Here is a 138155-nt window from a genome sequence, read left to right on the forward strand (position 1 = left end):
TCTGTTTTGTCAACGCAGCTTGCAATAAAGACTCTCATTCAGAGAGGCAAACAGCTGCTTGGCTATTAATAGGCAGGGCGGCAGCCACAGCCTGCTGGGAGGGCCTCCGCATGCAGTTCTGGAAAGGTGAATCGGTTCCTTCTGCCTGTCTGGGTTTTGCACCCCTGTGGAGGGACAATTGGCCAGGTGCATATTCCTCAGAAGGTCAGTTACCCACAGTCGTTTCCTGGGGCAGCTTGGGAGCTGCGTGGCCTGGCCCTGCTGGGATGCTGACTCTCCTCCAGGCAGAGGGAGACGGGGCCCAGAGGCCCCAAGCTGACCAGAGCAGTAAGCATCTAGGGTGACTGGGGTTGGGGGTGATGTTTGGGTGGGGTCTCATAGCTGCTCCTGTGGAAGATCAGGCACCCACCCTTAAGGGCATCATGAAGAGATCAGGGTTGGTTGGCTGGAAGGGAAGGGTGTCAGTTTAGAAACAAGAGGACTGATGAGAGGAGCTGGGGATAGAGAGGGTGGAGGTAGAGCCTGGGATCAGGGAGAACCATGAGGCATCCCTGATCAGGAGCCAGACCAGGCCGAGGGGATCCTGGAGTCCAGACATGAGAGGGTGAGGCCTAGGGAAGGCCACAGTCTCCTTCCGGCCACCGCCATCATGACGCATGACCTCATTGTGGCCTGGCCAGCCAGATCGCCCATCTGAATGGGCCTGCAGAGAAGGTGGCTGGGAGTGAGCTAACAGCAACCCGACAGGCATCCTGGGCCCCACCGAGGCCAAGTCTTGCTGTGCTAGAGGCTCTGTGGCTGCAGCCCAAGTGGGCTCAGGGCTCACAGGCCCTCGTTGTTATCCGCCACTCAGGTGGCTGCTTCAGGTGGTGGCCACTTCAAAGAAGCCCCATTTAAAGCAGGGCCTTGCCTCAAGTTTCCTAAGGGCCCTGTCCAGGCTAATGAGATCATTAAGAGGCTCCTTGTTAAATGGGTTTAAATAGAGTTTGCCTGTAAGGCCTCTGGCTGAGCCCTGTGCCGTGGCTGCATTTTTTTTTTTTTTTTTTTAATATATGTGTGTTTGTACCTGTGCGTGCACTTAACCACGTGCTGGAAAGTGTAGGCTCTGGCCTCAGACAGCAGGGAATCCTGGCCCTAGCACTTTCTGAGAGTGTGACCTCTGGCCAGTTACCTAACCACTCCTTGGTGCCTCAGTTTCCCATCTGTAAAAGCAGAATAATAACTGGTGTTGAATTGTACTGCAGAACCTTCAGTGGCTCCCCATTGCCCTCGGGGAGGTGTCCAAGTTGGACACTTGGAATGGTTAGACTTCTGTGGCTTGCCCTTGGCCCCCTCAACAAGTCCATGTCTCACATCTCTCTCTGTGACCACATGGAACAGTCCCCTCGGTCCAGCCTTCTGAATGCTGTTCATTCATCTTGGAATGCTCCTTCCCTTCACCGTCCTTGGCCTCACCCTTCTTCTCCTTCAGGTCTCAGCTGAAGTGCTTTTCTTGGGAAGCCTCTGTTGATGGGCTGCACTGGTTCCAGTGTGTCCACCATGACGGTGCCCACCACGCTATGCTGTCATGCCCTGCCATTGTTGGTTTTCTGTGCTTGATGGTAAACTCCATGAGGGCAGGGACTATGCCCCACTCCTCACTTCATCCTTAGGCTCCAGTGCTGCTTGTGACAACTTCAATAAGTCTCTGTGGTTTGCTTTAGTTGATTTGAAGATTAAGGCTCTGAGTCTCCTTCCATTAGCTGTTCCTTGAAGTTGCTCCCTGCTCCTTCCCACCTTCTCACTGGCCTTGACTTAGAGCCTCACTGTAACGAAGCCTGTACCAGGAATGGGACACAGGAAGGCCCAGACCTAGACGTCTACGCCCAGCCCACCTGGAAGCACACAATCTTTTCCTTATCAACACCATCCATGATCTCCAACCTCCTGATACTCAGTGTATTGAGAATTCCAATGGAATGCAGAGCATTCCATGTCTTTGTGATTTTCTTCCAGAGCTCCATAACAGGTGCCTAGATTGATCCATTTATATAACCCTGGTGGGCAGGAAGGTAGGGAGGCCAAGGGGGTGATACATAGCTTTGGTGGGAGGTCTACAGGCTGTCTAGCCAGCAGGAGTTGGGTTATAGTCATTACTGAGGGGGTAAAGCATTTTTCAAGTCAAAGTGTAGGAAAAGGGTAAAAATGAGAGGTGGAGTCAAAAAACAAAGGCTGGGGGCAGGGCAACCAAGAGAGAAGGAGGGTCAGCTTTGAGAAGCATGTGGAGGCCAGTAGTTCTGGATCAAGCCTGTGAACAGAGTGAACCCCGCATCTAACTTGTGCTACACCTGGGCTAAATACACATCTCTCCACGAAACCAGGAGCTCCTCAAGGGGTGGGACCATATACTCTTCATCTCAGTGTCCCCTATATTACAGAATGAATCAGAACTCCTTTCAGGAAGTTGGTACTTAACGGAAGAGTTCTCTCCCCGGGGTGCTTGAAATTGATGATACTATGCTACTACTAATAAAAATAGGTATCATTTGTTGAGCTCTTACCAGGTACCAGGCACTGTGCTAAATACTTTACATTCATCATCTCAAAGACCATCAGATCCCCGAGAGCAGGAACCGAGTCTGCTTTGTCTCACCATTGCATCCCCAGGGCCTAGCACAAGCCTGACACATAGAAGATGTTAATAGATATTTATTGAATAAACAAATAATGGTGCCTGTTATTGCTATTTTACAGATAAAGAGCTGAATCTCAAACAGGCTAAGTAACTAATATTATTCAGTCAGTGGGATAAGGAAGCCAAGATTTGAACTCAGGCCTATCTGACCCCAGAGTCCATGGATTTAGCTGTGCTCTGCTGTCACTGCCATTACCTTGACCTGGGAACCAGCATCATGGCATCACCTGGGCACTTGTTCATGCAGAATCTCAGCTGCATCCCAGTCTTATTGAATCAGAATCCAAATAGTAACAGGATGCTAGGTGACTCAGATATACATTAAAGTGGGACAAGCTCTCACTCAGGAGTCATTCTGTGCCCACAGTCACTCAGGGGATCTATGTCCTTGGCTCAATCAAACTACATTTTGCCATTGTGTCCTTTGTCCTTTGCCATGAGACTGCTGAGTGTAATTGTAATGCTGGTGGTGTTGGCCATGGCCTTTAAAATGATTACCACTTCAGGATCAAAAGCATATTTTCACCTTTTAAATCTTGTTATATGTCCATCAGGTTTCTACCACCCCAAGGAACTCACTCATGAGAACAGAGGCAGGGTTTTCTAGCCAGTGGCCTTGCCTCTGAATGGGACCATCTCAGATGAGGTCTCATCCCCACAGGGGCCCTTCTTGATTCCTTGCCTGTCTACATCTAATCATGGAGGTTGTGGATTCTCAGCCTGGTCTCTGTTTGTTATGAAGCGATGATTTAATTCATAAACAATTCCCCAGTGATTTAAGAGGCTCTGCTTGTTTATGTTTTGAAGCTTATGAGTTTAGCCTTCTGAAACCGCATAAAAGATTGCTTCGTCTAGCAGAAGAGACAGAGAAGGTGGCTCATGGCTTATTTCACCCAAGCTTCCCTGTGCCCCCTTCTCTCTGATCAAGACCTCTCAGGTCCTGGGGCCATCGATCCCAAAGTGTCTGTAGCCTCTTCTACAAGCTTGTATGGTGCCCTTGTTCAAGAATTCAAGTTAGGGATTTGCTCCAGACTTGCCTGACTTCTGCTTACAGGTTTATCTAAATCAATAGTTCTTAACCTTGATTAAGAACTGTGAAGAGTTCTGTGAGATGAACTTGAAGACCTGTGATCACCTGGCAATTGTATGTAAGATTTGGTGCATTTCGTATGGTGGGGGTGGGGGGAGGCCAATAATTCAATTTCTCAGTGGGGTCTATGATTTCTAAGAGAACTTTCTTGCCTTTTACTGGTCTCTCTTGCCTCTGAACTTTCAGGACCCACATCTGTTTCTCTCATTGTATTCAAGTTGCTTGGGTTATATCTTTGCTAGACTGTAAGCTCTGTCCAAGTCAGGATGATAGCCAGTGCCATTCACACCAGAGCTTCTGCCCTTTCAAGTGTGAGGCCCTTATGCAAAGTGCATTAACCTCCTCTCTCCAACACACGCAAAAGGAATTGTAATTTTGTGTATTATTTACAGATAATGCTTGATGCATAGACTACTTCCCAGACCTCTTAAAAAAATTCTAGTCCCTCTGCTCTGGGAATTTGTAGCTCACAGGTTAAGATGTTGATTATAGATAATAAGAAAGGAAACATCCTTAGATATTAACAAGTCCAACACTCCATTTTGCAGACGAGGACACTAAAGCCTAGAGGAGAGAAGTGATTTGCCCAAGATCACACAGAGAGTTCCTATCAGAGCTGGGGCTGGAAACCATTTGGATTCCTCAGATTCCATGCTTGTCCTTCACACTCTCTTTGTAGCCCCAGCTACACAGATATTCTCAAGTAGAAAAGTTAACTATTGGGTACTGGGCTTAATACCTGGGTGATGAAATAATCTCTACAACAAACTCCCATGACACAAGTTTACCCACGTAACAAACAGTCACATGTACCCCTGAAACTAAAATAAAAGTTAAAAATAAGAAGTGTTTGTGGAATCAATGATTGAATACTAGGTAGGGTGAAAAGCTATTAAAAAGCCTGAATATGCCCATAGATTTGAAGTTTTTGGCTGGGCACGATGGCTTATACCTGTAATCCCAGCACTTTGGGAGGCCAAGGCAGGCAGATCACTTGAGGTCAGGAGTTCGAGAACAGCCTGGGCAAAATGGCAAAACCCCATCTCTACTAAAAATTTAAAAATTAGCCAGGTTTGATGGTGTGTGCTTGTAATCCCAGCTACTTGGGAGGCTAAGGCATGAGAATTGCTTGAACCTGGGAGGTGAAGATTGCAGTGAGCTGAGATTGTACCACTGCCCACCAGCCTGGGCAACAGAGCAAGACTCTGTCTCAAAAAAAAAAAAAAAAAAAGAAAAAAAGTAAGTTTTCTCTAGATAACTAAAATAAGTTAATAGAGCGTTGTTCTCCTCTCTGACCCCTGCCCCAGGCTCAGGCTAATGCTGCAGTTTGAGCCTGGAGGAAAAGAAAGAGGGGGCTTCTCTCCTTGGAGCTTAAAATCAAGGAGCATTAACTTGATTGCATTTGACTTCAACTTCAGTTTTCTAAAAAGAATGCTTATCATACAGTTCAAGCATACGTATATTTATTTGATCATTATTTGTTGAGCAACTTTTATGCATTGAACACTCTGCAGATGTGAGGGTTAGTAAATCACACATGGCCCGTGTCCTCTGGTTGCCTACAGTTTATGGGATAAAGGCTATCCACATAGGCCATGGAGCTGATTGTCCCCATTCTCCTGATTCCAAGTTTGACGGGGTCTTCATTGAGCAGTTGATTCTAAGCAGCCAGGGTCATTTCCTTTTCGTGGTGGGCACTACTGCATCTGTCATTCCCAATGCCATGACTGGAAGGAGCTTGGAGGTCATGCAGTTCAATCCCTTTATTTTGTATGGGGAAACTGAGGCCCAGAGCAGCCAATCAGAGAATCTGGGGCCGAGCCAGGACTATTACCTGGGTTTTGGAGGTTGGTTCTGAGGGCTGGATCAAGCCATGGGGAGAGAGGAGGACATCGTAGGGGAAGGCAAGAGCAAGAGCAAGAGCAAAGGCCTGGAGGTGGGACTCGGCATGGGGTGAAGGGAGCAGGGGAAAGGCAGCCCTGGTTTCTCATATATTGTTCTGGAGTCAAAGAAAGGCTGTCTTCAATGTGAGGCCAATGTCACTATCACAGAGAAGTCATCAGGCCAGCTTCAGAAACTGAGCCCAGGCCAAGGACTGATGCTGCCCTCAGGCACTAAGGTGCCTGACAGGAAGGAAAAAGAAATATTTTATCAAATATACGGAGTACTTCTGTGAATCAAAACGTTTCTATATGTTGCCCCTGTCAATGAGAAAATTGTTGCTCATCTCACCCTTTCTCAAAGAATCATCAAGACCAAATAATAATTATTGTTATAATGATAATAGCAGCAGCCATTTATTTGAGTGAAAACATGTGCTGAAGACAGAGTTGTGAGCCAGCAAGCATTTTTATACCCCTACTCCTCGCAGGATAGTGAGAGCCAGTATGTGCACCGATTGTACAGAGAGGATGTTGCCCTGCAGAGGAAAATGGCCTTGCTCAAGGTCACACAGTGGGCCAGCAGCAGGTGGGATTAGAACCTGGGTCCTCCTGCCCACAGGTCAAGGCCTGGCCTGATACCACCCTGGCTCTGCAGCCAGCCCCAGAGAGGATGAGTCCAGCCTTGAGCCTCCAGGGGTATGCTGAGCTCTTCCAACAGGCTCTTCCTGTAGACCCCCACTCCCAGCTCTGGAGGCCAGCACCCCCAGAGCTGTGTCTGCTCTCTCTGCCCCACAAGCAAAAGCATCACTTGCAGGCCCAGCTATCACCAGACCTACACTAAAGAAAGTGTGTTTCTATCCAGCTGAGTCCTGTCAGCAGCTCCAAAACCACTGACGTCTCTAACAATCTCCAGGTGATAGGCTTGCGGGGTTTCTAGTCTGCCTCTTCTTATCTGGGGAAGACCATGAGCGGGAAGCCCCAGGCCTGAATCTGAGGGACTGCTTTTGCAATAATGCAAAGCTCTTCCAAGCTCAGAAGAGAAGAAACCAAATGGACTCTCTGGACAATGTTCGTGTGGCCTGAGAGGTGAGAGTTTAGGTTCCTTTACCATGTAGCAGAACAAGGAGTTTTACACTAGGTAAACCTAGTGAAGGGACATGCCCCACAGTGAACCTAGGTGACGCCCAGGTACAACACTGAACAACATGGAACCACTTCCTGAGAAAGAGATGAAAAGTTCAGTTATATTTTCAATCCTTCTCATTATACCATTTCAATTCGATGCTAACGTGTCTTTAATACCTCTCCAAACCTTGCTAATATATATACACGTATGTATATTAAAACATTTTTTTAAAGAGCAAGCCTTGGGCTTGGAGCCTTTGGCAAGCAACAATATCTAATTACAATTTAATAGCATTGTTTTTATTGTATTTATTTTTACTTTTAGCTCCTATTTATGGCAGGTGAGACTGGTTTTCCATTTGCAATAGTGATATAAAGTTTCCATTTTAAAGACATTTAAGTTAAAAAAGCATTTATTTAAAGAAAAAATACTAAATGAATAATAATACAGGTGGTATGCAGATGCAGTCTATGTGCTAAAGGTGGTACGGGAACAAGTGAAATCTGGGAAACTCTGACACATGCAATCATGGAACGAAAAAGTCATATACTCTGAGAATCAAAGACCATTGAATTTCAGAAGCTGATGCTTCTAGCATCCCAGAACACAGCATCTTAGCACCATAAATCCAAAAACGAACAATATAATCTATGAGATGCCATAAAACATAGTCTCTCACAAAATATTAGCATGTGGGAGAGAAAGCCTTGAAGCCATCTGTCAGTTCAATTCCCTCATTTTGATGTGAAGAAACTGAGGCCCCAAGAGATTCAGGACAGAATGAAATAACATATGTGAAAGAGCCTTGTGAAACATAATGTGTTCTTCAAATATTAGGATATTTGTAAAGGGCCCCCCAAAGTCACAGGGCTTTCCAGCAGAGATCTGGGACTGAAATCAGCGCTCTCGATGCCTTTCCCTGCAGATGGTACTTTCTTGGGCCCCCTCATCTCTGGCGAGGCTCTTGAGGCTCAGGCCTGGCCTCTGCTGGAGCTGGGAGCAAATCTGTGGGGGGATGGCCTGCTGGGCCCCCTCCAGAGATGAAAGCAGAGGAACAGGAGGCCATGTTCAGGGGTCCTGGGCAGAGGGAATGGTGCAATGCTGTGTGGAGGGGGTTGGGGACATACTTAGTCTCCTCTATTCTCAGAGCTGTACCGTTCTCACCTGCAAAACCAGTGTGTTGCCAGATGGCCTCCAAGGGAAAATCCATTCTATGACTTGAACTCAGCTTTTTTTCTGAGGCCTCAGTTTCTCCTTTTGTCTAATAGGCACCTAAGCACTCTTTTCCTGTCCCGCAGGGCTGCAAGTGGATTTCTGGGGTCTTATCTGTAAAGAGAGTGGGGCCTCATTCCATGGGAGTCTTGGAGAGTCTCAATGGGGACCGTGACATTAAGTAAGGCAAGGTCTTGAGAACTGTTGATGTGATGAAGGGAAAAGGAATCCATCACCCAGCTGGGAAAGAACCCTATCTCCCTGCTTCTACAAGCATGGACTTCATTTCTTCATGTACCTGGAATTTATGGGCCTTCCTTGGCCTGGGGGCAGCTGCCCTGGAAATTGGGGCTTCAGGGTATGGTTCTAAGTTGGGCCATGTGGTTAGGTCAGAGATGCTGTTCTGACTTGGTATTTCTGGGTATCCAGCTTTTAGAAATGCCCACCTAGCCACAGGCACAAAGTGTGGTCCTATCGGGGTCCAGGCCTTCATCGCACCACAAGGGAGGGGGTGGGGTCGTGGGGCTGCAGGGGGGCAACAATTTCCTCCAACCTCACAGCCAAGGGGCCCTTCCTCCTGACGATCAGATTGAAGGGAATTCCTTCAGTGAAGTCTCCAGGATGTACAAGACCACAGAATTGCCCCTTTCTTGTGGATAGCACTCCTTGTCTGCCAGGCCCAAATTTTCACAGCCACCTCCGAAGTGTGTTCTCTCTCCCTGTCCCCCAAGAACTGTTTCATGTGGCTGCTGGGAGGGGAAATACCAGGGGTAGTTGCTTCTCTAGAGCTGCCTGGCTGGGACTGTAGCAGCCCCCTCTTCCTGAGGTCACCCACAGCCCACCTTCTGGGTGCCAGGGGCCCTGGGTGTTCAGTGATGTGGATTCCTGTGCAAGTTCCAGGTGGCCCCACAGCCGTCCCTACCAACACAACTGACCCTTCCCTGCCACCATTCTCCAGACAGGCGCCTGGGGAGGAGGAAAAAAAGGACCACTTCTCTTCGCCGGCCCTCAACAGCATCTAAGCCATTCTCTCCACATTAATCATGGAAAAGACAGCGTGCCCCAGCCTGGGAGGGAGAAAGTGCCTTTTTCATCTGTCTGGCTACATGGGTCTCAACACAAAGTTCAGTCCTGGCTAGGTTCTCACTCCTGACAGCTGTCCCATCATCTCTGACCCATCTCACCTTCCTCCACCCACACCTTCAAAGGGTAACAAGATTAAGTCAATTTCATTTTTCTGAGAAGCTGATCGATAGCCTGTCTTGTCCACTGTGCCCAGCGGAGGCCAGCTCATGGCTCCTTGGCACCCGCCTGTGGGCTCCCTGCCATCCCTGGCCATCACCCTGGGCTGGGCCTGTTAAGTATTTCCTCATTAAAGCTCTGGCAGCTCAGTTCAGATCTGCAAGCCAACACCAATAGTTACAACCGCCCCGGAATGTTTGGAGAGATTTCTGCAGTTACGAGTTTATGAAGTTGAAAGGTTTTATAGATGGGGGACCATGTTGGTGTTAAGGGAGACCATTTCTCCAGGGGCCTGAATCTGCTGTCTTAAGATCTCAGCAACAGGAAGAGGAGAGGAGAGGGCCAGAAGGAAAACCAGGGGGCCAACCAAGGAGTAAGAATAATAGAGCCAGATCCCTCCAGCTGAGGGGGTCTGCTGAGTTAGAGACAGGAGTGTGGGAGGGGGCACCAAGACATACTTTCGGCTCCAGATGAGGAAATATAAAAACTCCACAGAGACGGAGGACCAAGTCCTGAGCACCTTTTACAATCAAAGGAATACCCATTTGATCTTTGTTGTCTTCTGTTCCCAGATCTGAAAACCTCAGAGCATGATCAGGGATTCTGGGGTAGGCTTCAAAGGGATTGGGGACCTCACTGGATGCACAATGTTATGTCTGTGCTTTCCTGAGCAGAGGATCCCTAAATTTCATTATATTTTAAAAGATATCTGTGACCAGAATGATTGAATTCTCCTTACCCTCTAATTGTATTGCTAGGCACGTTGAGGCCCATTCAATCATTCATTCATCAAATATTTATTGACTGTCTAAGCACTGAGGACAAAGTGAGGAACCAGACAGTAGGTTACTGGCATGGTGTTCAGTGTCATGGGACTGGAAAGGTGGGGGACGTGCAAAGATAATGAACATGAGAACGTAGAAACAGGAAATGTTAGATGACAATGTGTGCTGTGAAGACGCTGACATGGGCTCATGGGATAAAGAGCTGTGTAGCTAGGGAAGCCTCTCTGAGAGTGACATTTTGGCTCAAAATCCAAAGAGGCAGTCAGGGGAAGGTCTGGGGAAGAGAGTTCTAGGCAGAGGGAACAGCCAGTGCAAAGGCCCTGTTGGGGAATGAGCTTGACACAAAAGCAGGGAGGTCAGTGTGGCAGGTGGGGCATGAGCAGGAATCAGGAATGGGAGCAGAAAAGACTGGCAGAATGGATTGTGGAGGACCATGGTAAGGAGTTTGGGGTTTATTCTGGAGGCAATTGGAACCGCGGAGAGTTTGAAGCAGAGAGGACCGGGATCTCAAGAGGGGCAGATATTGCTCACTGAGTATCTCCAAATTAGAGTTCCTCTTCCCGCTATACCACACTGCCCTGCTCCAGATCATCCTGCTTCACTCCCTCTCTGCTGTTTGTGGAAAAGGAGGAAACTCAAGAAAACGTCTTGGTGGCTGGAATTGCTTCACTGACTGTTGCAGTTATTGAGCTGTAGACCACACTGTGTTAAAGGGCCCCACTGTCATAGCAGGCTCAGAGAGGGAAAGGGACTTGCTCAAGGCCACACAGCACATGTCTGGCAGAGCAGGGACTAGGCTCAGTTTCTCTCCCAGGGCCATGGTCTTTCTGCTGGCCCACATGCTCTGGTTGATCACAACACACTCTGGTCCTGGTCATCAGCCATTGATTAGAGCCAGGCTGGGGCCCCGAAGTGGAGTGGGCAGGGGTCCAGAACCAGAGAGATGATAGGCAGAGAGGAGCCAAGTGGTCCTGGAAGGGAAGCTGGGGGAATGGCCAGGAAACCGCATAATCCTTTCCTGTCCTACAGGTAAAACTACTAAAACACAGCAAACACCCACTTCGTTTCTATTGTAAAGAAATTCATACTTACATTAAAAAGTAGCTATACAGAAAAGTAGAAAAATTCACCCATGGTGTCACCCTCCAAACAGCCATTGATGAATAATTTGGTATATTGTATATTATACCTGTCTCAATAGGGACATTGTAGATTTTTACTGAATAGATAATTTTAGGTTTTGCTTCCTCTGTTTAACTTAACTCCACCATCTAATGGAAAGCAGCGGTGAACAACGGCAAGAGCTGGACTCTCAAGCCCAGAAGCAGGGTTACTGTCATGGGTGTGTGACCTGAGCTGCTGCACAGGCCTGCACTTAGAAGGGCCCCATGCTTGGTTGAACAGTCTGCTGTCCCCGTTTTAAAGTTCTCAATAATTTATGAATAAGGAGCTCCACATTTTCATTTTGTACTGACCTTGCAAATTATGTAGCCAGTCTCACAGAGTGGCCTGGGTGAGAACCCCAGCTCTGCCCCTGATTGCTGTATGACCTTGAGCGTGACTTTAACCTTACCATGCCTCAGTTACCTTAGATGTCCAATGGGAATAACTGGAGTACACTCGTTGCAGGATTGTGAGGAGAAATAGATGCGATCAGCGTCTGAGGGAGCCCTTAGACACTCAGGTGTCCTTAGAACAGGTTCTGCTGCCTCTTCCTTCCCTCTCCCTGGAGTTCCCCTTGGCTGTGGAGGTGAGGTGGTACCTGCCTTCCACGGCCCAGGGATGCACTCCCCCTCTGAGAAGCCTTCCCCAGGGTTTGCATCTGCAGCGACTGCCCCTGAACCATACTCTGCACTTTGGCAGAGTCTTATGAGGCCCCAGTTTCTACTTCAGGGTGAGATAACATGTGTCCATCTCTTTCTTCCTCCTCAACTGAAGAACTGAGATTTCCCTAACCAGGCACATTCCAAAAGATTAAGAACTGGGAGACTGAGGTAGGATTGCCAACTATTTTCTTTTGCTGAAGACACTTTTAAATAACTTTTGTTTACCGTAGTCACAAATTCCTTAAAGAAAGGACTTTTGACATCAAACAAAGCAGGAAGGGAATAACTCCTGTAAAAGATGATCCTTTCAACAGAGGGAATGGAGCTTTGGGAAAATCTCCCTTTTCTTACTGCCCCTTTGCCACAGAGCTATGAACACGCCCCCTGGACCAGAATTTGGGGCTGTTCCTTATCACTTTCAGCCTAAGCAGACCCTCGGCCTGGCTCTGGATGATTTTTTTCCTCCAGACCTCAGCAGCTGTGATATTCAAGAGGTTATTTTTTTCACCTTGAAAGAGCAACATGGTCCATGGATTCCAAAAACTGTTATTAATCCTTAAAAACTTCCAGATTCCAACCAAAATGTGGATATGCTTTTAAATGTTTGTAGTGCCTCCCTCTCCCTCTCAGCTTTCAAGAAGCGAGGACTTCAAAGGCCATTTCCTTGCTGAAATAAACACTGGGGCTGGAGGGAGGGGAGAGAAACATAGGCTTGTTGAGTGGAAAAGAAAACTGTATTTTTCTTCTGCAAGGGATCCAGACCCATCACTGTGTAAATGGCCTCTAGACTGGAGGACAAATGTTCAGAAGGTTGAGGACAGGGGCTTGGGGCATCTGTGGGATGTGACAACCCATCCCTTTGTCCCTGTGTGTCCCAATGCTTGGGTTGAAGGTAGCCTGGACAGAGTGCTGTATTAGTGACTGGCTGAGAAATGCTTCAAAGGGAAGAGCTTGACTGCAGAGCCTGCTGGGTTCACTTGCAGCTCCAGCACTTAGTAGCTGTGTGGATGAGTTTCCATGCCTCAATTTTCTCATCTGTAAAGTGGGGAGGATAGTTTTTTTGAGGATCGAGGCAGTGAGTGCATGTGCAATTGCTTAGAACAGTGCCTGGCCCAGAGTAAGCCCCTGGTGAATGTCAGCTCCTGCGATTATTAATATTTATGAGAATATCCAGAGGACAGGATCCCTATCTAATTCCCTTCTCCTAGGTCTTGCTCAAGCTTGGAAAGTTCTATGATTTGAGTCCCCTCTCAACCTATCCCACCCCCTCATTAGAGGAAACAACTGGAGCTTCTGGAAAAGGAGCAGGCCCTGGGCAAGCCCCCCACAGTGTTGCGGAGTAGATGGGCTCTGAGGCCACTGCTCTTCTGGAGAGGCATGGAGTGGAGGGGATGCACAGAAGCACAGAACCCCCTGGGTTGGAGCCCCTGTTCAACTACTTACTATGGTGAATGTCACAGGCTTTCTTCTGTAAGATGGGACTAATGAGAGTCCTCATGGGGATGCATGAGATGACACAGGTGGCACAAGGAAGCACTTTATTATTAAGTGGAGCCTGCCCGAAATTGGCTACGTTGAATGTCCTGCAATGTCACCTGGGGCTCACATGGGGAAGAAATGCGAGGCTGCACCTGAGCTCCAGGGAAAGGGAAAAGGTGAGTAAGGCAGGAAAAAAGTGGATGGATTCAGTGAGATGATGTCCTATGGGCAAGGCTACAGAGAAAGGAAACCAGTCTGGAAGCTGGAGCCCAGCAGAGACCAGGGAGGGTCTCCAGAGACCGACCCCACCATGCGTCAAGAGGGAGGGGACAGGGCTGCTCCCAGAAGGATCCAGGCAGCCAGAAGTCCACGGCAGGGGAGGAGCAGCTCAGAGGGAAAGGATCTGGCCACCTTGGTGTGCAGAGGGTAGGGGGAGGGCCCTGCCTTAGCTGGGGCAGGGAGGCCCTAGGGTAGGTAGCTAAAGAGAAAGCATTCCCACAGGAAATGATAGCGAAGGCCACAGCTGGGAGGCTGAGCCCTGTCCCTGCACTGCCATGGTCCACACCAGGAGCCAGTCCCACCAGCCCCACCAGCCTCCTCCCCAAACCCTAAGTGACCACTCAGGGCCCACATCACCTCCACCGAGAAGCCCTCCTCTGACCCCTCCCTGCCCCCTGTCCTCTGTCTCCTAGTCACATAGAGCCCTGTTCTCCTCCCCTCACTGACCATAGTCCTGGTTACTATGTAGGTTAATAAGATCAGAAAGAAGGCGGGGTTATCAGGTTCACCTTCTGATCACCTGGGCTTTAGCACCATACCTGGGCGGAGCTGGCCAACCATGCATATTGGTTGAACAGATAAATACAAACTAGAAAGACATAGCCTAGCAAAAGCAAGGGTGAGAAAGAAAAGGCATTTTACGTGATCTTAGGCTAACTTCATACAGATAGGTAAAACCCTCCTCCCTTTCTCCCTCCTTCCTTCTTCCCTCCTTCCTTTCTCCCTCTTTCCTTCTTCCCTCCTTCCCTCTCTTCCTTCCAAAATACATCAAGTAGCTACTAGGTGCCCAGCTCTACGTTAGGCACTGGGGTGCCATGTTGAACAAGTTAGAGAAGATCCCTGCCGTTATGAGGCTTATATTCTATTGGTGGGGGGGCTGGCAAAAAGACAAGGTACTGTTAAATGTGCAGTATGAGATCAGGTAATGATCAGTGTTTAGGTAAAAAGAGTATCAGGGCTGTGTATATGCATGTGACTTTAGGTTGGGTGGAAAGGAGAGGCTCTGCTGAGTAGTGAAGACCTGAATGAAGAAATGCACCATGTGAACTCAGCGGGGAACAGTGGTCCTGGTGGAGGGCACAGCAGATGTTAAGGCCAGGTGGCGAGGATGACCATGGCATGTTCCAAAGGTGTTGGCTGTTGGACTCCAAAAAAGCCAAACTGGAAGGGCTTTCATCCAGGCCAGGCTCTTTTGTGATGGCAGGGGAAAAAACCCTAAAGAAGGGAAGGAATTGGCTGGGCTCTGTGGCTCATGCCTGTAATCCCAGCACTTTGAGAGGCCAAGGCAGGGGGATCACCTGAGGTCAGGAGTTCGAGACCAGCCTGACCAACATGGAGAAACCCCATCTCTACTAAAAATACAAAATTAGCTGGGCGTGGTGGCACATGCCTCTAATCCCAACTACTTAGGAGGCTGAGGCAGGAGAATTGCTTGAACCTGGGAGGCAGAGGTTGTGGTGAGCCGAGATCGCGCCATTGCATTCCAGCCTGGGCAACAAGAGCAAAATTTCTTCTCAAAAAAAAAAAAAAAAAAAAAGGGAAGGAATTGCCCAAGCATGTCAGTGGCAGAGCAGGAGACAGGACCAGGCATCGTGGCCTTTGTCTGAACTCCTGCCGCCGTGCCTATCCTCAGGTCAGGACCCAAAAGTGTCCTAAAGGACCACCCCAAGCTAAAATCACACAAAAAGAAAGGTGGCCGGGCCTCTCAGATAACCTAAAGCCCTCAGTGTACAGACTGCCGACCAGAAGACTAAGGACCAGAGAGAGGGGCCAGTCCCCAAGCCACACAACAAACCACTGGGGTTTCCAAACGAGCAGGGCCCATCCTTTCTGAAGCCTGGCAAGGAGCTGAGTGTGCCTGAAGCAAAGGCTGCTAGAGGGCTGCTTGAGTGAAGGCCTGGGGGCTAAGTAGACAGGCAGTGGTCTCAATGTCCCGCTTTTCAGTATGTCAAATGTGGTATTTCTCTATGGCGGTGATGCTTGCTTCAATATAAAATCAAACTAACGAGGGCTGAGGGAACAGCGTCAGAAGTGCCTAATTAATAAGGTTGTGTAGAAAAACTACCCTTGCAGGAACTCTGCCACACTCATGGGTGAAGCGTAAGAGTACAATTAGGGCCTAGGAGAAGTTCTTCTCATCTGTGCACAGTGTTTGGGCTGCAAAGCAGTTTTCCTACCTTTACACTCCCTACCTTATTTGGGTTTCACAAGAACCTATCTGGTGAGCATGGGGGACACTTTTCCTAATCTTACCATGAAGAAGAATGAGCTGAAGGCAGGGTCCAGGTGTCCTGGTTCCCGGGCCAGAGCTCCCCAACTCACCCCTTCTCTCCTAGGTTCTGTGACCCCCAAAAGTCCCAGTCTCCTGACTCCTGGTGTTATGGATTGTGTTTCCCCAAATGATATGTTGAACGCCTAACTCCAGTACTTGTAAATGTGAGATTACAGTCGTGAATTGCATAATGACGCTTCGGTCAACAACAGATTGCATCTGCAACAGTGGTCCTATAAGATTACAATGAAGCTGAAAGATTCCTGTCGTCTAGTGATGTCACAGCACAATGCATTATTTATGTGTTTGTGGTGATGCTGGTATAAACAAACCTATTATGCTGCCAGTTGTACAAGGGTATAACACATACAATCATGGGCAGTTCATAATACTTGATAATGACAATAAACAGCTGGTATATTTCTGGTTTATGTATTTACTATACATTATTATTATTTTATTTTTAGTTATTTATTATTATTTTTATTAGTGTTATCAACATCATTATTTTAGAGTGTACTCCTTCTACTTGTACATAAAAAAAATGTTGGGCTGGTGCGGTGGCTCATGCCTATAATCCCAGCACTTTGGGAGGCTGAGGCAGGTGGATCACTTGAGCCTAGGAGTTTGAGACCAACCTGGGAAACATGGCCAAACGCCATCTCTACAAAAAATACAAAAATTAGCTGAACATGATGGTACACGCCTGTAGTCCCAGCTACTCAGGAGGCTGAGGTGGGAGGATTGCTTGAGCCCAGGAGTTCAAGACCAGCCTGAGCAGCACAGTGAGATCCTATCTCTAAAAATAATAATAAATAAATAAATAAATAAAAAGTAGCCAGGTGTGGCAGCATACATCTGTAGTCCTAGCTATCCTGGAGGCTGAGGTGGAAGGATTAATTGAGTCCTTCCACTCAGGTGTTCAAAGCTTCAGTGAGCTATGATTGAGCCACTGCATTCCAGCCTGGGCAATAGAGTGAGACCCAGTCTCAAAAAAAGTTAGTGTAGCCTAAGTGTCCAGTGTTTATAAAGTCTACAGTAGTGTACAGCAGTGCCCTAGGCCTTCACATTCACTCACCATTGACTCGCTGACTCACCAGAGTAATTTCCAGTCCTGCAGGTTCCATTCACAGGAAATGCCCTCTACAGGTGTAATGTTTTTGATCTTTTTCATCTATTTTTGTCTTTTTTTAGAGATAAGGTGTTGCTGTGTTGCTATGTTGCCCAGGCTGATCTTGAACTCTTAGAGTAAAGGCTGAGTCCCAGCCTCAACCTCCTGTAGCTGGAATTACAGGTGCGTGCCACTGTACCCAGCTTTTTTTTTCTTTTTTAATTATCTTTTACATGGTATTTTACTGTGTCTTTTCTGTTTGGATATGTTTAGTTACTCAATTACTTACCGTTGTGTTGCAATTGCCTACAGTATTCAGTACAGGAACGTGCTGGACAGGTTTGTAGCCTAGGAGCAATGGGCCGTCTCATATAGCCTATGTGTATAATGGGCTATCCCATCTAGGTTTGTGTAAGTGCACTCTATGATGTTCACACATGATGAAATTGCCTAATAACATATTTCTCAGAACATAACCCAGCAGTTAACTCACACATAACAATATTTGGAAATACAGGCTTACAGATTAACTCAAATTAAGATGAGTTGTACTGGATTTGTGGGGAAGGCTAATCCAATGTGCTTGGTGTCCTTATAAGAAGTGAGGAGACACACACATGGAATTCCATGTGAAAACACAGACACACAGGGACAATGCCACGTGACAACAGAGGCAGAGATTGGAGCAATGTGTCTACAAGCCAAGGATTGATGGCCACTACCAGGAAGGAATTACAGATATCAACAGACATGGTTCCTGCCATGGAAGAGGCAAGGACAAATTCTGCCTAGAGTTTCAGAGGAGCATGGCCCTACCGACATTGTGATTTTGGACTTCTAGCTTCCAGGACTGAGAGAATACATTTCTGTTGTTTAAGCCACCCACTTTGTGGTTCTTTGTTATGGCAGCCACAGGAAGCAAATCTACCTGTATTCGGTCTTTCCACCTGAAAGTGAGGGAGAGGGCCCCAGGCTTTTGATGCACTGATGTGATAAGACCAGCTCCTTCCAAGAGGCAAGGCCAAGACCCAGAGCCTTCTTGTCCCTGCACGAACCTCAATGATGCCCAAGGTAGCTCTCCCTGCCCTGGACTATTCTGTTCAATGTAACCCCCATTCCTTGGTCCTCCTGTGTGCCAGGCCACTGTGGAGGGAGGTGGGGATATCCAGATGATGAAAAAGATGTGACTCTGCCCAAGGAGCTTACAACCTAGAGAGTTTGAAAGCACCAGGCAATTTGCCCTAAGAGTGGGCAGAGAGTGCTTCCATTTGGGGGACCTCAGAAGGCTTCATGGAAATGGTGAAATGTGAGCTAGTCCTCAAAATGTAGGCAGGATTTCAACAAGCTGGGTTGCTAATGATAGCTTAATGCTGATAAATATTTTACTATGTGTGAGACATTGTTCTACGTGGTTTCCATATGTTAACACACTAAATCCTCACAACAGCTCTGTGAATAACAGAGTCACGACTATCCCATTTTACAGATTAGGAAACCAAGGCCCAGAGAAGTTAACTGAGAAGCCCAGATCACACAGCTGGTAAGTAGCAGAGTCCACATCCAAACACAGGCAGCCTAACTCTTTACCATGTCTCCAACTGGGGCAGAGATGGAGCTATATATCATTCCTGGCAGAGAGAAAAATGTAAGCAACGCTCTGACATGGGGAGACTCGAGGGCACTTTGGGGAAATGGGTAGTTTTCCAAGGTAGTGGACTTGGGGAAGGAGGCAACAGTAAAGGTAAGAGCATTCCACAAGGAACATGAAGGCTTTGCTCCAGTCTTGGCTTGGTCAATGTCTGGCACAACACAGCAATTAAGACTGTGGGCTTTAAAGATGGGAGCTGCATATTTAATGTGATTTTAGATGATATGCTGTATGAGTCAGAATAGCTTAGGTTACGCTGCAGTAAATAAACAACCTGAAAGTCTTAATGACTTATAACATCAAGCTTATTTCTCGCTTGTGTTACATAATCACTGTGCCTCAGCTGGGGGCTGTCTCTCCTCTTCACTGACCTCACTCTGGGAACCAGGCTCTGGACAAGAGAGGGCTGGCTGGCCTCACACCAGGAATTAAAATGTTCTAGCCCAGAAGTAATGTGCCATTTAGAAAGGGCCAGAACTGGTCACATGGCCCCACCCAATCACAAAGGAATCAGGAGGTGTCAACCCTCCATGTGCCTGGGAGGCAGAAAGCCAGAAATATTTGCTGAACAGCCCTAATGATGACTACATAGCTATACCGTATTAAATAACAGTGAAGCACGCAGTGAAAAACTGATTCCCTTTTCAATCTCATTTTAGCTTGCAGATTATTTCAAGAGAAATCCTGACTCAGTTCAGTGCTTGTGTATCAACAACACCTTTCTAACATTTGTTAATCTCTCTTGTTCATCAGTTGAATAAAGGTTTCAGATTTAGCTCTTTCACAGCAACAGTATCCAGCTGGAATTTACTAACATTATTTGCTTTTTTTTTATTCTTACTTTTGCCTAATATGTGTTTCCATTAATAGTAGTATTATAATAAGTTCCCTTTGAGAAAAAATTAATATAAGGAAATCAAACACAGAGTGAGCTCTAGAGTCAGAAGGCCAGGGTTCAAATCTTGAGTCCTCTACTTAGTAGTTGCTTGATCTTGGGCTTGTCATTAAACCTCTGAAGCCTCAATTTCTCCATCTGTAAAATGGCAGTAACACGAGTACCCACACCAAAGGTTTGTTAGATGTTACTCAAGCTCTGACTATACTGCCTGACCCATAGTAAGTTCTTGATGTTATCAATTGTTATTATCTAGCTGGGTGGCCCCGTCCCTCTCTGGCTTCAGAGGATGATCTGTGGCAGGCTGTCTTCCCTGCTTAGGATAGTCAAGGTAGATACAGGTCCTTAAATGCCAGTGTGACTGAACTTTGCAGGCAGGGAGAGGACCCCAGCAAGCCTGGGCAGCCCCCTCCCCTGCCAGGCCGGGTCCCTCCCTGCAGGTGTTGTGCTGAGCCTCTGGCTGACAGCTGTGTTTTCTCTGCTCAGCAAAGGCCTTAACCATAAACAGGAGAAATCGGGTGACCCCTAGTCCCCGGAAAGCCTCACGTCAGGGGCCTGGGTGAGAAAGGGCTCCTTCTGTCTGAGGTAGGGGTGGGCTCTGCATTCCTCAGTTTCAACCATGTTGTCAGATTTCCTCCTGGAATGCAGCTGGAGGGCCCGGCCCCCCACCAGAAATAGCACAGTGCAGGGTGGCTTTGCTGTGGTCTCCCTGCCTGCTTTGGGGAGAGGCTCACTTTCAAGGTCCCTGCTGTTGCCGAGAGGGCTGATGTTCACAGCTGTCTGGATGAGACATGGATGCCCCTCAGAAAGATGGTTAAGCTCTTCTCAGCTTAGTTCTCATTCAGGTATTCGAGAGTCTTACTCTGAATTCCAGCCTACAGAGGCATGGACTTGCATTTAGCAAGAAATGAACATGTTTTAACGTGGCCCACAAGGTCTGGCCACTCCCTGCCCTCATCTCACCCTGCACTTCTCCCTTCTCCCTGCATTCCCACTGCCTCCTTGCTGTGTCTTCCACAGTAAAGCCTTCTCCTGACACTGGTGCCTGACCTCACCCTGCCTGAGACACTCCTCCTGCCTCTTCACAAGCCCAGGCTGCCCTCATGGCTCAGCCCTCCTGGCTCAGGAAATGCCACCTTTTCAGAGAGGTTGCCTCTGGCCACTCCATCACTCTCCACCGTATCTGTCATTTTCTTGTTTATTGTCCATTTGTCTGTTTATTGTCTCATTTTCCCCCACTAGAATGTAAGTTCCATGATGGCAGGAACCATGTCTATTGATATCTGTATTTTCTTTGCTCAACGAAGGGGTTAACCATGAACATCAGTGATATGGTTAGGCTTTGTGTCCCCACCCAAGCCTCCTCTTGAATTGTAATCCCCATAATCCCCGCGTGTCAGGTCGGGGGAGGCCAGGTGGAGGTAACTGGATTATGGTGGGTGGGTGGTGATAGAGTTCTCTTGGGCTCTGATGGTTTTATAAGGGGCTCTTCCTTTTTTGCTTGGCACTTCTACCTGCTGCCTTGTAGGCAAGGTGCTTTGTTTCCCCTTCATCTTCCGTCATTATTGTAAGTTTCTTGAGGCCTTCCCCAGCCATGCTGAACTGATGAGTCAATTAAACCTCTTTCCTTTATAAGTTACCCAGTCTCAGGCAGTTCTTTATAGCAGTATGAAAACAGAATAATACAATTAGCAATTGGGTGACCGTCAGTCCTCAGAAAGCCTGTTCTGAGCTCTGTCCCCCAACTCCTATAGGTACTCAATACATAAATACTCATCACATGAATGAATGAGTGAATGAATGAAAGGAGCATGTGAGAAGAGACCCTGGATAATGTCTACTATAATATTATCTAAATAATAACTACCAATTTCCAAGAGCTTTATCAGTGTCCTACACTGTGCTAAGTGCATTACATACATGATCTCATTTAGTTTTGCAGTAGCAGGCACTGGTTTTCCCAGTTTCCCTTTTTCAGAGGCCCAGAGAGGTTAAGTGACTTGCCAAGGTCACACTGTAAGAGGCAGACTTAGGACTCCAACCCCAAACTAGGTTTGCCTTGTGGCAAAACCCATGCTCTTAACCTGCACTCCCCCAGCCACCCAGAGATAGGGGGTGACTTGTACTCAAAGGGGTAAGGGAGGTTATCAGGGAAACTTCTCACTGCCTCCCACCATCCCTTCCCAGCCCAGACAGTTGCCAGTACTTTCTGCCCAGTACTACTTCACAGAGTCAGTGTCCAGCTTCTGAACAGCACGGAGGCAGCTCTGAGTCATCAGAATACCAGTGGCCCCAACAGGTCAGCTCTCAGGCCATGACCCAAGGCCACTCATCCTCTGACTCTTTTACTCCTAGCCTAGCTGGAGGATGTGCCAGGCTCACCAAGGTACATGGGAAGGGCCCTGAGGTTGAGCTGCGCTGCTCTCAGCCACAAAGAATGCTGCTGACTCACAGCAGTGAGGCAGGCAGACGGTGACTCAGGGGTCACACATGCACAGCCCCTAGGGAGGAGAGGAGAGGGTCTTGTGGTAGGATGCGGACCAGGCCCCAGCTCATGGCCTGACATGCAGTGAGGGCTGTCTCCATGCCAGCGATTATCATCTTGCTTAATGACTCAGACTGCTTTTCCCTCAGTGGGCCTTGACCTCCCCGCCTGTGCATGGAGCAGATGCAGAGATGTCCTATGATGGGATGTCATCTGTGATTAAGGTAATCAAAGTGGGTGAGAACCAGGTGATGCAAAGCTGCGAATACCAATGTGAAGAATTGAGACTGGACTTTCTGGAGGCCAAAGCCCAGACCTGAGAGTTGGGAGTCCTGGGTTCAAGCCCTGGCCTTTACAAGGACTCACTGTATGACCTCGGTAAACATTACCTTGCCTCTCTGAGCCCTGATTCTTGCATCTGTCAAAAGCAAGCTTCTAATGGACAGAGTGTCTTGTCACCAACTTGACTTTGTCTGCACTCTGCCCTCTGCTGAGAATGCTCTGGCCACCATCTCAGCCTCCTGATTCTTCAAGGGCTTGTTTTCAAATGCCACTTCCTCAAAAAAGTCTTGCAGAATCTCCTGTTCAAAATTAATCTCTCACAGATATTAAAATGATGGCATAAATCTACATTTAATGACATAAAAAATGTCCAAAATATATTAAATGAGAAAAAAGCAGGAGACAGAATAAAATGCATTTTAATCTATATATACGTCTATGAATGGAAATGCATAGAAAAAAAGGCCTAGAAGAATATATACAAATGTTAACTATGGCAATCTCTGAGTCATGGAAATTATGTCAGTCTTTATTTTTCTTAATATTTTTTGAGTGTTTCTAAAATGCATTCAACAAGCATGTTCCTTTTATAAACAAGAGACAATAGAGCTTCTTCTCAATTAAAAACATCATCTCCGCTTTTCCTAAACTAAGCCCTGAGTGTTGGTTATGGCTGTGGCCCTAAATTTTTGTGTGTGCTTATATAAGATGCTTCATCTCTCTAGGCCTCATTTTTTTCACCTATAAAATGAAGATGTCGGCTGGGCATGGTGTGGCTCATGCCTGTAATCTTGGCACTTTGGGAGGCTGAGGCTGGTGGATCATCTGAGGTCAGGAGTTCAAGAGCGGCCTGGCCAACATGGCAAAACCTTGTCTCCACTAAAAATATAAAAATTAGCCAGGCGTGGTGGCGGGCGCCTGTAATCCCAGCTACTTGGGTGGCTGAGGCAGGAGAATCGCTTGAACCTGAGAGATGGAGGTTTCAGTGAGCCGAGATCGTGCCACTGCGCTCCAGTCTCAAAAAAAAAAAAAAAAAAAAATTAGCCGGGCGTGGTGGCGGGCGCCTGTAGTCCCAGCTACTCGGAGAGGCTGAGGCAGGAGAATGGCGTGAACCCGGGAGGCGAAGCTTGCAGTGAGCCGAGATCGCGCCACTGCACTCCAGCCTGGGCGACAGAGCGAGACTCCGTCTCAAAAAAAAAAAAAAAAAAAAGTCATACTCTGCAGTCTCTAAATTAATGTTCTTCAATATAACTTTCTGTAATGATAGAAAATGTCTACATCTTTGCTACCCAGTTTGGTACCACTAGCTTTTGAAAGGTGGCTATTGTTATTTAGGAATTGAATTAATTTAAATCTAACTAGCCACAGGCAGCTAGTGGCCACCATATTGATGGAATAGTTCTAAATTTTCTCCTATCTCCAATGTTTGATTTTGTCACATCTTGTTTATTAAACTATAGTTTAATAAATAAATACTCTTTTCCAAAAGAGTACTCTGTCTTCCACCCTGCAAGAATGTGACTACCCTCAACTGTAGCCACCTGACTCCAGTGGGAGCTGCCCTTTCTTTTGCAAGTGCCACCCTACACCCTGTTGATTGATCATCATTTCAAAAGGAAACCCTCTCCATTCTCCCTTTCCCATAGACCCTGGCAACCACCAATCCACGTTCTGTCTCTATGAATTTTCCTATTCCAGATATTTCATACAAATGGAATTGCACAATAAACAAACTCTTGCATGTGGCTTCTTTTATTTAGCGTAATGTTTCTGAAGTTCATCTGGGTTGTAGTATATATCAGGACTTCATTTCTTTGTTATGGCTGAATAATATTTCATTGTGTGTATTTACTACAATTTATTCATTCATCCATCGAAAGGACATTTGGGCTGTTTCCGCCTTTTGGCTATTGTAAATAATGCTATTAGGAACATATATTTGAATCCCTGTTTTCAAATTTTTCGGGTATATACCTAGGAGTGGAATTGCTGGGTCATATGGCAATTCTGTGTCTAACTTTGTGAAGGACCATCAAAATATTTTCCACAGGGGCATTTTACTTTCCCACCAGCCATGTCTAAATTCTCTGATACATTTTAACTTGGACCTAGAGAGTGGCTCTTAGTTCCTTCCTGGTCATGGTGAGGGCTACTTGTCTGGAAGGATTACAATGACGCCCAAAGAAATGTAAAGGTGAAAGGTGGAAAGAGTTCAAGTCACCTCCGAAGCTTGATTCTATCCTGTCTCCTTTCTTGTGGTTACACGAGTCAGGAAATTCCTCCTTCTTGCCTAAGCTGGCAAGTTGGGTTTCTGTCACCCAAAGAGTTCTCACTGATGCCCGCTCGGTGCTGGGTTCAGAGTCTTGTATTTGAGGGTGCTCTAGGTAGAACCATCTACAATGTCAGCCACCAAATGCCAGCCTGGACCCTGCAACTGAATCACTTTTTGGTTCCCTGTGTTCTTCCCCAGGTCCTGAGCCAAGAGCTTCAGACAGAACCCTAAGGAAAACTTGACCTCTGGCAGGTCACCTGAAGACGATAGCAAGCCAGAGAGGCTGGTGGCAAAGGCAGGCAGGAGGTGGGTTGGAGGAGGAGAAGAGGGCTGGGGTTCCCCTGAAGACACTGTGGAGCAGGGATGGGAGCCTGGAGGCCTGGCTGGGGGGAGGAGGAGGAGGAGGAGGAAAAGGTGGAAAGAAAAACCCAGGGGAATCGCCAGTGTTTAGATGGCCTTTCCCAGGGTAATTGAGACAGCTTGTCCGTGGCCAAACATGAAGGCAATGTTTTTTCAGGTTCTGAGAGGAAATAACTCCAGTTTCATTTTCTGGCTGGAGGAAAAGAATGAAAAATGATGAAGAGGGGCAGTTTTGGAGACAGAGTCCAGGCCACTCTGACCCCTTAATTCTCTAGAACCTCAAACCTGAGATCCGGGCTCATGGGAGCAGAGCCCAGCCAGTTGTTTCTCTAAGTAGGACCTGAAGAGCACACTCAGGCACCAGGGAAGTCCTAGATGCAGACAACAGAAAAAAGGCCCAGACTCAGGAGCAGTGCAGTGTTGGGAGGATGAGCACCAGCCACAGGTGTCACCATAGTCTTGACAGGAAAATGGTTTTGTAATCATTTTCTAAACATAGAATGGAAAGATAATCCACTCTTCCCTCTTGCATGGTTAATTGAATTTTTCTTCTTAATTTTTGATGGTTGGAATGCATAAAACATGAGATGTAGTCACTGTGTGTAATGCTGCTGCTGGTTGGTGGGCCACAGACATTTTCTGATAAATTCTCCTTCACATGCTATTGGCTTGCTAGGGGTGCCATAACAAAATACCACAAACTTAGCAAGAGATTTCACTTCTCAGTCCTGGAGGCTAAAAGTTGGAGATCAAGGTGTTGGCAGGGTTGATTCCTTCTAAGGCCTTGAGGGAATCTGTTCCCGGCCTCTCCCCCAGCCTCTGGTGGTTTGTTGGCAATCTCTGGTGCTCCCTGGCTTGGAGACGTGTCACACTAATCTTGCCTTCATCATAGCTTGGTGTTCTCCTTTTGCACGTCTGCCTGTGTCCAAATTTCCCCTTTTTATAAGGATACCAGTCATATTGGATTAAGGGCCTACCCTAATGACCTCATTTTAAATTGATTATCTCCATAAAAATCCTATTTCCAGATAAGGTCTACATTCTGACACATTCTGAGGTAGGTGGGGTTAGAGCTTCAATATTTCTTGTTTTTTTTTTTTTTTTTTTTTTTTTTTGAGGAGTGGGGACATAATTCAACCCATAACATGATATCCATCAAAAAAAGAAAAAGAAAACAAAAGAAGTCCAGGCATGGTGGCTCATGCCTGTAATCCCAGCACTTTGGGAGGCTGAGAGGCAGGCAATCACTTGAGGCCAGGAGTTTGAGACCAGCCTGGCTAACATGGTTAAACACTGTCTCTACAAAAAATACAAAAATTAGCCAGGCATGGTGGTGTGCACCTCTAGTCCCAGCTACTCGGGAGGCTGAGGCAGGAGAATCGCTTGAACCTGGGAGGTAGAGGTTGCAGTGAGCAGAGATCATGCCATTGCACTCCAGCCTGGGAGACGCAGCAAGACTTTGTCTCAAAAAAAAAAAAAAAGAAAAAGAAAAGTCCTAGCCAGGGCTAGGAAAAAAAAAAAGAAAGAAAAAAAAAGGTTTTGGTGGGTGTATTTATAATGATATGTACTGTATTGTAGAATATTCGACAGGAAATAATTTCCATTTTGTTTAAGCATCTTTGAGCACTGAGTCTTTTGCTTAGAATTTTATAGGTCTGATAATTGGAAGAATTTTCCACAGCTTAGCTCTTGGCTCCTTAGATTTCAAAATTGTCCCTCTTCTCTGACACATATACTTCTATTGCCAGGGACTGAAAGACACCTTCGCACTGCCATCCAAGCTTGGGGCCTGCACCTTTGTGTCATAATACGTCAAGTGAGTCAGCTCAGCAGACAGCAAGAGCCCTGGAAGACATTTCTATATCGAGACAGCCGACTTAACTGTGTATGTATCCCCCGTTCAACTTCCCGTGAGCCGGACCCCCAAAATGCCACGGTCCTTCTAAAGCCATCTGTCCTGAGGAAAAATGACAGTGAGGAGGTCAGAGGAAAGAGTCATTGATCACAACTGATAGCAGTTAAAATGACGGGCTCAACTTTCACAGATACATGATCACGTGAACACAGTGTCGGAGGCCCCTTCAGGGATTAGAGAGGACCCTGTGCTAGGGAGGGGTCTGGAAGCTTAAGCTGTACTAATTTCATGGTCAATCTGTCTCAGAATGGGTGCCTCTCCCTATCTTAAAAAAATCCTATGAACGGGCTAGGCATGGTGGCTCACACCTGTAATTCCAGCACTTTGAGAGGCTGAGGCAGATGGATTACCTGATTGTCAGGAGGTGGAGACCACCCTGACCAACATGGTGAAACCCCATCTCTACTAAAAATACAAAAAAAAAAAAAAATTAGCCTGGCATGTTGGCAGGCACCTGTAATCCCAGCTATTTGGGAGGCTGAGGCAGGAGAATCGCTTGAACCCGGGAGGCGGAGGTTGCTGTGAGCTGAGATCGCGCAATTACACTCCAATCTGGGTGACAGAGCAAGACTCCATCTCAAAAAAAAAAAAAAAAAAAATCCTACGAACATTCATGAGATACAGACTTACTCATCTACTATAAGCCAGGGTCTGTGCTAGGAACTGAGGAGGCAGAGACAAACTAAGCCAGCTGAGTGCAAATCCAATTTCTAGGTATCACAACCTCTGTGAGAGACCTGGCCTTGAAAGACTGGGTTTGCCCAAGAGACTAGATTCTCCCAAGGGTGGGTCATAGGATAAAGGAAAAAACTAGGCTCAGGTTAAGCTATAAGATGGGGCTTTTCCTTTTGATAAGCATATTGAAAACTCCTGTGAGAAGAAGCCTCCCTCCAGGGTAATCTTGATGCTGAAAGGCCCCTTCATAATCAGAATTCCAGACCAAAGTGAGTCCACCCATAAAGCCAGGAGCATGGGAATTGACACCCTCAAATGAGACCTTGGAGCCATGCTGCTCGCAGGAAACTATCCCCTGCCTGGAGTCCTGGATCCAGGAGACGAGGGCTCAGCCTCCAGGTCCGACTGCCAGCCTTGGTCTGGAAGCTTCCTGCTGAGCAGAAACTCACTAATCCCTAAACAAGCTCTTCCTGCCAGTGACCAGCCAATCCCCACTGCCTGCCTCAGCTCCAGCCCAGCTTCACTGAGGACCGAGGCACTCTTAATCATGTGACGGACACATATTTTGGGGTGTTCTCCTCTCTGAGCCTCAGTGTCTTCACAAGTCTAAGGGAATGACAATGGACCATCAACTCCAAGAGGGCCAGGTGGTTTGTCTTGTCCATATCTGTAGTCTTAGTCCCAGTGAGTGAAAGGCACATAATAGTTGCTCAGTAAGTGCTTGTCGAGTGAATGAATTGGATAAAGAGATCCTTGATTTCTGTGTGGATAAGACAGCATTCTCGCAGTAGTTGGTACTCATCCAGTAGCAAGTGACAGACGTCAACACAAATTGGTGTAAGAAAGAAGGAACGTATTGTTTCCATAACTGAAGTCCAGGGGAGTAGTTCTAGCTTCAGGTAGGACTGGAAAAGATCCATGTACTCAAATGGTGTTATTGGGAATCTGTCTTTACCTCTCACTTTGCTTTTTTCTCTTCATTACAGTCAGCTCCAGGCAGGTCCAGGCTTCTAATCTTCTTGCTCCAAGTCTAGCAGCAAAGAGACAATGAACGATCTTGTTCTAAAAAACCCAAACAAAATTCTCAGAATTGAGTCTCACTAGACAGTCTTAGGTCACTTGTGCATTCCTGAACTAATCGCTTGACCAGGGACATTTGATGCTGTAATTGTCCAAGCCTGCTCCTGGAGTCAACCCGTCAGTGGAAACCTATCAAAGAAAATCTAGGTTCTGTTTCCAAGAAAGGCGAGCAGCTGCAAGGCAGACAATAGGTGCCCATCACAGTATTTGACTGAAGTCTGAACATTTAGGCAACTCTTACCTTCTCTAAGCCTCAGTCTCTTCATACGTCATTGATAACAATGACAACACTAACAAAATTCCTGGCCCTTTTACATCCTAGAGCTTTCGTGAGGTCCAAACAAGATCATGAGTTATGATAATAATTAACATTTATCAAGGGATCACTGGACGTCTGGCCCTGTGCTAAGTAAACCCTTTACACTTTTAGTTTTACCTTTACCACAATCCACGTTACTGATGAGAAGCAGGTTGAGAGAGGCTACAAGGCTTGTATACTGGTCACACAGCTAGGAAGGGTGGAGCTGGGGTTTAAAGCAGTACCCTCAAGCATGAAGCTATATATAAACTGTAAATAATTTTACAAGTGTAAGGGATTATTAGTAATGGCCTGTACTATTAATAGTAGAAAATATTTAGAACCCTGAAAGGAAATTCAAATAAATTCAAACAAATGTTTGTTTAGCACCTACTATGGGCTGATCACTCACCAGGGGCTCAGAAAGAGACACATAAATAACGTGTGAAACAGGCAGACTGCGATCTAATAGAACCATAAACATGCCCCAGGGGACTGTGGAGAGCAAGAGATTGACTCTGAATAGGGAAGGAAGGGAGGAGGAGGTCTGGAAAAGTCTCTTAGAAGCGGTAGGATTTGAGCTGGGCTTTAAAGATTAAAGGACTTCAACAAAGGAAGGGAAAGGGAAAATCAACTTTTAAGAGACCTGGAAGGATCTAAAGACTCAGAGCAGAGTTCTTGGATAAGGGTTCAGCACTTCTATGCAAAATAATTTTTGCACCAGCAGGAACTTCAAAAGTGATTGACTTAGCAGAGCACAGTAGTTGCCATGGGAACAGAGGCAAGCCTCATCCCTGTCATTAGTGAGCATCTCTGGCTTTGAGCAGTCTAGCCAAGGCCAGGAGGCAGCGGGGGCTGTGTTGCGCTATCCCTTAGAAGAAAAACCCAGCAAGATTGCTGCCTGAGAGACTGACTCTCATTTCACAGGGAGGCAGAGCTGACAGGTGACACCTGGGTCTGAGAACATAGAAAGCCAGAGGAAGCCTCTGCCTTGAGGGGCTTTGGGACATCCTGAAGCTATTGGAGCAGGCAAGGGAGCCTCAAGGAGGGAATGGGAAGGGCAGGGGACAAGCCTGAGAGCAGCTTCCAAGATGGATCAATTTCCATTCAGTCTGGGAGGAGTGAAGCAGTGCTGAAGGCAGCTCCACCCAGGATCCCAGCGTGGCAGGGGGTGGAGGGCGTCTCCCAGAGCATGCATTCATGTCACTCCTAGGCCCATTCGGACCTCTCAGGCCTCTGGGGGCTGCTAGGGCATTCCAGTGCATTGGGAGTGTTGGCATCTAACCACTCAAGTGCAGAGGAGACCCCATTCACAGGCTTGGTGACAGGAGAGCATATGGTGGGGACTTTAATGCAGCAGGCAATAGGTTTGACACCTATATTCAAATCATGGCATTGACCCTTTCTAGCTGTGTGACTTTGGGCAAGTTACTTACCCTTTCTGTGTTTCTCGGTTTCTCCATGGGCAAGATGCAGATAATGATAATAATTTTACCTTCCTTATAGGTAGGTAAGAATTTAGTGAGATAATGGATAAAAAGAGTTATGCATGGTACCTGGCACAGCAGATCTTCAATAAATGTAAGCTATTATATTATTATTATCACTTCCCTATTTCAGTTTGGTATTGAGTCAGGTTTTTTTTTTTTTTTTTAAATTTCAGGCAGAGTCTCTTATCATTTGCGCTAAAAGCCAGTTTCTCCAAGTATAGTAGATGATGACAATGACAACAGTAATAGTAGTGACAGGACCCATTTACCTTCCATATATCCAGTGACATTATCATGAAGAAGGAAGGCAAAGTTCTAGTGCCAAATGCCAGGCTAAACGCTTGAGCTTTTTATTTCAGGCAGCTAGTGGCTATTGAAATTTTGGAGGAGGATAACTTGATCAGGGGAATGTAGATTTTTGCCCCGAGGCTATATACTTGTAGAAATAGAATCTAAGTATAACAACAACAAAGCTTAGTAACAAAAACAATAATAGCTACCATTTTCAGAGAGCTAATTGTATCCCAGGCACTGTGCTAACAGCTTCAGAAGCCTTGCCTGTTGTGATCTCACAACAATCTTGTGAGGTTATATATTTCTCCTTCTCCTTCTCCTCCTCCTCCTCCTCCTCCTCCTCTTCTTCTTCTTCCTCTCCGCCCCATTTTACAAATAAGAAAACTGGGCACAGAGAGGTTAAGTCACGCAGCTAGCAAATGGCAGAGCTGGGCTAGAACACAGGCAATCTAGTTCTAGGGGTCTCACATTTAACCTGGACACGCCTTTTCCTTCCCTGAACCTTGGAAGGCCCTCGTGGTGGGGTTGGGGGGCAGCCTGCCACCCTCACTTTTGGGATCCCCTCTGTTTGTCTGCACATGAGCACTGCTACTCTCTATTTGATTCTCTGGGACTTCACCTCTTTCTTTGAAAGTATGTGTGCGTTTGTGTGTATGTGTGTGTGTGGGGGGGTGCTTGTGTAAGAGAGAAACTGCAGCTGACCAGTGATGACAGAAGCCTCTGGACATCAAAGTGGGCAGAGCCCTGGATGGATGGGCTGGAGGCAGGCCTGGGTCCCATTAGGCTAATTCCTCTCAAGGTTGGAAGATGCCAGGGCGGGAACTTCTGAGAACATGGAGAACAAGTCCTTTCATACGACCTCCCTTTGAGCAGGCCTTAGGGTGGGACCGGGGTCGGGTGGGTGGAAGGTGGGGAGTGTGTGGAGAGGTGAGGCTGCAGTCAGGCTGGGCAAACAGATTGGGCAGTGGCTGTGAGCACAGAGCGCCCATTGTGTACCCAGAGCTCTGCTTTCAATAATCTTCTCCGAAGAATGTTTCATTGAGCACCAGAGAAAAGAGCCATTGAAATGCCAGGGCTGGGCCCTATGAAGGGTTAAAGACAAGGAGGCCATGGGTACGTGGGCTCTTGCCACTCCTGGTTCAAAGACCTGACATAGGGATCCTGATCACTAAGACAAGGGCACTCAGTGAGACCACCCAGAGGTCTGGAAACGAGGGTCAGAGTGGGGATGTATGTCTGCCCCAGAAAGGCTAAAGTAGGTGCCCCAGTATCAAGGAGGAAAACCCCTTTCTTCCCAGCACCATTTTGCCCAAGTAATATCCAAGAAGATGTTAGATACCTCCTCAGATACCCCCTCAGCCTGCCTTCTGTGGAGAGCGACCCATCGGGCAGACGTATCTCTGCGTGGACTTCCTGCGTGGACCCATACCATGGGTCCTGCAATCCATTCTCCACAATGCAGCCAGTATGGCTTCCTTAAACACCTCTGGCCTTTCCATTAATCAGTAATTAATTATAATGAATGATGCTGTAGCAGAGAGTGTGGGAGTTACGGTAAGAGCCCGTGGTCACTAAACTAGGTGACCAAGGGAACATGTAGAGTTTTCTCTTCCAAATAGAAAGACCTGCTCATTAGGGGGATATGGCCTGGCTGTCAGAGAGGGCACCAGAGCGGGATTCTCTGCTTCCACACTGAGTGCCACACGTCTTTGCCAGCTACTGAAGCTTGTGGGGCTTGAAGTGCAGGTAACACCATGCTGGCCTCAGTGGGCTGCACAGAGGAGGCAGAAGGTGGATGAGAGGGGCCTGCCATTGGGGAGGGAGAGCACTCTTGTTGGGCAGCTGAGAATGACCTCCAGCATCACCATGGAACCTGCTGAAGATGTTGCTGCCTCACTGAGCCTGTGTCTGCAGAGAGGATGTTCTGCAACTGAAGCTGACCTTGCACTATGAACCATTCATATTAACCATTTTGGATGGAAACCTTAAAAAACAGATGATGCCTTTCTGGCTTTCTTAAAAAGAGATCTAAACTCTCACTTCTGTGCCGGACGGTGTAAAAAACAGATGATGCCTTTCTGGCTTTCTTAAAAAGAGATCTAAACTCTCACTTCTGTGCCGGACGGTGATTTGGCAATGTTTCTGGGTCTGTTCAGGTGAATATAGGTCTTGGCTCCTGCACCGATAAACCCCAAACTCCCAGGCTTTTGGAATTCATCAGTTTGACATTTTCGTTTATTCTTTTGTTTCTCCTTAATTTTTCACTGTGAAACATATAAGCATATTTTGCTATAAAATAGGCAAGTGTCTCACTTTCTTATATATTCCATCTGAGCTGCTTCTAATATTCTTGGACTGGGAAAGGAAATGATTGGCCTTATAAGAATTGTGAATGAAGTAAGAGTCAGTAGACTGAAGAGCGAGGAAGGCCTGAGGAGCTCTCCTCTGAGTTCAGTGATTGAACTCTGTGATATTTTGAGTGTTCAGAGGCCTTCTATGTTTTCTTTTGGTCTTTGATTTGATCCAGCCTAGACAAATTGACCCCTAGAGAGAGGACGACAGCATGCATAATTTATGCATAACGTCTATGCCAAGGGCAATAAATCAGAAGGAAATAATATTGGTACTTAGATAATTTTAGTTCAAAGATGGCCAAACATACACATATACCTACCCACTAACCTGCACACACACACACGCACACGCACACACACATACACACGAATAGCAATGAGAGACAAAGCCACAAAACCAACTAACCCAGTTTTTCACTTTTATATCTCCGCTCCCTAAAAAGTTGTCTGGGAACAAATAATTTAAAATTGTAACATTTTCAAACGGGAAAGAGCTTTCAAAGTCCTTTCATTTTGCTCCCCTCTTTTTAGTTCAGGAATCTCTTCTATTATCTCCTGGATAGACAGGCACTTTAACCCCCTTCTTGCATGGATCCAGTAATGGGAAGCTCAGTACTTTCTAAAGTCTGATTTCATCAATGGAAATCTGTGACAGGAAGTAACAAAACTACACCCCGCCACATCTGAAATGCATTTTGTAGTGTTTTAATGGGGATGTCGTTTGGGAGTTAAGGGACGAGAACACATCTGTGAGAATGGGGGGACAGATCTTTCCTGTGTGTGACATTCCTCTTGTCAATTGTCTTGGAAACAGCTGTGTTCTGAGACAGAAACTGAAAAGCCTAGTTTAGCTTGCTGGAGAGGGAACGTCTGTGTCTCTAAGCCTTAATTCTTGGGGCTGAACTTCAGACATGTTGGAGTTTTGAGAGTCTGTGTGGGTTGGGGTAGGGCTGATGGACATTGTCCCAGCGAAGAAGGCAGGTAAGCACCTTGTCTTGTAGAGAACACAAAGGGAAGATAAGTGAGCCAATCTTGAAAGCTATATGACCACGATTCACATTATACTTTGTGTTTATTCCCTCCTTGTCGTCCTTGAGCCTTTGGAAATGTCTGGTTTAAATGTTCCAGCCTGGCCTAGCTGTGTAATGGCATCATTGGAATTGCTGAGGGTCAGTATTTATTTCCCTAGAATGTTAGAGGAAGGATAGTGCTCTCTGAGGCCTCTGTGGGTTTTGGTGATTATGGAGACTCTTAAGAAAAAAGTGAGTATTGGGGAACAAGAGTTGGGCCCGAGGTCCACCCACTCCCCTCCACATGGTGATTCACCAGTCACTGCCAACCTTTTATTAAGCAGGTGGCCAGATTTCCTACAAAAGCAATCCCTTAAATTGGTCTGAAATCTGTCTTCCTGTAACTTTCACCCACAGGACTTAGTCCTTCCTCTCAAAAGCACAGAGAACAATCATAACCATTCACATTCACCAAGTGCTTACTGTGTGCTGGGCACTTTACTGAGCATTGTACTAGATCTTATATATACTATTATCCCATTTTACAGATGAAGAAATTGAGGCTAAGGGAGGTCAAATAACTTGTGCAAGGCCAGACCCCAAATGAGTGGCAGGATTTGAACTCAAATAGTCTGATAGCAGAGCCCACTGTCTTGAATTCTGAAATACTACTTGTCTCAGTGACAGCCCCGCAGAGGTCTGCCACCTGTGATCTCGCCTCCCTGGGCCTTTTTTGATCCAGGTGGAATCCCCACCCCATCCCCTTGCTGCTTCTCTTTGTGCTTGGAGTAGAAGGGAGGCAGCCCTGCCCAGTACCATTTGCCCTGGGGCAATAGAAAGAATGCAAAACCCTAGTCCACCTGACCTCTGGTGACTTGTCCCACTTCGACCCCCCAGGACAGACAGCCTTGTGGAAGCCTCTGGCAGCACCATTTTAGCAGCCTTCCCCTCAGGAGGCTGTATTTTTCCTGTCTGTCCTCAACATGTCTTCTGCCAGAACAACAAGCTCAGTTTTCCCTTCTGATAAATCTGGTCACCCTAAATATGGGGCTTTGAGCAAATGGGAGCGGCTGGCCCCACGCAGCCCTCATTTCAAAATGCAGATTCACACGGGCTGCTATTTTGGAGGTCTGGTTTCTCTCCCCACACGCAGTGGTTTTAAGTAACAGGGAAGGGATCATGACAGAATCTTGGCAGGGGAAAGATGCTGGGAGAGAAGATGCACCTGGGCAGTCTTTGCTTCCCAAAGTCCCCAAACACTGGCCCTTCAAGAAGCTGGTTGAGGGGTGGGGGGAGCGGGAAAGAGGGTCCATGGTAACATAACAGTGGGAAATACAGCTTAACCAGCCCCTCCTGCAGATCAGCAGTGTGCATGTTAAACGTTTGAAGTCCTAGCAGTAAAGAAGCCTAACTGGTTTTGTTTAGCCCAGTTTTTCCATTTAAAAATGTAGCCTAGTAAAATTTTGCAAAACAATGATGCAGAGCAGAGCTTGCAAACCACACCGATGGTCTGATATATTCCTGCGAGAGGTTTGATTTGGCCTACAAAGTGCTTCAATTTTGCTTTCAGTTAGTCACTAACATTTCACAATTAGAATAGTTCTCCTAATAGATAAAGAGGATATTCCTCTTGAAAAATCAGAAGATCTGGAAACACTGGTCCGTATTCTTGACTGACTGTGGTCAGCTGGAAGCCAGCCTGTGGTTTTTAACTTGCTGCAGCCCCTGTGTCTCCTTAGGGGAAGACAACTATCTCCTGCTCTACTCATTTATGATGCTCACCGGGTTCCAGGGTCCCCCAAGCTTGCCTTCTCTGGTGTGGAGGTTTCCTTGGGTAGGCGTTGGCCTAGGTGACCATTGGGGCCCATTCATCCGTTCATTCATGCAACATATACTGATTGAGCTTATACTGTGTGCTGCACCCTGTGGATACAAGATGGATAAAACAGCCCCTGCCCTCTGGATTCCAGCGCTGGCATTCTAAGATTCTAGTTGGGAATTGCAGAACAAGGAGGAGGGAGGGGTTGAGGAGAGGGGAGCTGGCAAGGCTACCACCAAGCTTCCTGACTTCCAGACGCGGGGGCTTGCCAAAGTGCTTGCCATTCTCCATTGCTTTCTCTACCGGCTCACCGAAGGGAGCCGCCACTCCAACAGCCACGGTGAGCCTTAGAGACATAGCCACTGACTTGCTCTGTGACTTAGACGCGTTGAGGCTCATTTCCGGGCCTCAGTTTCTCCATCTGTAGAATGACCCGGTTGGACTAGGAAATGATGGGCTTTCCTTCCAGGGCCACTCAGAGAGGCTAAGACTCCATGATCGAGGAATGTCTGACCCGGCCATTCCGGAGCTGTTCCATCGAATTCCAAGCAGCCCCACTCCCTCCTTTCCCCATCCCCGTCAGGGGCGGGCGCTGGAGCCAGCAGGCCGAGAGGGCCCGGGCTTCCCGCCCGGGAGGTGGAGCCGCTGCTCGGCGTCCCGCCCCTCCACCTGGGGCTCGGCCCGGCCAGGCAGATGTTACAACTTTTTCGAATTCTCTCCCGCCGTGTCCTCTTGACCCGCCCAACTCGTGGCTCCCTCCCCTTCCCCTCTGGGGTCCTGCCCACCTCCCTGCAGGGAGCTGGGCTGTTCTAAGGACTCCGGGTGGGGCGAGAGGCCGGGAAAGCAGAGGAGAGAGAAATTAGGAGGCGGGAGAAATCCAGGGCAAGAAGGAAGAGGGGAGTCAGAGGATGGTAGAGAGCACTTTTTGGAAGCTGCCACGCCGCGTCTCAGGCTGGCCAGGCTGAGCTGGGGAAGAAGGAGCAAAGGCGGCGCAGGGCCGGCGCTTAGGCAGCGGGAGGCAGCTCGGTGCCGGCCTGACCTCCCCAGAGCGCCCCGCTGCGGCCGAGCAGATCCGGCCCAGCCGTCCGGCAGCCAGTCCCGGGACCAGACACTGGGCCGTCATCAGGGGCGCTGAACTCCCTCGCAGCATCCGAGCCGGCGGGCCGGTGGTGCGCCCTGGGCGCGCGAGGTGGTGAGGCCCCAGGAGCCCGGCGCGCCGTGACGCGCGGGCCGGCTTGGCGATGCACACCCTCACTGGCTTCTCCCTGGTCAGCCTGCTCAGCTTCGGCTACCTCTCCTGGGACTGGGCCAAGCCGAGCCTCGTGGCCGACGGGCCCGGGGAGGCTGGCGAGCAGCCCTCGGCCGCTCCGCCCCAGCCTCCCCACATCATCTTCATCCTCACGGACGACCAAGGCTACCACGACGTGGGCTACCATGGTTCAGATATCGAGACCCCTACGCTGGACAGGCTGGCGGCCAAGGGGGTCAAGTTGGAGAATTATTACATCCAGCCCATCTGCACGCCTTCGCGGAGCCAGCTCCTCACTGGCAGGTAGGCGTGGCTCAAGGCCCCAGGGCTGGGCATCTAAACCCCAAATCAACCCAGTTTGTAGACTTCTCCTGCCAGTACCACCCCATGCTGGGATCTGGGAAATCTCCTATTGGCTGTGTAATCATTAGTAAGTCCCTTGCTCTCTCTGGACCTCAATTACCCTTCCTTTACACTGAATGGGCTTCATCATCTTTGAGGTCTCCTTGCTTTGATGTTCCAGGACACTCACATTCCACACAACATGGAGACATCTGGTCATCCCTTTGTTAGATGGCAGCCTCTGACTTTTATTGCTGCTTCTATTTATGGACCCTGAGACCCTGAGCAAGTCATTTAATTTCTCTAAGCCTCAGTTTTCTTGTCCATAAAATGGAGCAAAGAACAGTTTTCATCTGAAAAGGAGTGGCAAAGTTGGAATGAGTTGTGTGTAACCTGCTTGGCTGTCAATATATGGCAGCCTCTATGCCTCCTGAGGTATTCAGGTCCCCATACTGCTTGATGAATACTTTGGGAGAAGACCAAGGAATTAATAGGTGGAAGAGAAAGACACATAGGATACCATGACCTGTGTAGCCTTAGGGTGGTTACTTCATTTCTCTGAGCCTGTTTTTTCATCTGCAAAATCCTCCCAAGTTGGCTGGCAGCCCCAAGTAGACATGCTGCTTCCTCCACAAGGAAATGTCCACAGGCAAGGCAGCAGGATTACAGGATTAAAAGAGCAGGGAAACAGGAGGTGGGGGTATGGAAGGCAAACTCTGTCCACTTAGGAGAAAATCCTTTGGCAGTGCTGAAGCTAATTCTCCTTGGATGGGGTCCAAGGCATGCTTTCTCCCAAGTTCCACCCAAGAGCCACTAGTGTGATCTCAGGAACCAGAAGCCTTAGTCTCCGTGTTTCTTAGTCTCACTATTTCTTGGATGGGAGAAATTGGGGCAAGGACTCAGGGAGGGCCTAGTTTGGTGCCCGTGCCCAACTTCAGGGTCTGTGGGAGATAGGATTGAGAGGCCAGGTGTTTGGCAGGGGTCCTGGAGCTGGGCATCAAGTGGTGTCCTTTCTTCCTTCGATCTGGCACCCAGCGTTTAGATCCAGGAACCAGAAGGAGAACAGAAGAAAGAAGGAGGGGCATGGGGTTTGTATGGGTTGGGGTGGTGGTGCAGGATGGTGGTGTGGTGGTGAAGACCAATGTTGACCTGCAGAAGAGGGAGGAGGATTCTGCATTCCCAAGAGTTAAACACAACTTAGCATTTCTGTCGTAAGAGGTGACTTTTGGTTTAAGTAGCAGAATGAGCAGACAGCAGCAGGGCAGTGCTCCAGTCCCCTGATCTGTGAAGCTAACTGAACGTGGCTGGCCGGTGCCTGCCCTCCACCCCCTGCAGCTGGCTCCATCTCATTGATGCTTACAGCCCTCGTTAATGTTTGTTAACACATCCAGTTGTGTTTTGTGACACTGGAGAGAGGCAAAGTTTCTTATGTGACTCACTTGCAGGTGGGCTTTGGTGACTCTTAGCTGGCCCATCCGCTTTACAAGCCATCGCTCCATAGCACCCCACCTCTATGAAGACAGGCCCAGTTGGGACTCAGGGCCCTAGGGCGCTTCTCATATCAAGTCCAATAATTTATTAGCTTGATTGAGGCCTGGAGAGGCCGTTATCACCAAAAGATTTTGAGCATGACTTGAGTAGACCCGGGTTCAAAGCTTAGCTCCACTGCTTGTCAGCTGTCTGAACTTGGGTCATTGCTGCATTTTTGGGGGCCTTGGTTTTATCATCTGTAGAATGGGGGTGGTAGTAGACTTCCCTGTAGGTTTTTAAAATGAGATTTAAATGAGATAATGTATGTGTATGGAACATAGTGTTAAAAATGGCAGTAGTAGCTAATTATAGCTAACAACAATAACAGCTTTAAGATAAGGAAACCAAAACAGAGAAACTCATTCCTGTGCTCTGGTTAGAGATGTCAGGTATTCAGGGCTTGGCTTAATTTGGATGCCTGGGGGTGAGAAAAAGGTGTGGGATTTTAACATACTTGTGAAGTTCCAGGCTTCTTATTTACTCTGGGACTTTCAAGACTTGAGTAAAGGTAAGACACCATAAGCAGATCACATGGGAGCCTTGACCACAGAAGGGGGAAGATGGGATATGAATGGATAAATGAGGAATTCAGGATTTGCCTAACCATTTACTCCTGCCTCAGGGTGATAGCCTGGATCAAGGGGTCATATGAGCTCACAGGCAGGCACTTGGGAGCTGGTCTTAAAAACCTGGGAAACTAGACGAGTCTTGGAGATTTCCCATTTCAACCAACTTCTATGCAGGAGCAAACTGAGGCCCCCATGTGGGAAGAGATACGGCAGCCCAGTTTGCTGAAAAAGAGTCCCTGCTTAGACTGTGCTTGGATTTATGTTCAAGTCCTGGCTCTGTTCCTGACCACTGAGTGACCTTGGGCAAGGCCCTTCCCCTTCCCTTAAAAAGACCTTAGGTCCTTTTTAAGATGAGGTGAGTAAACTAGAGAATGAATTGGGTCCCTTCTGGCTCTAAAACCCTCTTGAGTGTCATTCATTAATTCATTCATTTCATAAATAATTGAGTGCTCTTTGAACATCACGTGGGTGCTAGGAATAGAAGGTTGAATAAAGGACAGTCCCATCACATGTCACTGGGCGCAAGAGCATGTGCAAACGAGTATAATCCCACGGCCAAGTAAGAAAACGATGGTGTGTACTAAATGCTAGCGGAACCCAGAAGGAAAAGTGACTAATTCTTTGGGAGAGTTATGAAAGACTTTATAGCATGGATAACATTTGGACTGAGCTTTGAAGAGTGAGTAAGAGTTTGCCTGGGAGAACAGGGCTTGCTCTAGGCCCCAGTGCAAGTTGATAGCTTAGAGCTTAGGGACTCTGAAGTCTGGAGCCAGACTGCTTGGGTTATAAATCCCGCTCCAACTACCAGCCATGTGTCACCGGGCAACTAATTTAATTTGCCAAGCCTCAGTTCCCTTATTTGGAAAATGGGAACAATAATATGTACCTCTGAATTTGTGGTGAGGATTTAGTAAGATAAGTCACATAAGAGACTTAGTGTAATGCCAAGCTCACAGTGAGTGCTCGGTATTAGCTATTATTATTGTCATTATTACCCTGGGTTCAACTTTTAATTCTCCAACTTCCTAGCTGTGTGATCTTGGGTGAGTGGCTTAGCCATTCTGAGCTGCAATCTCCTCATCTGTAAAATGACAATATGATCTACTTCCAGTGATTTTGAAGATTCGATGAGATAATGCATTTAGGTGCTTAGCACATTAGATAATACCTGGTGGTTACTGTTATTATTTTTGCTGGTAGTGCTGGGACCACAGCCCACCTCACAGTGGTACTGGAGACTGGATGGCCAGAGCAATGGTCTGTAGCTTACCTGTGCCTTCTGTGCCTTCCCCTCCTCCCCACCAGGTACCAGATCCACACAGGACTCCAGCATTCCATCATCCGCCCACAGCAGCCCAACTGCCTGCCCCTGGACCAGGTGACACTGCCCCAGAAGCTGCAGGAGGCAGGTTATTCCACCCATATGGTGGGCAAGTGGCACCTGGGCTTCTACCGGAAGGAGTGTCTGCCCACCCGTCGGGGCTTCGACACCTTCCTGGGCTCGCTCACGGGCAATGTGGACTATTACACCTATGACAATTGCGATGGCCCAGGCGTGTGCGGCTTCGACCTGCACGAGGGTGAGAATGTGGCCTGGGGGCTCAGCGGCCAGTACTCCACTATGCTTTATGCCCAGCGCGCCAGCCATATCCTGGCCAGCCACAGCCCTCAGCGGCCCCTCTTCCTCTATGTGGCCTTCCAGGCAGTACACACACCCCTGCAGTCCCCTCGTGAGTACCTGTACCGCTACCGCACCATGGGCAATGTGGCCCGGCGGAAGTACGCGGCCATGGTGACCTGCATGGATGAGGCTGTGCGCAACATCACCTGGGCCCTCAAGCGCTATGGTTTCTACAACAACAGTGTCATCATCTTCTCCAGTGACAATGGTGGCCAGACTTTCTCAGGGGGCAGCAACTGGCCGCTCCGAGGACGCAAGGGCACTTATTGGGAAGGTGGCGTGCGGGGCCTAGGCTTTGTCCATAGTCCCCTGCTCAAGCGAAAGCAACGGACAAGCCGGGCACTGATGCACATCACTGACTGGTACCCGACCCTGGTGGGTCTGGCAGGTGGTACCACCTCAGCAGCCGATGGGCTAGATGGCTACGATGTGTGGCCGGCCATCAGTGAGGGCCGGGCCTCACCACGCACGGAGATCCTGCACAACATTGACCCACTCTACAACCATGCCCAGCATGGCTCCCTGGAGGGCGGCTTTGGCATCTGGAACACCGCGGTGCAGGCTGCCATCCGCGTGGGTGAGTGGAAGCTGCTGACAGGAGACCCCGGCTATGGCGATTGGATCCCACCGCAGACACTGGCCACCTTCCCGGGTAGCTGGTGGAACCTGGAACGAATGGCCAGTGTCCGCCAGGCTGTGTGGCTCTTCAACATCAGTGCTGACCCTTATGAACGGGAGGACCTGGCTGGCCAGCGGCCTGATGTGGTCCGCACCCTGCTGGCTCGCCTGGCCGAATATAACCGCACAGCCATCCCGGTACGCTACCCAGCTGAGAACCCCCGGGCTCATCCTGATTTTAATGGGGGTGCCTGGGGGCCCTGGGCCAGTGATGAGGAAGAGGAGGAAGAGGAGGGGAGGGCTCGAAGCTTCTCCCGGGGTCGTCGCAAGAAAAAATGCAAGATTTGCAAGCTTCGATCCTTTTTCCGTAAACTCAACACCAGGCTGATGTCCCAACGGATCTGATGGTGGGGAGGGAGACAACTGTCCTTTAGAGGTTCTTCCCCACTGCGGCTTGGCCCTGCTCTTTCTCAGGGAGAAGCCTGTCACGTCTCCATCTACAGGGAGTTGGAGGGTGTAGAGTCCCTTGGTTGAACAGGGTGAGGAACCTGGTTAGGAGTGGGTGGGAATAAACCAGACGGGGATGCCTGTGTCTCAGTCCTGACTCCTCACTGATTTGCTCTGTGACCTCAGGTGACCCACGTGAGCTTTTGGCCTCGGTTTCCTCATCTGGAAAATGAGCTGTAATGACTTTGTGACTCTTTGGTGTGGCCCTGGAGCCTGGGGCCATGGTGGAGTTCCTGGCCGGGCTTGCCACTTGACAACTCCTTTAAAGCTTCCCCCTTGACACGGGATCCCTATGGTGGTGTTTGGGAGTTGCCTGGAGGCAACTCCGAGCCTGGCCCCCAGCTGAAGCATGGCAGTCTGGCTGCTCTCTACCGGGACCCCCGAGTGCTGTGGGTGGAGGCGCAGGGGTCGGGGGGTTGACCTTCCTGGGTCTTCACATGGCCTAGGCCAGTCCTCGGGTCAGACTGGTGTCAGGCACTGTGATGCAAAGTTCCTCTTCTGGCCCCTCCAGTACCCAGAGAAACTGGCTGGGCCATTAACTGCTGCAGCACCAAGGGTGGTAGAAAGAGCTGTGAAGAGCCCCAAACCAGTACCAAGACACCTGGGTTCTCCTGTGACCTGGGGCACTGTTCTTCCCCTCTAGGCCCTGATTTCCCCACCTGCAAGTGGGGATGCTAGCCCTGGCTCTGCCTCCTTCATGAGGCTCTGGAAGACTGGCCAAGGTTGTGGAGGAGCTTGTGCACTTGATTAAAGTGTCATAACATGGAAGTGAGGGATGCAGTGCTGTCTGACTATGAGCATGTGTGGGTGTGTGCATGTGTGTCCTGGGGGCAGGTATGAGCTCACGGTCGGCTGAGTGAACAGGAGAAGAGGTAGACAGCCTGGCTAGGAGGTGGGGGAATGGGAGTCCTGCCACAGACCCACTATGTGACCTCAGGCACATCCCTGACCCTCTCTGGGCCTCAACATCCCACTATGTTCAGTGATGATCTAAGAACACTTCCCATTTGGCCATCCTGGGCTAGTGTGCATGTGTGTGTGTTGGGGTGGAGGGCAGGCTGAGTGGTAGCAAGGAGGCCACGGGTGTTGCAGAGCCCGCCTGCCGCCTAGCGCGCCTCCATCCGCACACTGCGTTCTGCATATCTCCCTTCAGGTTCCAGTCGGCGCAGTGTGTGTAGGCGAAAGCCCTGCTGTGAATTTTGAAAATAGTTATTTTTGTCACTGGCAAAGGAGGCCTGTTAGGACTCATCAGCTTGTGGATGAGCAGGATGGGTGGGGTGGGGTGGGTGCGGTGTGTGTGGGGGTTCAGGTATTGGTTACAGAGCTCCATCCCCACTGCAGATGTGGCTGAGTCCAGGAGTGAGGGTCTGGCCTGAGGCTGCTGGGTGGAGGTGACCATTCATGCTCTAGACCCCTTCCTTCTGGCCTTATTCTTTTTACCCCTTATCACCTCCCCCAACTAGCATCTTTCCCTGCCTCTATGATGTTGATGCCCAGCTGTGTGGTGGGGCAGGAGCCAGGACAGGCAGAGGCCTCTGGATTCCAGTGACCTCCAGCATTTCAGTCTGCTCAGGAGGGAGGCTCTGAAGAAGTAAGTCACCTGTTAGGGCGGTGGCCCAGGCCTGACACACCCTGGGAGATGAGCTGTCCATAGTTCGCCCACTCCTCAGGGTACTCTAGCTCTGCTGGGTGCTTGTCCCAGCTGTGTGGGCAGGGCCTTTCCAGGGTGGCATGGAGCCAAGGCTTCCCTGCCGCTCCAGGCTTGCACGAGTTGTATGGAGGCCTCTCCCGTGCCTGCTGAGTCAGCCCTGCCCGAGGCCTACCCTCCAGCTCCAGCCCCCACTTCTCTCCCGGCACCCATGCCCTTTGGCACCACAAGTGCAGAACCATGAATGGCCCTTTCTGCTGTCCCCTAATCACCGAGGCTTACTGCCTGTGACCAACCTAAACCAAGAAAGACCTGCTGGGGAGGGGGCTGGCACCTGTTCCTGGTGCCCTGAGAAGAAGACTTGACCCCAGGTCTTGGTCCAGTCTCAAATCCAGCCCAGAGCTTGCCTAGCTGAGTCCTACCCAACCCAGCACCCAGCAAACAGCCCGGTGGCCCCACGCAAGCTTGAGCCTGCAACCTGGTCTAGAGGAGCTGGCGGCTGGCCTAGGCCTGAGATTGCTGGAGGGTCTTGGGTGCCCCAGAGCACTCAAGCACTACGATAACAGGCTCAGCCTGTGGTGACTTCTGCTCTTCCCAGCAATCAGCATGGTTCCTGCCAGCCCCCTCCCATCTCCTGTGGCCCAAGTTTCCTCCAGCCGGGGCACCTGGGTCTGGACTCTGTGCCAGGCTGCCAACTGGCACTGCCAGGCAGGTGCTCGTACCATTTGAGCACCTGTGCTGGTGGGGAGGGAATGGAGGGCAGATCAGAGGCAGCTCTGGTCCCTCGGGCCACAGATCTGGGGAAGTGGAGCCCAGAGATGCCTGGTGAGACCCCCTGTTTCTTCCTTGGCTGCACCAGATGGCAGCTGATCTGCCAGCTGTAGGAGCCAGAGCCAGGGGGCAGCCTGTCCAAGCTGGGCCCTGCCAGTGGAGTCCTGGGCTCTGGTAACCCATTCCCCAAGGGCCAAGTGATAGCCCCACACCTGGATGGAGGGCCAGTGCCCTGGGCTCCATCTTTCTCAGGAAGAAGTGGAGGTTCCCCTGGGGAGACCTCCTGCAAGCTCTTCCAGGACTCGAACTCGGGTCCTCTAACTGCAGGGAGTGCTATGCAGCCCTTGGCCCAGTAGCCATTGTCCTCTGTCCCATGGCTCTCTGCTTCACTCTCCCCTGCAAGAGTGCCTCCTGTGGGGGAGACCTCAGGGACAGTGCTGCTCCCTGATCCCTGACTTCCCCCACTTCATGTAGGCCTAGCCTTACTGCAATGAACGAACCCAGTCTCCCTCCACCCAGACCCTCAGCAGGACCATTTCTCTCTTGGCCCACTTTCCACCAATTCTGCCCCCTACGCTCACTGCCCTTAGTGGGACAGGCCCTGTGGGGACCCTTTGGATGGCACGCTTTCTGTGGTGCCTGCCCAGGCCCTGCAGGACCTTGAGGCACTTGGGCATATGTGTGTGAGCAAGTGTGTGGGCTGTGGAAGGTGGGATTTGAGTCAGCTGTCACAATTATCACTGGGGCTACAATCACCCATGCAGGAACCCAGCCCTGGTCGCTTTTCATCCCTGCTGTCTCTGTGGGGCACTGCCTGTGTTCACGTGCCAATCCCTATTCTGGCGTGTCAGGGCTGTGTTCAGCAACCTCCAGGGCTCCCACCCCTGGCGACCAGCCCATAGCATGCAGGCCTGCCTGCTCTCGAATGCCACACGCGTGTTGCAGATGGGGGCACACGTGCTGCCTCTCGTGTCTGCTTTGGCCCTGGGGAGTGGGGAGTTTGGCAGGAACAGTCCCCCTCCTGCAATCATCGGCTCATTCTCTCAGCGCCACAGAGGCACGGCTGGCTCCTCAGTGCCCGCCACCACCGGGCACAGCTGCTAGCCTCGCGGGCTCAGGGGAGGTGGTGAATTAGCAGTCATGCCTTCTCAGCAGAGTGGCTATTACCCTTAGGAAGGTGGGGGGTGCCTGTCTGAGGCAGTGGCCACACTGCTGAGCAAGGATCTGGAAGGCTCAGAGGAGTATGTGTGTGTGCTCGTGTGTAAGACTTTCAGACGGGACTTCTTCCTCTTCTCCCTCCTCTTCCTCTCTCTTCCGCCTCTCCAGCCATCTCTGTGCTATCTGGATCCTGCAGCCCTCAACTTGCCCATCCCCCAGGACCGCATGCACAGTGCAGGCCAGCAGGGGAGGGAGAGAAGGGTGACAGAAAGAGAGGGAGCTGGAAACCAGAAAGGAAGTAAAAAGGATGAGAAAGATGGAGAACCGAGAAGGAAGGATGCAAAGGAGGCAAGAGGAAAAATAAGGGAGAGGGGAAGGCAAGAGGAGAGAAGAAAGGAGAGTTGAGAGGAGAGATGGAAGTAGGGAAGAAAGAGGTGACAGGAGCGGGGCTGTGCTGGCCCTGCTCCCAGCAGCCACAGAGGCTGCTCCCGTGGTCCACATCACATACAGGGAGAGAGGTGGCCATCTTCCTGCCTCCATTCCTTCACACCTTCCTCTGAGGGACCTGATGCCAGGGCCTTCCCCACATGCTCCGCTCACTTCTGAGCATGCTCCATTTCATCAGTGGGAACGGGGAGGGGAAACAAGGGTCAGGCCAGCACCCAGCCACTCAGGACTGTCCCAGTTCAGAACATTAGAATTCCATTAATAACAGCCTCATAATCTCACAGCATAGTTGCTTTTTTGTTTTACTGTGAATTTTTAAAACAGCATCATCATTCCTTTGGCACCTGATGAGCTGGAGAGCCTTGTGGTTCCTCTCCTTCTAGCTCTAGTTCTTTGTTCTACAGAAATTGCTGCAAACTAGGCTTAGACAAGGTGATTTCCAAACCATGAGCTAAACTCCAGTGCAGACTAAGGGAACAGTGCCCTGAAGTGCCGGGACTCAAGATGATGGTGTGTGCTTCTGTGATTCAGGGAGATGTGTGTGAGGGGAGAGGACTTTTGAGTTTCTCAATTATAATTTCCCATTTATTGAGCATTTATAGTGTCAGCCACTGTGCTTGTCTCATTTAATCTACAGAACAGCCTGGAGGTAGGGAATATTATTGACCCAATTATGCAGATGAAGACACAGAGGCACAGAGAAGTTAGGATATTCATGCAATATCACATAGCCTGTAAGTTGTGGAGTCACCGTAACTACTAAGCGACACTGCCTCTCCTGTCCCTGTGCAATGACAGGTGGCCTTAGTGGTCACTAAGGGCTCTTCCGGCACTTTCTTGTGTGGAAGCCATCCCCTCCTGGGGGACAGGCTAGAGGGTCTGAGGCAGGAGGGTGGCAGTGCAGCCCTCCCCCACCTCCCCACATAGGCTTGTAGCTTGGCCACCGTGTTCTGTGCCCTGTCTGCTGCCCACCAGCTGTGCGGCCCCCAGGCATAGGCCTCTCCTCTCTGCCTCTGAATTGCAACGTTGGCGGCAGAAGCGGGAAGCATATTGTGCGCAGAAACAAAACTGAGTGGTTTTCCCTATTTCCGAAGGTGGTAATGGTGCAATTAGTGGCTAAGCCATTACCCCCCTCCTCCCTTGCTCGCTTCCCCTCTTCCCCTCTGCCGCCCTCCCTTTCTTCTCCTGGGAACAGTGACTGAATGGGAGAGATCACCCTTTATTCTCCCCTATACCCCACTCCCAGGAAGAAGGGCCGAATGGGAGGGTTATCCGGATGTCTCCAGGGGGCCCCTGCAAGTAGGGTAGTGAGTCAGGGACTTCGTGGGGTTGGAGAATACCAACAAGCAGATAACATGTCCTGCAAGTGAGAGGACTAGCAAGGCAATGTGGAGGTTCAGAGGGGGTGGGCTAGAATCCCTGAGGGTCTGGATGCCTGGATCCTTTTATCCAACCCATGCTCACTGGGGGCAGGTGCTGGCATGAAGCCTCTGCCCATCAAGCTGCGAAATGGGCCAAGGCACCCTTTTTCCTCAGTGGAGAGGGGAAGGGGTATGCAGGGTCTGAGATGCCAAGTTCAAGCTAGAGTGATGGGGTGGTCATGGGCCCACTTTAAACCTTCATTTTCCTCCTCTAGAGCCTAGAAAGAGGCCTTCTGTTTACATAGTTCCCAAAGGCCTTCACAGCCCTTAGCCCACTCCATCTCCACAGCCTTCCCCTGCAGGGCATCTTCATTCCCCTGTTGTGTAGAAAAGGAGCTGCAGGCTCAGAGAGGGTGAGTGACTTGCCCGTGATCACTTAGCTAGTAAATGTCCAAAGGCCGGGCACGGTGCCTCACACCTGTAATCCTAGCACTTTGGGAGGCTGAGGCGGGTGGATTGCCTGAGCTCAGGAGTTTGAGACCAGCCTGTGAAACATGGTGAAACCTCGTCTGTACTAAAACACAAAAAATTAGCCGGGCGTGATGGTGGGCGCCTGTAGTCCCAGCTACTCGAGAGGCTGAGGCAGGAGAATCACTTGAACCCAGGAGACGGAGGTTTCAGTGAGCTGAGATTGCACCACTGCACTCCAGCCTGGGTGACAGAGCAAGACTTTGTCTCCAAAATAAATAAATAAATAAGTAAATAATAAATGTCCAAGAATCAGAGCTCAAACTCAGATCCTTAGTCTTAAACTCCAGTCCCTTTTCTTCTTAACTCCAAGACCTTGGAGTAAGATCTTGTGGCTGTAGGTATGGCTGATGCCCTGAAGAGTTGAAGTTGGCAGGGAAGGTGCCCACAAAATTGTGGATTGAAGATTTCACGGCAGGTCTCTGGCCAGTGGCCTAGCCCTGGTAAGCCATGCCATGATCACCTCCCCACAGCCCCCTCTCGCCTTTTTTTTTTTTTTTTTTTTTTTTTTTTTTACCTTGACTGGAAGCACAAGCAGAAACTGGGACATGAGCACCAGGAGACCAGATTTCCGTGGTCCCCTTGGGGGCATGGGGTTGGGGAGAGGTTGCAGAGGAGGGCTCTTGAGGGGAGCAACTGTCACAGCTGTGAGAGGTGGGGGTGAGCAGGCAGTCAGGGCTATTCCCTCCAGAATCCTGGGGTGTGCTCTGCACTTCTGCGCCAAGCTAGAGTGCTAGTGTGATGGACAAGGTGGTAAGAGAGCTGAAAGAGCACGAGCGTAACAAGAAAGACAGAGGCAGAAGCAAAAAAAAAAAAAAAAAAAAAAAAATACAGAGGGCAACAGAGAGACAGTTACAGAGACTACAGTGATCCACAGAGAGAGAGGCATCCCTGTGAATTAGCCATCATTTCCCTGTAAACCTTAGAACCCAGCTGTTGCCAGGGCAACGGGGCAATACCTGTCTCTCTAGAGATGAAGTTGCTAGGGTAACTGCATCCTGTCATTCTTTCCTGGGGACCATCCGGAATGCGGCACCCACTGGCTGTTACCATGGCAACTGCCTTTTTGCCCCACTTAATCCCATCCCGTCTGCTATAAGGGCCCCACAGTTGGAGGTGGGGGAGGTGGGAAGAGAAAAGATCACTTGTGGACAAAGTTTGTTCTATTCCACCTCCTCCAGCCCCTCTTTGGGTCCATCACCCCAGGGGTGCTGGGTCCATCCCACCCCCAGGCCCACACAAGCTTGCAGTATTGTGTGTGGTATGGTCAGGGCGTCCGAGAGCAGGTTTCGCCGTGGAAGGCAGGCAGGTGTTGGGGAGGCAGTTACCGGGGCAACGGGAACAGGGCGTTTCGGAGGTGGTTGCCATGGGGACCTGGATGCTGACGAAGGCTCGCGAGGCTGTGAGCAGCCACAGTGCCCTGCTCAGAAGCCCCGGGCTCGTCAGTCAAACCGGTTCTCTGTTTGCACTCGGCAGCACGGGCAGGCAAGTGGTTCCTAGGTTCGGGTGCAGAGCAGCAGCGCCTCAGTCCTGGTCCCCCAGTCCCAAGCCTCACCTGCCTGCCCAGCGCCAGGATGGCCACCATCACCTGCACCCGCTTCACAGAAGAGTACCAGCTCTTCGAGGAATTGGGCAAGTGAGTTGTGACTCAGGGAGTCCTGGAGGGCATGGGGGGCGGGGAGGTCAGGGTCTCTAGCGGGGTGTGTGTGCCTGTAGTGCTTGGGGAGCATTCCTGTGTACACAGATGAAGGCAGGCTGCATGGGTTTGGGGACACCTGCCTGTGTACAGAGCATCCAGAGTCGGGCGTGGGCATGTTTGTGGGTGCACAGATGTGCCAAGCTAGCCAGGCGAGTGTGTATGTAGGGATGAAGGGTTGACAGTGTATGCCAGTGCACACACATACACACACAGTGCACACAAGTACACACAACCTGGATACACACATATTCTTAGAGACTTAGGGTTAAAAAGGGATTTTCCTAGTCAGCTGGGTCCAAAGCTGGAATTCCTTCTCTAGTTTTGCTTGAGGTGGCCATCTGCCCTCCACTTAGATACCTCCAGTGACAGAGAATTCACCAGCTCCTGGTAGTTCTTCTTGACTTTAGACACCTACAGCAACTGTACAGAGTGGCCAACTTCTCCCTCCCCACTTCCCCCTTCTCAGCTCCTGCCAGGAGTGAGGGCATCAGTACAGTAGGGGTTAATATCTGAGCATGACAGGCTTCCCGGGTGTTGGGAGGTGGGGAGGGGCAATCAGGCAAGCTGTAGCGGGGAACACTGCTGTTTCAGGGGCTAGGGCATGAAGGGTGCAGCAGCTCTGGACAAGCAAAGTTGCCCAGCCCAGAGCTCATTTTCTGCCCTGATGACTGTTGTGTAGAGAAGGATGGGAGGATGAGGAAAGAGGGGAGGCCCTTGTGGGTGGCCTAGTAGGGTGTGGAGTGTCAGGGAGGGATTCCTGGATGTCCCCAGCTGGGTTTCTGGAGGATCCTGGGATGGGTCAAGGGTTGGGTGCATTTTGGAGGCAGAGTTTGCCTTGTGGGCAAAGGAGCACCGATGCCCTGGTTGGTTTCTGTTGTGGCAGCAGGAGCATGTGGGGAGGGGCCCTGGAGGCAGGTGTGTACTGGTGTGAATTCTGAATGTGTGTGTACTAGTGTGCATTTTGAGGAGGAGTGATGTGTGTGGCTGTAAAAGGGCTTTTGAGGGAAATTGCTTGTGACACTGGGGTACGCTGGTGTGCCCTGCAAGGGTGTGCAAGCATTCATGCATGTGCACCAGGAAGAGGTGCTTCGTGTGTAAGGCCTGAAAATGCAAGTGTGCCTGGCAAGGGTGCATGTGTGTGAGTATCATAAGAGTGCTATTGGCTGGGTTGAATGAGAACAAGGGTGTAAACATGACTCATTAAATGTGCACATGTATGGCAGGTTAGAGCCGTGTGCACATAGGAAGGCACATGTGTGTGAGGTCTAGGGGTGTGTGAGGATGCTCATATGAGATGCGGACACAATGGTGTTCCTGTGAGGTCTTGATATGCACATCTACGTGAAGACTGGGGTCATGCACACAGGATGATGTACGTGTGTGTGCACATGCATGTGTGTGCATGTGTGAGGCCTGGGCTCACAGGCTTATGTGGGAGTATGGGTGTTATAGGCATGTGTGAGATCATGCTGGTGTCTGCATATGTGTGGGAGGTGGCCCTGTGACTGTATACAGGAAGGCTGCTTGCACACACACACATACACACGCTATCCTACAGGCACGCAGCACCTCCCTTGAGCACATATACCCCCATGTGTACGTGTGTTCACTCTTATGTGCAGACTTTCAGCTTTTCTGAATGTGCTTTTTTTGCGGGTAGGGGCAGGGACAAAATGTTTGGGGCTGCTCTGGAGGACTGAGGCTGTCTACAAACTTGTGCAGGGACCCCTCTCCAGGTGTTTTCCAGTGCTCACCTAGAACCCCAGAATTGCTGGGCTGCCTTTCAGGGAGTGACCAAGACTGGGTTCTGGCAGGACTGCGTCATGAGTACAGTGAGATGGAGTTGAGATGTGACTCAAGTGTTCAAAGTGAAAATAAAAGTGATGTTTTGCCCCAAGAGGAGATGGATATCATTAAGACTGGGTTTTGTGGGGGCGACTTGGCAGAGAGACCCTTCGTGAGCCTTCACAGAGAATTTCAGGGGCAAGGGAGCCCTGGTGTGGCCATGGCAGGAAAACTGAGGGTAGCAGGCATAGCTAGGCCTTGTTTAATCAATTTCAGACTTCTTCCTTCCAGAACCATGAGACTGCTCTTAACCTTTTTTAGGTCACATATTCCTTCAGGAATCTGATGAAAGTCTAAATCTACATTCCCCAGAAAAACGCACAAACCTACGAAATGTTGCATGCAATGTCAGGAGCTTGCAGGACATTGGGAAGACTGTGTATGAGCCTAAGTTTGTAGAAGCTTGTGTTGGAGACAAGGGGATAAAGTGGACTGATTCCGTACCCCTGATATCTGTGTTAAAAAGGCCAGACCACATCACTGAGGAGCCTGGGGCTCCTGCTCTGCACAGCAGCTTCAGTCTGAACATCCAGTGGTGCAGGGAGGGGCAGTGCCCTGCATGGCCATTAGGGACACAGGCTCTGTCCCTCACCACCCATAGCTCTGTGACACCAGGCAGGCTATGCTACCTCTTTACCCCCACCTGTAGTCTGGAGATAAAAAGGGCTGTGAGCATTCAGTGAGATGGTGCATGTAGAGATGCATCCTCGAGCCTGGCACACGACAGGCCCCCAGTGCCGATTGCTACCGGGGTGACTGTTGTGGTTCTCAAAGGCTGGGCAAGGCTGAAAGTGAGGAATGGGATCGGCTTGTACCTTTTGTCTGGAGTCGGCCCATCCGGGGCTGGGAGGAGGTTGACCAAACCGTGCTTCCCCCCTGGCTGGCCTCTTCTGTGGGAGGAAGCTATGAGGGTACCTGCAGGGCCCATCCTTCAGTTGATGATCCACTGTCCCTGCCAGCTGGGACACTGCAGTCACCACCCAAAAGCTGAGCCCCCATTCCAGAACCCACTTCAGATCACTAGCAGGGTGACTGGAAAAGGCAGCCAGGTTGGCCCTAAAAGGGCACATGGGAGCCTTTGGGTCTCCTTCAAGGCGTTGGGCTGCCCAGCAGGAGAGGAGGGCAAATCCCTCTGGAGGGCTTCTGGCATCCTGCCCAGTGAGGTCTGGCTCAGGACTGCAGGCCTTTGAGGAGCCTCGGGTAGGGCTGGCTATGGATGTGAGAGTAGCTGCTCTTCTCCAGCCCTGGTGGGCAGCCCTCTGGGAACCTGTGACTGTGGCCAGGGCCCCGGGCAGGGCTACTGGAGCCTGTTGATGCCACTCGACTGCAGGTTCCACTGAAGCATATGAATTCAGATGAGTCAAGAACTTGATTCCGGTCTCCTAGAAGGTTGGGGTGGGGCTGTCTCTTGGGATACAGAGATGAGCTCATCCCTCTTCCTTTGACCCAATCCTATTCTCCCTGAGAATGAGAGAAATAAAAGCCCAGACCCTAGCGGCACCGAAGCTTGCAGGAGGCATGCTGCACCAGCTCCAGGGTTCAGTGTGGACTGAAGTGGCCAGGCCAGAGCTCCCAGCATACTCAGCCTTCTCCAAAGACCTCTCTGAGAAAGGGAAGAATGCTGGTTATTGGGCAAAGGGATTGCCATGGATGCACCAGAGGGCCCAGGGAAGGGGTCACGTTCAAGGAAGTGGAAAACAAGCCTTTTTCAGCCATTGGCATTCTCCCAGCTTCTGATCCTACCCCCAGGAGAGGTTAGAAAGGCAAAAAGTTGCCCTGCAGCCTGTGTCATCACTGGGCTGTACAGGAAGGGTCTCCGAAGGAGATTTTACTTGAGAGAGGGAGAGAGAGGGAGGAAGAGAGACTAGAGAGAGAGCTCAGCCCACTCTTTTCTCTCTAGAAACAGATCTGAAATTGACTCAAGGCAGAGCTGGGGTTGGAGAAGGGGTTGCCAAGGCTGCAGTTGGCCAGCATGGTTGACGGGGAGGAGAGGGCAGCTTCCTTGACCTAAGCTCCTTCTCACCTGGGTTGATCCACGGGTGGCAGTGTGGCCCAGAGGCAACTCCCTGTACTGAGGTCCTGGGGCCTGGGTGCTCAAGTCCTCTCATGGGACCCAAGCTCTAACATCTGTAGAATGTGCTTAGCAATCCTGCCTTTCCCAGGCAGAGCTGTTGGGTGGACAATGTCACGTTGGAGACAGGACACTGGGCATCCATGTATCCAAAGACTGGGGGCCGTGCTTTTCTTCCACCTCTTATACCCTCTCCTATCCACAGCACTTTGGGGCCGGCGAGGCTTTTCATCCATGAGCTCATCTCTGAAGGAGGTGGGCAGGGCTTACTCATCCATCTTACAGATGAGGAGACCGCAGCTTGAGGAGGTGGAGAGACTGGCTCAGGGGATTATGTCCAGGTCTCCAGCACCCAGCATATGGGGGGAAGACTGCTGAGAGGGATCATGACTGGTGCCATATCTGGGGAACATCCTCCCTCTTGCCCACTAACAAGGGAAGAGGAGCAGTGGCCATGTGGGCAGGGGAACCCTGATGTTGCTGATTTTCCAATCATGATTCTGCCTCTAATTTACTGAGCCATCCTGGGTGAATCACTTGCCTTTTGTGTGCCTCTGCTTTACCATCTGTAAAATGGGGATCATAATATGTCTGGAGATGCCTGCAATGCCCCATTAGAGATGCCACCCTCTGGGACCTCCCTCTGTGGAGGGCACACATGGGAAATTGCAGACCTCCAGAACATCAGAATTGTAAGGACCGTGGAGATGCTCTGCTCATTGCATAGATGGTCCTTGCCTTGGTCTCTGGGAGCCAACACTCAGAAGTTGTTTGTCCAAGGCCACAGGAGAGACAGGGCCCAGGCTAGGGGACTAAATGATGTGCAGGGACCAGAGGCCAAAGGATGGGAAATCGAGGGGCAAGCCCTCAAGGAAAGGGTGGCAGGAACAGGGAAGGGACGAGCTTTCCTCCCTCTCCTCCAAGCCATCAAAGCGGCAGGCACGCACATGTTCTGGTGCACGCTGCAGCCCTCCGCCCCCGCGCAGCCGCCCCCACACAGGCTGAGACACAGTGACACTCTGCTGAGCCTCCCTCCCTCCCTCCCTTCCTCCCCACCTCCCTCCACAAGCACACAGTGACACTGCTGCCAGCATGCCCTGCAGTCTGGGCCATGGCCTCTCTGTGGGGTGAGGGCAGAGCCTCGGAGTGCAACACGCATCCTGTTGTTGACGCATGCGTGCTCACACACACACATGCGTCTTCACACAGCTCACGGGAGCATACACATGTACATGGACACACACACACACACACACACACTGGCTGTGACAGGGCATAGAGCACGAGTCCATCTCCCAGTGCAGGGATAGCAAGATGGTGCTAGCAGGGCTTGTCTTTCTCTGTGCTCTTCTCTCCGTCTCTCTGGTCTCACTCTGCCTCTGTCTCTGTCCCTCTTTGCTGCAGTCCCCTTCTGCATGTGAACCACCTGTGGCATTCTCTTGGAGCTTCTCTGTGGCACTGTAGGAAGCCTCCTACCCCAGGCAACCTGCTGAGTGCAGGTGCAGCCCAACCTGCTGAGACCCAGCCCAGGTCCTCTAGGTCCTCGTGTGGCATGGCTGTCTACCATGGTGTCAGGTGGGACTCTAAGGCCAATGAGACTTTCTGTGCTGGAGAAGGTTGAGGGCCTTGGTGTCTTAGGGTCATATAAGAAGAGGAACACATCTGGAATCCTTGCATCCTTTCAACAGGTATTTCCTGAGCATGTACTCTGTTCCCAGGCCTAGGTTGAGCCCAGCATGCACCACATGCAAGACTTAAGTAGTCTCTGCCCTCACAGGGCTCACAATCCAGTGCAAAGCCAACATTAATTAAACCACTTCAGAAATAATTATTTAAATGCAACTGGATAAGGGCTTTGGCCACACACAGGGAATTGTGAGCTGCAAAGAGACCACAATTAGTTGGGGTGAGGGAGGTATCAGGGAAAGTTCCCTTAGGCGGTGACATTAGGGAGCTGGAGGCTGAATAAGAGTTACCCAGAGGTTAGCTGGGCGCAGTGGTGCACGTCCTGTAGTTCCAGCTGCTCGGGAGGCTGAGGTGGGAGGACTGCTTGAGCCCCGGAGTCTGAGGATGCAATGAGCTATGATCATGCCACTGCACTCCAGCCTGGGTGACAGAGCAAGACCTTGTCTCTATCTTAAAAAAAGAGAGAAAGTAAGAGAGAGGAGGAAGAGTTAACCAGAGGGAAGAGGGTGGAAGAGTGTTCCTGAGAGTGGGAACAACTCAGACAAAAGCTCTGAGGTATGTATTTCAGTGGAGCATGTCAACCCTAGGGGGATCTGGGGTCCCATTCTCTGTCCTGTTCAGCCTGACCCCAATTTCCAGATGCTGGGTCCTAGCAGGACTATTAAAAACCTGTGGATTGTCTGGAAGAGGGGGCCAGGCAGGATGGTGAAGATCTGGAAGCTGAATCAAGTGAGAGAACACCAAGGAATTGGGGGGCTTAAGCAGACAGAAGAGACCCCTCGGGGACTATGTATCCCCCTTCCCCAACCCGTCGTGTCTGCAGAGATGTTCTGGGGCCTGAGAGGCCCTAGAGGCAGAGCTGCCGACTATGTAGAGTAACGGAGGTAGCTTTCAGCTCCACAGAAGGAAGACATTCCAATGGTCAGAACTGCTCCTGCATCCCACAGCTGGCTGCGGCCTCAGGAGCTAGTGCTCTGGCAGCAGAGATGTGCAAATTCCTACTCTCATCCACGGCCTTACCTTCCTTGCAGCCCTCCTGCCCTAGGTCCCTACCCTCATCTGGGGAGATGCTTTGCTGAAAGAATGAAGTGGGAGATGGTTTAGAGCCATGGTACCCTCAGTTCGATTCAGTATATTGGAGGGAAGAGGGCTCTGTTGTCTTACAGATGGTGAGCTAAGGCCCAGAGAGGGCGAGGGCCTTGCCCATGGTCACACAAGCCAGTGACACATGAGAACTGGACACTCCAGTGTCTGTCCACTCCAGTGTTTGGCTGTCCTACCCCTGGAGGCCTCTCTCTCTCTGACACTTGGACCCCTGAAAGCCTTTGTGTTGTATGCTCTGGACAGGGCCAGGCCATCAAAGACCGAGGAGAAAGTCACCCCTTGGCATGTCCCTTGCCTTACTGGGCTCTGGCCCTGCCTTTAAGCACTGTAAAGAGAAAATAGAATACTTTTCTGTTTTTCTTTTTGTGACCCATTCAAAAAAACCCTTGCACAGCCAAAACAAGGAATATGTTGGAACTTCTGTTGGTTCAATGTTCCCTGCAGCAAACAGATTCTTCCAGTTCCCAGCCCTTCTGTGTCCTCCATGAGACTTCTGCTGGATTGGTGTTTGGGGGCGGGGGGCAGCGCGGGACAGCTCGAGCACACTGCGTCCCTGCAGCATCTTTTAGAGTCTGGGAGTGGGTGGCTGCAGCCTCAGGCGGTCGAGAGGACGGGAGGGGTGTGGTTTCAGTAACAGGTTCTAGGATTTTCTGGCTGTATAATGCTTTGTTCTGTGGAGTTCTGCTTACAGAGCTGGGAAGAAGTGGAGAGAGTCAAGCAAAGGGGATAGTGAGCACCCAGCCCCATCTCCTCTGATCTATTTGCCATTTGAGAAGCTGCATAGCTGTGTTTTGTTTATTTATTATTAAGAAAAGGTACTGGCCAGGCGCGGTGGCTCACGCTTGTAATCCCAGCACTTTGGGAGGCCGAGGCGTGTGGATCACGAGGTCAGGAGATCAAGACCACGGTGAAACCCCGTCTCTAATAAAAATACAAAAAATTAGCCGGGCATGGTGGCGGGTGCCTGTAGTCCCAGCTACTCGGAGAGGCTGAGGCAGGAGAATGGCGTGAACCCGGGAGGCGGAGCTTGCAGTGAGCCGAGATTGCGCCACTGCACTCCAGCCTGGGTGACAGAGCGAGACTCCGTCTCAAAAAAAAAGAAAAGGTACTAATGCCTAAATGGGAAAGAAAGAAAGAGAAGGCTTAAAAATTACTTATCAACAGTTGATTTCACAGATGGGTCAGCTGAGGCCTAAAAGCTTCTCATTGTTTCTGAATGAAACTGACCCCAGCTTTTTAACGGTTTTGGGAATTAGGAGCCCTCAGAGAATCTCAAGTAAGCTGTGGGTACTCTCCACCTTCCAAAATGCACACTCACTGCAACACGCAGAATGCTGTTATTTTCCACAGGTCCTCCTACTCCGGAGCCCAACTATGGACCTCAAGGTTGGACCCTCTCTAATCTGAGAGTACTGGGTATTGGAAAAAGCAATGACTATGAATCAGCAGTCCTGGTTCAAAGTCTTGGCCCCAGTTTCTTCAGCTTTGGAATAGGAGGGGGTGGACTTCAAAAGTAAGACATTATGGGCTATACAAGGTTCTGATGCAGCCACACGTGGCCCAAACTCTAGCCCAGTGCGTGATGCTGTCTCTGTGGCCAACCCCAGCTCTTTCCCTTCCCCCAGGCATTCTAACCTGTCTATTCTGGGTTCCACGTCCTGGGTGATCAAATCAGCCAGCTTGGGCTATGTGTTACTGACCACCAAAGGGTTTTGGATGCAGATTCTCTTACAGAGAGCAGATCTATCTGCATTTGACCAAGAACTTTCTGAAATCACCCCCAGCTCATCTCAGAGAAGTGAAATGCTTAAGTATCTTAACCAAGAGTGGGGAAATTTTGGGGAAGAGACTGGGCTTTGATTGTGAGGTGCCTGCCATATAGCATCTAGGCAAGATAATGAGTTGCTAAAAATACGGGGCTAGAGTTCCTAAGACAGGAGGGGACTCTGGATGTGGATTTCAGTTTTGGGTGATGGTCAATGGCTTTAACTATTTGCAGAGTCATGGACTCCTTTGCAGAGCTGATGACTACACATCCTTTGCCCAGAACAATGCACAGACACAGAATCATTTTAATACAGTTTTAAGTGGGTTCAGAAATGCCCAGAGCCTCCCCAGAGATCACAGCTAATGGCCCCTGGTAGACATGATGGGCGGGAGTGGTAAGAGGGTGGGTGGAAAGAGGCCGGGAGCAGCAATACTGAGGGAAGGTGGGGCAGCGAAGGCACTGTCAGTGATGGAGGAGGCCGGGGAGAGCACAGCGACCCAGAAACGAAAGGAAGGGCGAGCTCAAAGCTGTGTTCAGTGGGGCCAAATGCTACCTGGGGTAGGGCAGGCAAGGTGCATTAGGCTCCAGCGGGCACTGCAAGGGGTAGTGGTGAGGGTGGGAGGAGGCATGGGTGGGCGAACCTGGCGCAGGCATTTCTTCCATGGAGCCCTGGGGGCGGCAGCCAGATTGTGGTGGGTTCATGGAGTGTGGGAGGTGGGAAGAGGAGGCGGCGGATGTCGGACATTTGTTCTGGAAGTTTGGCAGCAAAGAAGAAGGGAGGAAGGAAACAGCCCAGGCTGCTGGGTCGAGAGAAAGGTTCTGGGTTGTTTTGTTTTATTTGAGGAGGGAGTTTTATTTGTCTGGAAGGAAGGAGACCTGAGCGTGTTTGAGGAAACAGTCAACGAAGAGCAGACACTAAAGACTACCGTAAGGGGCCCAGACAATCAGACCCCCACGGAGCCCAGAGTGGAGGGAAGTGTTGGGTGAGTGCTGTCCCCAGAAGGCCGCGATAGATAAAAAGTGTTCCTGTTTGCTGAGACTCATAGGTGTAACGTGGCTCTGAGTGGCTTGGGGTGAAGGTGAAGAGGCTTCCTTTAGAGAAAGTGGCAGCAACCAGTTTTGGGTAGCAGAGACCCCTCACAAATAGCCCCAGAAGGGAGCGGGGCTGGTCGCATCTTTCAAATGAGGAAACTGAGGCCCAGAAGAGTAAGCAAGCTGGTAGCCAAGCTGAGTGAGGGCTCAGGACTTCTGACTCCCCATCTAGTGCTGCTGGAGCTGCACTTGGCTGCCATGTTAACTCTTCCTGTTGTTTCAGGCCAGAGAGGGCGGTGGGCCCCTGTGGGCTGGCAGCCAGCTACGCCCAGGCCACCTTGCCTGCCAGGCAGCTAGAAAGCAATTTCCCAGCGTGAATCTTGCTTTTCACAGCCCATTAGCACGTTCCCACATCCTCAGCTATGCGCCGGACCCACTGTCACTGTGCCCTCTCTGTCTGTCTGCCGGAGTGCCAGAGGGGGGCCTCCCTGCCTGCCCACACTCCTGCTCGTCCACCCTCGGGGGCAGGCTACTCAGCCCTGGTGAGCAGCCCCTTCTCCACCTTGCTGTGGCTCTCACACACCTCCACCTTGGCTTGCTTCTTCCCCGAGCTTGGCAAACAATGTCCATTTTGTTTCTGATGATGCCAGCTGTCCTCCTCTCTTCGTGGATAATGATGCCTACACAAGGCATTGTTCCTTGAGCATTTACTATACCCCAGGGACTCTGCCAAACTCATTGCCTACCTTATTATCTCATTGAATCCTTGAAACGACTTCATAGGGTTGGTACTATTATTGTCCATATTTTGCAGTGGGGAGGAAACAGGCTTACTGAGGTGAAGTAGTTTGCTAGGAAGTAGCTGACCCATGATGTGAACTCTGCTTGGTCGGATTCAGGAGTGCCTGCTCTTCTCTATGTAGAACCACACTCTCCAATGTGGCAGTCATTAGCCACATATAGTTATTTAGATTAAATAAAATAAGAAATTTGGCCGGGCGCGGTGGCTCACGCTTGTAATCCCAGCACTTTGGGAGGCCGAGGTGGGCGGATCATGAGGTCAGGAGATCGAGACCATGGTGAAACCCCGTCTCTACTAAAAAATAGAAAAAATTAGCCGGGCGTGGTGGCGGGCGCCTGTAGTCCCAGCTACTCGGAGAGGCTGAGTCAGGAGAATGGCGTGAACCCGGGAGGGGGAGCTTGCAGTGGGCCGAGATTGCGCCACTGCACTCCAGCCTGGGCGACAGAGCGAGACTCCGTCTCAAAAAAAAAAAAAAAAAAAAAAAAAAAAGAAATTTGGTGCCCAGTTCCACTGGTCCCATTTCAAGTACTCTGTAGCATCTGCGGCTAGTGGCTGCCGCAGTGGGCAGCTCAGAGTGTGTGCATCATCACAGGAAGTTCTGTTGAATGGCACTGGTATGAAACACTAGAGCTGAAAAGCCACTGCGTTCCTGAGCCTCATCCTTACCCCAGCCTCCATATTGCAGATGAAGAGACTGCAGCCCTCACTGGGGCTGGTTCTTGCCCAAGTCCTCCCAGCAGGGCTGAGGGCTGAGACTTGATTCCTCCAGTGTCTGCCGGTCTGTCTCTCCCCCACACACCCCTCCCTGCCTACATTCTGTGACCCTCTGGCTCACATGGATGCACGCTTCATACCTAGGGTGATATACGTGTGCTTTGTCACACCTACAGCCTCACAGCATCACACTCTTAGGGGCTAGACCAGGTTGCCAATACACGCCTATGGCCAGACACCCGCCCCTTGCACCCAGGAACACTTCCCCCACCCCTCCTCCTTTGCACCCAGGGGCATTCCGCTACACCCCTCGAGGAATTCAGAAACACTTTCACAGGCACTTCCAGGACTGCGCATGGCCATCCGCCACAGCCCTCACACCCAGGCCTCATCTCTTCCTCTTGGGACTCTTGGCCATCGCCTCCCACCCTTGTCCTCTCCACCTTGGCCTCCTTGCCTCTCCTGCCCTGTCCTGTTCCCAAGCTCTGGCCCACCCACCCATCTGCTGGCTGCCTGCTCAGCTCAGGGCCACAAGAGGAGTGGGCTGGCTCTTCTGTTTGCCAAGTTTTCTGGGCTATGGCCACTTGTTCATGCAGGACAAGAATACAGAAACATGTTTTGTTTTTTTTTTTTTTTTTAAACAGAAGATAAAAAAGGGAGGAGGTTAGGGCTGCCGACTCACTGCCTTCACTCTCATTTTGGCTATGAATTTCCTCGGATCCCCACTGCCATGGCAGGCAGGGATGGAGCCTGGGGCTGCCTAGGTAGCAGCCCAGCCCCTTTCCTCACCTCATTCGGACCCCCTTCTTCCCCAACCATGTCCCATGTGCTTGGTACTGTGCCAAGTGTTTTGCACCAGTTACCTCACTTAATCTCCCCAACAAATCCAGGAGGTAGAGGCTATTATTGCCCTCTAACAGGAAGACGCAGAAAGGTGATGTGTCAAGCTCAGCGTCACACAGTTGGGGGTGAGCTAGGATTGGACTACAGGTCTTTGTGACCCCAGAGCCTCTGCTCTTGAGGACCACATTCTCCTGTTGTTGGCTGAGTCAGAAGAAAAAGTGCAAGTGACCTGGATTCTCTTCACAGCCTCAATTAAGAATACGCTTGCTCACTTGAGGCCTCAGTTTCTTGATCTATTAAATGGGAGATCAAAATTCCAACTTCACAGGATTGCTGTGAGGGTTAAAAGAGTGCTTAGTGGTGAATGTACATTTGAAGGGAAGAAGACTTGTGGGCTTGTGAGGGGTGGTACCCTCTGGATCAGCAGCTCTAAACTTATTTTGAGAAACTCCTCCCTATGAGCGTCTGATAAAAGCTATGCACCCTTACCTCCCTCCAAAAAATGCACTTGCTTCCATTTGGAGGTACAGGGTGTCCTTCAAGGGGTTTAGGGTCCCCACACTACCCCACCTACGGCATGGACCTTCGGTGAGGAGCCTCTAATTTACACAAAAGCTTGGTGCTGTTCTGAAGAGGAACTTCAGCAAGTATAGCTTCTCTTGTTTTATAGACGTAGCTCTTATGGCCTTGGCTCACTGAGCCAGGGCCCAGGCTCACGGGGCCTGTCAGGCCTCCCTGCACAGAGCCCCCTCGCTGGCCCCCATCAGTGCTGATTTCCAACGGAGGCAGGATACACAGCAGGACTTCCCCGGAAGGTGTTGGGCAGTGCTGGGCTGCCTGGGAAAGAATCACCCACAGACAGAGTTAAAATGAAATTACAAATTCCCTGGGCCTACACCCAGAGGTGCTGATTTAGGAGGTCTGGGTGGGACCTTGGAATCTGCTTATTTTTTCTTTTGAGACAGAGTCTTGCTCTGTCACCCAGGCTGGAGTGCAGTGAGCTGAGATAGCATCACTGCACTCTCCAACTCCGGCACTTAAGTGATCCTCATACGTCAGCCTCTTGAGTAGCTGGGACCACAGACGTGTACCACCATGCCCAGCAGTAGAGACGGGGTTTCACCATGTTGCCCAGCTGGTCTCAAACTCCTGGGCTCACGCGATTCTCCCACCTTGGCCTCCCAAAGTGCTGAGATTGCAGGTGTGAGCCACCACGCCTGGCCAGAATCTGTTTTTTTAAAGATCCTCCAGGGGATTCTGAGGCAGCCAGTTTGATAATCACTGATTTAAGGTCTTTACCTAGAATGGAGTTTTGCCTCTCTAATGGAGAAATTATACTCATCCCTCCCTCCCCCTGTCCAACCATCCCTTCCTCTATCCCTCCATCCACCCACACATATTAATTGAGCGATAGCTCTGGACCAAGCTTTGTCAGGTGCTGGTGAGCAGGACGAGACCCAGCTCCTGCACCCTGGAGCTCACAACCTTCCCTGCTTCCTGCTCTTCTCTTCCTGGAGTTCTCAGAACCTTGCCCAGATGTGGCCGCTTTAAGCTTTTCTCTCATAGGGCTTTTGAGAATCATGGCCCCCAGCTAGAGGGGGACCTAAAGGTCTTTTGGGTCCATCCCTGTGCCTGGGCAGGGTGGGCACCCTTGAGAGACCAGTTGTCCCCCACATTCCTTAGATGACTGTTTCTATTCCTAACACCCCATCTGAAAATCTCTCCTGTCTCACTTCAGTTTCTCTCACTCTTGCTGAAATCTACCTCCTTCTCCTGCAAGTAACACTCATGGAGGCTCTATTGGCACTAGACACTGGGTATTAAAGCACTGGGGGCAGAGAGAAGAAAGTGAGAGTCCTGGCCCTCAGGAACTCACTGTCAGGGTGGGAGAAATAAGCAGGTGGAGGAGCCGCCACGAATCTGAGTTAGATGGGGACGTAGGATTGTGATATTATGATGTAACAAGAAATCTAGAAATATATAGTTGGTCATTGTCCCTGGTTCTTGGCACAGAGCTCCCCAAACGCTTGGGGGTACTAACAGCATCTTTTGTTCTAATATTTGGTCTTAGAACCCAGTTCCTGACTCAAAGCTCCCAAGTAGCTTGGAATTTCCTGGGTGATGAGAACATCTTTTGTTCTAATGAGGCAGCTTTGGGTGGGTGCCTGTATGGGAGCTGGTCACAGAAAGACCAAACTGTGGCCAGAAGCTTGGAACTTTCAGCCCCTCCCCCCATTCTCAGGGAGGGGAGAGGGGCTGGGGATTGAGTTAATAATCAGTCATGCCTACTGATGAGGCCTCCATAAAGATCTCTTAAGTACGGAGCTCGGAGACTTTCTGGTTTGGTGAACACATCCACATACCCCAAAGGTGACACACCCCAACTCCATGGGGACAAAAGTTCCTGTGTTCAAGATCCTTCCAGACCTTGCTCTGTGCCCCTCTTCATCTAGCTGTTCATCCGTACCCTTTATCATAACCTTTATTGGAAACATACAGACACACACAACTGGTAAATGTAAGTAAGCATTTTCCTAGTTTTGTGAGCCATCATAGAAAATTATAAAAGGAGGGAGTTGTGGGATCCCCCAGTCACTAGCTGGGTTGGACAGAATTGTGGGTAACCTGAGGACCCACTATTTGTGATTGGTATCTGAAGCAAGGGGACAGTCTTGTAGGACTTAGCCCTTAACCTGTGGGTTCTGCACTAACTCTAGGTAGTTAGTTTCATAACTGAATTATAGGATGCCCAACTGGTGTCAGAGAATCAGTTGGTCTGAAAAAAAACCCCTTCATAGCTGGTGGCCAGAAGCGTGGGAATGATAGAAGAAAAGCAAGTTTTTTCTAAGCAGGGGTGCTCTGGAAGCACGGAAGAGGGGCCGCATAGCAGGGGAGAATCTCAGGGAGGGGACTGGGGTCTTGCTGCTTTCTTCCTGGTAGCATATGGACAGGCTGCACGCCCCAAGGAGGAGCCACAGCTGAGCGAGGCCCTCTGTGTGCCCATGAATTCTGGCCCTCTCTAGCTTTCCTACAAGGTTATATTTCCTGGTCTCTAGTCCGTATCCTGGCTCCTTCCTCCTCATCCTTCTTCACAGTTTCCCAGCCGCTCATTTCCTGCTGCCCAGACATGAAGCCAGTGATACCATGCTCAGGGCTGTGTACAGAGTAGGCATCTGTGCTAGCCTGCAGGCTTGTTTGGTGCCTGCCAGCATCCTCCTCTACCTTGTCAGCTTCATCTTTTTGTGGGCTCGGAGCTGCCCATAAGCTTGGGATGGGGCATCCAAGTTTGAAGGATGTGATGGGTGCAGCCATGTCAAAAAGCTGGGCATGGCCCAACATGCCAGGAAGTGGAAGGCTTACTTGGTGTGGAAGTCACACACCCAAGAGTGTTAACTTCTGAGTTCTAGACACAGCTCTGCCTGTTATGAACCATGTGACCTTGAGCAATCTACACTGAACTACACTGGAGCTCAAAGTCTTGAGGAATCAAAATCTGCATTTTAACGAGGTGCCTGGGTGATTTCCATGGACATTTAGATTTGGGAAGCCTGCCCAGGGGACTCTCTTCTTGCTATTAGCATGGGGTTAGGGTGCTATAGTGGTGACCACAGTCAGTATCGGGCCCTTTAGGAGTCCCCTCTGTAGACGAAGGGGTTGGAGCGCATGGCCTTTGTGGCAAAGAGTGCAAAATGGCATCTAGACTCCAGATCTAGCCCTTAGACAAGTTTTGTTTGGCCTAATACCATCCTCAAATTCTTTTGGAATAGGTGCCAATATTTAAAAATTGGGAAATTTCTCATCAATATCTAGATTTGTAGCTTTTCCTGAAAAATCAAATGAGGTAGGAAATGGGCCACATTCTACGTGGTGACAATGTTTTCCCCTGTGAGCTGGAAAACTCACAGACCTTGCCCCTAGTTCTCTTATAATTACTAATAGTTTGAGGATAAAATCCCAAGAGCCACTTAACACATGAAAAGATGCTCAGCTCCACTCTTAATGTGACAATTACAAATTAAATTACAGCAAATTGCCATTTTCCACCTGTCTCTTTAGCAGATATAAAAAAGTTTGATAATACACTGTGTTGACAAGGGCAAAGGAAACAGGCACCCTTGCATTCTGGTGGGAAAGTGAGTTGGTACAATCTTTAATATGGACAATCTCTCATTATCCATTGAAATCAGCAAACAACACCTACCCCTTGACCAGAAAACATAAGTTCTGGAAATGTATCCCACACAGACACATGCATACATAGGAGATATAATTCTAATGCACACATACACGGCTAGTCATTGTAGCATTGTTTGTAATGGCTATATCGATTGAAACTAATCTGAGTGCCCATCAGTAGGGGACAGGCTGAATAAAGGATCGGACAGCCATACAATTACATACTAAGTAACAAGGAACTCTTATGTTATGATATGGAAGGAGGATCTCTAAAAATATATTATTCACTGAAAAAAGGAAGGTGGAGAACACTATAAAAGTCCAGTCCATTAGTGTGTGGGACACCATCTGTGGAAAGAGACTCAAGGACCTGGTAACAGTGGTAATCTCTGGGAAGGGGACCTCAGAGGCTGCAGTACGGGGGCGGGAGGGAGTCATTTTACTACCTATACCTTTATATCTTTTGAACTTTGAACCATGTCCGTGTTTACCTACTCAAAGAATAAAAAACTAAAAACTTTCAGAGACCTGGATTCTGCGGTTCTAACACTACATGATTCTAATGTTTTACAGTATGGTGAGCCCAACTTTGATGATGTTGGCACGCTCCGCCCACTTGAGGCCAAGCTTCTAATCTTCTGCTTCCGGATCCATCTTCTGGGTCTCTCTGGCCACGCTCTGTCCCTGAGTTGGGTCACAGAAGCCCCTGTGAGCTTGAGCAGCTCTGATGAAGGGCTTCCTTCTAGCGTGGGGCAGTGACGTGAACTCCAACATCTCCTAGGGACACAGCCCTCGGGCATTCCCTCACCCTGTCCACCTTCTCTGTCCTCCTAGGGGAGCCTTCTCGGTGGTGCGAAGGTGTGTGAAGGTGCTGGCCGGCCAGGAGTATGCTGCCAAGATCATCAACACGAAGAAGCTGTCAGCCAGAGGTAGGTGCCTGATCTCTACCCTGCCCACCCTCCAGGGCTCTCCTCTCTCCCCTTACTTGTACTGCTTGGCTTAGACCAGGACCCAGGGCTGAGCCCCTGGGTGATACTTATGGCAGGGGTAGGGGCTGCTCTTCCTGGGGTGTCATGAGAATAGACCTTCCCTTTTTCCTTCTTTTCCTTTTTTTCAAGGCTGGAGAGCACAGACTCACCCAGACAGGCCAAGCTCTGTGCCTCACGGGTGAGGGCTGAGACACCAGATGGGCCCTCCTTTCCCTACTGTCTTGCCACTTGCCATCACTTCTCCCCTCCAGACCTCTACCCTTGCCATTCCCTCTGCCTGAACACCATCTCCTGGCTCCTTTCATGAATGGCTGTTTCTCAGCCTTCAGGTCTCAGCTCAAGGTCACACCCTTTGAGAGGTTTTCCTGACCCCTCAATCTGACGAGGCCTCCTCCATTTTCTGTCTCTGTCTCTCTCTTTTTTTTTTTTTTTTTTTTTGAGATGGAGTTTCACTCTTGTCACCCAGGCTGGAGTGCAATGGTGCGATCTCAACTCACTGCAACCTCCACCTCCCAGGTTCAAGCGATTCTCCCGCCTCAGCCTCCCGAGTAGCTGGGATTACAAGCGCCCACCACCACGCCCGGCTAATTTTTTCTCTTTGTACTTTTAGTAGCGATGGGATTTCACCATGCTGGCCAGGCTGGTCTCGAACTCTTGACCTCAGATGATCTGTCTGCCTCAGCCTCCCAAAGTGCTGGGATTACATGCGTGAGCCATCACGCTCAACCTATTTTCTGTCTCTTATTACTGCTCATTTCCTTTATGGCTTTCCCTGACCTAGACTCATCCTGTTTACTGATTAGGCCCCTTGTTTAATACCCACCTCCCTTTTTGGGCTGTAAACTTCAAGAGTATGGGCTACTCTGCACCCAGCACCTAGAAAAGCACCTGGCACTCAGAGAGGGGCCAGTGAACTCCAAGTGTGCTTGGCTTCAGCCACGCCACTCTTGGGTCCTCCAGACAGTTGGTCTGGGGTGTGATCTGAGTTTTGGAAAAGATGCCCAGATAACTCTAATTTGCAGATGAGTTTGAGAACCACTGCCCTAAGACCTTAGAAGTGGTCCTGGGCCAGCGACATCAGCATCCCTAGCAGCTTGTTAGAAAGGCAAAGCCTAGAGCCCCACTCCAGACTTGAAGAATCTGACTCTGCATTTTAACAAGACACCGGGGTGATTGTGGACATTAAAATTTGGGAAGCCTGCCCAGGAGACGTGCTTCTTGCCATTACTGTGTGTTTGAGACAGTGATGGTGGTAACCATGGTCAGTGTGTTGGAAAGGGTTATCTTCAGAAAGGCCAGTCCCCACCCTGAAGGAAATGGTGTATAAGCTTTCCTTGGGACCACCTGGTGGTGGAGGGAATTCTGTTGGGTGAGGTGGGTGCAGGTATGGGCTGTACAATCCATGGTTTGTGCTGTGCGGGAGATGTTGTGTGAGAGGCTGGCAGAGTGTCCAGGTGTTTGACAGGCGCAGCTGTGTGGGGCCAGGGCCCAGCAGGTGCAGGTTTGTGGCGGTCCTCACAGTGGCTGGTACAGGAGGCTCATGCTGCTCCCCGCAGGCCTCCCAGCAGGCCTCATGTTGGACTGTGTGTTGTTGCCTTTCTTCTCTGGCTCAGTGTTGCTGGGAGCTCAGCACTTTCTTCTAGTTACCGACCTCCCCGCCATGCCTTGCAGGTCAAAGAGGATCAGCAGAGGGGGGTGGCTGGGGTTAGGGTGAGGGTCTCTGAAGGACCAGGAGCCCCATGTGGTATACAGTCAGTTTGAAAAGTCCAAGCTTGTGGAAGGCTGGGAGCTAGAGACAGGATGGGCAGGAATGCCAGCAGAGGTGTTGCCTCATGGCCAGATGCCTGGATTGGCCTTGTCATTGCTGTGTGACTAGCAGCAGTCTGGTGCCCTCTCTGTGTATTGGGTGTTGAGTAACCAAGGGAGATGTCCCAATCCCTGAGATACTGCAGGGAGAGGGGGTGATGGGTTAAGTTTGCCCCAGTGGGAGAGAGGGTCAGACACCAAGACACACACACTTGCACGTTGACCAAAAGAGACAGATGTGTATGGGGGAGTGGAAGGGCCACGGCTCCTGTTTTGGAAGGTGACTAAGCACTCCTGGGACAGTGCAGACCCTGGGCTATGCCAGACAGTCACTGCCCAAGCCGCCTCTCTTTGGCAACTTGTTGAGTCCTTGACCTCTTGGAAGGAAGGTGGCCTGGACTAGGTGAGTGTGGAGGGCGGGGGTGGGGAGGTTATCAGGGAACCTTCCGGAAAAGTCTGCCAACTGCCAGCGCTTTTCTTCCCAGCGGGAGAGGAGGAGCAAAAGCTTCTTTTAGCAGGATTCTTTGTTTGCCACTCATGGTGCCTCGGGGGCGGGGAGGGGGGTTTAATGCTGAATATTTGGCAACACACTCTAAACATCTCCTGCTGGTGCTCCTGGGTGACTTCTGGCAGCGCCCAGCAGGGGCTGTGCCCACCCTCCCGGGAGCTGTGGCTTTCTTTTGCCCGCCCTGCCCAGCCTCTTCTAGCAAGCGGTTCCCAAACCCACGATATATTTGTGTATGTATTTTTAATCTAGTCTTTTAAAAAATGTTCATAGTATAAACAATTCAAAGAAACCATGAAGAAATGAAGTGAAAAGTGAAAATTTTGCCTGTTCCAATCCCTGCCAAATACCTTTGGGAGCTTTATAAAAAATGCAGCTGCCTGAGTTCCACTCATGAGGGTTGGATTCAGTAGGTGGGGCCCAAGCCCCTGCATTAAAAAAATCCTATCATCAGTAACAGTAGCTATTAACATCAACCTAATACAATAATACAGGCTCAGTGCTAACCCCTATCAGGTGCTGTATAGCCTCCTAGCTCATCCTCCCCACAGCATACACAGAGGTAGAATTTTAAGGGCACATTGGGCACATGCATGAGGCTGGTGCAGCCGAAGGCGACTGGCCTGGGCACTGTGACCTTCACAGGCCTCACTCTCCAGCTCGAGCATGAGGGGGTCACTTCCCTGGCTCCCCAGTGACCAGTCTCGGGGCACCAGGTGGGGAGCATGATGAGCTCATCCAGCCTGCACTAGAGTGTCATTCAGTTCCCTGCAAGGAAGACTCTGAGGGGACGGCAAGGCATGTGCTTCCTGTCTCTCCTCCCCACCCCTTGCCTGGCACTCTTGCTCCCAGGATCAGGCTGTCCTATGCAGGGAACAGGTACTTCCTGTTCCCAGACTTCAGGTCTCTTTTCTCTCCTGGCTTGTGTGCCTCCTGCTGGAATCTCGGGCCTCCTGCCTGCTGGAGTCCACTAATTATTAGAATGGGGCTGGGTTTGGTGGCTCACGTCTTTAATCCCAGCACTTTGGGAGGCCGAGGTGGGAGGATCACTTGAGGCCAGGAGTTCAAGACTAGCCTGAGCAACATGGTGAGACCCCCATCTCTATTAAAAATATAAAAAATTAGCCAGGCATGGTGGCGGGCGCCTGTAGTCCCAGCTACTCCAGAGGAAGGCAGAGGAGGGAAAATCACCTGAGCCCAGGAAGTAGAGGCAGCAGTGAGCCATGATGCTGCCACTGTGCTCCAACCTGGACAATGAGAGTGAGACCTTGTCTCAAAAAAAATGATTAGAATGAGAAGCAATATAGTATAGTAGCTATGTACATGGATTGAAATCTCAGCTCTGCCACTTGTTTGCTATGGGATCTTGGACAAGCTCCTTAGCAGCTCTATGCCACGCCCTGGGAACGTGGCAGTGACCAACAGAAAAGGTCTTACTCTCATTGTGCCCGTTTTCTAGGGAGTGAGACTGAAAAGAACATTAAACACATATGTCAACTGGGTAGCTTCAGGTAGTGACAAGTGTTAACCAAGAAAATAAGACACAGTATGGGGATGTGATGTGGCAGGAGGGACATGCTTAGAAAAGGCAGCCAGTGAATCTCTCTAAGGAGGTGACATTGTGCCGGGGCCTGCCTGATGAGAAGACCCAGGGAAGAGCTTTCCAGGCAGAAGGCACAGCAGGCACAGAAGCCCTGAGGTGGGAAGGAGCTTGGTGTGTCAGGGCAGAGAGGAGGCCAGTGTGGCTGGAGCTTCCTGGCCGGAAGGTGAGGCCGGACCCAGCGAGGAGTTTGGATTGTGCTCTAAATATATTGGGAAGCTATTGGAGAGTTGGAAGCCAAGGAGGGACAGGATTTAATTGATGTTTTAAAAAAGAGCTCCTTGGTGGGGCCGGGTGCGGTAATCCCAACACTTTGGGAGGGCAAGGCGGGCGGATCACAAGGTCAGGAGTTCGAGACCAGCCTGGCCAGGCCAGCATGGTGAAACCCCGTCTCTACTAAAAATACAATATATTAGCCTGGCATGGTGGCATGTGCCTGTAGTCCCAGCTACTCGGGAGGCTGAGGCAGGAGAATTGCTTGAACTTGGCAGGCAGAGGTTGCAGTGAGCCAAGATCGAGCCACTGCACTCCAGTCTGGCTGACAGAGCAAGACTCTGTCTCAAAAAAAAAAAAAAAGCTCCTTGGCTGAGGGGAGGAGTGGGGGGAAGGTGCAGGGGTAGAGGCCTCAGAGCTCTGAGTTTTCAGAGTGATTTTGGTGAGTGATTTTGATAAAGGGACTCTTCCTTTGTCAACGGGCCTCAGTTTCTCCATCTATATAACAGAGCATGGCCTCAGAGGTCAAAAGAAACATGGTGCCTACATGTCTTAAGGTTCTCTGTATATTGGAAAATGAAAACACTGCAAACAGAGTTACCAGAAATATTGTATAATGTATATGTTTACACTCAGTAGGATGAATGCTTTCAACAGTGACAATGCAGGTTGATTGTACTATGCATAAGATGATGATAAGATTTATACAATTAGTTCCTAGCATTTCCAGCAATAAGGTCTGGTAACCAGATACAAGTTTATAGTTGCATGGCCAGCGTTTTCTTCTTTCAATCCTGTCAGTATTCTTTGCTCCTGGGTAACCTCACAGGGAGAAAACAGCAACATTCTGGATTTGGGGCTTCCACTTCCTGAATGTATAGCCTAAGCCAGAAGCCTCCTTCCCACTCTGACAGGCCTGACCTTGACCTGCCTGAATTCTGGTTCTGCTGGAGGTGGGATGGGGGGGTAGGGCATGGGACGTGGAGCAGGGGGAGGGCCCCGCCTGGTCAGCTCTGGATGGGCATCCCCTCCTCTGCCCAGGAGTCAGCCTCCCCTACCCTGGAGGATATGAAAGGAGCCCACAGAAGGAGGGGGAATCAAGGGATGCCCCCCAACCTGGCCCCACCTCCTCATCCCTAGCTTGCAGCCAGTTTTCAGCTGGGGAGTTGAGCCATGGAAACTGAATTGGACTTAATTGCTTTGCTGGTGGAAAAGCCACCTTTCATTATTGATTTTGGCTTCTGCAGCCCTTGGAGGACATCCAGTGATTGCTCTAGTGAAGGGGGCAGGGGAAAGGGGAGCTGGATTCCTGGGAACAAGGGCTGGAACTTTCTCCATTCTCACCACCCCCCACCTGCATACCTGCCTGCTCTGAGAGGGCCTTTCAGGGCCAGGGTTCTAGTGTTGGCTTGACGTCTGAGTGTTGGCATGAGTTTCCTTCTGTGGGTCTTAATTTTTCTATTTGGGAATTGGGGGCAAGTGGAGGTAGTGGTTATGAGCTGGGGGCACAGAGAACAGTATAGCCCAGGATTGAAAGCCCCGCTCTGGAGTCTAACTGTCTGGGTACAAATCATGGCTCCACTGCTCACTGCGGGATTGACTTTGGGCAGGTACTTAACCTCTCTGAAGCTCTGTCTCCTCTTCTGGAAAGCCGGAAAAATGATAGTAACCCCCTCAAAGGATTGTAGTGAGGGCTTGAAAGGCATATAAAGCCCTCTGCACAGTGCTTGGCACAGAGTTTTTAAAAAGAGATTTCCTTTTATGGTTTTGTTTGTTAAATTAAGGCGTTAACTACCAAATTGTGAAAAAAGCACTAAAAACAAAAATGGGAAAGGCATTTTCAGTTCCAGCTCTGCCACCACAGAGGCTTCAGCTTGTTCAGGCTACAGTTTCCTTATCTATAAAATGGGGAGAGTGGTGGTCCCAGCCCAGGATTGTTTGGGGGCACGGAGTAGGATCATGTGTCCCACTGTTCCCAGCAGCTGCAGAATCAGAAGCCACAGTGGCAGATCCCGAGCAAGGCCTCTCTCCCAGGTGTGTGGGGAGCCCCAGGAGACTTGCACAGCAGTCCAGAAGGCAGGTGGGAGAGCTCTAGGTGGGCCCCTGCAGATTCTTTGAGGCTCTCTGTGTCCCTGGTCCTAGAGTCTCCTGAAAGGGAGGTGGCTTCTGGGAATCAACACAGCCCTCTGGAAGAGTGGCCACTCCCTTAGAAAGGCACATTCATTTAATCATTTATTCTTTCATTTGGTTATTTCTTTTTTCTTTTCTTTTCTTTTTTTTTTTGAGATGAAGTCTCGCTCTGTCACCTAGGCTGGAGTGCAGTGGCGTGATCTCCACTCATTCCAACCTCCACCTTCAAGCAATTCTCCTGCCTCAGCCTCCTGAGCAGCTGAGATTACAGGCGCCTGCCACCACGCCCGGCTAATTTTTGTATTTTTAGTAGAGATGGGGTTTCACCATGTTGCCCAGGCTGATCTCGAACTCCTGAGCTCAAGTGATCCACCTGCCTCGGCCTCTCAATGTGTTGGATTATAGGCATGAGCCACTGCGCCCAGCTTCATTCAGTTATTTCTTGAGCACCTAGTATGTGCCAGGTGTTTGGGTAGATGTCAGGGGTACAACAGAGACCAAGTCCCTGCCCTCAAAGAACTAGATATCCATGAGACTGAGTGGGTCATGCTGTTCGGGGGCTCTGAAAGCACAGAGGATGGGCCCCTGCCTGCTGCCAGGGGCCTGAGACTAAGGATTGGTAGGAGTGAGTGATGGCCAGTGAACGGCAGGTGGGAGGTAGAGGAAGTGTTTCAAGCTGAGAGAACTGCATGTGCAATTCTCTCCCAAAGTAAGAGGGCCCAGCGGGGTCTGCTTGTAGAGGTGAAGTCGGCCATTTAGTCTGGCTAGAGTATAGGGCCTGAGGAACAGGCCTGGAGGGGTCTTGGAGAAGCCTCACATTTAAGAGCCGTGGAAACGGAGGCCAAGGAGGGCGAGGGATGTGCTTGAGTCACCGCAACCCCGGCCTGTTCCTCTATCCACTGCACCCCATGGTCTTCCTGGAGAACTCGGAGGCCCTGGCCAGAAGGTGAGCTTTCCCAGCCCCCAGGGGCTGCCCTGGGAGGTGGAGATAATACGAGGCTTTGAGAAGGGGGAGATGGAAGGTGGCGGGTCCTCCCTCACTGGGGACTCACCTGAGCCTCTGTGTTTCAGACCATCAGAAGCTGGAGCGTGAAGCCCGCATCTGCCGCCTGCTGAAGCACCCCAACATCGGTGAGCCTTGTGGGATGAGAGGGGTGCAGGGGGGCCAGGCCCTTCTCCCCTGCCCACCCTGGCATGTGGGCGTTTGCGGGTTGGGTGGAGAGCAGCTGCTCTCTTCTCTGGGGATGGAGGCAGCAAAGATGGGAAAGGGGGCGTCTTTAATGGTTTCCACATTCCTCAGAGCCAGCTTGTTTCGGGGGAAGGTGAAGAAAGGCCCTTCCTCCCATCCCACACTGCCGGCAGCCTCCTTCAGAAAAGCTGTTTCAGGAAAACTTCTAAAGCTCTGGGAGAGATGAAAATAGGCCAGGGGATACGCTTGGCCTTGACCGCTGTGGCCCATTCCCCAAACCCACCCCCATACTGATTCAGCCTGGCACCGTGGCCCTGCCCTCCTCCCTCGACCTGGCACCCGCCTGCCTACAGGGGCAAGCTCCAACTCAGGCCCTGGCCTGCAGGCTGGGCACAGGCTGCACAGAGAGGCTGGGCCATGGCGGGCTGGGACAGAGCCAGGGCAGCAGAACCTATGGGGATGGGCTCTGAAACAACACCTCACTGCCTGGCCCCCCTTCTTCAGCCCTTGTGCAACTGGGGGGCTGATCCCTGCCTATCAGGGTCCTGAGTCATGAGGGCAGGAAGTGTGGCTTTGAGAGCTAATTCTGTCAGAGAATTGCTGTGGGACCTTGGGCAGGAGCACTGCCCTCTCTGAATCACTTCCCCCCATCCTCATGAGGGAAGGGCTGTCTGGACCAGCGTCTTGGGCACCTTGTGAAAAGGTAGACTCGAATTCACTGGGCCTGGGATGGGGCCAGGATTTTGAAGTTCTAACACGCTCTGAGGAGATGCCAAGCCTGCTGACTCATAGACCGAACTGAGGAGAAGGGCCTAGGTGATCGCTAAGGACTCTTCCAACTCTGACAGCCACCACGCCTTCTCACAAGGCAGGGAAGCCTCTCTCCGTGCCCAGGGCCCCAAGGGTTAACTCTCCTGCCAGAGAGAAGCATCTCCATCTGCTATTTATACCCAGAAGGCACCTCCCCTTCCCTGCACAAACAGCAGCCAGAGGCTCCGGGACCAGCATCAGAGAGACATCCCTGGGCTGGCAGGGAGCAGCCCTGGTTGAACCCTGGTCCCTGACCTACTAATGTCCTCGCCGTGTGGCCTTCAGCAGCCCCTGCCCATTCCGGGCCCCCAACCTCCCAGCTGTGTGATGGAGGGGGTTGAGAGTGATCTCTGACTGTAAGATCTTATGGTCCTTACAGAGGCTACCAGCTCCAGTGGAGGGAGGGGAGTGTGTGTAAGTGTGTGAGAGTGTGTGGAGTGTGTGAGTGAATATGTGTGTGAATGTGAGTGTGAGTGCGAATGTGTACATGTGAGTGTATGTGTATGCATGTGTGTGTGTGTATGTGACAGTGTTGGAGTGTGTGTGAATGCGTGTGAGTGTGTGTGTATGTGAGTGTTGGATTGTGTGTGAATGCCGTGTATGTGAGTGTGTGAATGTATGTGTGTGAATGTGTGTGTCTGTGTAAGTGTGTGAGTGTGTGTATGTGAGTGTGTGAGTGTATGTGAGAGTGTGTGGAGTGTGTGAATGCACGTGTGTGAGTGTGTGAATATGTGTGTGTGAATGTGTGTATGTGAGTCTGTGTAAGTGTGTGTGTGTGAATGTGTGTGTGAACGCATGTATGTGAGTGTGTGTGAATGTGTGAATGTGCGTGTGTGTTGCTGCACAACTGCAGCTATCTCAAGTCAACACTGCCTCCTCATGTTGGCACCTCCCTCTCCCTCTCATTCCCAGCTCTAAAATGGGGAGCAGTAGGTTATGGCTTTGGAGCTGACAGACTACAGCTCAAATCCTGAGTTTGCTGCTTCATTGCTGTGTGACCCTGGACATGCTGCTCCACCACTTTGAAGCTCAGTTTTATCTGGAAAATGGAAATGATACCCATCTCATAGGATTGTGATGATTAAATAGACCATAGCACAATGACAGTCATTATCATTAAGCTGCCTCCCTTTTCCCCAATCAACACCTTCCCTCAGAACAACCTTGCCTGAAGACATCCTCTTGCCTAAAACTCCATACGACTGTCATTCCTCTGGGCCATCAGGATTTTTAGTCGTCACTGGAGGCACTATATTATACATAACATGGTGGTTAGGAGAATGGGGTTTGCAGTCAGACACCCGGTTTCAATCTCAGCTCTGCCGTTAACTAAGTGTTTGAGCTTGGGCAGACTGTGAACCTCTTAGCCTCAGTATCCTCCTCTATGAAGTGGGGATAATCACAGCACCCACCTTCTAGGACTGTTGGGAGGGTAAAATGAGATAGTGTAAGTAAAGCACTTGGCACAAAGCCTAGCGTGTGGTAAAAGCTCAGAAATGGTAGCTATCATCATCATCATCATTATTGAGTCATTTACTCCTTCCTTCATTCACCTGATGTCAGGTGCATCGTAGACCCACCCCCTGCCAAGGTCTCTGCTAGGCACTGAGAATGTGCAGGAGAAGTGAGGATGGGGGATGGGAGTGGGGATGGTGGCGATGCGCAGGCGGGACTGGAAAGCAGAGCTGAGCATCCAGCATGGGAAGACCTCAGAGGAGCTTTGAGCTGCTGTCAGGGCTGGAAGTTTCCTTGGAGGGTGCACTTTCCTGATCCTCCAAGCATCTTCCTTCAAAATTGTAATCTTCCCAAAGACGTGCAAAGAGGTACAGATGTGGGCTCAAAACCCGAAAGGTGAGCTTGTGCCTAAAGAAACTGGACTGAGTCCTGTTCAGCCTGCTTGGCCAATCTAGACAAGGTTACTACTGGTCGCTGCTTCTGTGTGGCGACTGCCCAGTCTCCAGGGGACCAGGTCAGTGAGGTCCCAGGTCAGCCCAGTCCCCAGGGGACCAGGTCAGTGAGGCTCAGCACAGGTCAGTCCAACTGTGTTGCGCACAAAGCATTTACCTCCCAGATCCTTCTTGGGAGAGGTCGGTAACCTGCTGTCTGTACCATCACCACCTGCAAATGAGGGAGACGCCAGAAGGCCACCCCAAGGCACAGGGGACTTGGACTGTGCTAGGGACAACCTGAAAGTTTAGTAGGTGATTTGTGGTGGGGAAGGGAAGTATGGTAGGTCAGTGATGAAGATGACAATATCTCCATTTATCGAACTCTTCCTAGTGCCAGGTGCTGTGCTAAGTGGTTTATGGGAATCATCACATTAATGACCACAGCAGTCCAACGGTATTAGCATTACTGTTTGGAAGGGAGGCTCAGAGAGGTTAAGTCATTTGCCCATAGCTACATAGCTTGTAAGAAGTGGATCTGGGAGATGAACTCAGCAAGTCTGACTCCAGAGCCCTTGTTCCCAGTCCTTCTATTTAGCTTCCCAAGTGGATATCACAAATGTGGTGTCAGGGGGACATGCAAATAAGGGAACAAGTACTGTCCTTCAACCTCCAAGAAAAAAATACACTGTTGGAAAATCACAGGCATGCCAGAAGTGCATGAATCAAGCTACATAAATAAAAAGGTAGGTTACAGATTTGTTTGTTCTATGACAATATTTTAAACAGTCAAAAGTGACAGAATGACTCAATGGGCACAGACACGTCAGTCACTCCACCAGGAGACAGGACCATGATGATAGCCTATGGCCCTTGAATCTTGGGCTCCGGCTGAGTCGTTCCTCAGGCAGCCTCCACTGATGGAAGGGAGGCTTTGTGTATGAAAACAGCCCTGAAACAAGAAATCCTGTCTCCTGGGCTCTGAGGTATGACTTGACCTCAGGGACTGAAGCCAACTCTACTACCATCATGTGTGTGGTGCACTGCAAAAGTAGGGGCTGAATTCCAACCCATGTGCCCCTTGCCCAGCTGCTCAGAGTGGTAGCCTCTTACCGTCAACACAAAGTCACCATCTGAGTGAGAGTCAGCTCTGGAGAAAACCTGCCTCAATTCTGTCCATTTCCCTGAGACCTGAGGACATTCTCTAAAGAGGCTGAGGCCCCGAGTCAGAGGGTAGATCTGAGACCCTGGTCTTCTTGGGGCTCCTTCCAAAGCCTGTTGCTGTGCTTCTAAAAGCCCTTTCTGAGATGATTCTAGCTGCAGCTTGGCTTCCCAGAGCTCCTTACACTCAGGAAAAGGAAGTTAGAGACCACGGCCCACCAGAAAGAATAGGAGAGGGTTCACTCCCCAGAGATCACGTGGAGGAAGGCAGGGAGAGGGAAGAGTCTTTTGCAAAACTTTACCTTGATACACTAACAATACAAGTTTATTGCAGACAAATGAGAAGACAAATACTTTTTAAAGTATCTCCTATAACCTCACATCTAGAATAAACATTTAGTGGTATATGCTACCATATGATATATGATATATGTGCCTTCTCAAGGACTGTGTACTTACATATATCATCTCAGTTCAGGTTCCCTGGAAACAGAGCCTGAGTCGGGGATTCAGGTGCTGTTAGCATCGCGCACTCCAGCACGTGGGGTTTGGATGCACCAACTTACCAAAGGGCTTCTGGGCAGGGCCCAGGTATAGAACTGCCAGATTCTACACACCAAAAGTACAGTTAAATACACATTGACACTTTTTTTTTTTTTTTTTGGAGACAGAGTCCCACCGTGTCACCCAGGCTGGAGTGCAGTGGTGCGATCTCGACTCACTGCAAGCTCTGCCTCCCGGGTTCACGCCATTCTCCTGCCTCAGCCTCCCGAGTAGCTGGGACTACAGGTGCCCACCACCACACCTGGCTAATTTTGTTTTGTATTTTTAGTAGAGATGGAGTTTCACTGTGTTAGCCAGGATGGTCTCGATCTCCTGATCTCGTGTTCCACCCGCCTCGGCCTCCCAAAGTGCTGGGATTACAGTCGTGAGCCACTGCGCCTGGCCAATACACATTTACACTTTAAAAATTAAGCCTGCATTTACTTTGAAATGTACTAAAAATTAAATAAACCAATGGACAGAGGAATGGATAGAAACATAATAATGCAAGTATAGGAAAACATTAATGATAGAACCTAGGTAGTGGACATCTGGGTGTTAACCGTATGTTTGAATTTTTTTTATTTTTTATTTTATTATTTTTTGAGATGGTGCCTTGCTCTGTCGCCCAGGCTGGAGTGCAGTGGTGTGATCTCGGCTTACTGCAACCTCCGTCTCCCGGGTTTAAGCAATTCTCCTGCCTCAGCCTCCCGAGTAGCTGGGACTCCAGGCGTCTGCCACCACACCCAGCTAATTTTTGTATTTTTAATAGAGACAGTGTTTTGCCATGTTGGCCAGGCTGGTCTCAAACTCCTGACCTCAGGTGATCTGCCCACCTCGGCCTCCCAAAGTGCTGGGATTACAGGCATGAGCCACCGTGCCCTGCCTGAATTTTTTATAATAAAATGTTGAGAGGAATTAAAGCAGAATTACTTGTGTCTTTAAGATTTTGCTTTAGAATATATTTAAAACATCTTTTAGTCATTATTTATAAATATATGTCATCATTAAAGAGTGTTTTAAAATTTCATTTTATTATTATTATGATTATTTTGAGACATTCTCACTCTATTATCCAGGCTGGAATGCAGTGGGGCAATCTTGGCTCACTGCAACCTCCGCCTCCTGGGCTCAAACAACCCTCCCACCTTAGCTTCCCAAGTAGCTGGGACGACAAGTGCCTGTGCCACCACGGTCAACTAATTTTTGTATTGTTTGTAGAGACGGGGTTTCGTCATGTTGCCCAGGTTGGTCTTGAACTGCTAAGCTCAAGTGATCCACCCGCCTCAGCCTCCCATAGTGCTGGGATTACAGGGTGAGCCACTGTACCTAGCCTAAATTTTTATTTCATTTTATTTTATCTTATTTTATTTTAGTTTTTATTTTTTTGAGAAGGAGTCTTGCTTTGTCGCTCAGGCTGGAGTGCAGTGGCACGATCTTGGCTCACTGCAACCTCCACCTCCTGGGCTCAAGCAATTATCCTGCCTCAGCCTCTGGAGTAGCTGGGATTATAAGCATGTGCCACCACGCCCAGCTAATTTTTGTATTTTTAGTAGAGATGGGGTTTCGCCATTTTGGCCAGGCTGGTCTCAAACTCCTGACCTCAGGCGATCCACCTGCTTCGGCCTCCCAAAGTGCTGGGATTACAGGCGTGAGCCACCACTCCCAGCCTAAATTTTCATTTTAATCTGTGCCCCTTCCCTCTCCATCCCTGGTGCCCATCCACCTCTCCCTACTGGCACCAGCTCTGGGGTATCTGATGCCTGCCTCTCTCCAAACTTTATGTGCAAATATGAGAGCCATAAACAATTCAGGGGATGCAATATTGAGTCAGAAATATATGCACATGGCAAATATTCAGATGGCACTAGGATTCATTGTGAAAAGTGAGTCTCCTCTCATGACCCAACTCCCCCAATTCCCCTCCCCAGAGGCACCCCCAGTGCCTGCTTCTCTGTATTCTTCCAGAGAGACTTATGCCATATATAAACTTAAATACATCCTTTAAAAAAGTACTACGCATACTGTTTTGCACTTGGCTTTTTCACCAAGCAACATAATTTGGAGATGACTCTGAACCAGTAGATACATAACTGCCGCATTATTTTAGCAGCTGTGCCATTTTCCATTGTGCGGATGAATCGTCATTCACTGAGCCAGCACGCCCCTGCATGGACATTTTTAGGCTGTGGTGCAGGGAAGGATGTGAGCCCTGTCCTGTGAGAACTTGCTCTTGACTGACAGGATTCGGCCCCAGAGTCAGCCCCAGGACTCAGGCCCTTCCTTCTAATAGCTCAGGGGTGCATGCTGGGAGCCCTGGGCTCCTGGGAGCTTTGCCTCTGTTCTGGGTAAATGGAGTGTGAAGAGATGGCAGCTCCTCAGCATGCCAGAACGCAGGGACCCTATCACTCCTGCCTCTGGCCTCCATGCTCCTTTATCTCCTCAGACTTGGGAGCAGAGCAGGATATTAGCTCAGGCAGCACTGAGTGAGCACCAACTGCATGCCTCCTGGAACTCTCATAACAAGCCTGCAAGTCCAGGAGTTTCATTTTCATTGTCCGGGCAAGGAAAGAGAGGCTCAGAAAGGCCTAGCAACTTGCCAGAAGTCACGCGGCTAGTAAGTGGCAGAGATTGGAGCCACAGGCTTTTCCATGACTTGGGCCTGTCCAGCAACCAAACAGGGTTTCGGAGAGGGGAGGACGCTAAACTCTGACCTAAACAGGCGTCTTTCATGTTGAAGCCCAGCCCTCTTTCAGTAATGCCTGAGGCCTATTCGGACTCAATGCAGTGAGCCCTTTTTCACCGGCGCTTGTCAAAGCACCTGGCACCTGGTGTGTACTCAGTGACTGTCTGGGAGCGTGGGGTGTTGGATATACACGGGAGGGGAGAAAGGGAGGGCGGGCCTGTGCAGCAGTGTGTCCCGCTGTAACCAACTGCCTTGCCCCGCCCACAGTCCGACTACATGACAGCATCTCAGAGGAGGGACACCACTACCTGATCTTCGACCTGTGAGTTTGGCCCCGCCCTGGGATGCACCAAGGGTGTTGGGGCAGCCTAATCAGTGATGGCCTCACTGGACCTCTTGGGCTGAATTCCCTCTTGTGGTCCAGAGTTTCCCCAAATGTGGTGGGCCTGCCACCCAAGCAGTGCAAGCTGACTTTCCTAAAACACCAACAAACACTTTTAGCTTTCATCCTATATTTATTTTTGCTTCTCTTCTATTTGTGGCCAGTGATGCTGGTTTTCCATTTTCAGTGGCAATATAAAGTTTCCTTCTGGAATATGTTTAATTTTTTTTTGAAGAGTGTTGATTCAAAGAGAAGCAATAATGAAATGATAGGCCACAGTAGTTCCTGGTATGCCAATGAAAATCAGTGATGGGGCCAGTCTCATCGGTAAAAAATAGCCCTTGAGATACTGATCATGCGGGAGGCCATAGGCTTCCTGATGAGCCTAGTGATGTGCTCTGAGTGTCCCTAACCTCCCGACTCCAGCCTGGGTTAGGTGGGGAAGAAGGGCCGGGGATGAAGGAGGAGAGGGGACTGGAGTCAATGGAGGGGTGCTCTGGAAGACAGGAAGGGCATTGCAGCAGGGGACACCCCCGTGACCCTGGGGCCCCTCCTTTTGTGGCTGAGGTCCTGAGGTCCCTGGGCCCCATCCTTAGCTTCCTGGAGACTCCTCCAGATGAGGCAGCACCTGTCGCCTCTATCGGAGGGTCATTCCATGCCTGTCTCCCCAGGGTCACTGGTGGGGAACTGTTTGAAGATATCGTGGCCCGGGAGTATTACAGTGAGGCGGATGCCAGGTGAGTGTCAGGTGCTGCCTGTTAATGGCACCCGGGGACAGGGCACTCTTGCCTGCTGTCAGCTTCTCAGGGAGGCCTGTGCTCACACCACCATGACCCCTTCCTCTCTCTCTCCCTAGTCACTGTATCCAGCAGATCCTGGAGGCTGTGCTGCACTGCCACCAGATGGGGGTGGTGCACCGGGACCTGAAGGTGAGCAACCCACCGTGGGTGTGGCTCACCCCGGAAGCCCCTCTCTCCTCTGCACGTCCCTACTCCTGCAGAGCCGGACATTATCAGAATCCCTTTAATTTCTCTGTGTTAGGCTGGAAGGTGGGGTGGGTGAGATTATTTTCCCCACTCTTCAGATGAGGAAACTGAGCTCAGGAAGGTAGAGCATCTGTGTTTGGGCCCCTGCTCTTCCAACTCCCAGTCCACGTGCTTTGTGCCAGGACAGGTGAGCTGCAGTTATACTGTCATGACTGGCTATGGTGGGTGGGGAAGAAGGCAGGCTGGGTCCGAATCTCAACCAGGCCACTTTCTAGCCATGCAGCCTTTAGTAGCATGACCTTCCTGAGCCTCAGATTCTTTACAATAGGGGTTGCCATAGCAACCTCTGCAAAGGGTTGGTGAGGATATGAAATGAGATAGCACAGGGCCTGGTACACAGATGCATTCTTAGTCTTGTTCCTGCATCTCTGGCAGGCCAGGGGAGAAGAAAAACCAGACTCTAGGCCCGTGCAGTTCTCCTTCCTTTTACCTGAAGGAGATTGCAGAGTCTAGGACTGGTACCAGCTGCACGGCCTTGCTCCTTCAGCAGGGACTTCATGGATCTCCGCTGCTGATCCTCATAGTATCAGTGGCTGGTAGTTCATATTGTCTCCATTTTGCAGAGCAGGGAACTAGGGCTTAAGAGTTCAAGCAATTTGCCCAAGAACATGCAGTTCAATTGTCCTTAGATAGGGTGGGGGAACTCTGGCCTTCTAACCCCAGATCCTGTGACCTTGGGAGTCTGGTGCCAAAAGGTCACTCTATCCAGCTCCTGCTTCCTCAGCAGCCCCTTCTAGGGTGACCCTGCCAGATGTCCATCAAACCTCTGCTTTTTATTCTTCAGTGATGGCAAACTCACTTCCCATGGGGTAGCCCCTTGCACCACTGGGGAACGCTCTTCCCTGCTGGAGGGGCTTTGCCCTGAACCTCAGTTCTGCCATTTGGAACCACACAGAGACCAAACCTCCAGCTTGGAAGAGCCCCAGAGGGACTCCAGCAGCTTTGTTGTAGCTGCTAAGTCCCCTGCAGGGTGTACCCACCCCTGCCACAGTCCTCCCGGAATGTGATTTCCAGGCCAGCCTCATCCTTGGCACCCTCCCTGGGCATGCTTCCACTGGTCTGGGTCCCTCTTTGGGGCACAATGCTCTGAAGAGAGCCCCTGCCCCTCCCTGACTGTCCTGGGCAGGCCATGGCTTCTCTCCTGAGCCCTAGGCAAGCTCCCTGTGGCTCAGTCTAGATGAGATGAGTGTGCACTCCAAGAGGGTCTCCAGCCAGACTGCAGGCCAGCTCTCCCAGAGGGCCTGTTCCCATTATAGCTGCAGCCCCTGCACTGGAGGAGGAAGGAGGAGAGGCAGCCCAAATTTAGGCCACTCTGGATACAATAATTAGTGGCACATTCATCAAATCAGGGCAGGACGGCTACCGAGACCCAGGACATGTTAGGAACATTGTCCCCAGAGGACAAAGGAGGCCTTTGAGCCAGGTGGAGGGAGCTATATTTGTTTGGGTCCAGCCTAGCTTTAGACAGTGAAAGGTCACAGGTGGGACCCTTCGGAAGTCCCACTGGGAAGGGGATCAGAGGAGGACTCAAAACCAACAGTCTTCAGAGACTCTGAGCCCCTCCCCAAGCAGAAAATAGAAGTACTAACATTTACCAAGCACTTACTGTAGGCCACAGTGAAGTGCTTACACAGATTATCTCAGTTAATCCATGCACCGCCCCATAAGGTAAGCATTTTTCTCAGAGGAAACTAAAGCTCAGAGAAGTGAAATAATTTGCCCACATGTCATGGCATAGAGGTGGGCAGCACTGGGATCAGAAACTGGGACTATCTAAGCGAGCCCACAGTCTTAGCGCCCCTCCATCCTGAGTCTCAGGGTGAAGGGACCAGCAGGAAGTGGAGGAATTCTGGAGGCTGAGCCAGTGCAAAGCAGCAGCCTTGGTGCCCAGAGGCCAGGTGTGGGACCTTCCCAAGTCAGCTGCTGGCCCCATGTATAAGCCTCATCATCTTTCAGCCTAGAGCAGTTAAGTTATAGTTAGACTTTGCCTCGATTCTGGCTCTATCCCTTACCAGCTGCGTGATCTTGGCCAAGTCACTTAACCTCTCTGAGCTTCAGTTTTCTCATCTTTATATACATGACAAATAGTTATTAAGTGCCTGCTATGTGGCCCCCCAACCTAGGTGCTGGTGATACAGTGGTGAACAGGACAGATAAGGAACTCACATTCCCCAGGGCTGACAGATGATAAATAAGCACATAGACAGATGGGAGAAAACACTGCAAATTGTGATGAGATCTATGAACGTAACAACAGGAGCAAAGACACAGGATGCCTGAGGGCTTCCCCTCTAGATAGAGTAACCTTGGATGGCCTCCTCCATAGGGTGACATGAGACTGAGAGCTGGACAAAGTAAAGGGGCCAGCCTTGTGAAGCTTGGGGGAGAAAAAATTAGAGGAGGAAAACAGGAAGTGCAAAGGCCCTGAGGTGGAAACAAGATGGACTGTTTCAAGGGGTGTAAGAAGGCCACTGTGGAAGATGTAGGTAATAATACCTACCCGAAAGGGTCGTTGATACATGAGATGATGCACGCAGAACACTTAACCCAGCAGCTGGCATATAGTAGGGGCACAATCAATGCTGCTGCTGCTGCTACTGCTGCTGCTTTATTGTGGTGGTGAATGTACTACCCCGCTCTCACCTCAGCCCAGCCCCAGACCTTGAAGTGGGGAGGGAGGAGTGGCTGTTGGACAAAGGGCCTTTCTGTTGTAGCAGATGGAGGTCTTGCCATTGGATAGTCCCCTCTCTGGGGACTGAGACTCAGGAGCCTGAGGAGGGGCTGGAGATGAAAGCAGGGGCCCCGGAGGGCCGGGCTGTTCTTCCTGTGAGCCCAGGCCCCCAGAGGTGAGGCTCTGAATCTGCTGACTGTCTCTTGGCGCTTTCCTCCCCTTCCTCCCTCTTCTCTGGTCCTGACAAGCCTGAGAATCTGTTGCTGGCCTCCAAGCTCAAGGGTGCCGCAGTGAAGCTGGCAGACTTTGGCCTGGCCATAGAGGTGGAGGGGGAGCAGCAGGCGTGGTTTGGTAAGTGGGGTGGGCTGGCAGAAGTGTTGGGGGTCAGCACCCATTTGTGTTGACGCATAAGCCTCTGGGAACACCCTGCCTGTGTGGGTATGGCTGGAGATGCTGTTGGGCCAGCTGGGGCTGGTAGAGCAGAGGCCCTGTCCCACCCAGCCTCTGAGCCAGTGGGCAGCATCTATCTGTGTCCCCAGGGTTCAGGCATGGGACTCTACGGGCTTCCACAGGGCTCCCTGGGGCCCCCCTCTCTCCTTTCCTGTCACTCCCCTCCGCCATCTCTCCTCCCCAAAGGGCTCCCTGTGGTTGAAGGCCTTAGGGAAGTTTCCACAGAGCTGCCCTAATAGTTCAGGTGCTTGAGATTATTATCCTGATTTTATAGATGAGGAAAAAACTGGCAGAAAACTTGCAAAAAGTCAAGAAAGTTTGAAAGGGGTAGAGGAGGACTTAACTCAGATGATCCAGCCTGCTTTGTGATTTTGGTGTAACTGAGTCTCTTTCAGCTACCTGGGAGTACTTTTTAGTGGGCAATATTGAACCATGGTTAAGAACCAGAGTTCTGGGTTCAAATCCCGACTCTGCTACTTATGAGGTATGTGACTTTGGCTAAGTCACTTCACCTCTCTGTGCCTTCGTTCCTCATCTGTAAAATGGGAATAATAATTGTGTGTTCCTCAGGAGTGGTGCCAGGATTAAATGTGACCAGGCATATGAAGTGCTCAGCCCAGTGCTTAGCATATACACTCAGTAACTTGTAACTATTCTTAAAATTACTTGTTAGAATACCTCGGGTGTCCATTATTTGAATTGACCCTCTCAACAACCCTGGGAGGCACTTAAGATAGGAATCCCTAATCCTTCATTTGACAGATGAGGAAACAAGGACTAGATGATAAAGAGATTTACCCAAGGGACAAAGTCAGTTAGGACAGGCCTCCCGACATCCCATGACCAACTCCAACAAGGGGGTGCAGAGTGGGCTTAGCTCTCAGCCTGGAGCTGACATGGCAGGTGCATTTCATCTTGAAGCCACCAACAATGGATCACTAGTGGCTCCTGGAAGAGTGGTGCTGAGAAGCTTATGATCCTGAGTCAGGACCCAGTAGGAAGGAGCTCTGTGACTGATTACTACTGGCTCTGAAGTGGGAAGTGGTGACAGGTGTGCTAGGTAGTTGTCGATCTGATCTAGAGGCTTTGCTGGCTCATCAGGCTTATGTCTTGAGCCAGCTGGGGTTGCATAATACAAGCCCAAGTGCACCTGAGGGGCAGGGGCTGTTTTCCTCAGCTCCAGAGCAATCCTCATCCCCTCTTCCAGCAGGATCTTGCTCCAGGTTACTTACGAGACAACCTCTGTGTATGTGTCTGCCTGTCTGTGTGTCTGGGAGCAGGGTTTGCAGGGACTCCTGGATACCTCTCCCCAGAAGTGCTGCGGAAGGACCCATACGGGAAGCCTGTGGACCTGTGGGCTTGTGGTGAGTTCATCCTAAGGCCCTTTTGTGCCCCTGGCTGCACCCCGGCCTCTGGGCTCCCTTTTCTCCTTTCCCATCACTCCCCTCCCGCCATGTATCCTCCCCACAGGGGGTTGAAGGTTCTCTGGTCCTCTCTCCAGGGGTCATCCTGTACATCCTGCTGGTTGGGTACCCCCCGTTCTGGGATGAGGACCAGCACCGCCTGTACCAGCAGATCAAAGCTGGTGCCTATGATGTGAGTGTTGCTCCTCTCTTTGGCCCCCATCTTCCTCTGGTGCCCTTCCAATGAAAGCCAGCGCCAAGCCACTCTCTAGTTCTGGCACAGGGGTGAACCCCAGGGGAGCATGAAGCCTGACCAGGGCCAGGTGGTTACCATGCTGTGCCTAATGATTGGAGATTTATCCTGTGAGGCCCCAGAAGGCAAGAAGCAGCACCTGGAGTGAGGAGTAGGGGAGAGGCGCCTCCCAAGCCAAGGTTTCTCTCTTTCCCTCTCATATATACAAATAATAATAATAATAATAATAATAGCTAACAATTCTATAGCACTCTTTTGAATGTTTTACACATATTATTACATTTAATCACACCAATCTATGACATAGGTGCTGTTATTATTCCCATTTTACATATAGAGAAGCTGAGATACAGAGAGGTCAAGTAACTGCCCAAATCACCCAGCTAAGAAATGGTAGAGTTGGTATTTGAACCAGGCAGTCTGGCTCTACCATCCATGCTTCTAACTACCAAGCTACATTGCTTTTATGCAGATAGCTATTAAGCTCTGTGCTGTATGTTTTATATTGTATTTAATTCTCACAACATCTCTAGAGATAGCTTAAGGGGTCATGTGACTTACCCAGGTTACACAGCCCAGGAGGCAGAGCCAGGACTTGAACCCAGGCCTTTTGATTCTGAAGTCTGGGCTAAAGCCACTGGCCAGCTGCTCTCCAAATAAGGCACAGTCTCAGAATGATGGTTGGAGGGAGGCCTCCTTTCCCTCTGCTGTGTTCTGATTTGTATGGGGCCAGAGGGCCCTGCCCCTCCCCTGCAGTGAGGAGCCCCAACTCCTCCTTGTGTGGATGTCCGAGTGGATGGGCAGTAGGACCCCTGCCTGCTCCCCTGCCAGTCAGGGGCTGGGGGATCGCAGGGGTGGCCTGGGGCAGGCTGGGCAAACCTGGCCTCTCTGCCCCTTCCAGTTCCCATCGCCAGAATGGGACACCGTCACCCCAGAAGCCAAGGATCTGATCAATAAGATGCTGACCATTAACCCATCCAAACGCATCACAGCTGCCGAAGCCCTTAAGCACCCCTGGATCTCGGTGAGCCTCCCTCAGCAGGACCTCTCCCAGGAGCCCCTCCAGACCTCATGATCCAGGCCCCCACAGAGTTCTGGCCCTTCCCCTGGCCCATGGGGCCAAGAGGGATTAATCCAAGAGGCTGCCCCTGCTGTGGTTCTCAGGGGTAATGTGGAAACGAGGAGTGAGTGTTCCGGGTTGGCATACAACTGACGGTGCTACTGGCATTGAATGCCTGGTGCCAGGATGCTAAACACCCTGAAACATCCCCTAGAGCAATGAATCGTTCTCCCCAAGATGTCAACCACACCTCCATTAAGATGCCCTGCTGAAGGGTACCCTTGGGTGGGCCTGTCTTCCAGCCTGCCTTCCACTCACAGCCCTCTCCCCTACTTCCTCCAGCACCGCTCCACCGTGGCGTCCTGCATGCACAGACAGGAGACCGTGGACTGCCTGAAGAAGTTCAACGCCAGGAGGAAACTGAAGGTAACAGGTCCTCACCCTCCACAGTCCTGGCCATGGGACTAGCTCTGCCTGGGTCTCCACAGAGGCCAGGAGACTCGCTCACTAGTTCTTTCCTTCATTGATTCAATAAGCATTTATTGAACACCTACTGCATACTGGACTGCAGTCTGGGCTTGGGGAGTGAGCGGTGAATGACCGAGCCCTTGCTCTAGTGGAGAGGACAGACAAGTTCCTGGGGCGTTACGGGGCAGTGGTGAGTGCCATGCCTGGGGAAGCCTCAAGATGGTGGGAGAATGCAGCAAGACAATGGTATTCTGGGTCTGGAGCCAGGGGCATTTAAGCTGAGACCTTGGAGGATAAGCAGGTATTAGCCAAGTTAGAGTCAGAATGGGAAAGTGTGGCCGGGCACAGTGACTCATGCCTGTAATCCCAACACTTTGGGAGGCTGAGGTGGGCAGATCACCTGAGGTCAGGAGTTCGAGACCAGCCTGGCCAATGGGGTGAAACCCTGTCTCTACTAAAAATACAAAAATTAGCCAGGCATGGTGGCACATGCCTGTAATCCCAGCTACTCAGGAGGCTGAGGCAGGAGAATTGCTTGAACCTGGGAGGCGGAGGTTTCAGTGAGCGAGATCATGCCATTGCACTCCAGCCTGAGTAACACAGAGAGACTCTCTCAAAAAACAAACAAACAAACAAACAAACAAACAGAATGGGAACGTGTTCCAGACAGAGGAAACAGCCTGTGCAGAAGTTTGGAAGTGCGCCTGACCCCTTAGGGGCACCACAAGTGGTTCAGAGTGGCTGGGGAGCGCTTTTGGGGGTGAGACGTGACTGAACATGAGACCCTGGTCAGGGAGGGGCCCCAGCTGCCAAGTACTGTGGAGGAATGGCTGAGGCACTCAGACAGTGATCGTGGCCCCGAGGAAGCTCAGTGGGACCCAGGTGGGCCCACAGCTTCACACTCTTGCAGGTTCTGTGTGCTCTCAGGGTGGTGACAGCTCCTGGCCTGGCATTTGCCAGGCACTGAGGGGCCCCTGGCCAGTGGAACAGAGGAGTTGTCAGCACGCTGGGGATGATGAGGGAAGAGGCGGAGGCCCCAGCTCTGTGGATCCTCCTTATCTGCTGCTCCCAGGCCTGGAGTGGAGGCTCAGGATGGGGACACAGACCAAGGGGTGGTGGCCACCATGATGCCAGGAGAACTGAGTCCAATCCCCATCCTGCAGTGGAAGCTGTGTCACAGAGGAAGTCTCAAAATATCAGAATCGGGGATTCTTAACATCATAAGCAGTGGGATTCAGACAGTGTCAAGTCAGGTCTGAGTCAGATGGGTCTGGAACCAAAGGGGCCATTAGCCCCCAGCCTGCTTGTTGATGGAAGAGGCTTTCTCTACATTGAGAATCCTCCTGGGATTCAAAGGAATATCATGCTGCTATAAAGACATATGCACACGTATGTTTATTGCGGCACTACTCACCATAGCAAAGACTTGGAACCAACCCAAATGTCCAACAATGATAGACTGGATTAAGAAAACGTGGCACATATACACCGTGGAATACTATGCAGCCATAAAAAATGATGAGTTCATGTCCTTTGTAGGGACATGGATGAAGCTGGAAGCCATCATTCTCAGCAAGCTATCACAAGGACAAAAAAAACAAACACCGCATGTTCTCACTCATAGGTGGGAATTGAACAATGAGAACACCTGGACACAGGAAGGGGAACATCACACACCGGGGCCTGTTGTGGGGTGGGGGGAGGGGGAGGGACAGCATTAGGAGATACACCTAATGTAAATGATGAGTTAATGGGTGCAGCACACCAACATGGCACATGTATACATATGTAACAAACCTGCACGTTGTGCACATGTACCCTAGAACTTATATATATAAGTGTATATATATATATATGTGTGTGTGTGTGTGTGTGTGTGTGTGTGTGTGTGTGTGTATATATATATATATATATATATAAAAAATCAAAAACTTGGAAATAAAAGAGAAAATCCTCCTGGGATTCTCTGAGCCCAGGGGCCATGGAGGGATGAGCTAGTCCTGGAGCAAGATGCTCTCAGCACGGGGCAGAGGGCTAAGAGGTAGAGGGGTCGGGGGACACAAGGTCTGCTGTTGTTGCCCAAGCAAGAAAAGTCCATCATCTTCAGGAGCCTCTGCTGGTAGGTGTCCCTCAAGTTCATCAGCCTGGGCCAGGCCAAGGGGCCCATTAATATCTGCCCCTAGGATGGCCTTGTCCCAGGAGCTGTACTGGCTAAAGCCTAGCTCACCCTGACTTCTCCAGGGGGCGAGGGATGGGCTCTGGGCTGGGGTTGGGGTTGGGACAAATGGAGGGGCAGGGCAGAGGCTTTGGCTTCCTCTCTGAATGCAGCACCTGCCTCTACTTCCCCATGGCCCTCCTGTCTCTCTGTCCCCGCTGTGTCCCCTCACTCCGGCCTCCTCTCCCACTGCCCTCTTCTTATCTCTTGCAGGGAGCCATTCTCACCACGATGCTGGCCACCAGGAACTTCTCCGGTAGGTGGCAGGACCTCAGGGTCCCCAGTAAGCCCTGCACCAGTTCGTTGGGGGCACCGTCCTGTCAGATATTTGGGTGCCCCCAGGCCACTGGGCCTGGGGAGAAGGAGTTGTAGAGGACTCTGTGACTAAGGGCTTAGCTCACCTGCCACGGCCTGTACCCAGAAGTGAAGAGACGTCAAAAGTCAGCAAGCCCAGGGCCCACCAGGACTGGTTACAGATTTAGTCTGGCTCCCCACTCCTACAGCAGTGCTGGGGTTCTCAGGCTGGGCCGCCTAGAGGGGAAGGCTTCTGATTGCAGGGGATTGAGTTCTAGGTGGGGTGGAGCCAGGTCCAGGGAGTAACAATATTGCCCACCATGATTGGAGCCCTGTGCTAAGCAGTCCCATGCTTCCACTCAGGTGGCCTTCATGACAAGGCAGCAGAGGGGATGATGGGGATGCTGCCATCCCTATTTCTGGGATGAGGAAGCAGAAGCTCAGGAAGGTGAGCTCTGACTTGTCCCAGGTCGAATGGCTAGAGAGGCAGAGCCTGCATTCAGCACAGGTTTGACCAACCCCAGAGCAAATGCCCTTAACTGGGCTGGGTCACCAGGGAGTCCAGGGCAGGAGCGTCCCAGGCCCTTGGCCAAACTGGGCTGGTTAAGGCAGAGAGTGCCCAATCACCTGAGGCGTGTGGCTTTGCAGAGAGAAAGAGAAGGGATTATTGTCAGGGTTTAGCAAGAAGCTCCTCTTGGCACATCAGAGAGGGCTGGGGCCAGTGCCCGCCAGAGTCTTCCTTCTGGGGAGCGCAGGCCGCTGGCAGGCAGCAGAGGAGATATAGATAGCAGATAGAGCAAAGCTCACCCGAGGGGCCCTCTCATGGGGCTGGGGCCAGCCGAGAAAGCTGCTGCAGATTTGTGGCCAGCACCACAGCAAGAGGGCAGCTCTGAGAAGGGGCAGCTGGCTGCATTGAGTGGGTCCACCTGCCCATGTAACCCGCTGGGAGGAGTGAGACCCAGAGGTGGGCAGATACTAGAACTTCTGACTGGGCTTTTCCCACCTCGTTAAACTGCCTTCCCACCCTCTCCCTGGACAAGGATCCTGCCATTCCGTAAACTGAAAGATGAGCTACCCAGGCAGTCAGAGTCTTTTTTTAACAACTGAAGCACCCTAGAGAACTCTAGTCCTGAGCTCACAAAATGGCGGCCTCTGAGCTGGATTGAATCTCTTGATGTGCTTTGTGGAGGTAGGGGTGTTTTAAAAATTTTTTCGAATGAGTTTCTAACACTTAAAAATTAGGAAATTTCATAGAAAACCCCAGATTGCTGTCGTCTCTTGAAAATTAGACGCTGTGGCCTCACTGGACCCACGATCCTGTGACAGTAGGCTGGAGCTGACAGGGGCATCCACCTTGAGGCTCAAGGAGAAAGCACTCCCCCTGCCCCACTGCACATCCAGTCCAAACCCCCAAAGCCTGTGGTGAATGGACAGCCATTCCTGTCGGCTTCGGGATCCAGAGGTGGCCCCTGCCTTGGTTTGCAAGTAGGGAACTTGGAATGAGAGCCTGGAAGGGGTCATAGGTGGAAATGTGGGGATGACTGGGAAGGTGACCTGCCATGAGCCCCATGCCTCAGAGCCCTTGGGGCATCAGTGGCTCATATGACCCTCCTCCCAACTCCCCCTCTCAAGGCCACCAGGAGAAGTCTTATCATGGCTACCATTTCCTGAGCATGTGTGGCATATGGGTCAAGTGCTATGCTAAGTACTTCACAGATACCTTGTTTTGTTTAAGGTATTTGCTTAAGTCTGAAGCAGCCGGATGCCTGTGGGCAGGGCTGGACATTCAGGCCATTTCCTGGCTGATGCCTACTTCCAGGGCTCTGGCCAGGAGGTGAGGAGGGAGGTAAGGGGAAATGACGGCCGGGGAGGCCCCCAAAGAGCTGTTGCTCTGCTTGTCCCTGCCATCCGGGCCGTAGCCAGTGCCAACATGGGGCTCTGGAGTCTGAGGTGGGGGAGGCCTATATGGCCTGAGGAGAGAGGTAGGGGATGGGTGCTTTGGCAGGGTGGGCCCCAGTGGGGGCATCTGCTTCTTGTCACCGGCAAGACGCAGCCTGCAGCTGTCCGGAGTGAGTAGGCAGGGCTGACACATGACCTCCGCAGCAGCATGGGGCTAAAATTAGAGAGGGCCAGGGTGGGGAGGGCGTGTCCAGCCTGGGGCCAGGCAGCCAGGCCTCGGGTTGGCCACCGCCAGCACGGTGGTGACGGGGATTCAGAGGGAATCCCCGGGCTGAAACAGCAGCCCACAGTCCTGGGACATGTTGGACACCTCCCTCAACCCATGAAGCCAGAGGGTTACTCTTGAGATTGCTGAGAAGGCGGGGAACCCAGGCCCCCCCCAAGTGGGCGACTGGCAGTCCCTGGGCCTCCAAGGAGGGAGGAGGAGGAGGAGGAGGAGGAGGCCTCTCCCAGGATCGCTGGGCCGGCTCTGCTTCCTGCGGTCTGCCCTCCGGCTGCGTGTGGATGCTGCTCTTCCTCGCCCTGTGGGCCCTGGTGCCCTGCCTGGTGTTGTTAACTCTCTATTTTTTCTCCTCCACAGGAGGGAAGAGTGGGGGAAACAAGAAGAGCGATGGTGTGAAGGTAAGCCCCTCCAGGAGCCTGGCAGGGCTTGGCTCTGGCAGCGTTTCTGCCAACAGAGACCGGCTTTCAGGCCTGGAGCAAGACCTGGGTCTTGCTGATGGTGTCCTGGGCAGACGTGGGCCACATTTGTGGCCAGGCTGTCTCCAGACCCCATGACCTAGGCTTTGGTGCCCACCGTCACGCCATGACTGTTGGGGGCAGATGGGAGAGGGGGGACTGGAGGAGGGTGGAAGTGACAGGTGTGCTGGGGCTGGGGCAGGCGCAAGGAAAGGGGCAGGTCAGAAGGAGATTTCTGTGGTTCTCCAGGGCTGGAGAGCTGGTGTGCAAGAGAGGGTGCAAGGAGAGGACAGAAATGGTCATGAGGGGTGACCTCTGTCCTGCCTGCGTGGGCTGGATCGGGCCCCTGCCCCACTGTACACCTTAGTTCCACCCAGAAAGCTCATGGAGGATGGACAGCCATTCCTCTAGGCTTTGGGTTCCAAGATGCCCCCTCCCACCAAGGCTTGCTGGTGCTGGTTCAGTGCCCAAATCCCCTCCCGGCTCCAAGGGCCTGCCCTGTCCCACCCCTAGAGCCCGAGTTACTCTGCGGTCCCTCCACATCCTGCGGTCTTCCTTCCCATCTCTTCTCTCTTCTCCCTCTGCTCTCTGGGGCCTGGTCCCCTGCTCTCTGCAGTTCCCTCCTCCTCTGCCACTCGATCTTATCCTCTCTTGAGACCCTGCCTTTTTCTGGGCTCAGAGCCCTGCCTGGCTAGGGCCCCAGGGCTGGGGTGTGCCCAGGACATTGGAAGGTGTGAGATGCTGTATGAATACAGCCAGGTGTGCTGGTGGCTTGATGGCTTTGTTTAAGGAGGCATTTATGGTCTCTGGCCGCTGGTTTTGGTCTGTCAAGGTTGCATGGGAGGGAGTCTGGGCTAGATGTCCAAGGCCAGGATTGGGTCTCCCCTCTGCCCTTAGCCTTCTCCTCTCAGCTTGAATTTTCCCCTAACTACAATGAGTGGGGTGTGGATTTGATGATCATTTCCAAGATTGCAGCTTTAAAAACAAACAAAAAAGGCAATAAAATCCTATCTAATCATTCTCCCTTCTCATCTTGGGTGCTAGAGATTCATAATTATTTGGTTATTAGTCCAAGACAGTGGTTTTCAAATTGAACTCTTTAGATCCCAAAGGTACTGACTGGGGAGGCACCTCTGGCAGTGGATGGGGTGCCGTGGGTTGTGGTGAGGAAGGGGGATGCCAGGTTAAATGGTTCTGGGCTTCTCATACCCACTTCAACCAGAACATAACCACGGTGAAGAGAGCCCTTGGGCTTGCCTGCAGCTAGACCTTGGCTGGGTATTTATATTCCCTGAGCCTGTGCTTCTTCATTCATGCAATGAGGTTAAAAGAGATCTCCACCTCCTAAGGCTATTGGTGAGGATTAACTAATATAATGCGCGTTGAGAGCTTAGCATGGTGCTGGTAAGCAATACACCCTCATGAGATGCTAGGCACTATTATCTTTCCTCTATTTTATATATTAGACTTTTGGGTAAGATTTCTCTTGAAAACAAAGTTTTCTCAAGAATATTTGAAAACCACAGATCTAAAGCCAACTTAATTTCTAAAGTTAACCGGCACTCATTCCAAATCCTGTAATGGAATCTGGCATTGGATTTTGGCTTGCCTGCTGTTTTGGGTTAACCCTGAGCCAGCCCCCCACCCCTCTATGTGTAGGGGTATCAGAGGGATGTGCAATGTGGGAGCTGCTAGCTTTAGAGCAGCTGGGGCCCTCTCTGACCCCTGTGTGGAGACGCTGAGCTAGGGGTGCTGGGCCCCCTGGGGAAAGCAGACTCCCTAGCTCCGATTTGGGGGATGTGGGGGTAGAGACCAGAGACACTGGTGAGTTGTGGCCCAGGTAACTAGAGGAGAAGGAGGTAGAGAGAGAAGCTGCCCTGGTCTGCTTGGCTCTTGGATGTGGCCCTGGTAGAAGCTGGGCAAGGGGTCAGGAGAGGCCTCCATCAGGCTGGTTCTTGGGAAGAAATGCTAATTAGCTCTTTTAGGGCAAGGCCAGGAGGCAGAAGCTGCCAGACGGCAAGGACAGCTCACAGCATGGTGGGGGCTCTGCTGGCCACTGCAGGCTTTCCAGTGGGCACAGCTGAACAAAGCGTCACTGCTTCCTGCGGCGCAGGACAGACTTCTCAGGGTGGCCTGGGTGTGGAAGAAGAGGAGCTCAAAGGCCACTCCTGGCCCAACCATCTCTTTGTAGCTCAGCCTCCTTCACTCCCTTGGATGGAGGAGAGAAGAAGTCCTATTGGAAGATGAGAATAACCTGGGGGCCTGGCCCAGGATTTGGGGAGCCTGGCCTGCCATGTCTTGCTCCCGGAAGGAGTGTGGGGAGAACGGCGGAGCTGGGGGTCCAGGTGCATTTTCAGTATGATTGAAACTGGATCGCAAGTCAAGAAGCCATGGGTTCGAGTCTGAGCCCTACCGTTCTCCCCCTGGGTGACCCAGGCCAGCGATTCTGTTGCCTGTTCCAGGGGAGCACAGCAGTTCTTTGCAGAGAGCTGGTGAGAGGGTCACACCAGAAGGGCCTGGTGGATGGAACCACATCACAGGCTCCTTCAACTGTCTCATCTTCAGCCCAGTAGGGAGGCACACGTTCCTCCTACTGATGGGCAGCTGGAGACAAACCCCATTTCATCCGGGGCTTAACTGAAGAGGCAGTGATTGGCTCCAGCACTGCAGGAATGGCAGAGATGTGATGCTACATTGTACTTTATGGGCCTTGAAGGGCTTTTCAAGGCTAATTTTGACCATACTGTTTCTATCATCCTTGCTAATCTTAGAACCATGCTTCCACATGTGGTTCTAAGAGATGCGGTTTCTACTTTTGGTGAAAGAGGGAGATTTCTACTTTCAGTGAAAGTCCCTTTAAATCAAACTAAAGTGCTGATCAATACGAGATTATTAGCATCATCGTTTGTGATTCAGGGAAGTCAAGTCTTTCTATCACCAAGAAGCAACGTCCCCCTCCTGGCCACCCCAGGCCTGGACTTCTAGGAGGAGGGCCGACTGCTCACTCCCCTCAGCCCCACTCACTGCCCCTGTTGGTGTCCCATTGTGCATCGTGACCTCTCTCCCCATGTCCCATCCTGTCACTGTGCGTCCGAATCTGATGCAGTCTCTGCTCTGTGTTTCCTCCTCGTGTCCCGCCTGGAACCTCCTGGCCCCTGCGCGGCTCCTCAGGTTTCTGCTGACAGCTGAGCTGTGTGGGGCCTGGCCCCTTCCCTATTCTGTGCCTGGCCTGGCTTCAGCCAGGGAGGGAGGACAACCAGGGGAGAGGGGAAGGGAGTGGAGGAAAGAGGGGAAGAAGGAAGAGAGAGAGGAGGAGGAGAGGAGAGGGAAGAGGAAAGGAGAAGAGAAGAGAGGAAGAAAAGAGAGGGGAGGGGAGAAAAGAGGAAAAGAAGGAAGAGAGGAAGGAGGAGGAGTTGAGGAAAGGGAAGAGGAAGGGAGAGAAGAGAGGAAGAAAAGAGGAAGGAGGAGAGGGGAGGAGAGGAGAGGAGAAGAGAGGAGAGGAAGAGGAGAAGAAGGAAGAGAGGAAGGAGGCAGAGGAGAGGAGAGGGGAGAGGAGAGGGAAGAGGAGGGGAAAGAAGAGTGGAAGAAAAGAGGGAGGAGGAGAGGAGAGGAAGGAAGAGAAGAAGGAGAGGGGAGGGCCAGGGAATGGAGTAAAAGAGAGAGGAGGGGAGGGGAAGAGAAGAGAGGAAGAAAAGAGGAAGGAGGAGAGAGGGAAGGAGAGAGGGGAAGAGAAGAAGAAAAGAGGAAGGAGGAGAGGAGGGAGGAGAGGGGAAGGGAGTCGGGGAGATGAGGGGCTGACTGCAGGCTGCTGACTGTGGAAGCCACATCATCCAGCCCAGCTGGGGAAAATGCAGAGTCTGTGAGCATTTATGCTCCTGTGAGCACATGGGCATTGGAAGTGCCCAGTGAGCCACCCTGTCCCCTCTGTGGAGGCCCCAGATGGAAGGCACAGGGCCTTGAGTTCAAAGGCCACTCCTGGCCCAACCACCTCTTTGTAGCTCAGACTCCTTCACTCCCTTGGATGGAGGAGGGAAGAAGTCCTATCGGAAGATGAGAATAACCCGGGGGCCTGGCCCAGGATTTTGGGGAGCTCACTGGATCTTGGAGTCAGAAACCCAGAATTAGACCTGAGACCCTCAAGACATATCCAGCGCCTCCCATGGCAAAGGCCTGCCCTGTGGGCTCCTCGAGTCCCTTCTTTGCAGCAGGGAGAGGGGCCTCCTGGCCTCTCTGGTGTAAGGGCATCTAGAATAGGATGAGCCTTTGGAGAGGGGTCTGACTGTGGGTGCCTGGAGACCTGGACAGAGGAAAGAGCCTGAACGCAGGGCCTGGGTTCTAGCCTCAGCTCTGCTAGTGGCTTGCCATGAGGCCTTGGGCAGGCCACTGCACCTCTCTAGGCCTCAGTTTCTCATCTGTGCAATGCAAGGGTCAGTCTTCACCTACCATCTTCTGTGAATGGGAGTCTTTAAGACTCCTGGCTTGGAGAGCTGAGGGAAGGAGAAGGTAATTTACATTTGTCCCCCTCTCCTTCTCTTGGTACCATAGCCAATATAGGGGATGCTACAAATCCCCAAAATGCTAGTGTGGGCCAAAAGACTCAAGTTCTAGACTCAGCTCCACTTCTGGCTGAACCTCAGTTTCTCCATCAGCATAAAGGGGTGGAATAGGCCAGCCACCAGGAGGTTGTGAATGCAAGCTGGATTGCAAAGGCTACTTACAGGACTGGCTCCCATGCTTGGCCCTGCTTTGGCATCACCTGAAGATACTGTTTAAAATGGAGATGCTCAGGCCGCACCCCAGACCTAGTTATCAAACTCCTCAGAGGGGACCTGATTCTGTTTATTGTAACAAGTTTCCCAAGTGACTGTGACAGTCAATTGGGAATGAGGTCCTCCTAGCTGAGATGCACGGGGAGCCTAGGAGAAGACATTGGCCCTCACCTCCAGGCCAGAGCACCCTTTGTCCTTCAAGAGCATTGGATTCTGGAGGCCTCTGGTGACTGGCATCCAGAGCCAGGATTGGCTTTTGCCATCAGAGTTAGGCAGGGTGTAGCCCTGGTCCCAGGGAGGCTTGGCCATGAGCTTGGCTGTTACATCGCTAGACCCAGGCAGTGTGCATGAGGACCCAGAGCTTCAGGCCGAGGACTGGCCCTGCCAGGTCAACTGTTGCTGGTGGCCTTGACTCCGTGACTCCTTGTCCCGATGCCAAGCCGACAAAGGACTACAGAGGATGACCCCGAGGCCCATCCTCCTCCCAAACCTCCCCTGTCGTTCCTCTGCTCCCTGCCGTTTTCACGCTGTGTCTTTTCCTGTCCCATCTCTTCTCCTTGTTTTTCCAGAAAAGAAAGTCCAGTTCCAGCGTTCAGTTAATGGTGAGTGTCTGCCGTCTCCTAACGCCGGTAAATGCTGGGCCTCGAACCCTTGCTCCTGCCTCCCTCCTGCAGGCTGCACTGGGAACCTGGGGCGGGGAGAGGGTGCTCAGGGCGTGCTTGGTACGTGTGCCTTGTGTGACAATATGTGTGTTGTGTGTGTGTGTTGTTTGCGTGTTTCTGTTGACACCTCCAACTCCACGGCCCAGACCAGCAGGCTGACAGCAGACCTGAGACCCTCCTCGGGTATGAAGGTGGATCTGAACCCAGTCCTATGTCCAGACCTTGGCTTCTCGCTTCTCCCTGCCCCTCTGCTCTAGAATTCATCTCAGGCTTGGTTTGTGCCAATCGCGGCGAGGGTGGGGCTTGCTTTGGCCAAAGTAGTAGGTGCCACGGAGGCTCTTCTTGAGCTGGTGTAAGTCTACCAGGCCCGCCGGTGGCAGGGGAGCCACCAGCCCTGCCTCTGTCTAGGGTCCGGTGGTGGCATGGTGGCCCACCTCCCTCTTCTGGTTCCATCGCTGTCTCACTCAGTCGTGTGGTTTTTCTCCCCTCTGAAGAGCCCACTCTCTCTCACACTGGGCCTCCCTCTCTCTCTCTTCCTCCCCTGCCAGTGTATGTTCCTCCCCACTCTGCGGCCGCCATGGTGTCTCTCTGCTCCTCCCCACCCCTTCTTCACCCCCTCGAGCAGAAAGGACCCAGGATCCCCCTTAGCCCTTCCAGAAAGGCCAGGGTTCTCCTTGCAGCCATCCCTTTCCCCCACCCGGCCCCTGGCCACCTGCTCAGCTGGGCCCTCCCCGTCTTGAGGCTGGAGAATCTGACAGGGTTTTCAGGACAGCATCTGGAAAGCAGAGCCTGTGAGGCTCACAGAAACCAGCCGCGTCACCAGGCAGCCAGCGCCTGGCCATGCCTCGTCCCGCTCCCAGGCAGGCCTCACCAGCTCCTGTATTCTCTTTCGCAGGAATCCTCAGAGAGCACCAACACCACCATTGAGGATGAAGACACCAAAGGTAGGGAGGGGCCTTCAGTGTCGGGACCCCTTAGACTTCTGGAACCAGCTCTGGGCAGACCCCTTTTTCCTGACAGCTCCCATGTGCCAACCTCGTTTCTTGCTCGTCTACAGAGAGCTTCGCTCTGGTGCCTTATAAACTGGGCACACTGGGAGGCATCATTCCCATGGGGGGTACTAGAACTACTGCTGGTGCGTAGATAGGTTTTCTTATTTTATTTATTTTTATTTTTTTGAGATGGTGTCTCGCTCTGTCGCCCAGGGTGGAGTGCAGTGGCACGATCTCGGCTCACTGCAACCTCTGCCTCCCGGGTTCAAGCGATCCTCCTGCCTCAGCCTCCCAAGTAGCTGGGATGACAGACGCCTGCCACCACACCCGGCTAATTTTTTGTATTTTTAGTAGAGGTAGGGTTTCACCATGTTGGCCAGGCTGGTCTCAAACTGCTGACCCCAGGTGATCCTCCCGCCTTGGCCTCCCAAAGTGCTGGGATTACAGGCATGAGCCACTGCACCTGGCTAGTTTTCTTATGTTAGAGGATATATATTATATGTGTATTAGAGAAAAATTTAACATATTCAAGTCATAAGTGTTTGGCAATGGTATACATGTTCCTTTTGAAGTAAGTGTTTTTGAGTTTTTCTTAAAAGTGAATTGATTTTAAAAACACTAATAACTGTAAAGGAAGGGAGAGCAAAAATCCAGAAAGCTCCAGTGGCTGGAGTATGGGAAACACTGCGTAAGACCCACCAAAGATGCCGGCGCCACTGGAGCTAGTGGCCAGCAGTCCTCAAAAGCTCTCAGGTGGGGGAAGCAAAGCATCAGGTAACTGATTGGATTGTGAGTAAGGATAAAACAAAAGTAGTAATAAGGGCCGCCATTTATGGAAAGCTTGCTGTGCGCTAGCCCCGGTCTCAGCACCTTATCTGGACTGACTTCCTGGAGTGTCACTATAGCCCACGAAGTAGGTGCTGCTGTGAACCTCATTCTACAGCTGAGGAAACAGAGGACAGAGAGGCCGGGTATGTTGGCCTGTACTCTGTCATCCCGTGGCTCACAAGGATGTGGCTAGGGTTTGAACTCAGGCAGTCGGATTCTAGAGCTTGGCTGGTAACCGCCACTCTGAATGCCTTGGTGGTGGAAAGTGCCCTTGGAGCTTGGAGGAAGGGGCAGGGATTGCTGACTTCTGCCCTGGGGACACCAAATCCTCCAAGTGTTAGCAGCCAGCCCTCCTCCTTCCCCAGGACAGGGAGCTCAGTGGTTCACACACTGAGGTGTGTAGCAGAGATGCCTGGTGGTGGTGGTAGTAGCGGGGTCTCTGAAATATAAAAAAAGGCTGTTGACCTGGAGGGAACTCAGCAGTACCAGTTTAGATATTTTGCCTTAGAATGCAGAGATGGGAAAAAGAGCACTGTATTATGTAGGAAACATTTTTGTAAAATTGTGATTCAGGCTTTAAGGCAGTGTTGACATACCACATACCAAGGCTGCCTCCTGACACTGCCAGGATGCCTGGAAGATGAGCCCTGCCCCGTGTGTGTCCCTTCGTCATTCCCAACCTGGGCAGTGGTGGGTACTCTATCACCACAACCTGGCCCTAGAGCAAATCCATCTTCTGTGATGGCACCAGGGACAACTTATAAAAATACATTATCTTGAACTACTCAGGAGGCTGAGGCAGGAGGATCGCTTGAGGCCAGGAGTTTAAGGCTGCAGTGACCGATGATGGTGTCTGTGAATAGCTACTACACTCCAGCCTGGGCAACATAGCAAGACCCTGTCTCTTAAAAAAAATGAATGAATGAATGAATGAAAGAAAGAAAATACACTATCTTGAAGAATTCCCTGGTAGGGTCAAGTCAGCATTCTAGTTTCACAAAAGTCCAATGTTCTAACCACATTCCCAGCCCTGCCCCCGTGAATTATGACCCCAGGGGTGTGTGGCAGGCCAAGAAATGGTGCTTCTAAGTTGTTCCCCTTATTTGAGGCTAGCTGCCCAATGATAAGAGTTGGGCCCTGGGATGTTGAGAAGACTGGATAGATATAGCCACGTAATCCTGACCTCAGAACAGGTAGGGACCATGGAGGTAATCTGGCTCTGTCTTCTCCACTGGAGTCCATTTGTTGAGTGACCTCAGACAACTTACTCAACCTCTCTGAGCTTCAGTTTCCTTAACAGTAAAGAGGTAATGAAAATAGTACCAACCTCAGAGGATTGCTGTGCAGATGAAATGAGAAGATGCATATGAAGTGCACATATAGTGTTTGGCCCAGAGAAACTATTTAATAAATCTCAATTTCTTTTTTCAAACTGGAGTTCGTGGTTGAATGATAGGAAGCCAGGTGACATTTTCTTGGAGCACCAATTTTACTCAAAGATTATTTTAAGACAAATTTATATGTTAAACAGACAGAAATATTTGGAATAGAAAACAAAATTTGTATGCACTATTAATGTAAATTAGGAGCCATCAAAGACATTTTTCTCCTGGGATAATGGCTTTGGGCTGCATCCCTGAGGTCTCACATTTGCAGTCATTATCCTCTGCTTTAGAGTGATCAGGATGGGGCAATTTGCAAAGTCTTGAATTTTGGCTCACTTTCCAAATTTCTCCCCTTTCCACAGGGAAATCTGAGGCCTAGGGAGGAGAAAGGGCACATATGGCTTATTAATGGTAGGACTGGGACCATGTTTCCTGCCTCAGTTTCCCCACATGTAAAAAACCCCAGAAGCCATGTCTGATGGAAGAAACGGTCAGCCAGGAGCTTCTCCCCGTGTTTGGCAGGAAAGAGGATTCCTTGTGCCTCCCCCAGCCTCTGCTGGCCTCAGAGAAAATTTCCAGGGAACCGTTTTCTGGTGTTAATTTGTTAAGTCTTCTTACTAAGTGAGAATAACAGCTGGTGGGGTGGACTCAGACCTGACATTAAAGTTAATTAGAAATGTCATCCTCCAGGGAACGTAGTCCCCTGAGGAGAGAAAGAGACATTAATATTTCAAAGCCCCTCTGGCTCACTGCACAGGCCTCTTGCCCTCCAAGGTGCCTGGGGCTCTGCTTCCTTCCCACTCCCCCATCCCTCCTGATTTGCTCCATGAAAAATTAATTTCCTCTCCAACTAAAGAGCTACCTCTGCCTCGGGCAGAGACATTCTGGGAAGTATCAGTCAGGAATGCTGATCCCGTCTCAGTCTTAGCATGCTGTATGATCTTGAGAGAGTGTCTTAACCTCTCTGGGGTCTGGGCTTTCCCATCTGTAGGGGAGCATTCTCGGATTGTCTGGGTGAACAGCTGGCAGATGAGAAACGCCAGTGGTTGCTACTAAGCAGCTGCTGAATGAACACAGCAGTGGGGCTGCTGAGGGCATGGTAGAGGCCCAGAATCAGAGTGGACTTTCCAGATGTAAGAAGCACCAGGCCCCCAGATCTTCTGTCCCACAGAACAAAGCTAGGGAGATTCCTGCCCACTAGGGTTTATTGTTGGTAACTTGGTGTCCCGAGTAGCTGGAGACACAGCCAAGTCAGGCACTGTCTCAGGCTACATTAATGGAGGTATAATATCCAGAATTAGGGAGGGGATAGAGAGTGCTACCCCGGACCTGATATTCTGCGTTATTCAGGCCACACCTGAGATTGTATGCGCATACTCAGAGAGGTATCTAGACAGCTCCAGGACTCTCAAGGATTAAATGGCCAGCTTGAGTCAGTACCACAACCTGGAGGCCTTCAGCTCTGAGAAGAGAAGACTAGGCATAGAGGCTGGGGAAGCAGGTGTTCACTTCAGGGCCCCAGAAGGCAGAAAGAAGACAAGAACTGTATCTAGGGGGTTTCGGAAGGACAGATTTCAACTTGAAAGGAGAAGGAAGTGAAAATAGCCAGAGCCGTCCAACAGTGCAGCCAGCTTCCCGGCAGGCCACAAGCCCCGGGTTCCAACCAGAGCCACACCCCCTCATACCAGGCTGCAGGGAAATATCCCTGCCCTGACTAGAGACTCCAGGATGTCCTCAGGAGGAAGTTCCAATTCAGAGATTCCCAGATGATAATAACCACACTCTCATTTCCCAAGAGCCAGGCACGGTGCTAACTTCTTTACATAATGCAGCATCCTTTACATAAGTGCTTTGATCTAAAGGACTCGGAGCAGCAACTGGCTCTCTGTGAGGACCATGTACATGTTAGCTATTTCTATTGACATATTCTTAACTCAATCCTTAGAACAACTCTACAAGGTAAGTACTATTAGTATCTTCATTATACATATAGGGAAACTGAGGCACTGGAACTTCCCTTGCCCAAGGGAACAGCTAGTAAGTAAGTGGCAGAGCCAGAATCCAAAGCCAGGGACTCTGGCTCCAGAATCCGTGCCCTCAGCCACTGTGCTAGACTCTCTGAGGTGGCAGGGAGAAGCAGACCTCAGGAAACAGGCATTGAGCACAGGCTCCTGGAACGGTGAGCCAGAAGGGTCTTAAAGTCCATGCAGAGAAGGCAAGGAGAGTGACTCAGGTCCCACATCAGGAGCACATGGGTTTGCTCTGGTTGTCACCCCTGATTCCATGTGGGAGTGGCAAGAAAGAGGTAGCTCTGGACTGGGCGCAGTGGCTCACGCCTGTAATCCCAGCACTTTGAGGCTAAGGCAGGCGGATCACCTGAGGTCAGGAGCTCGTGACCAGCCTGGCCAACATGGTGAAACCTCGTCTCCACTACAAATACAAAAATTAGCTGGGTGTGGTGGTGCATGCCTGTAATCCCAGCTACTCAGGAGGCTGAGGCAGGAGAATCGCTTGAACTCACTAGGGGAAAGTTGCAGTGAGCTGTGATCGCACCACTGCACTCCTGCCTGGGCAATGCAGAGAGACCCCATCTCAAAAAAAACAAAAAAAACAAAAAACAAACAAACAAAAGAGGTGACTGACTGGGCTAGGCTTCTTCCCACACTCAATCTCCAGCTTCTGGGAAGGAGGGCACAGGTGATCAGGAAGCCAGGTTCTGGGTGTCCTAGGGACAGTGGCTACCAGGCAACTTGGGCGAGTCCAAGGGGCAGGACGAAGACAGCAGTCCAGACTCTGGTTTGGTCCCATTCACTTATTCATTCATTCATTCATTCACTCAACACGTATGTATTGAGTGCTGCCTCTGCCCCAGCCCCAGGAAAGTCCCCAGAGAGAGGTGCAGCAACACCTGTGTGACCCGGTGGCATTCATGGTCTAAAAGTGGACTCATTCCCAGCCCAGGTGATTCTGACTGGAGCCAGGAGAGAGAAGGGAATTAGCTGTTGACAGTGGTGGCTGACATTGAATGATCACTGCTACATCTACCATGTGCCAAGGGCGGTGCTGGGTGTGGTGTGGGAGAATGTGATGCGCTTTAGAGCTGCAAACTCTGATTAGGGTCCCAGCTCCACTGGAGCTAATTATTTAGCTTCTTTCACCTTCAGTTTGCTCATCTGTGACGTGGAAGTAAAGTTGTGCTGTGAGGCTCTGGAACTTGGTAGACTAAGCACATAGCACATGGCCTGGTACACTTATTCATTCATTCAGTGATAAAGGCCTATGGGGCCAAGCCTGTTCCAGGCTCCAGGACGCAGTGAGCAAGGGATGTCACATCCCAGCCCCCATGAGCTCACCTATGAGTTGGGGCATAGATAAAGCATTTGGGCAAAACAATTGCCTGAGGTTAGTGTTAGGACAGGCAGTGAGCTGGGGCCTCAGGGGCCTATGGAAAAGGCCCTGGGCGAGGAGCCAGGCTCTCCACCTGGTATGTGCCATGTCCTTGGGCAAATCACAACCCCCTCACTGAGCCTCAGTTTCCCTAAAGTTTGATAAGGAGGCTCTGGCCTCCGAGGGTTCTTCTAACCTGGATGTTCTATGATTCTGTGTCCTCTGGGCCTGAGGTGAGCTCCTGTGTGGGGTGGCATGGTGTGGGCAACCGGTGAGGACAGGGCTGGGGGGGGCCTCTGCTAGGCTTGGGCTCCCTCCCAGGCTTCCAGACTGAGAAATGCTGAGGCCAGATCTGAGCTTGCAATCCTGGCAATGTGTTCATCTATTCACCTGAGACGGCTCCAGTGGGCCAATGAACTGGCCAGGTTTAAAGCCAAGCTTAAGCCTGTGGAAGGAGGGAAAGGGGCCTGTCTCTGGGAGATGGAGCAAGGCTTCTGTTCGGCTCTGCCAGGAGCCAGGACACCTGGCTTCAAATTCCTCCATCACTGAGGCTCAGTCACCTCATATGTGAAGTGGGAGGAAGCTGACCTTGCCTACCTCCCAGGGTATTAGTGAAGAGCAGAGAGGCAACCCCTGGCAGGGGCCTAGGGAGGTAGGACATGGTCGCACTTACGAGGTGCAGCCACTATGTCCACGCTTTGGCCAATGCTTTGTGTACATCACATCATCCTACCCTCATAACAACCCTCGGAGAACACTATCATCTACATTTGACAGACCTTCAAACCACCCTGTGGCCCGCAGTTGTACAGCTTGAGGACCTGGACAGTCATTTAAATGAACATCTGTCTAAGCTGAAGCCTGGATTCTGCCCACTATGTATTTGGCTCTGAATGAATGAGAGGTGCTGGTGTCTCCATTTTACAGATGGGAAAACTGAGGCTCAGAACATCACACATCTAATAAGACAGCTATCTAACTCCACCAGAAAGACCAGCTGTTTGTGGTGTTTCAGTGGCAGATAGGGAAGGGCCAGGTCTCAGCAAATGGGATTCATTATGCTTAGAAAGTTCTGGACAGCTCAGTGCCTAATTCCTATCGGCACCCAAATACAGCAAGAAGCTCATCGAGGCTCAAGGGATGCGTATACCCTAAGATTTTTCTTAGTGGTCCTGGTTTTGGCCATAAGAAAGCCCCTGGCTCATGGCTATCAGTGACAGTGCCACAGTTGATCCTGTTTTGATTTACATGGCAAAGCAAAGGTGGTAGGAATAAGTATTTGGGAGCCAAGACCTGTATTTACATCAGGCGTAGAGTCAGAATGTCCACCACGTATTCGAGGCAAAGACCGCCAGAGACACTGGCTCTGGCCTTTGTAGTTGAGGAACTTTCACACCTTTTTTTTTTTGCCTTTCTGGGCCTCAGTTTCTCCTGTGGAATGGGGGTGATGATGCTTAGCCCCCAGCAGCAATGTGAGGATAAATGAAATCATCTGCATGAGGTCTTCAGGTCCCAGCACAGAGTCTGGCACATGATAAGGACTCAAGAAATGGTAGTTGGTGCTTCATTACCATCGCTATTATTATTATTATATTATTTCTGTGTCCCCTTCTGCCTTACAGTGCGGAAACAGGAAATTATAAAAGTGACAGAGCAGCTGATTGAAGCCATAAGCAATGGAGATTTTGAGTCCTACACGTGAGTCAGCTGGGCTCATTCTGCATGTCCTGCCTGGATTGTTGTTCAGGGGGTACCGATGGCTCACTTTGGGGGTCCTTGTCTCCGATCCTCATCCACTCACTTTGCATGTGCTGTGAATCGGGCTGAACTCGTATTTCTATTTTGCATCCGGACTTGATGCTTCTATTGAGCTTTCCGTTCGAGACACTGCTCTATATGTCAGTCCTCCTCCTCTTCCTATCCTTCCTCCTCCTCACATCTTGTTCCCTGGGAGGAACTCCAACAAAACTCCCTTGCTTCCCCAAGGAAAGAGGGGGTGGACAGCATCACAGCATGGGCCTCCTCAGGAGATGAGCTGGGAAGGTGGGAAGGGAGGCACGTTCCCTTCATTCCTGCCCAATAGGCCTGGGTGCTCACCCTAGACTCCCTTGGACCTCTGACCTCAGATGGGCAGGAGCAGGCAGGATCCACAAGGCGCATCCCTTCAGTGAGCAGGCATGAGCAGAAGTAATTCTGAGCAGAAGTAATTCTAAGCAGAATCTGAACTCCTCTGAGAAATAAGGCAGCTTGCACAAAAATAACATAAAATGAGACATCCCATACACACCTGGACTTGCCTCTGGATGGGCAGCTGTGTGTGCAGGGGCTGAGCCGGAGCACCCTGTGCTGCTCACTCACACCTTTCCTGGCCTGACCCAGAAACAAACTTCACTTGGGCCCTCAGCTGGCCCCAGGCAGAGCAAATATTTTGGGCTTAGTCCTCAATATTTTGGCCAGTGCTGACAAGGCCTAGGCCTGGAGACCAGACATACACTTTTTGGAGGACAAAGACTGCCAACCAAGGCAGAGTTATTTTTGCCCGTTGGGTTAAAGTGAGTTGGGCATAACCTGGCTGGGGTTTGCTCCTTGGGCAGCCTGTTCCTGATTTCCAGTGTACCCAGAGCTGAAGTTTGCCTCTCAAAGGCTTGGCAGACCAGGTGCATTCTTTTTTTCTTTTTCTTTTTTTTTTTTGAGATGGAGTCTCGCTCTGTCACCCAGGCTATAGTGCAGTGGCACGATCTCAGCTCACCGCAACCTCCATCTCCCGGGTTCAAGCGATTCTCCTGCCTCAGCCTCCTGAGTAGCTGGGATTACTGGTGCACGCCACCACGCCCAGCTAATTTTTGTATTTTTAGTAGAGACGGGGTTTCACCATGTTGGTCAGGCTGGTCTCGAACTCCTGACCTCATGATCCACCCACCTCGGCCTCCCAAAGTGCTGGGATTATAGGCGTGAGCCACCGCACCTGGACTGCCAGGTGCATTCTAATTGTGGGAGAGTTTTCAGCAGCAGCAGGTGGCAAAGCCCCCTAGAAGGTCACTGGCTTCCTCTGGAAGAACAAGGTGCTTAGAAGATGCATGTGCGGAATTGAGGGTGATGTGTACATATGTGTATGCATGCACTTGTACACATGTGTGCATGTTTGAGACTGTGCACAAGGAGGCTGCGCAGGTGCGTGTGCATGTATATACCTGAGCGTTGCATAAAAGCATGGAAAGAGTCTGTTAAGCTGGTCTTGCGGCCAGTTCTAGAAAGAATGGACTTGGAATGTATCATGCCAGTGGCTCTGGAAGGACACAGCCAGGGAGTGAAGGAAAGAGAGGTGGCCCCTGTGGTCCGCAAGCTCCTCAGTGGCACTTCTGGGGGTCCTGGGGAACCCCTCCCAGCTATGTGATGTCACCTCCTCTGACATCTGCATCCTGCTCTAGGTTCTGACCCCTTGCCATGACCTTTGGGGTCCAGGATGCCCTGTATAACCTTGAACATGTTCGTTCATCTCTCTGAGCCTCAGTTTCCCCATATGTACAATGGAGTTAGGGCAGATGGCCTCCAAGTCCCTTCACTCTAGGAGGCAGGAACACCCAGGTGCCTCCAGGGTTGGGGCTTCTTCAGTGGGGGCGCTCAGTCTCCCACATGTCCAGACCCCCACTCTTGGGGGATTCTGGAGCTGGAAGGGTCCTGGGCATCCCGTTTGGTCTGAGCACAGTCCCCCAGTCCCTGGCTTAAGCCATCTGGAGAATTTGGGGTCATGAGTAGAGAAGCAAGTTCTCTGGGGTCACCCAAACAGACAGGACAGAGCAGGGACAGTGCACCCTGCGAATGCTTTCTCCAGCTCAGACAGTGCTGGGCCTGACACTTTCTCCTGGGTGTCTCCAATTCTACCCTGGGTTGGGAGCTTTGCTTGTCCTGGGACACTTCCTGCCCCTGGCTTCATTGCTGTTGTCACAGGGGTCCATGTTATACCGTGAAAGATCCCACAGACCTGGAGATGGGAAAGACAGCTTGTTCCCTTCTCCTGCCTGGCTGTCAGGATCTCCCAGAAGACTAAGACCTGGAAGGGAACAACAGCTGAAAATACACAGCCTCCGTCATGCCCTGTGCTTCTCCTCCCAGATATTACCTCATCTAATGCTATTTTTCTCATCTTACAGAAGAGGAAACTGAGGCTCACAGCCAAGGCTGCTGTTAATAGGCCACCTTTGTTCAAATTAGCAAAACTCACCCCTTCCAGGTATATACCTGGCTTGATGAGCAGAAGTCACTTTTATGTGAAGGAAAAGGCAGTGTCCCCCATCCCGACCCCACAGGAAGACAAATTAGAAAAAGCCCCCTCTGGATCCACCGCCCTGAACCAGGAAGTACAATTTGGAGAGTAGACAGCAAGCTGAATTTCCTCCTCTCTAGCACCTTTAGTGCACTGCACAGCCCTGCACACCATTCATGGTGCTCTTGCTTAAAGGGGTTAAGCCACTTGCTTGGGGTCTCATAGCCACTGGCAGAGCCAGGGCCTGAACCCAGGCTTCCTGGATCTAGATGGCACCAACCAGTCAGTGATATCCCATACTTTATAGCTTGCAAGCCCCTTCCCATCTACTAACTTCAATGATCCTGTGAGGTAGGTGCAATCATTCCTATTTCACAGGCTCACCCTCCAAAGGTCCAATGAGAAGCTGCCCCAGTCCCTCTTCCCTCTGGCTTCTTTCCCCCAGGAAGATGTGCGACCCTGGCATGACAGCCTTCGAACCTGAGGCCCTGGGGAACCTGGTTGAGGGCCTGGACTTCCATCGATTCTATTTTGAAAACCGTGAGCAATTCCTTCTCTCTGTGGTGCCTGTTGTCTGCTCTCGTTCCATGTCCTGCTGGATGGCACAGCAGGGTGACGGGCAGGGCCCCAGGGGCGGCTCAGGAGCCAGTGAAGAGGAAGCTCCCGTGTGGACTGGGGTTGGTACCCTCTTGGTTCCCTCTCCTAACCCTGGCCCATCGACTACCAGCTGCCCCTCCTGTGATTGAAGATGGGGGCGGCAGGCGAGGTCCCAGAGACCAGGGACACACAGGACAAGCCCTCCCAGGCCTCTCCTGCCCATGACCCTGGGAGAGGCCTGGGGAGGGCCTTGATTCCCATATTATAGATAAGGGAGCCTTCTCACTGGCACACACACCCGAGTTACAGTCATCTTGATGCCTGGGGCCATCCCAGCTGCCCAGCTGGTCACAAGCTGGCTGGTGGGTTGTTATGCAAGTGCCCTCTGTGGGTGGGCAGTTTGGGAAAGAGGAAGACAGACAGCTCACACTGCTGTGCCCCTGCCTGTTTGTCTAGGTCTCTGTCCTGCATGTCTGTCCTTCCTGGGCCTCTCCTTTGCAGGAGGGACCTTGGCAGCTTTGCAACCAGGAGCTTCAGGGGGTTGAGGCTGGGCCTGACCCAGGGTGCTTTCTGCCTGTGTCTGTGTTTCCCTAGGCTGGGGGTCAGATAGGGATGAACCAAAACACACACAGGTTAGAATCATGCAGCTTAGGACAGGGAGGAAGGACCTAAGAAGTGGTATATCCAGGGCCCCCCAAATTAAGGGCGTGTACCACTGAGGCTACACAGTGATTTCCGGTGTATGTGGGCACCACTTAAAACAGCACGAGTTTACACAGTGAGAGAGCTCTTTCCTTCTTAATTCTCTTTCAATACTCTGGCTCCATCAAGGGGAAAGGCTCTGCTGGGTGCTAGCCTGTTTTCAACACCTCTCTGCCACTTTGTAATTTCCCTGTTTATCAAAGAGAAAGCAAATCTCAGATCTCTTTCAGGCAGGAGCATGGTGCAAGGATTATGTAACTTTCTTTCTTTTTCACAGGCCTTATTATTAGAACTTTATTCATGATACTGATTGTTCATTAATGATTATGTCAATAAGTTTTCTTTTAAAATAAATCTATAGCCGGGCATAGTGGCTCACGCATGTAATCCCAGCACTTTGGGAGGATGAGGCGGGCAGATAACTTGAGGTCAGGAGTTTGAGACCAGCCTGGCCAACGTGGTGAAACCCCATTTCTACTAAAAATACAAAAACTAGCTGGCCGTGGTGGTGGGTGCCTGTAATCCCAGCTGCTCAGGAGGCTGAGGCTGCAATGAGCCAAGATCACACCAGTGCAATCCAGCCTGGGCGACACAGCAAGATTCAATCTCCACAAAAAAAAAACCACAAAAAACAAAAAACCTATAGAAATTTGTAAAGTGAATCAATTCAGGAAAATCCTTTTTTTTTTTTTTTTTTTTTTTTGACTGAGTCTCACTCTTGCCTAGGCTGAAGTGCAGTGGCATGATCTTGGCTCACTGCAACCTCCGCCTCTTGGGTTCAAGCAATTCTCCTGCCTCAGCCTCCTGAGTAGCTGGGATTACAGGTGCCCACCACCACACCCAGCTAATTTTTATATTTTTAGTAGAGACGGGGTTTCACCATGTTGACCAGGCTGGTCTCAAGCTCCAGACCTCAGGTGATATGCCTGCCTCGGCCTCCCAAAGTGCTGGGATTACAGGTGTGAGCCACCAAGCCCGCCCCAGGAAATACTTTAAGGAAGCACGTACAGTGGCACTTGTGAATGGCAAAAATAACAAAGAAGGTACTTCAGTGACTGAAGTAGGATCTAGTCCAGCTCTTCATCGTACAGAGGGGAAACTGAGACTCAGAGAGAAGTGACTTGTCTAAAGGAACCCAGGAAGCCGGTGGCAGAACCTAGACCTGACTCACCCCAGTGCCCTTTCCCTTCCCTGTAGCACCTGCTGTATCTGCACATTAGCAAACCCCACTGGGACTGACACTCCTACCCTGGCTTGCACCCTCTCTGACTGAACTTTATAGAGTACAGAGGCCAAGGACACCCTCCAAAAAGCTGTGAAGAAGAAAACAACATCTTCCTTTAATAAATCAAATGAATTCTCCAAGGCTAACAAGGAAGATTGAATTTTCGGCCGGGTGCGGTGGCTCACACCTGTAATCCCAGCACTTTGGGAGGTTGAGATGGGAGGATCACCTGAGGTCAGGAGTTCGAGACCAGTCTGGCCAACATGGTGAAACCCCATTTCTACTAAAAATACAAAAATTAGCCAGGTATGGTGGTGCACACCTGTAATCTGAGCTACTCGGGAGGCTGAGGTACAAGAATCACTTGAACCTGGGAGGCACAGGTTTCAGTAAGCTGAGATCATGCCACTGCACTCCAGCCTGGGCAACAGAGCAAGACTCCATCTAAAATGATACTAATAATAATAAAAATTGAATTCTCATGCAAGGAGAGGTAGCTGGACCCCATACGTCCCTGTCACCCTGGAGCTCCCTTACTGATCACGGTAGCCACCATCCTACAGTCTGTCCTCTGGGGGCACTGGTCCCCCAGTGTGAACTTACAATCCCCACAAAGCAGGGACCAGGCTAAGGCCCAGCTGTAAAGGCTCAGGGATGGCAAAATTGAAATAATCACAGAGAGGAAGCCATGCGGCCCTCGGCCTCCCTGTATGCAGCGGGCCCCATCTTAGTGCTGGCCCCCAGACTCCAGGCTTAAACATCAGCTCACCTCCAAGGCAGAACCCACAAGCGCAGACCCAGAGTAACTGCTCACTCCCGGCCAAGTTCCACCCTCCAGGGCCCTATTTTTTCCTGTTGAGGACTTGGTTCTCTCCCACCCTATGCACAAGGGTAGATATTGGAAGGCGCCTGTCTTTTCAAAAGACACCATGTCAGGTGGCGTTTCTTTACAAATGCCTCCTAGGACTCCAGCCCTTGCTGACTGCAGCAAGGCTCAGTGCTCCCAGTAATGCTAAGCTCTGTTTGTCCCTTCTGGGATTGTTCTAGATTGTTCTAACCCAGTCTCACTTGGAAACTGACTTTTTTTTTTTTTTTTTTAATTTTATCCATTATCTCTCTCTCTCTCACTCTCTCTCAATCTCTCTCTCTCTGTCGCTCTCTCTCTCTCTCTCCCTACCTACCAGGTTATGAGACTGGCTATTTTTCATATTTTTTGTAGAGACAGGGTTTCACCTTTTTGCCCAGGCTGGTCTCAAACTCCTGGGCTCACGCAATCCACCTGCCTCAGTCTCCTAAACTGTTGGAATTACAGGAGTGAGCCACCGCTCCTGGATGAAACTGACTTCTTTTAGATTCCACTACATTTTTTTCAGGAATTAGCCCAGCTTGGGACGAGTCATATTGCTTCTCTGGACCTGAGTTTGCGTATCTGTGGAATGGATATGTTGGTCTTGTATGCCTCCAGCCCTGAATGCTGTCAGGGACGCTTACAGAGCCCTCCTCAGATTCTATAGTTGGGCTGCTGGGTGACCTCTGACCTCTGAGGTCACTCCCAAGTCTATGACGTTGAAACCCTACATTCTGTGTGTCTGAGAGCCCAAATTCGAAGTCTGTTATTCTATGGTGCCTAAGACTTGGTAATTTTAAGTCCTTATTCAAAGCCCGGGTGTAGCGTGCTTCTGATATTAGGGGATGGTTGTTATTGGATATTTTCTGCAATCCTGAAAAAAAAAGACATTTTACATTTTTCAGGATATAAGTGGCTCACAAACCTGGCTTGGCACCAGGATCAAGCGGTAGGAAAGGAGAAGGGAGATTTTTAATGTTAGAGATTCTTGAACTGGGCTCTCTAAGGGTGGGGTTGGGGAAGCTGTGTTTTAAGTCAGCTCCTCACATGATTCAGACCTATATTCGGGCTACACAAAGGGAAGGGCTCCTCTCAAGCCCGAGATACAGATCACCACTGTTCAACCCCTCCCTGGGTCATTGTCTTTCTATGCTTTCATTTTCTATCTTGAGGAAAACATAGAGTTTCTAGAATTAATATAATAGTAGTCCTGGTGATGCCTCATGTTTCATCTGGTGGAAGCTGGTGTCAGGGACTTTGTCAGCCCTCTCATGATTCCAAGAGCTATGCATCTCTCCCTAATGCTGGAAAGCCCCATGACCTCACCCCATGGCCACCAATACCATCCTTATCATTTCAAGGTTCTAAGATTCCACAATTCTCATATTCCTCCACATTTCCACAATTCCGTATATCTACAGTAGAAGTGGCTAACAGGCCCAGGGGCCGTGTCTGAACTGTAGACATGTTTCACTTGGCTTGCATGATATTTTAAATTTGAATTAGATGCCAATACTAAAAAATGAAGAGTTTTCATATAAAAATTCAGATTTCCAGATCGTCTTGAAAAACCAGGCACGTCAACACTGGTCTCACTCACATGGCAACCACCAGGGAAGCTGTGTGCAGGATGCCCTCTTTAGGTGGGACAAGACATTCTATTCGCCACAGTCCCCATCACTCCCTATTGCCTCCCTGACCCAGAGGCAAAGGGTCAGTTGTCATTTAGCATCTTATACCCAGCTCTGCCCCCATTGTTTATGTACCTGCCTGGTACCTGGGGAGATCGGATTTGAGACTGTGCTCACAGCTCATCTGGTTCTAGGATCCTCTAGGCTTATTCCATGTGGCTAACAGTCATGATTCAAACATTCCATTTTCCCATGTTTGGTGAATTCTGCATGTCTGAACTCCACTGTATCTAAACTAGGATGTGATGTCCCCATCATCTAGAAGTTCTACCTTGATCCCAGGTAGCTGAGTTCTGCTACAGAGGCCCCTTCCCTGCAAATGAGGCAGGCAGGGCGCCTCCATTGAGAGGGCTGCTGGGAGTGGAGAAAGTGAAGAAAGTGAGACAGGAGGCCCCCGGTTGCATCTCCTCTGCCCCTCCCATCCCCGCCTCCAGTGTGGTCCCGGAACAGCAAGCCCGTGCACACCACCATCCTGAATCCCCACATCCACCTGATGGGCGACGAGTCAGCCTGCATTGCCTACATCCGCATCACGCAGTACCTGGACGCCGGCGGCATCCCACGCACCGCCCAGTCGGAGGAGACCCGCGTCTGGCACCGCCGGGACGGCAAATGGCAGATCGTCCACTTCCACAGATCTGGGGCGCCCTCCGTCCTGCCCCAGTAAGAATCCCTCCTTCCTGCCTCCCACGGTAATGTAAAGGATGGGAGTGTTGCCCTGGAGGGGGTTATGTCGCGGAAGCTGCTGCCTTCAGCTCTGAAAGGCTGCAGAGTGGGGTGGGAAGACCCCAAGAAGGGGGCCAGGCCTGCAGGTCTAGGGGAAGAGCTGGGCAGGAGCCACCGGGGACTGCTTGGACTCCATGTAAAGCAGCAGGGTGGGTGGGTTGCTCAAGCAGGAAACGCCATGCCCTGAGAAGCACCCCGTGTGTGTCTTACAGCTGAGGGACCAGGCCGGGGTCGCTGCGTTGCTGTGCCGCAGAGATCCACTCTGTCCGTGGAATGGAGCTGCTGGTTCTCCCAGGTGGATTTTGCTGGAATTCTCCCATCTCATCACTCCACCACCGTCACTTCTGTACCTGCATCAAGAAAACCTGCTTGTTCACAAAAGTCATCGCAACTTCAGAGCGAACGGCCACATCTCCCCACCTCTCACCCCCACCCTCTCCCCTGCCAGGCTGGGGCTTCCTCAGGCATGGGTGTCCACGGCACTGGCCCCCTCTCCCCAGCCTCAGCTGCTGTCTGCCTGGCCTGTCTTGGGCTGTAGGCTAGAATGCCCGGGCTGTGTGCCCACCAGGGGCTGGGGAGAAGGAGGGGTGGCATGGTGAGGAAGGCAGTATCCGTCCGTCCCTCTCCCAGACCTCTCCTCTTCCAGTGTCCCCGGGGAAGGGCAGATGACACTCCCTTCCCCCTAAGCCAACCGCACTGAAGGAGTGGGGAGAAGAGCATACGCCAGGAGCCTCCTGCCTCAAAGTGCTCCCCTAAGTCTTCTTCCTCCTGTGCTGACCTCAGGGTGGTCTGACCCTTCCCTCGGTGTGGGGGACGTGGCCCTCTCAGGTGCCCCTACTTGCTTTCTGCTTCCTTCTGGTGAAGTCCACCTCCAACATTAACCTGCCCACCCCGCCCCACCGTCATCCCTGGAGAATTCCAGCTTCGTCGTATCTCAGAGAGGGAATCTAATTGTTTTTGGGGGGCAAAAGAAAGCAACGTTTAGGTATCACGTCTACTTGGACCGCATGCCTTTTTATAGCCAAATTTCTGTGTATTTCGTAAATGGATTTCGCATTAATGGATATTTATGTAATAACTAGACTTCTCAGATTATTGTGAGAAGGGTCAGGTTGGAAGGGGTGTAGGAAGAGGGGTGAGGGGTAGTTTTTTTCTGTTCTAGTTTTTTTTTTTGTCATCTCTGAGGTGGACCTTGTCACCTGTGGTTATTGGGGCCAAGGCGGACTCAGCTCCGGGGAGAAGGGCCTCTCTGCCATTTCGGTCCCAAGGTGAGCTGACACAGGCGTTCCTTTTGGGACTGTGGAAGCATCAGATGCCAGCACTGACTCAGGAACAGCAAGTCAGGGCAGAGAGGAGGAGGGAGGCCGTCAGGATGGAAATATCTGGACTTTTCTTTGCTTCCCTCGCAAACTGGGGTCTTCTCTACCGAACTTCCCAGGATTTCATGTCACCATATCTGTGTGCCGCCCCCAGCACCCCCCACCCACCTCTGGGGGGCCCGTGAGCGTGTGTCTTCATTGCCTCTCTCCCCTTGGCGTCTGATGACCACAGCAAAGCACTGGGAATTTCTACTCTTCATGCCTCATCCTGCAGCCTCGGGTTCGCGTTCTCTCTCTCTTTTCCTCTTTCCCTCTTTCCCTGGGATTGACTCTGAGTGGAATACCTTGGCACATCCACTAGGATCTACTGTCTGCACTGTTTTCTTTGCATGACTTTATACGCAGTAAGTATGTTGAAAACAAAAAGAAGAAAACACTCAACAAAACCAATCTACATGTTTTGGACTAAAAAAAAAAATAGAGGTTGTATTCTCAGTGTCCGACTCGGAATTATGTTGCTGCCTCTCTGTGCTTTTGGCCTCTGTGTGGCCGTGTTTTGCCAGCATGAGATACTGTCCCCTCTGGAGGATTTTAGGGGAGGAAGAGCCATGGCCCCAGGGATTGGAGGAGGCTCTGGTACCCTCAACCCTCCTGGGTGTTGGTTGGAGCAGAACTGGTGAGGATATTTGATCCGAGATTTTCTGAGCTCTCCCCGATCACCAGCTGTCTGCTGGGTTCTTTTCTCAAGTCCTGCTGTCCAGGCCCAGGTGAGATAGGCAGCGCCAGGTCTGCAGGCCAGGAGAGATGCTGCTCAGGCCTCCTGGTTTCCAAGCTGGTCCATCACTGGCCTCTGTCCTTGGCAGAGACCTTGCTGCCCAGGCCCAGGGGCAGGCTCTTGGCCTGCCCCAGGCCCAGAGGGCTTCCCAGTAAGGCCCAGTGATCCCATTGTCCTAGGGGCAAAACCACCTGTCCCCCTTGTGAGCTGCCAGTTCCCTACAGCCATCCCCAGTCAAGGGTGAGGGTGTGGCCTTCACCAGGGGCTGCTGCAATTACTGAGCAAGGTCTGAGCTCTTCTTCAGCCTCAGTTTCCTCATTGGTTAAAAGGGTTCTTTGTTCCCATCCAGCCGATGAAGGAGCAAACGTCTGGCTATGTGAAGCCTAATTTACCTGCAGGAATTGGCAGGGATAGTCACTGGCTGGACTCCTGTTTACTTCCAGACCTGGTCAGGCTCCATCCCCTCCCCCACCTGCCCCTGATTCCCCTCTTCGGTGCCTGTCAACTGCTTTTCAGCAGTGGACTGCAGGGGAAAGAGCAGTGATTTGGGGTGAGTAGGCTTCAATTCCCAGCTCTGACCAGACTTGCTGTGTGACCTTGGGCAAGTTCCTTTCCCTCTCTGGAGCTTGGTTTCCCTGCCAGAGGAAACTGAGCTGGAGGAGCCTGAGGTCCTGCCTTTCATTGGCTGACACACCTCCTGTCCACTGTGTCACTCTCCAAGTGCCAGAGAAGAGGCAGATCGCTACCCCAGGCTGAGATGGCCCCCACTGTGAAGGCCACGCCTGTGGGTGGGCAGCCACCTGGTGCCACCACAGGGCACCAGGATGATCCTGATGCAGCAGGCAGGGGAGACTCACAGAAAAATCTGCCCAGAGCCTACCCTCACCAGACAAACTCTGTGCTCCTCCAAAACATCCTTTAGATGCAAATAATAATAATAAATTTAAAAAAATCCAAACCCAAGTTAAAACCTTGGCTCCAGCAAGAAAACACGTTTACAGGAAAGTGTTCTCCTGGGTTTGTGCCCACCATGGTGCGAATCCTGACCCAAGGCCTCCTGTCTCCCTTCAAAGGGAGACCCTTTTGGGGGATGAGTTTGCCAGACTCCCCGTGCTGGTTTCTTTGTTACTATTTGTTTGGGGTTTTGTTTTAGTTCTTTTTTTCTTTTTTTTTCTTTTTTAAAAATATGTGGCTGTGAACTTGAATGAACACTGCTCAAACTTTCTGCTATTGGGGGGGTGGGATGGGAAGAAGGGGCGTCTGTTTTATTCTTGGTGTTTTCAGTGCAATAAATAGCTACAAACTTCTGTGCACTCTGTGTGTCCCTGTCCTGGTCAAGCCCCTGAGCTGGGAGGTTTTTGTTTGTTTCCAGTTCTAGATCTGCCCCATGGCGAAATAAAAGTCCTGGTCTTCATTCTGATTGGACCAACTGTGGTCACATGCTCAAGGCTGAACCAGTCACTGTGGGATTATGCCTGGACCACATACCCCACCTGTAGAACCAGGGATGGGGTCAGCTTTCTCCCAGGTACATGGGGTACCCTCAACAAGAGCAAAGGGGTTGCTATGGGTTGCCTGAGCAGCCAAGAGCTAAAGTCTCTCTTGGGCCCTGGGGCAAGGTTCTTCTCCTCTGGGCCTCAGTTTCCCTGTACAATGTGGAGGTTATTCTACAAGTCCCTTACCCATTCTCTTCCCTCAGCCCAGCCTCACAGACGAGTGCCCAGGACTCACCACGCCAGAGAGTGCTTTAAAGAATGGGGAAGGGGAGGAAGGGTCTCTTTACCCATAAACATATGTCTGGACCTAGTGCCTGGGACACTTTGGTCCTTGGAGCCTGAGCTGCTGGCTTCTGGCAGGGCAGAGCCAAAGTGGTGATGCAGAGGTTTTGGCCACCTTCAGGCCACGGTAGAGTGGCCAACCTTCCCGGCTACCTATGTGAGATTTTCAATGCTCAAACCAGGACAGCACCAGGCCAACCAGACAAGCTGGTCACCCATCCCTTGCCCAGAGGCCTGGATGCCACGGGACCAAGGAAAGGTGCCCATTGGAGCCCACAGTTCCCTCTAGACCATACTCCAGGTGCCTGGCACTCCAGAGTCCCTGCACCAGCTGCTTTCCAGGTCTATCCTCACTGCTTGTGTGTGGAATGGCCAGGGGCAGTGTCTGTAGGGAGTGTCCCCCTTGCACACAGGGGAGGACCTTCACAGTAAGAGCACAGGCCAAGGCTGAGAAAAGCAAGAGAGGCTTGGGGGCTTCCATTTGCCACCTTTGCGGATGATGTTTTAAATTTGAATTAGATGCCAATAATAAAAAATGAAGAGTTTTTTTTATTACTGCGGACATCACTGGTGTCCACAAGGGTTAGTGGCAGGCATCCTCCCAGCCCTGCCTTCACTTGCCCCAGTGGCTCCTGCCTGGGCCCTGCAGAAAGCCTTGAGGGCTTGGGTGGCCATTGTGTCCCTTTACCAGCAGGTGGCAGCACAGGAGCAGGTTTCAGGCGGTCCTTGGCCCCAGCATTGTCTACCGTGCCCTGTGCGATATCCTCTAACTCTCAAAAAGTACCGACTCCACTTAAAACACTATTATTATCTTACAGGAGAATGATGCTCTACAGTTCACAAAGTGCTTTCACAACACCTCTTGTCCTAGTTACAACAGTCGTATTTTGAAGACAAAAATTATGAGACTCAAAGGGAAAGAGACTTCTTGCAGGACTCTGAGCAGTGCTCACCCCAGCCTTCTAACTCAGAGCACGGTGCTCTGTCCCCTCCAGGGGCCTTCCCTGCGCTGGTCTGTGCTGCCCTGTCCCTGGTCTCTGGACAGCCAGTGAGGAGTGACTTGGATTCTTAGGACCTCCTGCCCTTTTGACACTCTGTCCCCTTCCAGCTACTGCCTTCTCTCTCGGTTGTCTACACCCACAGTCTCCATACTCCAAAGGGCACTGCAGAGGACCGCTTCCCCTGCATTTTTCCACTGAGTGCACTGCGACACCTTCTCACCCTTCAGGACATGGCTCCAGCATCTTCTCTGGGAAGTTCCCCCGCCCTCCCCAGCCTCCCCCATACCCTGGGCTAGGTTCCTCCATGGGCTTCCACAATCTGCTCCACCTTCCTCACCACAGATCTCTGGTTTGAAGTCACCTAAGCAAGTTTCTGCAGAACTGTGTGCTCCTTGAAGGCAGGACAGCATCTTGTCTGTGCTCCAGATTTACGCAGCAGATACTGTCATTCTTGCACAGAGAAGAGCCCTGGCAGATGTGCCCCTGGAATGAAGGAGGAGTGGAGGCTGTGTGGGCAGGAGTATTCCACCCACCCAGAAATAACAATGGTTAACAGTGGGAACTGACTGCCAGGCATGCCCCTCCTCTTTTATAGGTGCTCTCTCAATCTTTAGCATACCCCTCCACTGAGGGCACTATATTCTCTTTATTCCATTAATAAGAAGGCTGTGTGCCCAGAGGGAAGGAATCTGCCCAAGATGGCCCAGGGCACGAGGGAGGGAGGTGAGATTGAGGCTCTCAGCCACTGTGAACACCTGCTTCCCACACCTGCTTCCCTGGGGCATGCCGTGGCTGGGCTGGGCTCCAGGGAGGGCTCAGTGATGAGCTAGACCTGTCTCATGACTCCTGTCCCCCAGGAATCTCTGATGCCATTCCAGACAGCGAGAGACATGCAGAGAGCAAGAACTCAAGGAAGGCTGGGATGGGGGCTGGATCTGGAGGTGCAAAGTGTGCAGGAGCCCAGAGGAAGGAGAAGGAGAGATGGTGACTGGGCTGGATAAAGCTTCGTGGGGTGCTTGACGGGATGGAGGCAGGGAGAGTGTGGAGGCCAGAGCAAAGGCTGAGAGCCCAGAACTGTGGTGGCAGGGTGAGCAGAACAGGCTTGGGAGGAGGCCGTGGGGGCCGGAGGTGTCTAAGGGCTGAGTGAGCCCCCAATCTGCCATGATGTGGTGCCTTCTCAGGGCATGGGTAGGCCCCAGCAGTGGAAACGGCCTTCCCCAGGCCTGGGTTGTGCCAAATCTTTCAGGAAACATCCCCTAGCAGGTGCCGGGGGGTGTGCATAGGGCAAGGTGGGGCAGGTCCAGTCCTGTGGAAATGCCTTCTCCTTGTCCTTCCTCCTGGGACCAGCCCTGCCCTCCCTTCTCCCCCCAGGGCTACCAACGTCTCAGAGGCCACTTCCCTCAGGACACCCTGGCCCAGCCATTCCTTCCCAGACCCAGGGCCTCAACTGGAGGTGGAGGGAGCTGGAGGGGGATGATTCCTTCCTTCCAGGAGAAAAGGGAGGACTGTCAGCATCCTCTCCCAAAGTGACCTTGGAGGAGTCACATCCCCTCTCTGGGCCTCAGTTTCCTCATATTACAATGACACTGAACCTGTGGGCCCCATATGTGAGAACTGAGCTGGCTGCTGCAGATTCACCAGGGAGTTTGCTAAACATACAGATGTTTTGGGCCCCACCCTCAGAGAATAAGAGCCATTCTTCTGGGCAGGGGTCCAGGCAGCTGTAGTTTTAGTAAGAGCCCAGGTTTGGGAATTTGCATGGAGCATCCCTTCCCCCTCCCCCCACTGTCCCCACTCCGTTTCCACAGTCACAATGGCAGCCTGAAGATGCAGTTATCAGGGAGCCCCACCCCAGGCTTCCCACTTCCCTGTCCTCCCCTGACTCAGCTAGATCAATATTGACCATAGGCCCCTCCCCTGCCTCTAAGTCCTACCACCCTAAGCCCCAAAGCTCTCTGAGACCCTGACCTTGGATCAGCAGAATCAAGGTCAAGCCAGGCTTGGGACTGTGATGATTTTATTGCTGTGCCCACGCTCACCCTGTATCCCCCTACTCTTAGTGATTGGGCAGGGCATTTGGCTCACTGGAGAAACCTTCAGGGCTCCGAATCCTTAAACTCATCCTGCAGGAGAAATGAGACTTCCTTCCCACTAGGCAGAGCCAATCCCAATCCATCTCTGAAGAGGGGTGCTGCTCCCCTCCCTAGCTCCCGTGGCGTGGTCCCCAGCAGAAGGCTGCATGGAGTGGGTGGGGGCAGAGAGCTCCCCTTTGCTCACCTCCCTCCACCAAGGCACCTCTGCAGAGCCCTCTGTCCTTGTTCAACCCATTTGTTTTATAGATGGGGACACTGAGGCTGAGTCCTCAGGGCACACAGATGGTGCTGGCAAGCCTGGGCCTCCAGCTTAGCCTGTCCCTGGCTCCAGGCACATCAACTCCCAGCCTCTTTCTCCCAGGCTGGTTGGAGGTGGGAGCTGAGCCTCAGTTTCCTTATCTGTACAAGGGAGAGCTGGCTAATGAGATGCATCCCATGTAGAGGGTTCCTGCATGCCATATTTTGTGCTAAGCCCTTTGATCACATTTTAAAAATATGTATTGAGCATCTAATTTATCTCACTTAATCCCCTGCAAAGGGAAAGCTATTCTCCCCTTTTCACCTCTGAGAACACCAGGGTTCAGAGAGGTGAAGCAGCAGATTCAGAGGGGCCATGGAGCCAGGGTTCCACTCTGACCAGAAGATGCCTAAGGCCTCCTTGGCTCATACTGCCCACAGTTTTCTTTTCTTTTTAGAGAAGGGTTCTTACCCTGTCACTCAAGAGATCCTCCCAGCTGGGTAAGGTGGCTTAAACTTGTAATCCTAACATTTTGGAGGCTGAGACAGGAAGATTGCTTGAGCCCAGGAGTTCCAGACCAGCCTGGACAACAAAGTGAGACCTTGTCTCTACAGAAAAAAAAAAAAAAATAGCTGAGTGTGGTGGTGTACACCTGTGATCCTAGCTAGTAGGGAGGCTGAGGTGGGAGGATCGCTTGAGCCTGGGAGGTCAAGGTTGCAGTGAGCTGTGATTGTGTCATTGCACTCCAGCCTGAGTGATAGAAGGAAAGCCTGTCTCAAAAAAACTCCACAAAACAACAACAAAAAAAGCAATCCTTCCACCTCAGCCTCCTGAGTAGCTGAGACTACAGGCACAAACCACTAAGCCTGGCTTCTAAAAAATGTAGAGATGAGGTCTTGGTACGTTGCCCAAGCTAGTCTCGAACTCTTGGCCTCAAGTGGTCCTATGGCTTCTGCCTCCTGAGCAGCTGGGATTACAGGCACCAGCCACTGAAACTGGCTCCCTGGCTGCAATTTTGCAGGGTTGCTGCTCACAGAGCCTATGGACTTGAGCAGGAAAAGGCTTTCTTTCCCAAAACAAAAAGTGATTCTGAATGGGGGTGCTGAGAAAAGGCCTCCCTGTGGCCAGAGGGGGCGGGCTGCTGCTCTGTCCTGGGGGAGAAGGCCAAGGCAGCAGGAAGTCAGGCGGAGACAGAGCAGGGGGGACTGTTGGCCAAGGATCCGAAGACAGGCAGCCAGCCCTGGACGCCCTTCCAGGGCAGGACCAGCTTCAGCGAGGACTCAGGCCCCAGAGGGAGTGGCCTGGAGCTCAAAGAACCAAACTTTCCATGAGCCACCAGCAAAAAATGAGTCTGGAGGAGCCTGTCTACCGCAGACCCTGGGGCTCAGCAACTAAGGGTCACGTGGGATTCTGAGGGGCCTGTGACTGTCTTAACTCTTTGCTGGATATCCCCAGAGCCACCCAAGAACTGTGTTCAGTTTGATGCTTCATGGTGCAAAGCTGTGAACCAGCCTTGTGGAGTCACTGGGGTGACTGAGAGATGAGGAGAGTCCAGTCTCTGTCCTGGAGGAGTTGGTAGTGGGACAGAGATGGTAGACACAAGTGTGTTCCTCCAATCAATAAATGTGTATCACACACCCACCAAGCCAATGGGTGATGCTGCTACGAGGTAGGAGTTGTCATCACCCACATTTTACAGGTAAAACAATGAGAGCTTAGAGAGGTTAAGTGACTTCCCCAAGACCACACAGCCAGGGAGAAGGGCTGGAAATAAATCCAGATCAGTGTGGCTGAGCAGCCAGAGGCCTCTGCACCATACCCTGCTGTGGCCCCAAAGCACTCTGGGGTCCAAGGAGAGTCTTCACTGTGTGGAAACAAAATGCATTGTCTTAAAAGGACCTGAGTGCCCTGGGCAGGCAGGGCTGGGCTGTCAGGACTCACCAGATGTAGGGCTGAGTCACACCCCCTGAAGATTCTAGGCGTCCACATCTGATTGGGGAATTGAGGAAGGCTTACAGGGGAGGGTATATTTAGGAGGGACTTAAAGGATGGCTAGGATCCCAACGGGTGGGCGGGAAGACACTGGATCAAGGCGGAAGGCACTGCCTAAGCCAAGGTTAGAAGGCAGGACAGCTGGGGCCTGCTCAGGAGCATGAGCTGGGCTGGGGTGATGGACAGGAACACAGGGCTCGGGGCCCACTGAGGACCGAACACTCAGGCAACCAGTGTGACCCCTGGAGCATGTTGACCCTCACTTGGCCTCGGAAATATGGCTGACCTAATAGTGTGGGTAGGAGCCCCTGCCCTTACACTGCCTTCCCTCCTTCCCTGCCACAGAGACCACGCGTTGGCAGTGGCTGTGTATGGCCAGGCTTCTCATCTCAGCATTTCCTGGTGCCCAAGGGCACCCTCTAACAAGCCCCAGAACAGGAATGGAGGGCCCCGGGGCACCCTACCCCACACTCCAGGCAGGCACATACGATGCCTCCCAAGGCTCCACACCAGCCTCCCAAGTTCAGGGGTCCATGGACACACAGATCAGATGAGACAGGACGTTAGAGGACTGAGTGAGGGTGGACAGCCCTGCGGCCTGGCCTCAGCTCCAGAACATTCTCCCCATGGGACCTGGGTAACCCCTCTGGGCTGTTCACCCCTTGAGACTGCAGAACAGTCAGCCTGCAGAGAGACTGACAGGAGGCCCTAACTGAGCTGTGCTTACAACTTTTGTTTTGTTTTGTTTTTGAGATGGAGTCTCTCTCTGGAGTGCAGTGGCACGATCTCGGCTCCCTGCAACCTCTGCCTCCTGGGTTCAAGCGATTCTCCTGCCTCAGCCTCCCGTGTAGCTGGGACTACAGGCATGAGCCACCATGCCGGGCTAATTTTTTGTATTTTTAGTAGAGATGGGGTTTCACCATGTTAGCCAGGATGGTCTCAATCTCCTGACCTCGTGATCCACCCACCTTGGCCTCCCAAAGTGCTGGGATTACAGGTGTGAGCCACCCCGCCCGGGCCCATGCTTACAACTTTTAAATCAGTCATCCACATTGCACACTGGGAAATTTCTTATAAAAATCCAGATTTCCAGCTGCCCTTAAAAAGCCCGGAGATCTGGCAGCCTGGGCCCACACTTCTGAGAGGTGGCCTCCCTCTTAAGATAGGCGTGCTTTCTTCTCTAGTTCACCACAGTCCCCACCACTCCCTCTCGCCTCTCCAGCACTCGTGGAGGGTCAGTTGCCACATATTCTCCTGCTCATACCAACAGCTTTGCTCACCCAGGTTCCTGGCTGGCCCTGTAGGCATGTGGGTTTGCCGCCAGGTAGGACATTCGAGGTTTGCAGGGTGGGATCCTACTCCAGACAGGGCTGATGTTTCCTCTGAGCTGCCTGCTATGCTGCCATGAGTTCCCCCAGCTAAGCTCCCTGTTCCCCAGTGAGTTCCCACTGTAATCGGGGCCAGGCTGGGGGCTGTTCTGAGCCAGGGAGACGTAAAGTCAATACAGGGATCAGGACAGGAGCAGTTGGGAGGTGTTGCCGGCGACGGAGGGAGGAGAAGGTGGCGTGGCAGGAAAAGCTGTCTGAGAGAAGAGGAAATGGAAAAAGCAGGAGAAACTGGAAGACTGGGCCAGGGAGGGCAGGACAGGGACCACAGGCCCGGTGGCAGGAGTGGGCAGGGGTTGGGGAGGCAAGAGGAAGTGAAGCTGGTGGGACCCATGGACTCCTACAACCCTCCAATCTCACACTTGGAATCTGAGGAGAAAGGAAGCCTAGAATCCCAAGATGCTCCGTTCCTGACTCCCAGGACACCTGGCTGCAGCCAAGAGGCTGGTGAGGAATATTCGAAAGTCCATGGCCCCGTGCCCAGGCAGAGAGCACCTCCTCCCCAGACAGGGCACGCTGAGAAGGCTCAGTACCAGGGCACTGCCAGCAGGGCTGGAGCCTGCCCCGTGGGAAGAAGCACCTGAATTCTGAAGACCATTCTCACACACTTTGCAAATTAGCGAATTCATCTCTTTCCCCTCACCCAGAGCCCCAAACAAAGAGGAGTGGGAGGGGGGCCTGGCCCTTTGTTAGGGGGAATTTATTAATATCTGAAATATGCAGCCGCCCTTCCTTTCCACCCCCAATCAAAGCCTTTGCAAACACCTGGGCCTCGCATTTGAAAGGACCTGGGGCTCTTTTATATGACAAGGCCCTGCCAGGAGGGGGTGGGTGGAACTCGGAGATTCTTCCGGCCTGGGAAACTCTTGGCTCCTCCTAGCCCTGGTCTTCAGCTCCAGCCTTCACCTGCAGGCAGGGCGGAGGAGAAGTGGGAGAGGGAAGGAGGCAGCGGGCTCATGGGCTCCGCTTTGCTGGCCCCCGCTGCCCCAGGCTCTGCCCGGCTTGGCTGGGTAACCTTGAACCAGCCTCCTTCCCTCCGTGGGCCTCGGTTTGTCTGTCTGTGTAACAGGGAACTAAGTAGTCTCTAAGGGCCTGGAGTTGTCTTCCTTTCTGAGCCCCACCCACCCCGCACTGCCACAGGGAAATGTCAGACCCAGGGCAGAAGCCAGGAGAGCCGGGGAAGGAGGGAGCAGAGCCTGTTTCCTCCCCTGTCCAGTGGGAGCTGGGGAGCCCTGTGCTGCCCACTTCATGGCTCTCAGCAGTAAGGAGACAGGGTAAGGAGCATGACCTCATTTGATATTTATTAACAATGAACCAACAGAACACAAGGGGATGGGGGGACACAGCGAGAGGAGACAGGCATAGAGGCTGGCCACAGGGGGGCCTGTTGCACGAGGGAGCCCTGCCCCACTGGAGAATGCTGTGTGCATGAGCCATGCTGAGGCATTTCTGCACCCCACCCTCCTCTTTGAGGGACCCACAGTACCAAGGGCTACCCTCTGCCCTCTGCGTTTACCCCCACACCGGGCCCAGGGCCCATGTCCTGGAACAGGGTGGGTGGCCTCGGGACCAGCCAGCCATGTGTATGGGCCACCTCCTAGTCCCATGGTTGCCCTGTCACCAACAATGAAGGCCAGCTTCCCAGCAGCTCCTGGAACTGGAAGAGACACTGAAGGCCACCAGGACAAGGCAGATGGGAAGAGAGGGGCCCTGGGCCCTCACAGTGACCCTTCCTACCTCCCCAGCTTTTGCGGCTTGGGGTCCAGTGGGTGAAGGGGTGGCCTTTGTCTGAAGTGCTGGGGCCTCCTTTCCCCACCTGCAGCCCCAGCACCCTGGCTCAGGCCACCGGCAGCTCTTTTCCACTTTGCACAGGCCTCTCCGCTCCACCCTGTCCCCTCTGATCCGTTCTGCACAGATCCGGAATGATATTCTTCATCATGCATATCCCCTGCCCACCCCATCATCCCTGGCTCCCCCTCTGTTAGTTTTCCTTCTGTCTTGAACCCTCCTGTAACCTTGTAAAACTAGTGTCTCCAACCCTCTTGGTCTCTGCCCAGGCAGCTCAGCATCCTCTGGCCCAGAGCTCCTCCCCACCCTGCCCTATTTTTCCTCTCTCTGCAAACCTTCCCCATCCTCCAGGGCCCTCAGCTCCCACCTCCTTCAGGAGTCCTGCACACAGGAGCCCCCAGGGATCTTTCTCCCCACCTAACTCATTGACCCTTGATCCCCACAGCCTCAGAGCCTCAAGAGCCTCTGTGGCCCTGACCCTCCCTGCCCAACTCAAGATTCTGGTTGTGCTGAGGTGTGTGGGACAGCATCCCCCAGAAAAGGGAGGGGTGTAGGCCCTGAATAGAGATGAGAAGGTGGTGCCAGCTGCCCCGTGGGAAAGGGAGCTGGCTAGTCAGGAGGCATGGGGTCAAGTCCCCTCTGCCATGCAACCTGGGGCAAGTCCCTCCCCTCCTGGACTCAATATGTCCATCTGCAAAGTAGGGCTGAGTTGCATCATTCTCAGCTTTGAATGGGTCTGAGTGTGCCTGTGTGTGTGTAGGGGGTTGTCAGAGGTTTCAGGAGAGGCAGAAGCTGCAGGAGGGACCCCCACTGGGGGGCTGGCATCCCTATGGCAGCCCCCCATAGCCTCTCAGAATCCCAGAGGGCACCGCTGACCTTTGCAGGCTTCTAAGAAGGGACTGTGAGGTCCCGGGCAGGGCCTTCTGCCCACCTGCCTCCTGCCTCACATCATCGACTCCTCCTCTGCAATCTCACGATCCACCTCGATGGCCGTGTTCTCGAAGCTGGTGATGCCCCCGTACTTGCGCATGTGCACCATCAGTGGCTTTGGTGACTGGCTCCCAGCCAGCGTGGCCACATACATGCCCGTCCGGTTCTCCTCCAGCGATGGTCCCCAGTCCATGGCCGGCCGGCTGGCCTGTTGGAGCCGCTGCAGCAAAGCAACGAGAGCAGTGAAAACAGGAAACAGGCAGCGCTGGTGGAGGGTTCACTGTGGCCAGGCACCCAGCAAAGACCTGACCACATCACTGGGCGAGTCCTGGCCACAGCCCCCTGGCGGGGAAGTGGGGGGCACTATGACTTCCCCAGGGGAGGGATCCACCTGCTTGGGTGAGAATCCTGTTCTACCACTTGCAAGCTGGATGGCTCTTGGCAATGCCACTCGGCTCTGGGTGCTCTGCTTCCTGGTCTGTAATTCGGGAATCCCAGTCCTGTCACAGGGTTGTTGTGAAGGCACTGAGATGAGGCACTTAGCAGGGTGCTGGGAACAGGGTAAGGCCTGGGAAGTGGCGGCTCTTGCTATAATTACGCGGCAGGCCCCTCCTCAGAGTGTCTGAATGCCAATCCAGGAGCCTTCCCCTAAATGCTGAATCTTAAGGACCTGGGGGCTTTTGGAAAAGAGCCATGAACCGGAAGAACTGAGGTGGGCTTGCAGCTGGCTTTCCCGGTTTCTTCCAGCCCCGACCTGCCTCCTTCTGCCTCTGACCTTTCCCTCGTGGAGCCCCAGTTTCCATGGATGGAGTTGGGGTGACTAAGATGATGACTAAGCCTGGAGATTCCAGAGTTCCTTCTTCCTCAACCACACTCCCAAATCCCTCTGCCTGTCCTGCCAGGGAGAAGAGAGAGCCCCTGTGTCCTTAAAGAAAGGAGGCAATTAACATTTGGGCAGTCCACTGGGCAGGTTCCAAGGGAGATACCATGTGTGATGCCTTTACCCGGGGTCTCCCACAGCTCGGTACTCATAGCACAGTGATACTTAGGAAGATGTGTTGAGAGCATGCTACCCCACTGCTCAGAAGCCTGCCAATGGCTGCACATCTCGCTGGAAATGAAATCCAAATGTGCACCAGGGCCTCCAGCTCCTGGCGCCTGCCTACCTCCGTGATATCCGCTCCACCAGTTCTCTCCACCCTCTCTGCTCCAGCAGTAGCACTGGCCTCCATGCTGTTCTCAAACATGCCAGTCCCCTGCCTCAGGGCCTTTGCATGTGTTGCCTTTCTGCCTGGAATGCTCTTACCTTAGATAGCTACATGGATCACCCTGTCCAGTTAGTCAGGTGTCACCTCCTCAGAGAGGTCTTCTCTGACCATCCTGGCCAGAGTACCACTCTCCATTTATTCCTGTACTCTTTTTTTTTTCAAGTGCAGAACTTACCTTTACATATTTCTTTATTGCCTGTCCCCCATGATAAAATACAAGCTCCCTGAGAACAAGGACTTAGATTTGTTTCCAGCTGAAGACGGGGGTGCTCAGACCAGTTTCTTAACCTGAGTGCTCCTGACATTTTGGTCTAGAGAATTCTCTGTTATGGAGGCTGTCCTGTGCATGGAAGGTTGTTTAGCAGCATCCCTGAACTCTGCGCACTAGATGACAGGAACACTACTCCTTGTACCCCTCTCCCCTCCACGACAACCAACAATGTCTCCAGACATTGCCAAATGTCCTCCAAGAGCAAAATCACCCCCTGTGAGAACCCCTGGCCTAAAATTGGGCACCCAGTGCACTCCAGCTCTGTGCTAAGCACTGGCTAATTTAATCTTTACTGTGTCCTAATGAGAATGGTATTAGTACTTTTATCATTGGCCCGCACTGATATTATCTGAGTATTAAAGCTCAGAGATATTAGTTAAGTTGGCCAAGGTCACACAGGTGGGAAGTGGTGGCATTGGGATTTGAACCCGTCCTGACCCCATCCTGAACCTTTAAAATATTTTGCTTTTCTGCCTTTCACAATGCAGACTATATTAATAAGCTTCTTTTCTTCTCACAGCAGGCCTAAAAGTAGGTATCACTCTCTCCATTTTAAAGACAAAGACACTTAATCCCAGCACTTTCGGAGGCTGAAGTGCGCGGATCACTTGAGGCCAGGAGTTTGAGACCAGCCTGGCCCCAGGAGTTTAAGACCAGCCCTCCTCAGGCTAATTTCTGTACTAAAAATACAGAAATTAGCTGGACGTGGTGGCAGGTACTTGTCATCCCAGCTACTTGGGAGGCTGAGGCAGGAGAATCACTTGAACCTGGGAGGCGGAGGTTGCAGTGAGCCAAGATGGCGTCACTGCACTCCAGCCTGAGTGACAAAGTGAAACTCCGTCTCAAAAAAGAAACAAAAAAAGACAAAAAAAAAACCTGCCTATTGGATACTATGCTCACTGTCTCCACTGCACTGCACTCCCGCCTGGGTGACAGAGCAAGATTCTGTCTCAAAATAAATAAATAAATAAATAAAATTAAAATGAAGACAGAGAAGCTCAGGTTCAGGGAAGTGCAGTAACTTGCTTAGGGCCACGAGGCTGGCAAATGGCAGAGGCAGGATTCTGATCCTAGGGTCAGTGCTGGAAGCCCTGGCCTCTGAAGCTGGCACTCCTGAGCTGGGGAATGCCTCCTCCGCAGTGCTCACCACACCTCTCGAGCCCACCAAAACATGCCCCTTCCACCTGGCTGTGGGACAGGGCAGCAGGGCAGCAGGGCAGCGGGGCGGTGATGACTGCTGGAGAGCCCAGCATTCCTAGTGGCTCATTAGCAAGGCTTGGGGACCATGAGCTTCCTGGGAGCTGGAGCCTCCACCCTGAGCAACTCCCCTCTCTTCCTTCCCTTTGCAGGCACCCTGGCTGTCAAGCAAGGAGCAGAGGTGGAGCTCCTGAGGTTCAGAGAAGGGAAGGAGTTTGCCCCAAGTCACACAGCAATTGCAGGCAGCGCAGAGGCTAGACTCTAGGGTGCCCCTGTGGTCTGGCAGCAGGATGGGGGAGGCATAAACCACTTCTGCCTCCTGAGCAACCCCTGCAGGTGGAGCCTTGTGGTGGGGGCAGCTGAGGGGCAGGAACTACATGGGGGAAGTGGAGGAGAGGCAGTAGTGTGCTGGTAAGCAGACTGTGGGGTGGGGTGCAAGGGAGGCCCGCTTTCTAGCCATTTTCTGTGTGTAAATATCTCCACCATTGCCAATTCCTAGCTACCAATGGTTTAACACCTAGCTCACACATTCCTGAATATTTAAGGATTAGCTCTCATGAACCAGTGCTAGCTGGCTCCAGCACACTTCTGGTGGGATGCGTATATTGTGGGTGCCTCCAGGCTCTCTCTGGATGCCATCCATCGGGCTCACTAAAGCTGCATTCATGATGATGGCCTCTTGCCACCGGAGGACTCCACACTAGCAGCGGCAGAAGTGCAGGCCTCAGTGTTCAGAGGGTGCAGTGAGGCTCAGACCACACCACTTCTGCTGGCCCACAAAGAGTCACTACTCCTCTCTTCCAAGGCCTCAGATCCCATGGCAGAGTGTACTCTCTGTGTTTGTCTGAGTCCCTCCCCAAAACCCTAGGCGTGGGCAGGGCTCACACAATCATTCTATCCCGGGCCACCAGTGGGACACAGCAGGACTCCTGGGCGCAGGAGTAGGGTGATAGCCTGCCCTCTTGGGTCCCTCGCTGTCGCCATTTGACCCTGAGTTCCAGATGCAAGCTCTGGGCTGGTGACCTGAGTTCAAGACCTGACACACCCCCAACCCATGGTGGGACCTGGGGCCAGTCCCTGGTTAATAGTGGTCTTTAGACTGTGCCACCCCCTCCTCTAAGGCTTCATGTGGTACAAAGTGCCACAGGGCAGGACTCCAGCCCCTGAATCTGCCTCAGCCCATGCAAGTCTCCTCAGGCTAAAAGAAGCTGGATAAGGGGTGGGTGCATATGTTTTCTGTTCTAGCAGGCGGACCTAGGGTCAGGCCACAGGTCAGGAAGGCTGAGAGTGGACAGGGTGGGCAGACTCACCTCCCAGAGTGAGCCCTCTTCTCGAAGCACAGCCACCAGCATGCCAGCTGGGATCATGAGGCAGGACAGCAGGCCCATCAGGATGCCCAGCAGCTCAGCCCAGGGTGGGAAGCGGTAGCTGCCATACTCCGAGGGCTGGTACTTGACGATGCTATACACCAGCAGGGCCTGCAGAGTGGGGACTCCCAGCATCACTGTGGGCTTTTGTCTAAACTGCCTTAAGGCCCGAGATGTCCCAACCTAGTGCCAGCCCAAGGCCTGAGACAGTCCAGCCGAGAGCTACCCAGGATCCTAAGCTGTACCGGAACCTGAAGTGGTCCATCTCTGGAGCCTTTGCAGGGCTTGAGCCAGCCCAGCTCGAAGCTGACCCAACACCAAGGCCTGCAGCAGCCCAGTTCTGAAGCACCCCAAACCCTTAGCTGCTCTAACCCCAAGATAGAAATCACAGCCTAAAGGCTCCAATCCTGAGGCCTGGGGGCTGGGAAAGACCCACCCATTTAACCAACTGAACTAGGGCCAGGCCCAGCACAGCTACAGAAGCTGCGAACATCAGGAGAGGGGATGGACTAGGATTCTGGTGGCCACCCCACAGCCCTCCACTGTGGACCAGGGTGGCCCTACCAGACTGAATGTGCAGAGGGGTCTCCCACTCTCAGTTTTGGGGCCCCAGCCAGCAACCTTCCCGCCCTCCCCAGTTACCAAGAGCGTGGCTGGGGACAGGAACAGCCAGCAGGCCCTGAAGTAGAGGCCCGGCTTGAAGCCCAGCATCATGTGGATATCTCGGCAGAACCTCTGAATGCCTGCACAGGGGAGGGGAGGAGGAATGGCCCCACCCGCCGGCCCCACAAGCGCCAGCAGCCCCTCCTCTACCCCAGCTGCCCCCACTGGAAACCCTGGCCCTTGGGACCAGGGACCCAGGTACTGGGGGTCCCCAGCATAGACTCCCGTTCTCCCACTGCGGAGAGCTCGACTCCGCCTCCCATGGCTCTTCTCACCATACACCCGTGTCACGGCAAGGCACGTGGTGATAACCACCACCATCAGCCCAAAGCTGGCGCTGTAGTCATCCAGAAGGACCAGCCAGTACATGCCCCCCTAAAACACAAGCACAGTTCTGGTGTCCCCTTCCTGGGCCTCGCTCTCTGCTGCAGCCCCTTCTCCTGGCAAGAAGTGAGCAGGAAGCAGCCATGCTGACGGGGAGCACAAGATGACAGGGTGACCACTGGCTGCCAGCCCAGCCCTTCTAGGCCTCGTCTTATCTGAGTCCCATGACGGCCGTCTATTATAGAACCCTCCTTTTACTGATAAGGAAAAACAGTCTCAGGGAGGGGAAATCATTTATCCTGAAGCCCCCTCAGCAAGTGCAGGAGTAAGGTTTGAACCCAGATCTTGCAGACTAAATCTCCACAGCCAGGACTCTGAATCACAAGGCCAAACTGCCTCCCTTGGGAGATAGGGCCGGGGAGGGACTGAGTTCCTTGCAAAGAGGAAGATGGAGGGGGCCCAGCAACTGCTCAGCGGGGCCAGAGATCTTGTTGCAGGCATCTGCCCTTGTCCCGCCCACCTGCCATCCTCCCTGCAGCACCACTCACATCAGTGGTGAGGATCAGCCCCATCAGGTACATGGCCACGCAGATGAGCCCGGAGAACACCGCCTTCTTGGGCCGCAGGTAGTATGGGAACTCATCTGTCACAGCTGTCACGATGGTCTCCAGAAAAGCAAACTGGGGAGAGGGGAGGGGCTGGGGGTCAGAGTTCTATCCCCACCACACACACATACACACACACACACACACACACACACAGGGTTCCTGCTGCCACAAACGAGACTCACCTGGCTATCTAGGCCGAGAGTCAGAAGCATGAAGAAGAAGAGGAAGGACCAGAAGGGTGACAGAGGCAGCATGGTCATGGCCTGTGGGTAGACGACAAAGGCCAGGCCAGGGCCTGGGCCAGGGGCACACGGGGTCAGCAGCTTGGGTCATGCAGTAGGCTCCCATATGCACACTCAGACACACACGGCCACTTACACTCATTTGGGCCACTTGTTTTGCCTAACCCAGAGATGCCCACTTAAATGCACCCTCTGACGCTTCCCTAACTCCCAGGACCTATGCCAGCACATTGTAGGTGCTCGATAAACATAGGTTGATAAACAAACACAAGACCCCAATATAAAACCTCATTGAAATACACTTATGTACACAATTATTGGTACAAGTAACCCCACTAACACACACATTTACATGCATCCACTGGCAAAAGACACAGTGATTCACAAGATCATTCTCTCCCTTTTCATTTGCACACAGACACCTCCACACACAATATGACTTATTTGTGCAACCAAGGCACAAAACATGACAATCTTGCACAGAAACTCATTTGCCTCCAGACATGGGTTAATGCACACTCGTTTGCTCACCCATCTCCTTGCACATGGACCACCAGAGACCAGCTAGGACATGTTCCTTTGCATGTACATGTGTGCATACGCACACACATGACATACCCATCCACAATCTTTTTTTTTTTTGAGGCGGAGTCTTGCTCTGTTGTCCACACTGGAGTGCAGTGACCCAATCTTGGCTCATTGCAACCTCCACCTCCCGGGTTCAAGCGATTCTCCTGCCTCAGCCTCCTGAGTACTAGGATTACAGGCATGTGCCACCACGCCCGGCTACTTTTTGTATTTTTAGTAGACACTGGGACTCACCAGGTTGACCAGGCTGGTCTCGAACTCCTGACCTCAAGCGATCCACCCACCTTGGCCTCCCAAAGTGCTGGGATAGCAGGCATGAGCCACCACGCCTGGCCCCCATCCATAATCTTGCTGGTCCACTGGCCCAGCCCCATCTCTACCCAACACACATGCTCACCCCGCTGAGGCCCGGCAGCCTACCCACCTGCTTTGGCTACTTGGTCCACAGGCACGCCCAGCTCCTGAGACATGTAGCCCAGCACAGAGAAGATGGCAAAGCCAGCCAGGATGCTGGTGATGGCGTTGCCCAGAGTGACGATGAAAGTGTCTCTACCAGAAGAAGTCCAGGTGCGGGCCAGGGTGAGTGGGCCTTCCTGTCAGCCTCTGAGGCCCTCCCTGGCCAGCCACTCTCCTCCCTGCTTTGGACCCCAGGGTCTGGAAGGGTGTGGGACACTGACCTATAGATGTTCTGGTGGAACGTGTTGTAGGAGGCAAAGGTGAGGAGCCCCCCGAAGCCCACACCCAGGGAATAGAAGATCTGAAGAGCAGCTTCAATCCACACCTGTGCCGGGAAGGTTGGAAAGGGAGGGTGTGCGGAGGGTCAAGGACAGAGAAGGAAGGCAGTGAATGAAGACAGTGTGACAGCTCCAGGGATGGCGTGGTCACAAGGGATGGCATGGTCATGAGCCTGACTCACAAGTAACGTGGACCACGAGCAAAGCCTGCCCCAACACCTACACGGTGGGACATGGGCAAGTCCCTTCCCCTCTGCAGGCTTCAGTTTCCCACCCAGGATCTAGAAGATGGTCTCTAAGCTTGGTCCAGTTCTGAAGGACACAGAGCCTAATGTAAAGTGTGCAGGAGATCTGTATTGGCAGTAAGCCTGCATAACCCCTTTACTTCCTTTCTGGAATCCTGGCACCTGGATTTGGACCCCACCTTCACCATTTTCTAGCTGTGCAGCCTGAGCAAGTCAGGTCACCCCTCTGGACCGCAGGATCCCCATCTGTAATGAGGGGATAGGAATAGTGCCTACTTCATGGGAGGAGTGCGGGTTAAATCACTACACACATGCATGTAAAACACTAGGGCAAGGTCAGGCACAGTCACCAGTCAATAAATATTAACATTAATTGTCAGTACCATTGTTATCACCATCGTCACTAATGCCCTTCTTGGGGTTTACAGTCACACAAATCTGGGCTGGGATCCCTGTTCTGCGATCCCCTAGCTGTATGACCTTAAGCTTATAAAAAACCCTTTTGAGCCTCAGTTTATTCCTCTGTAAAATGAGGATAGTGTTTACAGGATTGTTAATAATAATAAATGAAGTATAATATGCAGTTAGTGACAATATATTGTATTCTTGGAGAATGCTAAGAGAGTGGATGTTAAGTGTTCTCACTACAAAAATGATAATTATGTGAGATAATACATATGCTAATTAGCTAGATTTAACAGTTTCCCCCAGGTACACATGCTTCAAAACATCATGCTGTACATGATAAATACATAAAATTTTACCTATCAATTTAAAAATAGAAAATAATAATAATAATAAATAAAAAAGACACAATAAGGGCTGAGCAGAGTGCCTGGTACTGGGGTGTCCCAGGGAGCCCTCTTTCCACT

General features: G+C 51.3%; 3 protein-coding genes across 8 annotated transcripts in view; 2 read left to right on the forward strand and 1 right to left on the reverse strand.

Moving 5' to 3' along the window:
• The first annotated feature begins 36565 nt into the window (after window positions 1-36565).
• Window positions 36566-43120, forward strand: ARSI (arylsulfatase family member I). Its single transcript, XM_055285646.1, has 2 exons — window positions 36566-37408; window positions 40852-43120. Exons 1-2 carry the CDS (start codon window positions 37098-37100, stop codon window positions 42248-42250), a joined length of 1710 nt encoding a protein of 569 aa, XP_055141621.1. The 5' UTR covers window positions 36566-37097; the 3' UTR covers window positions 42251-43120.
• A 6543-nt stretch (window positions 43121-49663) lies between these two features.
• On the forward strand, window positions 49664-119884 carry CAMK2A (calcium/calmodulin dependent protein kinase II alpha). 5 transcript variants are annotated; one of them, XM_063642685.1, is made up of 19 exons: window positions 49664-49901; window positions 66840-66934; window positions 74320-74379; window positions 81791-81845; window positions 82577-82642; window positions 82762-82834; window positions 85871-85973; window positions 87353-87436; window positions 87574-87668; window positions 88630-88752; window positions 89131-89214; window positions 91685-91727; window positions 94305-94345; window positions 99741-99773; window positions 100729-100777; window positions 108048-108123; window positions 111135-111229; window positions 116186-116443; window positions 116690-119884. In XM_063642685.1, exons 1-18 carry the CDS (start codon window positions 49840-49842, stop codon window positions 116416-116418), a joined length of 1470 nt encoding a protein of 489 aa, XP_063498755.1. In that variant the 5' UTR covers window positions 49664-49839; the 3' UTR covers window positions 116419-116443; window positions 116690-119884. The 5 variants fall into 5 exon arrangements, with proteins under 5 accessions (XP_063498755.1, XP_055141622.1, XP_055141623.1 ...); XM_055285647.2 differs by having other exon boundaries at window positions 116186-116414; XM_055285648.2 differs by having other exon boundaries at window positions 94308-94345; window positions 116186-116414.
• Window positions 119885-128333: 8449 nt separating this feature from the next.
• Window positions 128334-138155, reverse strand: part of SLC6A7 (solute carrier family 6 member 7) — a 21191-nt gene continuing 11369 nt past the window's right edge. The window contains exons 7-14 of one of the 2 annotated variants that reach the window (XM_055285652.2): window positions 136982-137085; window positions 136729-136853; window positions 135657-135769; window positions 135415-135546; window positions 134818-134917; window positions 134522-134622; window positions 133823-133990; window positions 128334-129996 (exon numbers count right to left, since the gene is read on the reverse strand). In XM_055285652.2, the coding sequence (XP_055141627.1) occupies window positions 129790-129996; window positions 133823-133990; window positions 134522-134622; window positions 134818-134917; window positions 135415-135546; window positions 135657-135769; window positions 136729-136853; window positions 136982-137085 (1050 nt within the window). In that variant the 3' untranslated portion in view covers window positions 128334-129789. Of the gene's footprint in view, window positions 129997-133822; window positions 133991-134521; window positions 134918-135414; window positions 135547-135656; window positions 135770-136728; window positions 136854-136981; window positions 137086-138155 lie in introns of both variants that reach the window. The other variant, XM_055285650.2, reaches the window with a different exon arrangement.

This window comes from Symphalangus syndactylus, chromosome 7 (assembly GCF_028878055.3).
Source record: "Symphalangus syndactylus isolate Jambi chromosome 7, NHGRI_mSymSyn1-v2.1_pri, whole genome shotgun sequence".
NCBI lineage: Eukaryota > Metazoa > Chordata > Mammalia > Primates > Hylobatidae > Symphalangus > Symphalangus syndactylus.

What these genes read in the sequence shown, in the direction of transcription:
- ARSI (XM_055285646.1), top strand. Translation starts at nt 37,098, where the DNA reads ATGCACACCCTCACTGGCTTCTCCCTGGTCAGCCTGCTCAGCTTCGGC. An exon ending in AGCCAGCTCCTCACTGGCAG is followed by an intron (nt 37,409 to 40,851) that starts GTAGGCGTGGCT and finishes CCTCCCCACCAG; the next exon opens with GTACCAGATCCACACAGGAC.
- CAMK2A (XM_063642685.1), top strand. Translation starts at nt 49,840, where the DNA reads ATGGCCACCATCACCTGCACCCGCTTCACAGAAGAGTACCAGCTCTTC. An exon ending in GAAGAAGCTGTCAGCCAGAG is followed by an intron (nt 66,935 to 74,319) that starts GTAGGTGCCTGA and finishes TCTGTGTTTCAG; the next exon opens with ACCATCAGAAGCTGGAGCGT. An exon ending in TCGATTCTATTTTGAAAACC is followed by an intron (nt 111,230 to 116,185) that starts GTGAGCAATTCC and finishes CCCCGCCTCCAG; the next exon opens with TGTGGTCCCGGAACAGCAAG.